We start from the raw sequence: 144179 nt of genomic DNA, 5'->3' as shown, positions 1-144179 counted from the left end.
TCTCAATGGACAAACCTTGGAATACAACACTTGATGGTTGGAATAAAAGTCAATGAATATGCTTGTGCTTTAGGCAAAGGAAAATGGCTTGACTGGTTGGTCAGGATCCAGAATGGAGCAAGAAAGAAAGATTAGAGAAAAGGGACGTGATAAACCATAAAGCATACAAATATTTGCATTTCATACTAATGCTCATAGAGAATACTACTGCTGAGGAGACAGTCTGTGTTGACAGGGATAGAAGTTCTCTGCTGTGGATTGGATGTGGTTTGTCTCCCAAAGTTCTTGTGCTGGAAGCTCAAGTTCCAGTATGATGGTGTTAAGTGGTGGAAACCTTAAAAGGTGCAGCCTAACTAGAAGGTAATTAGGTCATGGATTAATGAATTAGTTAATGAATTAATTCTGGAAATAGCAGATTGTTAAAGGAAGCCTGACTCCTCCCCTGAATTCCTCTCACTTCCTGTCTCATCACGCGATCTCCTACATGGGCTCCCATCGTTGTGACGCCATCGGCCATGAGGCTTTCACCAGAGCCAAGCAGACACTGGTGCCATGCTCTTATATCTCCAGAACTGTAAGCTATATAAATATTTTTTAATAAGATACTTACCAGTACCAGGTATTTTGTTATAGCAACACAAAACAGACTAAGACATAGCCCAACAAGATGGCTTTCCTCACCAAGGTTGATCTACCCATTTTGTTATTAAAATCCAAGCAATAAGAAAAGAAAGAAAGGGGCTGGGATTGTGGCTCAGCAGTAAAGCGCTCGCCTAGCATGGGCGGGACCCGGGTTCGATCCTCAGACCACATAAAAATAAAGGCATTGTGTTGTGTCCATCTACACCAAAAAAATAAATATTAAAAAAAGAAAAGAAAAGAAAGAAGAAATTGTACTCCAGTAGGAGTAATTAATCCTGATTACCAGAGAGAATGATGGGAACACAGAGAACAATACTACCATACAACAGGAATATGGAGTATTCTGAAACCTAGATTTCCTGGGCCATCTCTTGCTTTGGTTAACTTTGATATTGTGAATGGACAATTGTGAAAAATATGGCTGGAAAGGGTAAGTCAGATAAGGGCTTGATCTCTCAGAGATGAACATCTGGGTCATTCCACCAGACCAGCAACTATACCAACTGAAGGTTGATTGCAAGTGAGAGAGTTCTAGAATGGATTATAGCAGAGAGAAGTGATAGATATTGATTATAACCTCTTAGATAATTGCAGCATCAGAGACCATAGTTTGTTCTATTTACCCCTTACGTTAAGTCTTTGCAGATATTGCTGGCAGGCACTTTGCAAGGTACTCTCTGATAGACTGAACTTACTAGAGGAGGGGAAAGGGGAGAAGACAAGATGATCAATGCAAGAGATGGACTGTATTGGACACTTTTCTCTCCACCCCAATTCTTACACCAGCTGCTGTCACGGTAACTGGTTCCACCTAAGCATCAATCAAATTCATGCAGGAACAACCTGGTAGTGCCTTGTCTTGAGCCACAAACTTTTCCTATCTTTTCATGCTTCAGGACTTCTTCAATGCTGCTGGAACATGCAAAGGAATCTACTCAGCATTCAGGCATGTTTATCCTAGAAGCACAGGAAGTTAATGTACATGGGGCCATCTTTGCCCAATGCTGAAGAAAGACTCATAGATAAATGCTTCTTTCTTTTACCCCAAGAAGCCACTTCTAAGATGAATTTCTCAAGGCTCCTCAGAAGTGCTTGCAGGATTGAGCAACAATCACCAGTAGCCAATTTGTTGCTGTATCTTTGTCTTTGTATTGGCTTCCGTTCCATGATGTGTTAAAGCCAACTCATACTGACCCATGAGATCCCATTGTGCACAACTCTTAACTTCACGTTTGGTGATGTCATATTGAAATTTGCCATAGTAGGAAAATTTATACCATGAAAAGTAGTAAACATCACAAATCAGAGATACTGGTTTTTTTCAGAGAACTACTGATAAACATTTACCAATACACCACTGCTTGATTTCTTTTCTTCCTCACTATCTGTTTCTTACACCTGTTTTCTCCAATTCTAATACCAAATAAACTACCTATGCATAAGCCTTTGTCTCAGACTCTGCTTCCATGAGAGTTCAGGGTAAGACAAACATCTACTCATAGTGTTGTTATTAGGTTTAAACTAGATCATATTATAATAACATGACGATGGCCAAGACTGAACAGCCTTGATTTAGAAAAATATATTCACCTCAGATGGCTTCATTTTTCTTACTGTCTTTTAAGGGCCATGAGACCAAAACACTTAGAATTTTGCCTGCCAGGTAACCTCAGGCATGTTAGGATGATGGCAAAAGGGACTTCCTCCTATCTTGGTGCCTGGACAGGATAAGGTTGAGAGAAAAATGTCCCACTGGTATTCTGCAGGCTAGGGTTGCAGCATCTCTGGGCTGTGATCTGTTGCCCCTCCTTAGTCTTCTCATTTCGTGAAACCTGAATGCCAGCTTCAACAAGGAGTAGCACAAAAAACCTGAGCTAATTCCTTGGTGTTGGTAGAGAGATCATTTAAAGCATGACATGTTGCTGGCTTTGAAATCCCTTCTGACCTTTCTACCAAGTGGGCACATGCCTCAGGAAAATGATTAGGGGTATGTAGTGTGGTGGTGATGGTGATGGTAGTGCTGAGGGGTGTGTGTGTGTGTGTGTGTGTGTGTGTGTGTGTGTGTGTCTGTGTGTGCACTTCTAAGAAATCTAAAGCTGCGATGTCCAAAATGGCAGCCACTGACTACATGTGGATGTTTAAACATAAAGCTAACTAAAATGAAATAAAATCTTAAATTCAGTTCCGTAGTAAACTAGCCACATTTCAAGTGCTCAATAGTCACATGTGGCTAGTGGCTACCATATTAGATCACACAGGCATAGAATACTTCTATCTTCACACAAAGCTCTTTTGAACTGTCTTGGAATCCCAGGCCTGGAGGGACACAGAACAACCACAGCTGGCTGGGAAAAGAAATTCTCTACTTTCTACACCTACAAAGTTGTTTCCATCCTCTGAGCTCCCTTTTCACACTGAAGCCAGGAAGAACAGAACTAACCCTTGGAACCACCAGTGACACCTCGTGGCAGAAAAAAGCACCGACAGTTTAAAGATCCCTCTGAAACAAAAGACCCCAGCTGTTTCTGGTGGTCTGAACTCTGAGCCAGGATTTCCCCACTATGCTTCATAGCTGTAACAATTTTTTAGCAGCTCCTGTGCAGCAGGGATTATGTTAAGTTTATCACAGATATTTTCTCACCTAACCAGAACAACAACTTTAGGAGGTGGATGCTATGGATAAGGACTTCCATTTCAGAGATGAAGAAACTGAGGCTCAGAGAGACTAGTCTAAGCTCATGAGTGGTGAGACTGGACAAAAAGGGGGCCCTTGTGCTGTGAAATGGGATTTCACAGGTATGTAACTTAAATATTAAAGGAATATGACCTCATTCTTACCCCCAAAAAGTTAAGAATGGTGAAATTGGATATAGGGTACACAAATACAGAGCCCAGGAGGGAAGCCTGGGTGCTTTAACTTGCTTTCTCCTTTCCTTCATCTTTTTGGGGGCTGCTTTCCTGTCAAACTTTATTATCCTCAGCAGTAAATCAGACTTCCTTCTTTACAGATTCCTAACCTCAAAGGAATATATCCAAAGACGGTACTTCAGCAAGATTGCACAGTATAGAAAACAAATTCCATTAAATTTGAAATAATGAGCTTTTGCACCAAGTTCTATTATACCCCATTTAAGATAGTCAAAGAATGTCAATTCTGGGATTATTGGCAGCCATTTTAGAGCCTTTTTTTTTTAAGTGTTAAGCTAAGAAACAAAATTATAGTATTACCTGCAAAGGTTTTTCAAGGTCTCCAATTGCCAATATTTTTTTTACAACACAGGCACTGACTTCTGCTGCATGTCAAGTGTGCTTTCTCAAGATTCCACCACCTGTCAATCATTCTGAGTCCTTAATTAGGACTCTTCCAAGGAGACTCTGACATCCCAGGGAGAGTGATGCTTCCACATAGCTCCTCACCCTCTTTCCCAGATCAGAAATCCATGTCAGCAGACACGGTCAAAAGAGGCACTTTCTATTTCTTGGGGAGATGTTTTAAAGGACAGATTGTTAAAGTGGGGGAGGGGATGGAGTGTGCTGTGGGAGTGCCAAGTTGTCAGAAGCCAGGGGCGGCAGAAACTCGCTGCACCCGTCAAATGGCTTCCAGAGCCCCATTCGAGCCAATGGCAGCTAAATGTTGTTCTGATGATTTTCTGGAGCTAAAAGGTTGTAGGTATTGCCTTCTGAAAAGTATGTACTCATCAAAAACAGAGCTGGACAGCACCAAAAGGGCTTCTAGACACCAGCTGCGTCCACAGCTGCTCAGCCTCACATCCTCCCTGATGAACCAGCCTTCCTGTGAATTGTTCTGCACCCCCTCTGATCCAGAAAAGACCAGGAGCTCCAGGGGCAGCCCTGTGAGTAGAAGTCATGGGGAACTGGGGCTAGCCAAGGAGAACAGGGAAGCCAGATCCCGAGAGGCCAGTTTATAGTTGGAAGAAAATGGTGTTCGGACTCAGAAGACAGGTGCTAGGGTCTTGGTGGTCTTGGTGGGGGTGCTCAGCCTGCTTTCTTATTTGAATGACACCTTGTTTCTGGAGACACGCTGGCTACTAGAAAAGTCAAGGCAGTCCCCAGAACTGTGTGGTCCTCACCCCCATCAAGTCTTGTAGGAATCCTAATTCAAACAACTCCCTTTCTCTCTCCATTTATGGGGACTAGGTGGATGTGACCCCTTGGGCCCTGCTGCTCCAGTTCCACAATTCAGCTTCCTGCTGTGGCTCTGCCCCACCCCCACCCCTGCCACTCCGTGGGCTCCTGACACTCAGGCGCTACCGAGGCAGGATGGGAGGGAGAGCAGCCTTCCTGTCTTGGCGTCGCTGTGGCGACCTCTTTGCCACTTCCTCTGCTCTAAAGACTTTAGACTCTACTCCAAGCAGGTTTCTTTTTTCCTTAATCTTAGATGTTGCAGTCTCAAACTAGGGTCCTCAAAAATGAGGGTGACCATATCATTACACATCTGGGAGTGAGGGAGAACTGTTAATAAGTATGTGGGGACAACAGGCATAAACTAGGACTGTCTCAGACAAGCTAGACCTATGTCCACCCTTTCAGAAAAGCTCAGACACTCTGAGCATTGAGGTTTATAAACACTTCTGTGGGAAAGCCAGCTTCTCTGGAATGAGCAGGAGCTATGTGAAGGGTGCCATCCTTGGATATGCACTTGGTCTACTCTCCTGGGCTTTGCTCAGGGTCTAGAAACTTGTCTTCATAACGGAGGTGAACGGGAGCAGCAGTGGGAAGCGGGCAGAGTTTAGCAGGGGACAGCTCTCAATGCAACAATGACTACTTTGTGAATCACTAATCCAGTTTAAGAAAAGCCCTGCTGCTCCTGAAACACCCACAGTTTGTCTCCAGCTCCCACCATAGCAGAAGGATCCAGGACAGAACTACCCAGGCACTTGCTGGAGCCTCTCCACATACTCTCCAAAACAAGGTCAACCCACCAAACCAAGATAAGGCAGCTTACACATTTTCCTTAACATGGAAAAGACAAAGTCAATAGCATTGTTCTTAAACCTTCACAAAGCAAAATATCAAAATGGAATTTCTGAAATGGTTTTAATTTATATAAAAACTCATTTCTAGTCATCTGAGCAAAGACCAGAAAGGAAAAAGAAAAAATGAAATATTCAGTTTATAGGAATAGTGAGGTGGTAAAGATGGCTTGCTATATTTCTTCTTTTCCTATTATAGCAGCTACGACCTTAAGAATAACTCAACTGAATGGAGCTTTAACACTAGGCATTTCAAAGGAGCAGAATTCCACTTATGCCGTGGGGGCAGGCCTTGCAGCAAGTGCTCAGGGCTCCTCTTAGGCCAAGGCTCTACCATGGAAGCAGCATTTTTCCAATCCTACCAAGAGCCAGAAGGTAGGATTGAGTCTCAGAGTGACCTCTTGACAGTTGTAAGTATATCATGACCACAGTATCCCCTAGTTTGTGACCAGATGCAGATCCCACCCAGCTCCTGCCACCAGAGCTGACCCATCCTGACCATCACACCCAGAGGAGTCCTGAGTTCTCCTTGACTCCTTCCTCCTAGGACCCTGGCAGAGCGCCTGCTTCCTCCTGTATCAGGAGACTGCTTTAATCAATCAAAATCATCTCTGACTCGATTCTACTGACCATGACAAATACATTTCTTGATCAAGCTACGTTTTTGAGTCAATCTCAAAACACTGGCTTTGGTTTTACTTGGGGGCAAAAAAAATAGCAGCTGAAAACCCTGTGACCTTTTCCAGTAGGACATTTTGGGCTGGGAGAGGGTGTGTGCACTTCCATAGACTTTGTGGATTTTAGGCTTTTAAAAATACAGATAACAAATAATAGCAAACATGTTTAAGTGCTTATCACGTATCAGGGCTCATACTAGGCAATTCTGTATGTGGCGTATTTAATCTCTCCCTGGACATCCATGCCATGCCCCCAACCCTTCCACCTGCCTTCTTCTCTAGTCCCCACACAGGTACCAACTGCTAAGCTTCGGAAGAGAAAGAACAATCATTATTTCCACATTGTGGATGAGGAAAGAGGACCTTAGATTTAAAAACTTGCCCAGTGCCTCATTAAATGACAAGACAGGATTAGAAACCAGGCCTTTGAACTTCAAAGCCTACTCTCTGAACCACAATGCTCTACTGCCTCAAGTGAAATAAAAGAACTGTAGTTGGTCTATGGGGAGTTTAAAGTTGTCTTTGTTGGTTGTTTGTTTTAATTTTCTGATTCTCTAGATCCGCAAGGAACCAAGAGATTATGTTGCACATCTCCTTTCTTTAAAAAAGGAATTAGTCATCCTGGGACCCTGAATGAACGGAAGATCAAAGAGAATAAGGCATTATGATTGGCCAGGCCAGCCAGGTTATGGGTGCAGCCTGGGGCAGGCCCTTTGCTTACCTCATCAACTCAAAGAGAACATGAGAAAGACTGTTCTGGAAAGCTCAAAGCCATCACTGTCTGAATCTATGACTTTGGCAAGCCCCAGACTCTCCATGAACACACCAACTTGTCATTATCCAGGGAAGGAAAAGAGTTGCCTATCACGACCCCTGAGGGACTGCTTACCTCAGAAAAACAAAACTTGAGTCTATAAATAAAACCGTTCATCTCCAGCAGACAGGCTAAGCTTTCATTTGTCTTGACACATTGAATATCAACAAGAGTGGAGAAGAAGAGAGGGGACCACTGCCACCTCCTCTGACTTAGCATACTACTGAGTGACTAGGAGTTACCAGGAGATGACATGCGTGACCAGACACAAGCCTAACTGGATTAGTGAATAACAAGGCACACTCTCATCCTTGAGGGAGGAGCCACACTCTGTGCCTAGACCTTCCTATGGTTATCCTTTAATGTAACAGTAATAGCTAACTGCAGTGGAGCATGTACCACGACCAGGTGCTGTCATGTAGAACACTACATGCACCATCTCATTTAACATCTACAATCAAAAGAGGCAAATGCCATTACTATTAGCATCCCCCATTTCACAGATGAGAACATTCAAGACTATTAAAGTTGGGCTGAAAATTCTGAGTTTTCTGTTTTCAGTACCTCTTGGTCTCCCTGGAAGACTGGCCCCTGTGATTAAATCAACAAGGTCTTTTTCTCACTGTGGTTCCAGTTCAGTTCAGTCAATGGAAGGCACTGGCAGGAGAATAGAGGTTGAGGCGTTTATCCCCTCCTCCTTCCCTGCTGGACCTGTGGTGCCAGAGGCTGATCCTTCCTCCTCTATTCACAGCTCCCGTCCAGCGGGCCCCTCCCACCTCACTGCTCTCTCTGGGTTCAGGTCATTGTTTCTGCCCCCATTCCTTCTGAGAAAGGTGACTATAGCTCCCCCTGCTGTTCAACCCTGGGAACTTTACCACCCCACAAGTAGCTTCCTTCACCTTCCCACAACTTTTCCCACATTGCTTCGTTACACTCTCTTCAGTTAAATTATTTAACTATACCCTCTCCTTCCTGCCAGGATCCTTGATGAGGCAGGAATATAATTTCTTGCTCAAGTTATCACAGTTTGGATTAGGAATCTTGGCAGTGTGACCCCAGAACCCACATTTCAGATCACCAGCTACATTGGTTAAGGTATCAAATGTCAGGGAAAAAGAGTCTGTCTCCTAATTTCAAACCCTCTGTCCTCTCTCAGGTGCGGCTATTTAGGTAAATACAACCCTTTCTCTTCAGACAGACAAGAACACCCCCAATTCCTGGCGTAATCAGGGGTACTATGAGATTGACCTGTCCAGAGGCAGAAGAGTTTAGCATGGGAGAAACTGTCTCCAACCTGGGCTAGGCCCATTCTCTGGCTTGCTACCCAGAAGTTAGCTGTACACAGTCACCCTTATGATGGGATCTAGATAAGATCACTGCCCACTGCCTGTTCCACACCTGTGCTGACCTCCCCTATTCGCAGCCTGCAGAAGTCCAGAGAACCCCCATAGCAGGTTCCCATTGTTTCCCCAGCTCCATTCCATTTCAACTGAAATACCTCAATGCCTCAACACTCTGCCCCACATCCTAGTGAGTGTTCTGGGTCCCATTAACCCAAACACAAAACTTAGTCCTGAGCTTGACTTCCACACTTTCTCACAGGTCTGTGTATATTTAATAGATTTTAGGGAAGAAGAGGTGAGGTTTCTACTGCAACAATACATATAACTTCAATTAAACATTAAACATCCTTAAAACCTTTGGACGCTCTGGTACTATGGATTTGTTCCTAGATGCTTCTCTACACACAAAACCCAATTTCATCCTGATTGCTCTGTATCTTCTCATCTTTTCAAGAATAAAAAGGACCATTGGCTTCTTATTGTCTAGCAGGAAAGTTTGTTTATTTCTTTATTGCCTTGGTTCATGCACCTTCTTAAACACAGAGCAGTTTTTTATTACATTTCCTTTAGGAAATCTCCCTCCATAAGAAAAATTCTGGGAGTAGCTGCTGAATCCGTTGTCACAATATCACACATCCAGGTAGATGATCACCTCCATAATGCAATTAGAAGCCCTTTTCCTTGACCTGTATATAGACTAGGAATCTGGGGCTGGGGGGAGAGAATGCTTGTGATTGGATTGAAAGAGAGATGGTGAAATGTGAAGTATCCAAAGGTGCAAGCACCACTGAACCTGGTAGAGAGCAAAGAACAGGGCTCAGCCTGATGATCGGTGTTGGGACCTATCTTTTCTACTAACTAGCTGTGGGACTCAGGATAGCAAGGTAATTGTTATGGTTTGGATGTGAGGTGTCCCCCAAAAGCTCACATGTGAGACAATACAAGAAGGTTCAGAGGAGAAATGATTGGGTTTTAAGAGTCTTAACCCAATCAGTGATTTAATCCCCTGATAGGGATTAACTGAGTGGTAACTGAAGTGGTAGGGTGTGGCTGGAGGAGGTAGGATTTAGGGTGCAGCTTTGGGGTATATATTTGTACCTGGAGAGTAGAGTCTCTCTCTCTATGCTTCCTGGTCACCAGGATGTGAACTGTTTCTCTTTCCAGCCATGATGTTCAGCCTCACCTGAGCCCTGGGTGAGTGGAGCCAGCGTTCTATGGACTAAGACCTCTGAAACCGTGAGCCCTCAAGTAAACTTTTCCTCCTTACTGTTGTTCTGGTCAGATCCTTTAGTCACAGCAGGCAAAAAGCTAAATAAAACATTCATCTTCCTGAACTTTCATTTGTGCATCAACTGAATGGTTCTCAACATCAGTATCACTTGGGAGCTTGTTACAAATGCAGATTCTCAGGCCTCACTCAAACCTATTAAATGAGAAATTCTGGGGGTGACACTTTTCTCTCTGTGCTTAAGAAGCCCTTAGGTGCCACAGTCTGGCTGGGCACAAAATAACCGAGCCGCCACAAAGCCTTGTAGGTTCAAACAGCAACTCTTTATTCCCGAACTCTCACCAGCACTCTACACACACTTCCCGGGAAATACAACTCCAAAGTAGCAGGCGCCCCGGAGGCAGCAGGATCTGCCCTAATCCCGGAGCAGGGTCACCTTTCAACCATTCCCTCTAGCAAAATGCCAGGCGTCATTCGACTAAACTGTGGCTCTCAACACTTAGGTAGTTCTGATGCATGCTCAAATTTGAGACTTATTCTCTTTAATCAACTTTCTGCCGTCTGCCCCTACAGAGACAGCAGATGTAAAAGTATTTTATAGACCAAGCATACATGGTTCTGGATGCTCTTAGCATCTCCTGGGAAGTTTCAAAAATACTGGTGTAGGGCTTCCAACTGAGACCAATGAAAGCAGAACTTCCAGGTCAGGGCTTGGACAGGTTAGCTCTACAACTCCTCAGGTAGGTCGCTGAGCCATGCTAAACTGCAGGTGACTACCATATGTGGATTACCATCATTGTGACATTTTCCTCCCCACTCTATAAACAACTACCACTGCCTTTCCTTCTCATCAGGAAAAGGAATGGGGAGAGAAGAGACCACTCATGTTTAAAGTGTTGAAATATTTGGATGCTGATCAATGAATACATCTGAGGCATGTTACCTTACTGTGCAGCATGGGATGTTTTTTATATGATAAGGGTAAAGAAACATGCAGATGTCTAAAGTCATTTGAGTCAATCACAGACTGCTTGATTCCAAATACATATGAAGGATAAAAAGTTCCACTGAATGATCCATATTAAAACAAACAAGTATCCTTAAACGTCATACAAAGATGAACCTCTACTTTTCTGCCATTAGATCCATGTCAAAAGTCCCTTGATGTGCAGCTACCACTCGTCCCCTCTCAGTGAAGGCCAATAAGATGTGTGTTTGAGAACCATATCAAATTTTGCACTGTCTTGCCTTCTTCTCTTTCTCATTTCTGCCTTTTCTGTCTCTTTCTCTAACCAGTTATGAAACTAAGGCTAGGGATGTCTCTCTCTGAACTTTCTTTTTTTCATTGACTACATTAGTAATTCTCAAAGCGTGGTCCCTGGATTAGCAGCATCAGCATCACCCAAGAGCATGTTAGAAATTCAGATTCTCAAGCCCCACCCAGACCCCAGGTTCAGAAACCTGAGGGGCAGGGTTCAGCAATCTGTGTTTTCAGCAGCATTCCAGGTGATTTTAGTGCACACTAAGTTCCAGAACTGGTTCTCAAATATTGTTGTGAAGTATTCTCTCACATAGTTTCTCATATGGTATATTTTGATGGCAAATTTTCTCTTCCAGGTGCCTGAAGCCTTCAGACTCTCTTTACTCCCTTTCCCTAAAACATACAAAGTTTTAAGAGTTTTCCTCCTTATGTTCCCTCTGTCCTGAATGCTCTTCCCATGTTCACAAATTTCAACTGACCTCATTGTATAAAGTTGGTGCCTCCTGACAGTCTTTACCCAAGCATGCTGTGTATTGCCTTTATAACACTAATTACCATCTATTATCATTTTATTTGTATTTTTGTCTTTGTTCTCCCTAAAATGTAAGTGTATAATACAGGGACCCTATCTATTTCCTGCTGCATCCTCAGAACTTAACAGTGTGCCCAGCATGGCCAGAATCATCCACTAGAACTTTCTGTGCTGATGGAAATATTCTATATCCACTTTGTCCAATATGGTAGCTGCTAGCCATATGTGGTGCCTATTTGGGCTCTAAAAATGAGGCTAGTATGACTAAGAAACTAAATTTTAAATTTTGATTTAATTTTAAGTCATTTAAATTTAAATAGCTATGTGTGGCTATTTCCTACTGTACTGAACACCACAGCTCTAGACACTTTAAACAAAATAAAAGTATATTGAACAAATGAATGAATCCCTTATCAAAAGCACTAGGGTGTGATTTTTGAAATTTGTCCCTGATTGGCAAATAATACTTTCATGACCCTCATTCATACAGAGTCATGAAAGTATTGCCTGATACTTAGACTTTTTTACTCTAAGTAGAAACTGGCCTCTTTTTTTTTTTTTTTTTTTTTTTTTTTTTTTAGTGAAATGATTTTTAAGTTATAACTAGCACTATGGTAGAAATTTTTAGCTGGAAGATGGGAAGGAAAAGGTAGAAATAAAAACTTACTAACTTGGCCTTGGAGGTAAAATTGAGTTATTCCTTTTACAGGAGGTTTGGGATGAAGGGACCACAGAATGATCTATTTCTCTTCCTGGTGGACTTTGCTTGTAGCCCAGGCAAGGCTGCCAATAAACTCTGGAGCCACTGGAAATTGAAAGAACTTGCTCTCTGCTTTGGCAGAGGAAATACGGTGAAGAAGACAGAAGAATACACAATCAAAGTTCTTAGATTACAAGTCATCTTGGAAATTAACTAACTCTCTGAGCCTCAACTTCTTAATCTATAGTTGGAGATCACAGTACCCAGTTCTCATGGCTAAATATGTCAATACTTTGAGTGCAGAATGTGTTAGTTTCCTTCTTTTATGTCTAAAAACTTAATAAGTCCCAGGAGAAATTTGTCCTGGAAAGATTTATTTCTCTCTCTAAAATATCCCCACCTCTGAACTAGGAATATGGCTCAATGGTAGAGTGCTTGCCCAGCATGTGTGAGGCCTTAGATTCAATTCCCAGCACTGAAAATTTCTTTAATTTAAAATATCCTATCCCTAAACTTTTGGATACAAGTCAACCTCCACTTCACTTAACTTTACCTTAATCCTACCTTGCCTATTCCTCTGTCTTCAAGACTTTTAGGGACATAACTTTACACTTTGGGCAATAGTTATTATTTTTGTTCGCATTAGATGATTTGACATACTGTAAACCCTTTTATCAGATGTGCTATAATATATTCCCAGCCCAAACTTCCTTTTCTTTAAAATAAAAGATGGGCTAAAAATGAGAATCAAGGATCCTTCCAGCTCTAAAATTGCTATCTCCTCTGGTTAAGGAGTTTCTAACAAGGAAGCATGTGGCCTAAATGTGTCATCTTCGTTATTAGAAATATCATAGTACAAAATTGGATTCTCATGTCCCAAAATATTCTTCCAGTTTACCAGATCACAATTTCTCCCCTTGCTTTGTATCCCCAACTGAGTGGTCCTGCATTCTCTCCCTCTTTCTCCTCTACATCCTACTAACAACTGTCTTAACCTGGATTCTCCCAAAAACAGAAACCAAAACAAAGCCTCAAACATAGTAGTCCATTTGAAAATGTGATTCTAGGGAACAGCAGTATAGGACGGATGCACGAACTGCGCAGGAGTTCATCAAGATCACCAAGGATGCAGGACTGGGGATGTGGCTCAGTGTTCAAGCACTTGCAGGTCATGCCTAAGGCCTTGAGTTCAATCCCCAGCACTAAAAAAATAAATAAATAAATAAAACCATTGATTAAAGACTTAAAAGTCAAGAGTAGAATATTTTATCTCATAAGCAAAATGAACAAAAAAGAAAAGAGGGAATTTTGAGAAAATAGAAGAGAAGTCAGTAGAATAAAAGTAGGGGACCAAGGGAAAAGGAGAAGGGGAGGGAAAGGAGAAGAACAGGGGAATGAAGTTGACCAAATTGTGCTATGTGCAGTTTAGATATATCACAATTCACTCGAGTTCATCAAGGCTTTGTTTCCAAGTTAGCCACTGTTGCAGGTGGCTGGATCCCACAGGATTTCTGAAAAAACTTATAAATTGCAACTCAAAACTATCTAAGAAAGGAAAAACCCCTCATCCCCAAAGGTGAAGGATGTCCCCACGGATGTCAATATCATCATATTTCTTAGTTGTGCCTACCTGAGAACTGATCTGGTCCCCCTGTGTGGGGCCAGGACACTCCAGCATCTGAGAGGTGAGAGGGCCACAGCACAAGGCCAGTGTCTATCAGGCTGCTCCTGTGCAAAGCTGATTGACACTGCACAGACCTGCTTACCCAGTATTGTCATGAGAAGAGGACTTGAAGAGGTGCACGGTAGGTGAATCCATTCTGTATTTGTGCCCTTCTGTAAATTCAATCTATCCCAGAATCCCTTTCAAGATGTCATAATTGCTGAAAAGACTTAATTCAAAATGGTTAGTGAATCAAGTTCCAGTTGCTGCTATTGCAGATGATTCTAAGACCACAATAATATTCTTTATCTCCCTCCGCAACAGCCCATTTTAGGCTTCTTTAACCCTTGAGGAGTATCTTGATTTGTCTAGGTTGCTTGCATGGAGGCTGACCACATATATCAGAATTTTAACAGTATCTGCCAAAGAGAGCCTTCTAAAAACACTTCCAAACAGATACTCTGGCTTTTAGAACATTCCCTGTGTTGGTAATTGACTAACCCAAACCTGTCGTTGTCTTTTTTCAAAGTCCAAACACACCAGTCCACTCAATCGTAATTACCATTCCTCCCATACTACTTAAGGATCACTGATATCAGCTTTTAGTCAGTTTGTTGTTATTGTTGTTGTTGTTGTTGTTTTGTTAGTTTTGTTTTTTGCTGTGACTAAAATTTTTCTGGCTTGACCAGAACAATTGTAGAGGAGGAAAAATTTATTTGGGGGCTCACAGTTTCAGAGGTCTCAGTCCATAGATAGCCAGCTCCCTTCCTCCGGGCTCAAGATGAGGCAGAACATCATGGCTAAAGAGTGTGGCAGAGGCAAGCAGCTCACATGATGATCAGGCAGCAGAGAGAGAGAGAGACTCCACTGGCCAGATACAAAGTATATACCCCAAAGGCATGTCCCCCAAGCCCAGTTTCTCCAACCACACCCTATCTACCTTCAGTTACCACTCAGTTACCCATCAGGGGATTAATTCACTTATGGGTTAAGGTTCTCAGAATCCAATCTTTTCTCCTCTAAACCTTTGTGCATTGTCTCACACATGAGCTTTTAGGGGATATCTCACATCCAAACCATAAAAATCACACACCCCAATGCTTTGTCTTTTGCCTGAATCCCATCCCAATCCATCACGTCTTACTGAGACGCTGCTGGACACATCACCACTCTACCTACTACCAACAATGGAGTTCCTGTTATGGCTGACCATTGATCTTGCTACAAAATTCCAATTATGGTAGCCTTGGTTCCTCTAAAAGCAGAGCCTACGATGAAGTCTTTCATGCAGAGAGCATTGATACAGGGAAGGAGACAAAGTCAATAAAAAGATAAATTTTCAAGGTGACACCACAAGGAACAACCAGTGCTTGATCTTAAAGAATATCCTGAGGAGCTTCCTGAAATGTATCTGAGAAGCGGCTGCATAAGCAACCAGTGGTGGAAGCATTTATCTGTCAGTTTTAATCCCTGTCGGTTAAGGACCACCATGGATTGCATAAATGTGCAAGTGAAGTCATAGTAGCCCATACCATAGCAAACTGGTGGAAGTCTGCGCAGAACTGATAGCTACTGCAGTGACCAGAGTCAAAGAGGATTTGGAGTGGTGCAAGGTGCCCAATACACTCCTTCCAGGATGTCCCCAGGACAGTTTGCCTAGGGTCATTCCAGATAATAGCGTCCCCTGTTTTCCCCTTTTGCTCTCAATTGCATCCTAGTTTAGACCATAAGAATATTGTTATTTAGGGCTCTTTCTCTCTACCCTGCCATATCTCCCTCTCCCACATACACAAATACTTTGAGAAGCATAAAAAATTATTTATGATAGAATTGGTTTTTTTCATAGCTGTTTTTCATCTTCATTGTTATATTTTCCAGATTTTCTACTGCTTTCTGCAGAAATGTCTCTGGATTCAACGTATGTCTTCATTCAGGCAAAGAAACCACCTCTTACTAAGCCTTAATCCACGATCCTGTGCCACCCACATTTTATTTCATTATACTTAATTTAATGAAGTATTTCATTCTGCAAGTACGGTCTTAACAATAATTCTCTGGGATAGAAAAGAAAACACATCAAGCAATACAGTTTACCAGGAACTGTATATGGAAGCCCTGTGGATCTAGAAATCAAAGAACATAGGATATTCTCAGCTTTTAAAATGTGGCCATGATAATTGCACAGGCTGTCTTGTGATGTTACATAAATATCATATCAACTACACCCTTCTTGTTTTTATTTAAGAACCAAACAAAAAGTACTGTAAAATTATTTTAAGTCACTGTGATAAATCTGAATTAACTGCTAAGTAATTGCAAACTACTACTCTACTGAATGTCAAAAGTTAACTACAAATTTAATCCAGAAACTATTGGACTGACTGTTGCACACTGACTGTTGAAGCAGAGTGTATATGGCCACAGGTATTCAATTCACAATATGACTCGGTAGGCAGCATTCTGCTCTGTGATTCCTCTCCTTAGACCATTTGGGAGATGAATTATCTGCCCCCAAATCAAGGTTCAATATGCTACAACAAAAATTAAATCCCTTTAAAATTGAATCAAAATCAAGGTTAAAGACCAATGCTATCTAATTCCTATAGCTTATTTAAAAAAAAAAAAAAAAAAAAAAAGCCCACAAATCATTTAGGACAGATCTTGTCCCTTGTTTCTTCTGTCGAGGATAATTGTTTATTACAAATGAGCTGTCTGCCATCAGTAGAGTTGTCAGTGACCTAGAGCAACTACCTCATTGGGTTTGGGGTTAAAGGAAGAGAGCTTATTAAGCGGTCGGTAGAGCAGTTTGATAAACAAGAGTTTGGTAAGCATTCGTGATTTTATTATCACTAATCAAAATAAATTTGATTTTCACTAAGATTTCTGGAATTCACATTTTATTTATATGACATAAAACTAGACTATTCAACAATTCCCCAAAACTAATTTAAAAGGCCCTCAATCATTCATAGTGGGAAATAAATAAGATTGAATTCTTACATTTGCAATTTTTACCAGCTGCCTTTGATTGACTTGAGACCCAACCTTGAAGGGACACGTACCCCAGAGTGTGGTTTTCTCTGCAAAGATTCCATCAAGCAGTTTGCCAAATGCTTGCTACATGCTATTTCAATCTAATACACTCTATGAATAAGAATTTATTTTTATACCCAAAGACAATATTTTTAGAATAAAGTCCCCTGGGATTTATCAAGTGCTTTATCTAATTTCACCTCCTACTACATGCAAGAAATTTGAAAGAGTGTGGACTAGTGGAGATGCTTACGAAGATTTTGGTCAAAAGGACCACACGGTTTCATTAACTTGTGTTTTAAAGACACAGTTTTTCTGAAAATACATGAAATTAAAATAATAAAACATTATTTAGGAAGACATAAATCCAATTAAGTCAGATTGGACCCACTTTTATTTGCAAACTCTTCTAATCTAAAAGGGAAAGAGAGGATTTGGATCAAGAGAGGCTCATGGAAGAAACAGAAAGGACATAAAAAGCTCCATCTCCTCTTTTTAACAAGGACAGAGAAGAAAGCAATGGACAAAACGGTGAACATCTGCCTACTTAACTTCAGCCAGACGAAATCAGATGCAGAAAATATGTGCGCATTAAAATAATAAATGACACAAAAATACAAATTAGATGCAAGAGAATTCAACTGAGCAAGTCTTTAATCAATTTAGGTCACTACAGAAAGTATCCTTTTTTCCAATATTTCTCACAATGTTACATATTACCTACCCTTGGGTTATTCAGTCTTACTGTCTAATTATAAAAGTTTACAACGTTTGCTTGGAGGGCAAAGCAAAAAGAGAAAAGTATTCTCTGATCCCTCAGGGCACAAGAATATATCATTTTCCCATGGATGGTCTGTTCACAGAGACTTCTCGTTTCAACTGTTATCATACAGAAGCATCTTGAAGGAAGTGGTCAGCCGTGGTTCATCAAATGCCAAACAAATCTTGTTAGTGATGAAATCGTTTGCTCATTCAAATACAACTGCAGGATTTCCATCAGTTCTTTTTCTTTTATTTATTCCTTTTGAAACCATGGGAAATCATAGCTACAGGGAGGTAACAAAATAGTGTATAAATTGTAATACCTATTCTCTGTGAAATTAAAAGTGTGTATATACAACATATCATAAATACGTATGGGGAAAAAAAAGATTAGAAAAATACAGACCAAACTGTTAACAATGGTTATTTCTGGGTCTGGAACTGAAGTGATAATTATTCCTTCTTAAGCTTTTCCTCCATTCCACAGTTACCACTGAGGATCTCCAGAATCCAGCCCTGTGTTGCCATTGCAGCTGAGAAAAAAATTGCTTTATTTTTCATATACTAAGAAAGATGAGCTACTTGATGGTTGTCCAGGACAACTGCCCTCATCCTAGGCCCCAGAAACCACTCAGCGCTGGGACATGGGGTCTGCATGGCTCAAGAGATTTTCCAACCTGCACCTCCAAACACTGACATCATCCTCACATGGAACAACCTTGAGAGAGAAGCTTCTTGAATTTTTTTTCAAGAAAAATGAGATAATATTTCTCATGTGAAAAAATAAGAAAGTCTTATATTAGTCTTTGTAAATCAAGAGAATCACTCAGATCCTAGACAGTAACTCATACCTAGGACTCAACCAGAGATGTTCAATATAAGTTTTATTAAATTTAAAGCCATTCTTTGACACCTGCTATTGCAAGTCTCAGAATGAGCATACACACAAGCATGACTTCTGTAGAAAGTTAAAGCTGTCTATACAATTTTTGGCATATTTGTGGTTTATTTTTCTGAGGTCTGAATATGCTGAGAGAACACAGGGTCAGTTCCACCAAAAGTCACGTTACTGGACTCCATAATACCTGAAAGACCTCAGAAGGCCCATGACCCTGGTTAGCTTTGGCCATTGTCTTTTTCCCTCATCTTGACATCCAACCAATAACCAAGTCCCATTCTTCACTGCTCCTCCTGAACACCTCCAGAATCCACCCTCCCCTACGTATTCACTCCTACCCCTTGGTCCAGACCAAGAGTCATCTCTCATTTGCATCACCTTGCCCACCCTGGCCTTGACTGGTGCCCCTAACTCTAACCTTCCCGATCCAGTCTTCCCATGACTCAAGCCTGAGCATACCACTTTCTCAGCATGTCACCCTTCGTGATTTCTAACTACCTTTAAACTAAAGTCCCGAGTCCTTGACATGACCTAGAAAACCCATCAGGATCTGCCTCATATTCCATACCATACATGCCCCCCACCACCACCCCAATCTTCATTTCCCTGGCAGACCAGGGCTCTGCCATGCTCAGCTGTTTGACTTCTTATTGCTGAATTTTCCATGATCTCTCCCTGTGTTTCTCATGGTTAGAATTTACATCCCATAGTCCCCTTTACCTGACTAACCCCCACTAATCCTTTGGGCCTCAGGTTTGATGTTACCTGCTCAAGAGAAACCTCCCTAATGTTCTTGGCAAGGTTGGATACTCCTTTTCTGAATCCTATAGTGGCCCTGGGATGAAACTGTCCATTTACTCTCTATATATAACTTCTTCGTGCTCATTGACTGTCTTGTTACTCTTATTCTCTCAACACTTCACATAAAGGCAGGCATTTGATGAATACTGATTTGGGAAGAAACAATATTAATCAAGTACTCTTGGTTTCTCAGGTTACTAAATATAGACTATCTAGACTTCAAACCCTTGACATGGACATTTGGGATTTTTCTTTTCTCTATTCACTATTCTCTCTTCTCTCCTCCTCCTCCTCCTCCTCCTCCTCCTCCTCCTCCTCCTCCTCCTCCTCCTCCTCCTTATTCTTTCTCTCTCTCTCTCTCTCTTTCTCTCTCTCTCTCTCTCTCCACCTCCCCTCCCTTCCCTTTTTTTTTTTTTTTTTGCAGTTCTGGGGTTATAACCCAGGCATCATGCATGATAGGCAAAAACTCTACCACTGAGCAACACTCCCAATCCTAGATCTTTGGGATTTTATTAGTTCAATAACAAAACTATTTGGAATTCTCCCTCCTTTCCTTTTTCTCTTAACTAAAGAAAAAACTTAAGGGGGGAATAATTATTGAAAGTTTTGTATCAAAACTTCCTCTCGGAATACTGTTACACTTTCCTGAGATTATATTCTAGTCCTTCCAGTCATGAAGAAGTCTGAAACTGCACAAATGCTGTGGCCATACTGTGAGACATAAAATAGAAGAAACACTTCAAAGGCTTTTGGTTCCTTCTTTATCCAACTGCTAATTAGGGAGAAAATATTGAGATGTACAGGGTACTGGTCATTAGGAAAAAAAAAAAAAACATCAATTTTTTTACCTAATACCCGGTTTATTCTTTTGAGACCAGAACAGATGGCCTCTCCACCTTCCAGGTAATAAAATAACCCAGTGGGCACCTCCCTTGTCATTTGCTTGCACTATTTTTCTACCTATGAACTTTGAGAAGAAAGACAAGATAGTACATCTTCCCAACAGACAATTCTTCTGTTTCTTCTCCTCTCCATTCCTCCATCTTCTCACCACAAAAGGTTACACCTTTCAGCAACAACTGTCTTGTATCTCAGGTCTGGAGACTGCAGTCTTAGGTGTGGTGAGACTTCGCCCTCTGTGTTACAAACTATTAGTGGTTATTATTGTATTGCTGCTCCTGTTGATTTTTAAGAAGGGAGAGTAGGATCTTTGTTTCCTTGTGGAAGATTTGAGAGTTTGCACCAATATTTGTGCTTTTAAGAAAACTAGAACAAGCAAAGAGACAATTTCTTTCTTTGTACTCTTGCTGCCATTTCGTAGGGGACATTTCTCCCCTCCTCTTTGCTCCTCCATCCCTCCCACCTCCCTTCTTTTCTTTCTTTCTTTCTATCTTTATCCTCTATGTTCATAATAGAAATTTGGGTTAATTAATAGGGATTTACATAGACCTATTGCTTCAAAAATCATACTCCCAGTGAATTTATGTAACATCAGCTTACAAAACAAATGGTGATTTTGATGTTGTTCTTCTCTGCAGGCAGAAATCAAGCATCAGGATTAGATTATCAGCCATTTTGATGGCTGAAGTTTATAATTATCAGAGCAACGTATTTAGATGTCTATTCTTAGTCCATCCACATCTTACCAGTCTAATAGCTACTTCAAAAAGGAGGTGTGTGTCTTATAGGGATGTCAAATGTTCAAATATGGAAACTTTATGAAGTTAATAAAATTGCTTTGTTTTCAAATTATTTCCTATTCCTTGAAGTTTACATTCAGTCATTTGAAGTCTGTGTAATTAAGGAAGTTATTAACTGAGCTTAAGCTCATTTAAAGTAACCACACACTTTTCATCTCCTCATTCATCTTGGACTTCAATTTCTTCCCAACCATACTCATTCCACCCAGTTGTAAGGTAATTTTCTTTGATGGAAGGGATGGAAGCAAAAATAGATTTGTGTAGCTCTATGGCCCTTTCCCTGCTAATTAATTTCCTCATTTGCATTCTTCTCTTTGCTTATCATTTTTCTATTCAGAACTTCAGCCTCCTCTAGGACAGTCTCATGTTTCTGTGCCATATTTATATCTGCTTTGTATTTTCATTTTCTTCCTTCTTCTTTTACTCATATGTCTTTTCTTGTCACTTAAATCTCACATACCCGAAGAAGGACAGACCCTTTCTTCAATTGTAATCCTGCCTCTTCAGGAGTCTCTGTGCTCAAAACAAAACCTGTCTTACCAAAAGGCCATACAACTTTAAGCTCAAGCTAAATAATATATCTTGTTTCCAAAAGCTGTTTTTGTTTTCATTTTTGGAAGCTAGTAGGAGCATTGATTATTCACATCCACAGAAATCATGATGTCTGGATGCTTGGATTCTTCTCCCCCAAGTTATGGATGTGATTCCAAATAAGATGTCTTGTTTGAATTTCCACAAGAAGGAGATATTTGGGAGCAAAGAGGCAGGGAGCACTAGGCATTCAGAGAGCATTATATTGTTCCATATTGCTTTTATCTCCATAAAATTTTAAATTTTAAGTTGAAGCCTTTAAAATATATATATATATATATATATATATATATATATATATATATATATATATATATAGGCTGGGGATGTAACTCAGTGGTTGGTCCAGCACCTGTCTAGCATGCACAAGTTCTTGGGTTCAATCCCCACAGCACACAAAAATAAAATAATGAGATGAAAAACCAGTTTGGGTTGACTATGCCACAAGACAATGCACAATGCCTTTAACTTTTTTCTAAAAACTTTGCTTTAATTTTTCCTCACGTTTTTTTTACCCACAAAAGAGATGCAGGTACTTTAAGAGTGTATTTCTGGAAAACTACATTTGAGCTGCAGCCAAAACGAAGGCATTGCTAAGGGACTCCGTTACCCTGGGATACTAATTAACTCCAAATATTGCATATAAATTAAGCCAGCAGCTACTGAAAGAAACAGCTTACAGAAGAGAAAAAAATTAAAGATGTTTAAAAGACTAATATTGTCTTTGACTATAGAAAAAGACATCAGGGGTAAGGAAGAATCACTTTTCTCTTCACCCCAGCCTTCTATTCTTTTTCTAGTAGCTTCCATCTTTTCTCTTGACTTTGGTTTTTCTTTCTCCCCTATGGCAGGTGTTACATATTGGATAGCATGACTAAGAAAAGGTCTCTTCCCACAGGGCCCTTCTTTCTCTTGTCTCTCTTTCTTATGGTTAAAATGATTAATGTGAGCTCTGCCTCTTAAAATTTTAAGTGCACAACACAGTATTGTTAACTATAGGCACTATGTTGCAGGTCTCTAGAAGCTATTTATTTTGCACAATTTAAACTTTATACCACGTGACTAACGCCTCCCCATTTTTCCCCTCCCCCAGTTCCTGGCTACCGCTGTTCTACCTCTGCTTCTATGAGTTTAAATATTTTAGATATTTCATATAATTAGAATCATGCAGTATTTATCCTGTGACTAGCTTATTTCACCTAGCATGCTGTTCTCTAAGTTCATTCACATTATTAATAGTTTTCCTTCCTTTAAGACTAAATCATAGTCAATTTACATCTATACCACCTTTCCTTTATCCAGATGTTTAAACCAGTTGGTACAGAAATCTACTATGATATAGGTCAGCTCTTATTTTAATAGATGGGTGTCCCCAAAAGGGCTGCAGAGACACTTCTGCTTCTGCCTACACTCACATGAATGTCATCCTCATGGGAAAACAAAACTAAGTGTCTATTATTGTGACTTCATTATACTAGAGTTTGAACTTTCAACAAGTTAATGCTACAGATTGAGTAGTCCCAGACATTAGTGACCATCAGTGTCACCCATGTGTTGTTGCTAAGTAAATCTATTGCATATTTGCTATAAACAAGAATACAGACAGCAATGCCCGCCACGCCTACTTACTCAGCCTGAGGAACACTTACAATAAGAGGTTGCTTTCAGAAAAAGAGAACATCCTTTCTACAATAGAAGGATGGCTCTGCTCATGAAATCACAAATCACTTTTAAGTGTCATGGTTCTGAATGATATTTTTTAAAATCAAACCTTTAGCCACCCTGTCAATGGCTAACTTCTATTTGTTTCTACAAAACTTTTCATTTCTATCAGTTTCACACACTGGACAAAAAGTTGAAATGAATGAATGAAGCCTTCTTGTGAACCATTTATCATTCAAGAATGGATTCTAGGAAATTTTTTGCTATTAGTTCCTTAGTGATGATACTTAAATTTATATGGAAGGAAAGAACTTGTGTAAAAGAGAAATTAGTAAGGCATCATTCATCAATCATTCAACAAAGACAGAAGCACAAATGTTCCTTCACCAAGCAGCTATTTCCTTACACTCTTGGTTTTAAAGAAAGATTCTGCAATGTTACTGTTCCCTCTGAAGTATGTAAAAAGGGCACATGTCACATGGTTTTAAGTCCAAGAAAATTCTCATGCTGATTCTTCCTGGATATAACTTTGGATAACTGGTTCAAGTCTCTGCTTCAGTTCCATCTTTGGTCAAATGAAAACAGTAGCTTTGTGGAATGCCTGTAACTAGCTTGACATAGTAGAACAGGCTCATTGGATACAACCAAGTTCTCCATAGTAATATCACTGTTACTAACCTTTATCCTTCCATGGAAATGAGTCAATCTCTACCCCAAAATTCAACTAACTGCAAGTCCCAAATGCCCAAATTCAAATAGGGTAATTTTAATATCCTATTTTGGTATAGGGTACCAAAAGGAAATGAAAAATTATCTGAACAGTTATTTTACCATTCCCATGATGAGATGTCCTGAGAGAAGCTGGTTTCTCATGAGTTCCATTGTGTACCAGGGATCTGGGTTCTGGGCCTGCTTCTACCACAGAATGTATGTTTTTCTAATAAGGCCAAAAAGTACCAATGGTGGTCCACTGTCTCCATAGCCAATACCACAGATGTGAAAAATAAATACTCTGAATTATTCATAGTAGCAGTCATGCAAGCACAAAGCCAAATGGCAGAGATTTCTTCCTCATTTCTTTTTGGCAAAGTCAAATAGTACACAAAAAGAATATCTCATAATGATAAACATGTGAGACGTTCTTGGACTTAATGACACTATTTAAGAGAGCAAACATACATTAAAAGTCAATTTAATGTATTACTTCTGATGCATTTTTTTCCTTGCCAAGAATAAGAATAAAACAGAAGATGAATAAAACTAGGAAACTGAAGTACACAAAGCTAGATACGTACAAATCTACATGTACTCCTAATGGGCTGAGATCTTTCTTATTCATTCTCAGCTGACGCTGGTTTTGATACAAATGCAGGATGTACCATAGCCCCCAAGCCTACAATCTCAGGTAGGTAGAGTGTGATTATGAGAAGTTATTCTTTGTTAAGATTTCAATTTCAAAGTCGAGCATGCCTTGGTGGCTACAATCATCACACTTAATGCAAGTAATCCAAGTCAAGGAAAAGACAGTGGAAAAATACAAAATATTTACCCTACCTAATCCAGCTATTTCTACTGAACAACATTATGCTGTGTATTTATAAATTGTAGCCCATTGTTACAGGAAGTTCACTACAGAATAACCAAACACTGTGTGTTACATTTAGTTTACAGCATGCCTTTTCTGCTCAGTGCAAGAAAAATCTACTACCCAGCAGGTACTAGAACTGACGGCCTGATAGCAGCAATGCAATAAGAAGTTGTTGTCTTTCCTTCTTCTTCTTCTTCTTCTTTTTCTTCTTCTTTTCCCCCAAAATAAAAACAAAATTACAACATCATTGAATGTCCCAATTAAACCCAAGTCCAATTCAAAATTCATCTTCGGAACTGTCAGCTAAGAGCATTACTCGATCTTGCATGCTGTTGAATTCTCTCTGCTAGAGAAAGAAAACAGAAACACATTAAACTCTTTCTGCTACAGAACAAAGCTGAGAAACAGGCCCACTTTAAAAGACACACTAACCAATGAAGCGAGGCAGCAGCTGCAGCCGCTAATCCAAACCACTGGGCACGTCAACACCGTTCGAGCACCATTAAACCCTATGTGCTTTATTAAGCAAATTAGATAAGCAAAGAATGTTCTGAAACTGATTAGGTTTTGCTCTCGTTGGTTCCATACCTTTCTTTTATGCCTTTTGAAGCCATTTCTCCTTTGGCGATTCATAACCTTAATGCTGTAGAGAGCCCCCAAGATGAACAAGGCTCCAGCTATCCCCACCCCTACAGGAACCAGCATCCCAGACATGTAGCCAGCCTGCGTAGAAAAGGAAACACACATCAGGATGCTGAACAGACCACGGCCCTGGGTTCCTCATTTCTGCTGATGGCAGCAGGGTTTTAGAGGCTTTGAGTTCTCTGCTCTGTTATCAAATAAAACAGAATCTAGGGGGAAAAAAAGTTCTTTTTAAAGAGAAGGCAACAGAGAGAGGTATAACTATTTTGGGATATTTCAAATACTTAGAAGTGAAGTATTGAAATCAGTCAGCCAGATCTAGTGGCCCCTCCAGCCACGTGCTTATGCACATTTGTCAACATCAATGACAGAAATATAATTTGTATTAAAGATGGATAAAGGGAGCTTCTGAGAATGCCAGGACTATTAAAATGCTATAAATTGGAAACAGCCTGAGTGGAGCTTCAAGGGGGTTGGAGTGTCCTCTGGAATACTGTGTTCCTTGGAGGGTAAAAGAAGGGCCTTGGCAGCAATGATATTCTTTCTCTCTCTCTCTCTCCCTCCTTCCCTCCCTCCCTTCTGCATTACAGCAAGAAAGGAAAGCTCAAAGTGCTTGTAAGTGAGCAGAATATGAGAGTGGCTGGAAACAACAGGGAAGAAAAGAGCCTGCCGAGGAAAGGAGGGGTGTGAGATGTTACAGAAAAGGCAAAAAGGGGCGAGGAGAAAGCATGTACATAAGATGGATGGATTCACTTCTATGAATGGGATAATCTGCTCAGTGGACAAGACTGATGCCGAGGGTGGGGGGAGAATTCTGAGTGTTCCCAGCCCCAGAGAAAGGCAGTGGCAGAAGGGGCACAAAGATCCCTGCCAACAGCATTGACACCTCCAAAAGATCCTGGAGGTATCAAACCTATGCATGTCCCAAGACCATCAGGAGTTACTCTAGACACTTTGGTTCTAAAAGAACAGAGAGATCCCCATATAGCCCTGGGCTCGAGTAAATAGCTCAGGATCCACCCACGCTCAGGGCAAGCCCATCATAATACATAGGACCCCTGCATGATGGCCAATAAAACACCCATGGGCTACGGGTATGTACTAACCTAGAGAGCCTTCAGGGGAAAATCCAGATGTGGGTTTGTCTCCCTAGAAGCCTATCTAAACAAAATATATAATCAAATTTTTTTGCAGGGCACAGTGGAATATGCCTATAATCCCAACAGCTCGGGAGGCTAAGGCAAGAGATCCAGACCTCAAAGCCAGCATCAGCAACTTAGCAAGGTACTAAATAACTCAGTGAGATCCTGTCTCTAAATAAAATACAATATAGGGCTGGGGATGTGGCTCAGTGGTTGAGTGCCTCTGAGTTCAATCCATGGTACCCCCCCCCCAAATTTTTTTTTTTAACTAAAATAAGTACTTTAAGTAAGTCTTACATGGAGGAGAGGGATCTATTCAATTATCTGATTATTTCTTTAATTTTAATATAGCACAAACTATTTTTATTATCTTTCAGTATAAGCAAAAAACAGAGAGATGCACAGAATAAAATTTTCCTAAAGGACTGGTCTGTGCCATTGGGGCCCTTTCCTAACATTTCTAGCTATGAATCCAAGGTAGACAAGCGCCTCTTCTTGTGCTCAGCCAACTCCCTCACTGGTTCTGCCTTTCAAAGTCTTAAGTTAGGACAAAATATGGAAATTTTTCCATTAATTTGAGAACAATAGCATTTTTTCACCAGCATACTAAGTATCTTTCCTCAAGAAACAAAGCCCAGTCAGTTTTCAACAAATTAATATGCTTTGTAGAAGTCCAAACTTTTTCCAAAATTCTTCCAGATCCGCTTAAGGCTTATTTAAAACACTCTGTAATTTTCCATGTAGGAAAACACTGGACAAAAGAAAAATTGGGGTGCTCTCACCAGAAATGTGAGAAACCCAGTCTACTAGACTTTTCAGAGCTATGCATTCAGAGAACGATATTCGGCCTTTTGGAAGGTCAACTTGAGCAACCCCTGCATGGGTCTCCACCAGCTATGGAACTTAACCCCACTCCAGCAACCTGAACACTCCAAAACACACCACTCCTTATTCTTATTGAAACATTTGGACTTCTTGTTTCTAGAGTTTTAAATCATGCAGATTCTACAAGAATTCACTGAATCTCTCTTTTTTGTACTCCCTGCTTTATTTTTCTTTTTTTCTTTTCTGGTAACATCTGCCTTGCTTTCAAATGACAAGAAAATCACAAAGATGGAAGCAAAGCAATCCATTGTCTTCAAATATAATTGAAACGTTTTTAGAAAACTGAGTAATAAGAGGAAGCAAGCTCCTCTTTTAGAATTGCCTCTGACTTGATTTCTTTAAAAATGAAAATTAATAAGATAGAATATACACATGTTTTAAGTTATAAATTCTGACTAGTGCCTTCTGTTTGTTCAAAATTATTGGATGTGTATGCGACTCCAGAAATGACACCCTGGGAGGGATGCAATTCCACAGAGGGATTATTTCAACCAAGAAGGCATCACCTGAATCTAATCACAAGGAAACAGCCAACAAACCTAAAATGAAGAATATTCTATTTTTTTAAAAAAAGGACTGTTCTTTTAAAATACCAGAATCATGAAAGACAAAATATGTTTACAAAATGTTTCAGATGAAAGAAAACTAAAGAAACATGACAATGAAATATGTTATATAATCCAAGACTAAATCTTGTACTAGAGGAGAAAAAAATGCTTTCATACAGGCATTTAGGATCTATTGAAAAAACTGAAATGTAGATGCCAGATGACATAAAAGTACTATATCACTGACACAGGGAATGAAGCTAATAAGATTGACTAACAAAATATTTCTATTCTTAGGAACTGAGGTATTTAATAGTAAATAGATCATGATATAAGTAACTTGTCCTTAAATGGTTCAAAAAAAGGGTGTGGGTGCCACAGGTGACAAATCAAATGGGGAAAATATCAACAATAGGTGCACCTAAATAAACGGTGGTAGGGATGTTCTTTGTACTATTCTTCCTCTTATAGCTTGCCCACAAATTTTAAATTATTTCCAAATAAAGTTTAAATTTTTATAAGTAGATTATAGTCAAAATATGACTAGAAATACTTGTTTTTATTTATTTGGCTTTGGGATTTGGGGTTTCTTATTTGAAGTTTATGAGAAAAGCATCCTCCCTTCTTGGGCAAATAGATTTGTTGGGGAATTTCCATTGTCAAGAAAGCTCTAAGAAAACCAGATGATACATGGTACTGCATCTAGCCTGCTAGTTTGGGATAGTGAGTGCCCTTAGGATTTTGATGCAACTGTGGTTCTCCAACTTGAGCATGCAGTAGTGTCACCTGTCAGACTTGCTAAAACACAGATTGTTGGGCCCTATTCCCAGGATTTCTGACACAGAGGGTCTAGGGTGGGTCTGAGAATTTGCATATCTAACAAGCTCCCACACGATGCTGATGCCACTGGTCCAGACCACACAGGAGAATCACTCCTCTGAAGTCTCATCTGGACCGTTCATCTTCTGAATGCCTTTCTAAAGCTAGAAGAAACAGAAGGGTCTTGGTGACATCCACAACAGGGCTGATATTTATTACACAATTAAAATAGATACTGCGGGCTGGGGATGTGGCTCAAGCAGTAGCGCGCTCGCCTGGCATGCGTGCAGCCCGGGTTCGATTCTCAGCACCACATACAAACAAAGATGTTGTGTCTGCCGAGAACTAAAAAATAAATATTAAAAAATTCTCTCCTTCTCTCTCTCTCTCTCTCTCTCTCTCTCTCTCTCTCTCTCTCTCTCTCCCACTCTCTCTTTAAAAAAAAATAAAATAAAATAAAATAAATAAAATAGATACTGCGACTTCAGTTTGGAAAATGCCATTTATATGTTGAAAAGATACATCAATAGGTAGCCAAGGTAGGATTTGTCTAACAAGCATCATTAACTTGGATATTTAACCCAAAAGGTTAAGGTTATTGAGTGTTATAGTCCCTCAATGTCCATTTTTCTTCTTCTATCCCTATAAGGTTTCCAATTTGGGACTTGGTACAAAATAAAGATACTGTTCCTTGACTTCCATGAAGCTTGGTATGGCCAGGTGATAAACTTCACCAGAAGATATGTCCATGGCATGGGAAAATTCCAAGACATGTTCTTTTAAAAGGGATCTGAATTCCATCTAGAGACAAAATGTTGCTGAAGGAAACAAAGACATTGGAAGGGTTGGCCTCAATTCCCGTGCAAATTTTTTAGCCTGATACACAAATAAATGTCAACCACTTCTTTCTATTATCAAGGGACATTTTTGGTGGTATTGTGGGAACTGGATTAGGGTTTCCCTCTTGACACCAGAAGCACTGGGGCTAGTGTTTTGTTTTGGTTTAGATAGCCTTGTGTAGAAGTAACTCTTCTAAAGAGAACAATGCTTATTTGTACATTCTAGAATGTTCCAGATCCACTAAAAAAAAAAAAAAGACTGATGTTCTAGTGAATTTAGACTCATTGAATTCTGGCCCTCAATGCTCATACCCTAATTTGTAACCATAGGGCTCTATTTTCCTGAAATGCTGAAAAATACAGCATTTACTTCATTGTTAGTGTTTCCTAGTGAGATTGGTTACATCAACTGTGGCTCATTCTCACTGTGCAATAAAGCACATCTGTCACTAATGCTGTAGACAGAAATACTTGATTGCATGGGATATATACAATGAACTCATTGCAAGTTAAAACTATAAAGATTAGAAAACTGTATGTACAGCATGTTGTAAAAAGAACACACACACAAATGCATTTAAAAATTCTGGAGGAATATAGCAAAATGTTAATAGATAATGATCATCTTAAAGTAGTATTCTCTTTTTTTATTTTCCTTCTTTCTTTTTTACTTCTCTTAAAATTTTTAAAATAGCATGTTTTTTTAATATTTTTGGATGTTGATGAAACTTTATTCTATTCATTTATTTATAGGTGGTGCTGAGAATTGAACCCAGTGCCTCACACATGCTAGGCAAGCACGCTACCACTGAGCCACAACCCCAGTCCCATAAGCATGTTATTTTAATGTAAAAACTTTGTAATATAAATTTTTAAAGGAGGGAAGACCCTTTATCCACCGTCCTTTAAGAATGACAGAAAGCCTTAATTTGTCCTTTTAAGAAGGAAGAAGTAAGTTGGGCCCAGTGGTACCCACCTGTAATCCCAGCAGCTCAGGAGGATGAGGTAGGAGGTCAAGAGTTCAAAGCCAGCCTCAGCAAAATCAAGGCATTAAGTAACTCAGTGAGATCCTATAGCTAATAAAATACAAAACAAGGCTGGGGATACAGCTCAGTGGCCGAGTGCCCCTGAGATCAATCCCCGGTTCAAAAAAAAAAGAAGTAGTATTGTTAACTTCCCTTTTTTCTTTTTATTTCTAGCTAGAATATGTACATAGCCAAATTGGAACTGCCACCCAAGAACATAAGGTGACCTTGGGAATGAAGGTCAGAAACAGTGGAGCATCAGACAGCAGCAGCTTGAGTCCCTGTCGATATGTCAATCCAAATGAATCTTTGATTATTATCTCCAGATTAATAAATAAGAAACAAACATCTATCTTGGCTAAGCTGTTGTCCTTGGGGGTTGCCCTCACTCATATCTGATCTAAGTCCTAACTCATATGGAAAGACTAAACAACAACAAAAGGGGCAATTCAGAACTTTTGAAAACACCACCCTTTCTAGAGCCCAGTTAACTAATAGAGAATCAATACTGGAACAATTGATAAAGCTTAAACAAGAGGGTATCCTGGCTTGTCTGAAGAGCCAAGTTAAATGCATAGTTTAGAATTCAGTTCTAAGGGATTCTGAGACTTTCATTAACGAGACAATAGTTATGCCCTCAAATTCTGAAGATGATGACTAACAAGACTTTTGTAGATGGTAGACAAAGAAGGGAGGAAGGAGATGCATACATTGTATATACCTATGAATGGACACATCAGATGAACCATGAATATTTCAAGTATGTAGGACAGAGGGATATGGGGAAGATCAGAATGAGTCCATCTAAAAAGAAATAAAAAGACAAAGATACAGACATTAAATATGACCAACACTGTGGGAGGCTTAAATTTTCTTCTTCCAATTTTTAAAATTAAGACATAATAAAGAAATGCTAGAGAAGAAATTGAAGAGAGCTGGAGAAACTTCAAAATAAGCCAGAAAACAAGGGGCCACATATCAAATTGTTTCTCTTGATGGAAAGGGTCAGCAAGAAAGTGCCAGTCTTTTGAGTCAAGATAAGAATAAAGGGTTCAAAGGAAGAAACAATAGAAACTTTCTATAAAGTTGCACAGATTTTGAAAGTTAAATACACACACACACACACACACACACACACACACACACACACACACGCAGGTATTAAATTTTGCAATATCAAATTTCAAAGTGGGTTACATACCAAAATTAATTTCTTGGTTGTTTGTTTTGTTTTGTTTTTGTTTTTATTTGGTTGGTCCCTACCCCTGCCGCCATACTCAGAAATTGAATCTAGGGGTACTTAACACTAAGCCACATCCCCAGACCTTTTTAAATTTTATTTTATTTTTTTATTTTGAGACAGGGTCTCACTAACTCACCTAGAGCCTCACTAAGTTGCTGAGACTGGCTTTTGTCCTTTTTTATAGTTCAGAGGGATATTTTCTATAGAAAAAAAAAATGGTATTTGGATTCCTAGCCTGTTTACTAGTTTTTGAATCATATTTCCCCCTGAACAATAACAAGAAGTGCTACCAATATAAATATGTCCAATTCTACACTTTTGAATTTTTCTTCACCCAAATCATGCTCAGTCTGTACAACTGGATCCATTACAAATACCAAACTGGTCTCCCCTGACCTCAGCAGCCTTAAAGTTTTCAACATCATTTTTAACATAAACAAACACATAACAGTCTCACCTCAAAAGCTATGTATATGTGAATTATACTGAAAACCAGAAACATAATAGTGAGAATTAACCTAGTTATATCATTTTAATCGCAACTGAATATTTTTTTCTCCTTTAACATTGAGTATAGCAAAATAAATAGCATAATTCAAATATGGGAAAATGATCCAAATAATAAAAATATATGAAATGCCACAAATGAAAATATATTGAGACTAGAGAACTGGAGATAACTCAATATCTGATATTGTAAGGATTTCCATTTAACCAAAACCCCCAGTTAAGTCTGGGCTGGGCTATGATAATAGAATCTGACAGAGGCTACACCAAGGAATTCAAGACTCTATCAATATTTTTATGAGCAATTCCAGTTTAAAATTAAGAAGTAATCAAAAGTGAAAACTTGGAGAGCATTGAAAATCAAAAGAAAATGAAAATATGAACCTGGAAAGAAGTTTAATATTGTCAATCTCCACGTCAGTAGAATTGATACAAGATAGGAAAAATATTTTTCCATAGTTGGCCATCCAGACAGGTCAGCTTATTAACACTTGATGAGAAGCAGCACTATAATAAACTACACACACAGAGTAGATTCTTGTCACGTCACACTGGGACAGTAAAGGCCAAACCAAATTGGATTACATTGCTGAAACTCTCTAAAAGAAACTCTACCTCAATATGTCAAGAATATTATTCAGCTGAACATATAAACTAAGGTATATTCTTATCCCCTTATAAAGACACCTTTAAAGACTAAGGTGTCTCCTGTGTTCTACAGGAAGGAAATTGAAGGAAGGGTCTTTCCTGCTGGGTACCTGGAGGAGGCCTTGTATCTCTGGAATCAAATAAGGAAGCTCTCAGATCTTTTGTTTCACAAAACTGTGTGCCCTTCAAGATAAGTCCAAAGAAAAAAAGAGATCTTTCTTACCTTATCTTTTAGTTTCTCCATCCAGCTTCTCACTAGGAAAAAATAAGAGAATGAAATGTTACTAGCTGTCTTCTACTTAGATTTCATAGTATTCAGTTAATTGGACACTCTGAAGGGATCTGGGGTCTAAAATACAATGTGTCAACAATATTAACATAATGACAATAATGGTCTTATTTTTATGCCTACTTATTCAGAAATACAGCAGAGAAAACAACCCTTCAGTCATTATTAAGTGAACAAAGATTTTTTGCTTGCTAAATAGTTTTTCTAATATTAATGACTACTTTGAGTTTGGGGATATCCGGAGAAAGAGAAAGGAAGTCACCTTTACAGTATCACATTCACTTTTTTCTCTGACAATTTTCCTTTAGCCTTATTTCTTTCTTCGTTTTTAAGCTCTAAGATAATGTGGCTGTTGGATCAATGTCAGAGAACAGAAGATATGGGACAACCAGGGTGGCCTGGCTGTGGCTCCAAAGAGTCAAAACTACAGTCGCAGTTGAAGACGCAAGAATCTGATCAAAGGCAAGAACAAGAAGTATTTCTGAAACCCATGCAGCTTGTGAACTGTACCACGCTATGGCAACATAACCACTATGACTAATAAGAATAATAATCAAGTAACATTTATGAAAGCCAACTGGAAAGGACTGCATCAACTATGAAATTATACATAAATCATAATTACGATATGGATCATAATTACAAAATATGGATGCCAAGAGTAGAAAGAAGCACCAATCAAAATAAAGACGTGTTGAAACAGCCATGTTAAGGGTGGTTTGAGGTGGAAATCTTTTAAACTTAATTGCCTTCAATATTAAAAAATGTCCCAACACTGAATAAATATTCATTTTTTGAAATATTTTTATTAGTGAGGATTCATTTTTAAAGCATCAAAAAGGAGGAAAAAGACAAACATATCTTTATTTTTACCTTTATTATCAAGAAAGAGAATTTAAAATTTTTTCAGATTTCCTTGAACTTTCTTTCATCTCTGGGACCTTTCCTTATAGAACCAGATAGTAAATACCTTAGGTTTTATGTGCATATCGTCTGTCACAACTACTCAGTTCTGTTGCTGTAGTATGAAAGCAGACATAGATGGTATATAAATAAATGGGTCTGGCTATGTTCCAGTAAACTTTATTTATAGATAATGAAATTCAAATTTCATGTAATTTTTATCTGTCATGAACATTTTTCTTTGGTTTTTCTTAACTATATTAAAATGTAAAAAGCTCTCTTTGCTCACCAACCATATAAAACAGTAGACAAGCTAGAGTTGCCCATAGATCATCATTTGCTGGCCCTGGCATAGATATACTCAACTGAAGAAGCTGGCATCTCCATTTACAATGTGACTCCAGTAATAACACATCTGACACTACTTACGGCAGCTGATTCGTGTATATGGCTTTGCACCTTACAAAGCACCTCACGTGTATCGCATCATTTGACCAGCAAACTGACAAGCATGAGAATCAGATAAGCCTACGCTCAGGGGAAAGAAGGGGAAACTGAGGCTGAGAGAAGCTAAGAGCTTCATCCACAGTTTTTCATTGCTGTGATTAAATACCTGACAAGAACAACTGAAAAGAGGAAAAATTTATTTCAACTCCTGGAATCAGACTCCATTGCTCTGGGCCCAAGGTGAGGCAGAACATCATGGGGGAAGGGCGTGGCAGAGAGAGCTGTCCCCTCAAGGCAGCAAGGAAACAGAGAGAGAGAGGTGGGAAGGGGCCACAAGGAAGATGCACCCTCCCAGGGCACGCCCCACCCACTCCTCCAGCCATACCCACCTGCCTACAGTTACCCCAGTCAGACCATTCAAACTGATCAGGTTACAGCTTTCAATCTAATAATTCTACCTCTGAATAGTCCTGTATTAACACACGAGCTCTTGGGGGACACCTCATGCCAAATCATAACAGTTACCCAGTGAATAGTCACTGGAATTCAAGCCTGACTTCACAATCCAGGAGCAAGACTTCTCTACTACCCATTTCTTTGGGTGCTAACATCACTCTTGCCCTCTCTCAGTTTGAAAATGTGGACAAACCTTTGGCTCTTCCCCTTCCCCCAGTTCTCGGCTTCAATCTCTCTGGTAAAGGTCCTTGTCAAGACCTCTCAGCCTTTTCCTTCCCCCACAACTCCACAGGTCACAACTGGGATTCAGACAAAGAGGATGGTGATCAATCAGGATAAGATCAAGGTCATGGGAAGGACAGAAGGAGCAAGTCCCTGGAACTCGAGAATGACTTCAGGGGTTGGTGATTCCTAGAGTGGGTCCATGCAGAAATGAAGCCCACCCCTGATTCACTGAATGACTTTGGAAGAACCCGTGAACCTGTGGACCCTTAGCTTCCTCATATACGAAATGAAGATGGCAACAGATGTCTTGAAACATTGTTGTGAAAATCAAAAATAACGTGCAAACTTTAGTACAGAACTTGACACAGAATGATGGGAAAACAAAAGTAAGAATTCTAACGCAGGAAGGAAAGAAGAAAGACATGTTAGTATTAGGTTAATATACCTCAGTTATGCCCAAGACATATTTAAATTCAAACAAGAGGATATTTCCAATTCATTCAGCCATTCAACAAATACTTGTTATGCACAGTGTGTTCGACCAGGCACTGTGCTCTACACTGGGTCAGTAGAAACTAAGGGACCTAATTCCAGGGAGGAAAGGGTCAGGCCATCAAGTCAGTGTTGAGAGTGGATGACGAGAAGAAACAAAGGAACTGAAAGAATGAGGGACAGAGCAAGAAAGACGACTATTGGGATTCAAGGCAGAACCCCAACCTCAAGAAAGATGTTTGGGATCAGGGAGTAGGGTGGTTATTATAAAGGGAAGGTGAGAGCAGGCTTGCTGGTGTGAGCATGTGCTGATGTGGAGGAGCCAAGCTGGGGCAGGCTGACTGACTACAGAGAGAGGGCAGCACAAGGGTGCCCAGAGAAGAGCAAAGGAGGCACCGAGAGCCAGGGTCTGGGCTCACCAAAACAGGCCTGTCCGGAAACTGCCCATATTCAGCTTCTTAGAGTCCATTTCATGGAGTCTTGCTTTGGATGATTCTCTAAGGAAGTAATTCTCCACTGGGGACAAGAAGGCACATCAGAACAGGAAGTTCCTAGGTGTCCAGGTAATTTGAAAGAGGATGTTCAATGGATCTAATTCTGTAATTTGTAATAGAGAAAAGAAAACCAGGCAAAATCTTCTTGGCTGGTGAGAGGGGTAAAGCACAGAGGATAGTGAGCAAGTATTTTCATAGGTATGGATCTAAAAAGATTGAGAAGCACAATTCTTAGAGTATGATTAGAGAAATGACTAATTGGAGATTAAAGATTGGTTGTGTTTCCCCAACTAAGAATGTGAGGTCCCTGGACCATGCCTTGCCCTTCTCAGGTATCTCCCAGGGTCCTCCGCATGGTATGGATACTCAAGTGCTTAATAGACATTTTTTCTTCTTTCAACAATACTAATCGCTTCTAAGTAAGTTCACAATATTTGTGTAATCGTGATATCTTTCATAAGGATTCTGTAAACTGTCTCCAGCAAAAAATGTGCAAGGCAGAATAAAAATTAAGCTTAAAAATGATCATTTTAAACTTAAGGAATATAAATTGATGAAGGAGTACAAAGGCAAGGAGAGAGAAAGTCGGGAAAAAAAGAAGAGAAAATCAGAAAGAAAAATGTTCGATTAAAAGACAATTATTTATAAAGAGGAGAACCAACAACTGTGTTTTTTTTTAAAAAAAAAAGTAAAAAAACATCACATGGGTGAAAAGAGTATAAATTGAAATAGCTTTTTAGAGATGTGAAAGTAAGGGGAAGATTTGCAATCAATATCATAAAAGACTTTTACAAAGTTTATATGTTTTATTTAAAGCTCCTGTTATTAAAGAAATGTATCTTAAACAATCAATCCTGGGTATGCACAAAAATTTTGTTTAAATGATATTCACTGCAAGTTTTATAGTAGGAAGGAGAATATAAACAAATGATATCAATATCCAACAACAGAGGATTAGTTTAAAAACTCAAGGGGAAACAAAACCTTAGGCTATGAAATAGCCTAAGAGTGAAATAGTATATGAAAATAAAATTATTTTGAAGTTGATCATGGGGTTGGGAATGTAGCTCACTGATAGAGGGCTTATCTAGCATGTGGGAGACTTTGGGCTCAATCCCTAGCACAGAAAAAAAAAAAAAAAATGAAGAAGCTGGTCAGGAATACTATAGATGTGATTCCCAAAAAATCAATTTCTATGACAAAACAAGAAAAGAAAACAAAATCATTTCAAAATAATTAAGAGAAGGCATTCCTGTATATCAGCAACAAAACTTCTGAAATGGAAATGAGGAAAACCACTCCATTCACAATATCCTCAAAGAAAATAAGATACTTGGGAATCAACCTAACAAAAGAGGTGAAAGATTTATACAATGAAAACTACAGAACCCTAAAGAGAGAGATAGAAGAAGATCTTAGAAGATGGAAAAATGTACCCTGTTCATGGATAGGCAGAACTAACATTATCAAAATGGCAATATGACCCAAAGTTCTCTACAGGTTTAATGCGATGCCAATCAAAATCCCAACGGCATTTCTTGTAGAAATAGATAAAGCAATCATGAAATTCATATGGAAAAACAAAAGACCCAGAATAGCAAAAGCAATTCTAAGCAGGAAGTGTGAATCTGGAGGTATAGCAATACCAGAGTTCAAACTGTACTACAGAGCAATAGTAACAAAAACAGCATGGTACTGGTACCAAAACAGGCAGGTGGACCAATGGTACAGAATGGAGGACACAGAGACTAATCCACAAAGTTACAACTTTCTTATATTTGATAAAGGGGCTAAAAACATGCAATGGAGGAAGGATAGCATCTTCAACAAATGGTGCTGGGAAAATTGGAAATCCATTTGCAACAAAATAAAACTGAATCCCTTTCTCTCGCCATGCACAAAAGTTAACTCAAAATGGATCAAGGAGTTAGATATCAAATCAGAGACACTGCGTCTGATAGAAGAAAAAGTTGGCTACGATCTACATATTGTGGGGTCGGGCTCCAAATTCCTTAATAGGACGCCCATAGCCCAAGAGTTAATAACAATAATAAACAAATGGGACTTACTTAAACTAAAAAGTTTTTTCTCAGCAAGAGAAACAATAAGAGAGGTAAATAGAGAGCCTACATCTTGGGAACAAATTTTTACCCCTCACACTTCAGATAGAGCCCTAATATCCAGAATATACAAAGAACTCAAAAAATTAAACAATAAGATAACAAATAACCCAATCAACAAATGGGCCAAGGACCTGAACAGACACTTCTCAGAGGAGGACATACAATCAATCAATAAGTACATGAAAAAATGCTCACCATCTCTAGCAGTCAGAGAAATGCAAATCAAAACCACCCCAAGATACCATCTCACTCCAGTAAGATTGGCAGCCATTATGAAGTCAAACAACAATAAGTGTTGGCGAGGATGTGGGGAAAAGGGTACACTTGTACACTGCTGGTGGGACTGCAAATTGGTGAGGCCAATTTGGAAAGCAGTATGGAGATTCCTGGGAAAGCTGGGAATGGATCCACCATTTGACCCAGCTATCGCCCTTCTCGGACTATTCCCTGAGGATCTTAAAAGAGCGTACTATAGGGATACTGCCACATCAATGATCATAGCAGCACAATTCACAATAGCTAGACTGTGGAACCAACCTAGATGCCCTTCAATAGATGAATGGATAAAAAAAAAAATGTGGCATCTAAACACAATGGAGTATTACGCAGCACTAAAAAATGACAAAATCAAAGAATTTGCAGGGAAATGGATGGCATTAGAACAGATTATGCTAAGCAAAGCTAGCCAATCCTTAAAAAACAAATGCCAAATGTCTTCTTTGATATAAAGAGAGCAACTAAGAACAGAACTGGGAGAAAGAGCATGAGGAAAAGATTAACATTAAAAAAAGACGAGTGGGGGGAGAGAAAGGGAGAGAGAAGGGAAAGCATATGGAAATGGTAGGAGACCCTCAATGTTACACAAAATTACATATAAGAGGTTGTGAGGGGAAAGGGGGGGAAACAAGGGAGAGAATTGAACAACAGCAGATGAGGTAGAGAGGGAAGATGGGAGGGGAGGGGTGGGGGGATAGTAGGGGATAGGAAAGGTAGCAGAATACAACAGTCACTAATATGCCATTATGTAAAAACATGAGTGTGTAACCGATGTGATTCTGCAATTTATATTTGGGGTAAAAATGGGAGTTCATAACCCAATTGAGTCAAATGTATGAAAGATGATATATCATGAGCTTTGTAATGTTTTGAACAACCAATAAAATAATAATAATAATTAAGAACCCAAGTTTATAGATAAAACTATGTGGGTTGGGGTGTGGCTCAGTGGTAGAGTATGTGCTTAGTAATGTGAAGTCCTGGGTAAAATTCCCAGCACAAAAAAAAAAAAAGTTATGCGTATAATTAGAATAATGCACTTCAAACTATTAACTGAATTAAATAACAGTAGTAGAATTATGAGTGATTTTTCTTTCATTCCTTATATTTTTAGGATGTGCCAAATTACATATGATTTCTTACTATTTTTAAGTTAAGAGGAACACATTTCTTTAAAACTCATAAAATTCTGTAAAATTCTGCAAACTGAAGTTAGTAGTAGACTGCTGATAGAGAGGAACACGAGAAATTGAGCCCTTTCCACTTGGCTAATTTCTTAGCCCACAGCTATAGATACTAATCCCACTGGTTCTAGCTTATTTTCTTTCTTGAAATTTTATCTAATGCAAATTCAAAAAGACCAATATAATGAGGTCTCTGGCCTCCTTCAAGCAGGGAGAGTTACACTGAAAAAAAGGAAGGCACCGATAGAGGTCACACTCAACAAGTCCAAAGCTGATATCACGCTCAGTGGAGAAGTGAGGCTTTTCCTCTAAGATTAAGCAAGAGTAAGACGGGGGTGCTCACTCTTGCCCTTTCTATTCTACATAGTACTGGAAGTCCTAGCCAGAATAATTAGGAAAAAAAAAGAAATTAAAAATATGCATCTTGGAAAGAAATAAGTCAAATGGGAAAATAATAAGTTTAAAATACATTATCCTATCTATAGAAAATCCCAAAAATTCCACACCAAAAAAAAAATCCTTAGAAATTATAAATGGATTCAGTAAAGTTACAAGATAAAAAAAAAATCAACATTTAAAAATCCATAGCATTGCTACATGGTAACAAAAAACCACCTGAAAAAGAAATCAGAAGAACAACCCCATTTACAATAGCTATACAGAAATAAGAAATACTTAGGAATAAATTTAACCTAGGAGGTGAAAGTTCTGTTTACTGAAAGAAATGAGAGAAGACACAAATAAATGGAAAGATATCCTATATTAGTGGGTTGGAAGAATTTTAATATTGCTATAATGTTCAGACAGCCCAAAGTAATCCATAGATTCACTGCAATCACTATCAAAATTCCAATAACAATGTTCACAGACATAGAAAAAGAATCATAAAAGAATACAAAGACCCTGAATAACTAAAGCAATCTTGAGCAAAAATAACAAACCCAGAGGGATCACACTATCTGACTTCAAAATATACTACATTCATAGTGATCAGAAACAGCATAGTAGTGACATTAAAACAGACCCATGGGACAACAGGACAAACAAGAGAACACATAAAACAGTCCACACATATTTGGTCAACTGATTTTCAACAAAAGCCAAGAACACATAATGGGAGTAAGGATAGTCTCTTCAAAAAAATGGCATTGGGAAAACAGTATATCCCCATGTAGAAAAATGAAATTAGACTCTCTTCTAACACTATATAAAAATTCAAAATGGTTTAAGACTTAAACTTAATCATTTGACCCAGTTATCCCACTCCTTGGTTTATACCCAAAGGACTTAAAAATCAGCATACTGTAGTGATGCAGCCACATCTATGTTTATAGCAGCTCAATTCACAATAGCCAAGCTATGGAACCAATCTAGGTGCCCTTCAACAGATGAATGAATAAAGAAAATGTGGTATATAAACACAATGGACTATTACTCAGCTATAAAGAAAAATGAAATTATGGCATTTGCCAGTAAATGGATGGAAGTGGAAAGTATCAAGCTAAGTGAAATAAGCTAGTCCCAAAAAACCAAAAACCAAATGTTCTCTCTGATACATGGATCTAACCCACAACAAGGGAGGGTAGGAAGAGGAAGAATAGAAAGAAGTTCATTGGTTTAGACAAAGGGGAATGAAGGGAAGGGAGTGCGGATGGGAGTAGGAAAAATAGTAGAATGAATCATACACAAATTTCCTATTCTCATATATGAATACACAACCAGTGTAATTCCACATCATGTACAACCACAAGAACGGGAATGGGTTTTACTCCATGTATGTTTAATGTGCCAAAATAAACTCTACTATTATTTATATCTAAAAACAATAAATAATTTTAAAAAACTTTAAAGACTTAAACTTAAGACTTAAATTGTAAAACGACTGGAATAAAAAACAAAGGGGGAAAGCTTAATGACATTGTGGTGGGCAATGAATGATTTTTTTTAAATATGACTCCAAAAAGCATAAGTAACAAAAGCAAAAACAGACCAATGAGATTATACCAAACCCAAAAGTTTCTGTACAACCACAGAAACAGCTAACAGAGTAAAAAAGACAATCTAGAGAAAGGGAGAAAACATTTGTAAAATATTTATCTAGTAAAGGGTAAATATCTAAAACATATAAGGAGCTCAACTCAAGAGCAAGAACATAAATAATCCAACCTAAAAATGGACAAAAGACCTGAATAGACATTTCTCAAAAGAAAACATACATAGGCCAACAGGTATATGGAAAAAAAAATGTTCAACATCACTAATTTCATTAGTCCATTACTTTACCAGTTCCTATAACAAAATGTCTGAGGCTGGTAGCTTATGTAGAATAGAGAAGGGGGAAGCAGGGAGAGAAGGGAAGAGAGGGAGGAGGTACTGGGGCTAAAATGAAACAAACTGTATTCAATGCATGTGTGATTATGTCAAAATGAACCCCACTATCATGTGTAGCTTTAATGCTTCAGTTACAAAAGGAAAAAAAAAAAAAGAGGTTTTTGTTGGTTCACAGTTCTGATCCCCGGTCAAGGGCATGTGTATGGTGATGGCCTTCTTGCTTACAGAGTCTTGAGGTTGCACAGGACGTCACATGTCAAGAAACAAGGAATACACATGGGATCATCATGGAGACTGTGTTAGTCCTATTTACCCACCAAAGGCCCCATCTCCAGACACCATCGTGGGATTAAGTTTCCCCCTTTTGAAAACCTCACAATGGGGATTAAATTTCACCCCATGAACCCTTGTGGGACACACTCAAACCCTTCCAAACCATAGCATTCATCATCAGAGTAATGCAAATTAAAACCACATGAGATATCACCTCACACCTATTAGGAGGGCAGTTATGAACAAGACCCAGGATAAAAAGTGTTGGTGAAGACGTGGGGAAAAGCGGATCCTTGCACACTGTTGGTGGGGATGTAAATCAATATGGCCACTGTGGAAAATAGTAGGGAGCATTCCACAAAGACTAAATATAGAACCACCACATGATCCAGCAGTTCCACTACTGGGTACATATTCAAGGGAAATAAAATCAGAACATCCAAGAGACATCAGCACTGCCCTGCTGTCACAGCATTCCTCACAGTAGCCAACACATGGAACCCACCTGCATCCCCCACGGAGGAATGGATTTAAAAAAATGTGGTAAATATTCACAAAGAAAACCCACTCCACCTTAAAATAAAAGGAGGGGAGGAGGAAGAGGGGGAGGGAAGGAGGAAGAGGAGGGAAGGAGGGGGAGGAGGGGAGAGGAGGAAGATGAGGGGGAGGAAGGGGGAGGAGGAAGAGGAAGGGGAGGAGGGGGAGGAGGGGAGCGGAGGAAGATGAGGGGGAGGAAGAGAGGAGGGGGAAGAGGAAGAGGAGGGGGAAGAAGGGGGGAGGAGGAAGAAGAGGGGGAGGAGGATATCCAGCTATTTGCAACAACATAAGAACCTGGCAGAAACTATTTTGAGAAATAAAGCATGACCTCACTTATACGTGAAATCTGAAAAAACTTGAACTCACAGAGGCAGAGAGGAGCAAGTGGTTACCAGAGGCTGGAGAGGGGCGTGGCCAGAGTTAGGTGACATGGTGGTCTAAGGATATAAAATACCAGCTAGATAAAAGGAGAGAAAGCCCAAGAGATTTGTTATACAAGTATCCCAAACTGCTTATTAATAATATTTTTAATTTTCCTTTACTTTCAATAACAGAGTTTTATGGACTCTACTTATCCCAAACATGCATAAATTCCCTTTCACAAAAGGGGCAAGGGATAAGAGCCAGAGGAGATTCAGGATTTTTCTGAGCTAATAATTAAGATTTACTGAGCACTTCACAAAATTTTTGCAAGTATTGTTATACCCATTTGACAAAGAAAATGAAGCTTAAGTGCTGAAATCACCCAGCTAAAAAGTAGCTGGGCTAGAATAGGAAGTCAACTGGGGGCACTGGCTAACCTGTTACTCTGACTTTTCATTATTTTCTCCCTCCTATCCCCTCTCCGTCTCTGGGTGTGTGTCATCTTCTGCCTCTGTCTCCTGTCTTCTGTTTCTGTATAGTATCTTGCAAACTGTGTCTTTCTTTCTCTTCCTCCCTTTTTCTCTTTTTCTCAGGCTGTATGTGAATGTCTGTCTTGTTAGTTGGCTCTGTTGTTTCTCTCTCTCTTCTCTCTCTCTCTCTCTCTCTCTCTCTCTCTCTCTCTCTCTCTCTCTTATATGTCTATCTCAATCAAAGAGAATAAACAGGATTTTTGAGGTCCATTTTAGCCCACAAATTTTTCTGACTCAGTCCTACTTGCCAGGGTTGCAGCACCCAGATCAGCACTGGGCACCAACCCATTGAATGGCAGAAGTCCTGGGAGAGACTCAAAACTCAGGATGAACAACACTGAAGATACTGAGCATGGGGTCAGAGACACAGTGCTGCTGTCAACAAGAAGACAGTGCAAAAACAGGAACAGATTCCGAGGGAGATGATCGCAAGGTTTATTTCAAATATGTGGAGTTTAAAGAACCTGCACTATTTCCTTATAAGTGTGTTTGTGGGTGGCTTAGATGTGGATATGAAGAAACACAGGCTGAAGACTAAGGTTTAAGAGTCACCTGCATATTGATGGAAACTGAAGTTTCCACCAATCACCCTAGTATGCAAAGTGTATATTAGCTAGGATTCTCCAGAGAAGCAAAACCAACAGGTTACACACAAACAAAGAGGGATGGAAAGTTGTGAGGGATTGGCTTACCTGATTCTGAAGGCAGAGACATCCCAAGATCTGTCATCTGCAAGCTGGAGACCCAGGAGAACCAATGTTTAAATCCAGTCTTGTCCAAAGACCTAAGAACCAGGAGGTTCCATGGTATAGTTCAGTCTGAAAACCCCTACAGGTTTGGGTCCCAGGAAAAGCTTGCAGTCTGCTGGGCAAGAGAAATTTCCCCTTACTCAGCACTTTTGTGCTATCTGGGCTTTCAACAGATTGGATCAGAGCCACCCACTTTAGGAAGAGCAATCTGATTCACCCAGTTTATGATTTGAATATTAATCTTATCGAAAAACACCCTAACAGAAAGTCCCAGAATAATGCTTAAATGTCTGAGTACTCTGTGGCCCAGTCAAGCTGACACATAAAATTAATCAAACATCACACAGTGAGACTGCAGACGGTCAAGTTCATGATCCTAAGGAATCTCAACATGTAAAGGCTAAGCAGAAGAGAAAGGGCCAGATGAGACCAGGAAGAAATAGAGAGATGCAGAACCCTGTACTGTTTACATGAAATAACCCAGCAGAGTTCATTTCAAATATTTATGAAGATGTTTTCATATCTCATTGATGAAATGAAATGCAAGTAGGTTACAGGCAGCAGAAGCAGACATTTTTGAGGGTGCCATTACTCTGGCAATCCCATCAGGCAAACACGCCAGCTTTCCTCACTCCTGAAGGGCATCCTCATTCTCAAGAGAATCTTCAGTCATACCGAGTCCCAAAAATAATCCACTCAATGTTGCCCCCTTTATTGGTTTTCCCAAATAATCCCTTGCAGCCAAACTCTGTCTCAGGAACTCCTTTTAGGGAGAACTCAAACCAATACAATAGTCTAATTCTGCCACCATATAGGCAGGCTGGCCTATAATGAATTTCATTCATTTGTGCATTAATACAAATCTTTAAAGTGAAAAGAAGAACAGAGGTAAGGAAAGCAGGCATGCTGGCCAAGTTCAAGGTAGTGGCCATCTCCATGTATCTAAATTAATTCCAACTGAAAATCTTCAGGCTACTCGTATTTTTTTTCTTTTTTTAATTAACTTTTTATTTGTTTAAATTAGTTATACATGACAGTAGAATGCATTTATGCACTTTGATATATCATACATAGATGGCCACTCGTATTTTTAAATATATCCTTTCCATTTAGCATTGCGTAAAATATACTTCATAGTTAGGTTCATTTAGCTCATGTTCAATTTTGCAAGGGTTATAAATATAGTCTTTTTAATCAAATTTTCAACATCACATATTTCAATAAAGTAGGAAACTTGATTTTTATCTTGGTCCATGGAAAGATGTATATTCTGCCTAAATAAAAAATGAAGTATCAGAAGTAGTTCTTTGTTCAAAGCATATGTAACTAAATTCCAATTAGAGCTATTTCTACAGTGTCAAGAAATAAATGAAGACCAGCTCTTTTTCTTCCTTGTTATTTAACCGTAAGTGACCTTTCTAATGCAAGAAATAAATAAAGCTTTTTCCAACTTACATAACACACCAAAGAATAAAACTACCCAGTTTTAAGTAGTACATGCATGTTTTTTAGAGAACATTGAGTTTATATAGCTGTGAGTTGTTCTCTAATGATGCTAAATTTACCTGCTTTAAAAATCACACCAAAACCCTTTCTATAATCATTTGCTCTTCACATAATTACAGAACAGCAAAATGCCGATGAATAGAATGATCTATTTCTTTGCATAGGGCTAAGTGAGCACTAATTGTGCATTCAAGAAGCAATTAATTCTGAAGGCCCTGAACTGATATTTACAGGAAAGGTTGCAAAGAGCCCAGATACCCTAATCTCTGCTTTCAAGTAATATTAGGAATGTCTGTCTTTACTGCAAGCTGAAGAATGATACTGGGCACCTATAAGAAACAGGCAGAGAAAATGTCTTACAAGCAACTGCATGTCCTGCCAGCATCATTTATTAACGCTACTGGTACTGACAAACTATAAGGCATATTGTCACAACTCTTGTGATGAGAAGGCTGCCATAAACTTCAACCTTATGGAAATAGCATGATACACAAATGAAAAAGGAAGTATCCCTTGGTGTGTTCTTCCTATCTCTTCCCAAAAGAGAATCATACAACATTGTTTATTGCTTACTCTGTTCACCAGAGAAAAAAAAATTTTAATGCTCCTACAACTGATCATGTGGGGAGAGGAAATATCACTGCTTTTTGCCTAAGACATTCTGTCTTTTGGAGGGGTGTGGGTGCTGGGAATTTAACCCAGTGGTGCTTTACCACTAAGCTACAACCCCAGCCTATCTATCTATCTATCTATCTATCTATCTATCTATCTATCTATCTATCTATCTGTCTATTTATTTGTACTGTGAGACAGAGTCTTGCTAAATTATTGAGGCTAGCCTCAAACTTGCAATCCTCCTGCTTCAGCCTTTAGCATCACTGAGATTATAGGTATATGCCATCACATGCAACTTGCCTAAGATATTCTGAAAGCTCTACTGAGCATTGGGGTTTCAAATCTTTTCACCACAGAACAGAAGAGGGATATTCAAGAACCTGAAATTCTCCTTCTCAGGAGATCTCACATCACATTTGCACTACCTGATCTTCAGTCCATTAGAAAAAAGAGAAAATACTCAGGCTTACATGTTTTTATTTATTCATTTATTTATTTGAATTGACATATAATAACTGTATATTGTTATGGTTTGAATGTAAGGTGTCCCCCAAAAGCTCACATGTGAGACAAACTCCCCATCTCCATATTTAGATGAGGCTTTAGCAACCATAAAGGCCATCAGCCCTACAGATAGTCCCTCTCATTCTCAATTTTATGTAAAGTGATCAACCACTTTAGCTTCAAGACAGGGGCCCCAAACCCTTCTTCCCTATCTGGATTTTGGGGTTCCCGCTGATAAAAGCCAGAGCTTATCATAGGACTGAGGTAAAGAAAAGACAAGCTAGTGACTCTACTTTTTTAATCGTATATTTTTTATTCTAATTTGTTACATATGACAGCAGAATGCATTACAACTCGTATTATACATACAGAGCACAATTTTTCATATCTCTGGTTATACACAGAGTCACCCTATTCATGTCTTCATACATGTACTTAGGGTAATGATATCCATCTCATTCCACCATCCTTCCTACCCACATGGCCCCTTCCATTTCCCTCCCTCCCCTCTGCTCTATCTAGAGTTCATCTAATCCTTCTATGCTCCTCCCCACTAACCTCATTATGAATCAGCATCCTCATATAAGAGAAAACATTCAGCACTTGGTTTTTTGGTTTGGCTAACTTCACTTAGCATTATATTCTCCAACTCCCCTCATTTACCTGCAAATGCCATGATATTATTCTCTTTTAATGCTGTATAGAATTATATTGTGTATATATACCACATTTTCTCTATCCAGTCATCAACTGAAGGACATCTAGGTTGGTTCCACAATTTAGCTACTGTGAATTGTGCGGCTATAAACATTGATATGGCTGTGTCCCTGTAGTATACTGTTTTTAAGTCCTTTGGGTATAGACCAAGGAGTGGGATAGCTGGGTGGTCCATTCCAAGTTTTCCAAGGAATCTCCATACCACTTTCCATATTGGCAGCACCATTTTTCAGTCCCACCAACAATGTATGAGTGTGCCTTTTTCCCCACATCCTCGCCAACACTTAATTTGCTCCCAAAATGGAGACTCTCTACCTCATTGATGTTTCTTTTGCTGAGAAGAGGCTTTTTAGTTTAAATCCATCCCATTTATTGATAAATCCTCTAAAAGGGAAATAAGGAAACTACCCTATTTACCATAGCCTCAAAAAAATAAAAATAAAATACTTGGGAATCAATTTAATGAAAAAGGTGAAAGACCTCTACAATGAAAACTACAGAACACTAAAGAAAGAAATTAAAGAAGACCTTAGAAGATAGAAAGATCTCTCTTGTTCTTGGATAGGCAGAATAAATATTGTCCAAAAGTGACCTTGCTTTTGCCAGTGGCCCTTATTCAGAGTTTCTGACATTATTCTACTTAATGACATGAAGTTCCCACTTCCCTTGGCTCTGACACAGTCAACAGATGAAATCAATTAGAAGTGGAGCACTGAGTGAGTACTCAAGTGGTTTCCAAGGCAGCTTTGGAGTTTGTTTGCCAAAGTTCCACTTAACTGTTCAAAAGTCTTCACTCCCAAAATAATGGGCAAAGACCAAGCTGTACCCTCAAGAGAAATTAAAGTAAATCTTTGGCTAAGAACACCTGAGCATTGATGATTAGAAGGTAGAAAGTTTCAGTTACAAAAGACAAATAAGTTCTAAAGAACTTCCATTACAGCAGAGTGCTTCTAGCTAGCAATATTAAACATTTAAAATTCATTAAAAAGTGTATTTTTAGGTGCACCACTTGATGTTTTGATGTATGTATACATTCTGAAATGACTGCCATAAGCCAATTAATATGTCATTAACATACCTATATGATTACCATTGTGTATGCATGTGTGCTGAGAAGATTTAAGTTCTGTTCATTAAGAAAGCAGATCTTATATTCTTACCTCAAAACATAATCATAATATTAAAGGGGATGGGAGAGAATTTTAGGAGGAGATGGATTTGTTTATATGATAGTCATTAGGGTTTCATAGAGTTGTTTACATTAAATGTTTACAGATTTTAATATGTAAAAAAAAAAAAAAAAAAAAACAACACCTGAGCATTACAGTCAATATACTTGTTATGGTGTGGATATAGAAAAGTCCCCCTGAAAAATCTCGTATTTTGGAAACATGACTCCCATTACAAAAAGTTCACAGGTTGGGCTTTCAAGCAATAGTGAGATCTGTAACATCAGTGGATTAATCCATTTGGTGGATTAATAATTTGAATGGAGTACTGGGTGGTAACTGGAGACAGGTCAGGCACAGCTAGAGGAAGCAGTTCACTGCAGGTGTGTCCTAAGGGATTATATCTTGTCTCTGGCTCTTTGCATGTCCTTTCTTCTTTCTGTCTCTTTCCCCGTCTCTCCTTCCCAGCTTCTGTGAGCTGAGCAGCTTTTCTCCACCATGTTCTTCCGCCATGATGTTCTGCCTCACTTCAGGCCCAGATTAATGGAGTTGGCCAGCCACAGACTGCACCTCTGAAACCATGAGCCCAAAATAAACTTTTCCTCTTCTAAATTGTTCTGATCAGGTATTTTGGTCACCATGGTAAAAAGTTAACAAAATACTCAAGGGAAGAACTACTTCTGCCATCTAAACAGAGTACCTGAAAGTTTGCTTGAGTGCTTGATCCTGAGGGAAAAGCCTGCCAGGCTACTACAGAGAACAGGTGAATAATCCCACATTTTAATTCCTTAAACAAGCTTTTCACATGCTCCCTGGCAGTAGCGGTTTGATACTGGGGAGTAGAGACAATTTCAATTTCCTTATTTCTTGGTCACTTCAAGCATACTTCCACTTTGCCAGGTTCTTGAGAAGCCATCCTCCTGTTTCTTACGTTTATTTAGTTTCCCTTGTGCTGTAACGTTTATTTTCTTCAGTGATCTGTAATTTTTCCTGAGAACTTATATTTTCAATGGAGGTGGGGTTTTTGCTTAGATATCTTGTGCACTCTGAATTACACAAGGGTCACTTCAAAGGAACAGTTACTAATTTGCTTGTGCTGAGCCCACCAGGACTTTCACTGTCTGGAACAGGATCACATGCTCATTTCTGAGCAGGGAATTCTTGCAACATGAAGGCAAGCCTAGGGCTTCAGTGTCTCTTCTTCACTCCCACTCAGAAGGTGTTTCCATGGATACTTCCATACTCATACGGTATTTCCATTGATATTTCTCTGGTTTTGTATGTATTGGGTGTTACTTTTCTAGACCCCCTTTCACTGAGGAGCAGTTTTTCCAGAATGCCTTCTTCATGCACGGGTTTCAGTTCCTGACCCCTGCCCTCCACCGGCCCAAGGCCATGTCTTTTGAGCCCATGTTGGTGTTAAACTTCACCCCTCATCCCAACCTCTGTATTGGGTCCATTGTGCCCTCTCCTAGACACCATGCATCAGCTCAAGAGGCTACTGCTTGGGCTTCATGTTGCCTCTCTGGCAATAACAGACTTCCTTTCAAGATCATTTGTATATTTGAAAATTTTGTTATCATTTTCCAGCATTTCTCCATGTTTGTAGTGGGAGGTAGAAGTGCATACTCAGTCCACCACTCTGCTGGAACTATAAACCCAAGTTAAACTTCTAACCAGCTATTTTTTATTTACTGAGGTAAAATTCATATAATATGAAATTGACCATTTTAAAGTGTACAATCAATGACATTTAGCACATTCAAAACATTATGCAACCATTACTTCTAACTAGTTCCAAAATATTTTTATCAAACCAAAAGGAAACACCATAACCACCAGCAATCACTCTCCACTCTCACCTTTCCCCAGTGCCTGGAAATCACTAACTTGCTTTCTGTCTCTATGGATTTATCTATTCTGAAAAGTCATATAAATGAAATTATAAAACATGTGGACTTTTATGTCTGGCTTCCTTCACTTAGCATAATATTTTCATGGTTCACCCACCTTGTTGCATTTAAACAAATGTCCAATGAGTATATAAAAACATGCTGAACATCATCTATTATTAGAGAAATGCACATCAAACCAAAGTGACATACCACTTCACACCCACTAGGAGGGTCATTTTTTAAAAAGAACAGAAAAACTACAAAGTGAGGATGTAGAGAAATTAGAACACTCATATGTGGCTGGTGGAAATGTAAATGAATACAGCCACGGTGGAAAATAAGTTGGCAGTTCCTCAAAAGTTCAACATAAAACTGGGCTGGGGGACTGGGGATGTGGCTCAAGCGGTAGTGCGCTCGCCTGGCATGCGTGCGGCCCGGGTTCCATCCTCAGCACCACACACAAGCAAAGATGTTGTGTCTGCTGATAACTAAAAACTAAATATTAAAATTCTCTCTCTCTCTCTCTCTCTCTCTCTCTCTCTCTCTCTCTCTCTCTCTCAAAAAAAAAAAAAAAAAAAAAACTGGGCTGGGGTTGTGGCTCAGTGGTAGAGCACTTGCCATCCATGTGTGAAGCACTGAGTTTGATCCTCAGCACCACATAAAAAATAAATAAATAAAATAAAGGTATTATGTCCTACCTACAACTAAAAATATATTTTTAAAAAGTTAAACATAAAACTATGTTGGGTTGGGGATGTAGCTCAAGCGGTAGCACGCTCGCCTGGCATTGTGCGGCCTGGGTTCGATCCTCAGCACCACATACAAATAAAAGATGTTGTGTCTGCCGAAAACTAAAAAATAAATATTAAATTCTCTCTCTCTCTCTCTCTCTCTCTCTCTCTCTCTCTCTCTCTCTCTCTCAAAAAAAAAAACTATCATAACATAACAATTCTACTGTTAGGCATGTTCCCAAAAGAACTGAACAGATCCTCAAATGCTTACACCAAATATTAATAGCAGTATTATTCACAGTAGGCAAAAGGAAAAAAAAAACAAATCTCCATTCATTGATGAAGAGATAAAGACAGACATAGACAATACAGTAGAGCACTATTCAGCCATAAAAAGAAATGAGCCACCAATATATGCTATGACATAGATGAACCTTGAAAATATTACCCTAAGTGAAAGAGTGCTAAGTGACATTAGATGGGATGAAAATTATATGGGCCCTCCTGGAAGCTGCATAGGTGCCACTGGGTGGGAAAGAGTAGACTCATATTCCATTTGCACTCATATTCCAATTGCAAATGGAAAACTGAATTCCATACTCAACTGGTCATGCCTCAGTCTCCACATCCCACCCACCTGCTGTGCTCCCTGTACAGCTAATCCCACTGCTCAACATCACAGCCAAGTCAGCCTGCTAGATGGCTGGAGAATGCAAGTGCTCTGATAAAGTGTTTCCTTCTCTGGAGCAATTATAAAAAGTCAACTGCTAGTCAAAAATTAAAAAGAAGAACCAGAAGCAAAGTTATACATACATTTCTCTCTTTTTTTTCCAATTTGTTTCTTGTGAAAAAACATATAAAACATAAAATTTACCATCATAACAGCTTTAAAAAGTGTACAGTTCAGTGGAATTAACACATTCATAATGTTGTTAACCAAGCCACTTTCCATCTCCAGAACTCTTTCCCATTTTGTAAAATGGAAACTCTTTACTCACTAAACAGCAACTCTCCATTCTCCTTCCTCCCATCCCTGGGAAAACACCTTTCTGTTCTCCGCCACAATGATTTTGACTACTCCAAGTACCTCATATTAGTGGAATCTTACAGTATTTCTCGTTTCATGACTGCCTTATTTCACTTAGCATAATATCTTCAAGACATATCCATGTTGTAGCGTATGTCAGTATCTCCTCCCCTTTTAAAAGTTGAATAATATTTTACTGTATATATATATATATTATTCATTCATCCATCAATGGACACTGGGATTGCTGCCACAAATTAACTATATTGTGAATAATACCACCAGAAAGCACTAGCATCAAATATCTCTTCATGACCTGACTTTCAAATCTTTAGGGTATATACCCAGAAATGGAACTAGGTTTCATATCTGATATGTTTCCACTCAATTAGAAGAAAAATTCAACAATGCAACCAACGCTTACTGAGCCTCTAATAGGTTATCAGGTACTGTGCTAGAAAATATCTATAAAGCCTTAAATATTTATGAATTAAAATGAATACTACAGTTACATTTGAAAGGAAGGAAGAGAAATTGAATTGTATTTTTTTTCCAGCAGACATAATTAAATCCCAAAACTCTAAGCATCGATTAGACACTAGAAATAAAATCTGATTATCCCACAGTCCTATTTTCATACAAACATTTTTATGAATTGCCCAACTGTGCATGTGGCCCTGAGGTAGCCGCCAACCAACCGAAACAGATTTGTCTTTACCCAGTAACAAACAAACCTTGAACCTATTTTAAGTTTCCTGTGAAGAAGCAGCCAGATATTTTTCATTTAGCTGGCAATATAACCACCTACATTATTGATGATAAGCTCATTTTCTTCTTAATGTAGAAGGCTAAAGGCCATTAGCACTGTCATCAGGGAGCCGCTCTGGAAATACTTGCCCTTAAGTCCTGAGCAAGAGATACTGAACCATTATTGTGCCCCTGCAATAACTTGGGCTTTACCTCCACTCGGATAGTGAGGTATGGCTCCAGGAGCAGGTGTCACCGGGTGGGGTTGAGTTACACTCATTTGTTCCTTTGTAATCCTATCCCTTGCCTCATTTGAATGGCTTCTCCCCAATAAAACCAGGTTCAAGGTTTGTTATTGCCTGTCTTGCCTCCTTTGTGGGAGCTGGGTCAGAAGAGATGTCACAGAACCCATAGAAAAAGGTATGTCTCTGTCTCTGTGATTATTTTGTGCCAGCCCAGTTCACCTGGAGTGACCCTGACTGGTTTAGCTGTGTGTCGGGAGAGGAGAAACAAAAAACTACCTCCAATAGAAATCAGACAAAAATAACAAAGAGCCCCTGCTGTTGTTTTCTCCTATCTGTTGCTTCCTAACTAGGCTGTCATCATTTTTCACCTTAGTACTATATAGTGTCATGTTTATGTTTAAAGGCAATGATCACATCACTTTCTGCTTAAAATCCCTTCAAAAGCTTCCCATGGGCCTTAGAAAAAGGTCTCAACTACTTCACTTGATTTGCAAGGAAGTCCCTGTATGCTTGCAGTTCTTAAAATGAGCTACATTGGAGCTGGGGCTGTAGCTCAGTGGTAGAGTGCTTGCTTTGCACGTGTGAGGCACTGGGTTCGATCCTCAGCACCACATAAAAATAAATAAAGATAATGTGTCCATCTACAACTAAAAAATATTTTTTTTAAAAAATGAGCTATGTCTTACCTCTAAACCTTCACACTAATTCTATCTTCTGTCACCCACCCCTGTTCTCCCAACTCACTCCTACTTCTCCCCACCCACCTCCTAGATCCATCACTGTGTCTGTGCAGTATCCACACCATGCTTCCCTGGGACTGTACCAGGCAGTGACTGAGCATGGCAGGGCACTGTGCAAGCCCATTCCCTTGGCTGAAGAACTCAATCAACCCGGACAAGACGTTCTCAGAACTGAACTATCGTCTGAGACTTTTCCAACTGTGTGAGAAATGGGCAAGTTGTCAGAAGCAAAATGGACTCGTTCATGTCAACCGTAAACAAAAACAAAAACACAAACAAAAAAAAAACACCAGGAGGATAAGTTGAGGAGGTTGTAAAGGAAGGGTTCTTGCGTATGATTGCCTGTTAGTAACAATCACAACAGAGACTGCCAGAGCCACGGGCTTGCACAAAGGCCACCACAATCTTGTGTCGCAAGGACACAAGGACACCTTCCCAGAAACTATCCATTCATCCCTGGACTGAGGTCACTCTTGTTATCTGTGGCCAAAGATTATTGTTTCAAAATAGCTGATGTAATCCTCCTCGTTTTTGTCTTGCTTCTCAGAGGAATGGATCTAATGCAATCCCTTTTAATTAAAGACAGAGGGAAGCTTATTGACCTGATTATTCTGAAGATGCGTGTAACATACCACATTTAGGTTACCAACATTCACCATCTGATTTCAGAAAAGGGCTTTGCAGTGTATTTTGCTGTGATGGTGGTGGTCAGGGCTGTTGTTTGGGGGTTGGTTGTTGTTTGTTTGTTTTTGAGAAGGAGTCCTCAGTACATTTGCCCAGACCAGTCTCAAACTCGTGAGGGATCCTTCTCACCTCAGCCTTCCAAGTAGCTGGGACGACATATGTGCACCACCATGGCTTTTTAGAGAATTTTTTTTTTAAATCTTTCCCATTAACTCTTTGTTAACTAAAGGAAGGTCCAAAAATATTAAGTCCAAGGATTAGGCTCCCTGAACAGATAACAATGATTTGTAAAACTGAAAGAAGAGACTGAGACTCCAGCCAGCACAAAAACTGTTTAAGCAACATGATCTGAAGGATGCATAATCACCCTATCAGAATATCCTACTTCTCACTCCTTAGAGCCCCTTGGACTCATTGCCACCACGGCTTATGAAGTGAACGTGTAAGAACCTGTCCTATACAACAGAGAAGGAGCAACATACCAGGTGGCTGGGTGCAGCAGCCCTGCAGAGATGACACTGAGAGAATGGGGACTGTGACAAGCTCAATTTAAGGCAGAGAGAGGGAAAAAGACTCTTTACAGCACAAAGCATTTCCCCTCCCCACCCTCCCCTCTCCCCACAAGGGACTTCAGGTATAACAACAACATTTTCAACATTTTTTTTTTTAAAGAGAGAGTGGGGGGGGGAGAGAGAGAGAGAGAGAGAGAGAGAGAGAGAGAATTTTTTAATATTTATTTTTTAGTTCTCGGCGGACACAACATCTTTGTTTGTATGTGGTGCTGAGGATCGAACCCGGGCCGAACGCACACCAGGCGAGCGCACTACCGCTTGAGCCACATCCCCAGCCCCCATTTTCAACATTTTAAAAGTAAGACTACACTCAAAATGGGGAATAAGAACAGCAATAATAGAAGTGTAAATAAGTACAGAAGAATCATATAATAAGCACCCACAGCAAAGTTTCTAAAGCTCACCAGAGTCAATAGGGCTAAGGGGGAAAAATGTGCTCTTGTACCTCAATTGAAACTTGGAACACATTTTCCCACCAGGACCTCCTCTGGCACATTGGTTAGATTGCACAGAACCTTTTGTAGAAATTCTACTTAGGGTACTTTTTGAGCTAAATCAGTTGCTACGGGTTGCCCCAGAAACCTCACCATGATATATAACATAGTATCTAAGGGCTAATATCCTCTGTGTTTCAGAACAGTTTGGGGGGAAAAAATATATATTCAGAAATATAAAACCATTCTTGTTTTTTTTCTAAAGTAAAAAATAAATATGGTGAGGCTGGGGCAGGGGCTCAGTGGTAGCACACTTGCCTAGATGTGTGAGGCACTGGGCTCCATTCTCAGCACCACATATAAATAAATAAATAATAAAAGTCTATAAACAACTAAAAAAATTTAAAAAAAAAAAAGAAAGAATGAATGAATGCCATGCCCAGCACTGGAATAACTTGTTCCACTCATTTGTTATAAAAGAAAGAAAGAAACATGGTAGTATGGGTTGGATTGTGTCCCCCAAAAGATACATTGATGTCCTGACCACCCGCACCTCAGAATGGGACTTAGTTGGAATTAGGGTGGTTTCAGTTAAATTAAAATGAACTCATCCTGGGGTAGGATGGGTTCTTGATCCAATATGACTGATGTCCACATAAGAACAGAAAGACACAGAGAATACCACGTGAAACACAGACGCACAGGGAGAAAACAGACATGTGGCGAGGAAGGTAGAGATAGGTGCCAGCCATCTACAAGGAGTACCAAGGACTGCCAGAAACAGCCAGAAGTTAAGAAAAAAAATCACTTCCTCAGGGCCATAAGAAAACCAACTCTGCTGATTCCTTGACTTTTACTTTTGGCCAGGAGAATTGTGAAGGAATAAATTTCTGATTTTAAGCCACCTAGGACTGGAGATGTAGCTCAGTGGTAAAGCACTTGTCTAGCCACCTAGCTTGTGATATTTGGTTATTACCCAAGGAAGGTAATACAATGAGCACAGGGCCCCTTACCATGGGACCCAGACTTCCTACCTCTGTTAAAATCAAATGCCTGGTTTATAAATTGCATGGCAATGTGCCAGGTTTCACAGGGCTTGACTCCATGCCAGAGATGGATGGACACCTTTGCTACCACATCCCTGGTCACAGAAATCAACCTGCTGATGCACTGCAATGACCTGAGCCACCTCAATGTTCCTGTGGAACAATTTGTATGCTGAGATGGTCTAGTCCAATTCTGGCCTCATGAATTACATTTAAATTGTACTTTTCTTCCAAGAACACTTATGAAAATTGTCTCATTAATTCTCTCTCCTCCTTCGTGTAGCAAGAAATGGACAAGTACTATTAGCTCAATTTTGAAGATGAAGACATGAATCCTAACATGCCAGGACTATGAAGAACATATCAAGAGTTTGTCTCCAAAGAGGCCCAAACCTGTAGCTTAGCAAGATCACTTTAGCAACTCAGTAAAAATAGATGCAAAGGCCTAGCTCAGTAGCTCCAGGGTAGAACCCAAGAGTCTACATTTTTAACAAAGTCCCACAAGGAATTTTTTTTTATAAACTGAATAGCACATTCACAAACTGGCATTTGCAAACCACAGGATGGTTTAGTCTTTCTCAAGTTTGAGAAATACATAGACAGACCCTTTATACAAGCTACAAAGTCTTCTGGCCCACTACTACTAACAAATTATTTTTATTATAATGTTACCTAAATAAATACTACCCTAAGCCTAGATTTTTTAAAAAACCACCAATCCTGATAGCTCTTTTATATGACAATAAAACAATTGCATAAATTAAGTAGAAGCCAAATAAACTTCAAATTTATTACAGGACACTGTCACCATGTGGCTCCTGTGCTGATGGCTACAGAACTGGTCTCTGACAGTGTAGAGCCTCAGGCCACAGGTGCTGGAGAAGACCCCACTCCTCTCTCCAAGCATAACAGCTAGGCCTGCCTCCACACTGCCTGCCTCGATGGCATGGCCTTCACTGCCTAGGAATGCCATCATTAACACAATGCAAATGCAAGTTTGCTCATCCCAAGGCATGCTCAGCTATAAAGAGCCAGCCAAATGATCTAAAATAAGCTTATCCTGATGTGTTCACATTTTCATCCAAATGTGAGCACAAGATCTAAAATTTCTCACAGTAAACTTGTGTATCCCCTTTTCATAAACATTGATCTCATCCATCTGCCTTATTTCAGACAGAGACAGAATTCAACGGGTGTGGGTTTTAATTTCTTGTAATGGTTAACACAAATAATGCTACATAGAGGTACTGTGTAGCAGACATGCTGCCCTACACTCCTCACCTGGATGAACCTGTTTACCCTTCATATCAACCGCATAAGGTAGGTCTAACCGTTGCTTCCATCATACAGATCACCGCAATGGGGCAAGAGAGGTCAAGCAACTTACCCAAGATCACAGAGCTTGTAAGGGACAGATGTGGCCCTTGAACCTAGGAAGACTGACTCCAGAGCTTGTGCTCTTGACTACGTATAGTTTGGGGGTGGGGAGTTGTATGCATTAAGATTAATGGTGGTGTCTGACTTCCCTCTACTCCAACAAGTAGGAATCTGAGGCAAAGGATCCAGGCTGCAATGATTAGGACCTTGGGTGAACAGTGGAAGATGGCACTACATACAAATAAGGAGAAAGATCCCTGGGGACTCACCAAAGACCCAAGTAAAAAAGCCAGGGGACACACCCAATCAGGCATCCATCCAGAAAAGCTAAATAAAATGAAGAATCTAGATAGATGTCCAGAGAAGAAAACAAGGAATCTAGATGTGTGAGCAGGTCTGAAGCAGAGTGAGGCAGAACTTAGAATTATTCTCTAGGCAGAAAAGGAAAATTCCTGCAGGTTTCAGTCTGACAAGGAGGAAGCTATTAAAGTTACCGGTTTAGCTCCAGTAGAATCCTGCAAAAAGGAACTCCAGTCAACTGACTGTGAACTTGCCCATGTTGCCCAAGAGGACCCCTCCCAAGAGAGATAAAGGTGACAGTAGGCTCTCTGCAGAGTTATAGTCACAAAAGCTCATAACAGAAAAAAAACAAGGCTCTCTTCTCAAAGATAATTGCCACTTTCATCTTGTCATCTCCCAGGCATATAGTGAACTTTACTAACTTACATGTTCTAAAAATATGAAGGCATCAAGCTGCATCAAGTTGATCCAGACTCAATCACAGATGAAGCAGGAAGATTAAATGGCTGTATTGCTTTGATAAATGGCATGTTTTTTTTAAAAAAAAAAAAACCCTATTTGGACATAATTATCAAGAGGCTGACAAAAATTAAAACTGGGTTTGTGTGGTGATAGGAGACAGTCCTGTAATACTGACCAGTATGGCTTTTTTTGCCCTTCAAATCACTGGATGTTCACCTTGGCAGTCAGCACTTAATGCCTGTCTGCTTCTGGAGAGAGCTGGGCACTTTTTCTAATAGAAAGGCAATTTTTTTTAAGAGAACAACAACAAAATAACAACATCAATGAAGAAGAGAGAAAAACATTCAAATGCAGCTTGAAAATGCTTTGTACCTATATCTAAACCTTTGATTTCATAAATAAGAAAATGAACCCACTGAACTTTTTGATCAAAATAGCATTAAGCCTCACTGATGAGAGGGAAAGAAACTTAAGCAAAATCAAAGAAAAACTGTGCTACAGAGAATATATGATCTTTCACTGCTGCAAGATATGCTTGCTTCTGAATTATGAAAAATGTCATAATCATAGATACTGAGTTTTCTATTGTTTTATAAGAACCTCTCTTCTCCTATCAGCAGTAGTTTCACAGATGCTAGTTTGGGCACCAAAGGCAGGCAGCATAAAACTTAGGTTACAAAGTAGAAGCAAAGAGACAGACCCAGAAGAATCAGATGTTTTGAACCTGATCAGTCTACATTAAGCTCTCTGTGGTGATTCAAGTCAATCATTGGGTAAACTTCCTCAGTGACCAGGCCCTTGCTGGAAAACAGATACAGAGATGATGAAGACCCAGTTCTTGCCTTCAAGGCAAAGCCCTGGTGAGAATTAATAAAAGACAAGTGGTGAAGCACCCATGATGACAAAGGTGGCCGTCACAAAACAAAATTAATGAAGACATTAATTACCGGGGCTGGGGTTGTGGCTCAGCTGTAAAGCTCTCATTTAGCACGTGTGAAGCACTAGGTTCGATCCTCAGCACCACATAAAAATAAATAAATAAAGTTATTGTGTCCAACTACAACTAAAAAAAAAAAAAAACACTTGGGCAGAGATATTAATAACCTACAGGGTGCTGGAGAGTAAGCTCTCCTTTCTAACATTACAGGCATGTCCACCTGGCTCAGAAAAAGAGCAAGTCTTCTTTAATAAGTCTCAAGTGTTGGATCCTGATCCCAAATGCTATTTTGTTCCTCCTATGATTCAGTGTTCCTACAGCTCACAGCACGAATGATCTATCCAGAAGCATTTTGGTAAAAGGTAAAGGACTTTCCCCCATCTAGGTTCTCATATAGAGAATCAAAACAATGGAGTCAAGCCTGGATTTCTAGTAATTTGTCTACTGTGCACCACTCAGGTTCACGGTGACTGTTATGATTTGGATAAGAGGTGCTCCCCAAAAGCTTCTAGGCCAAGCAGAAATGTTCAAAGGTGAAATGAGTGGCTTGTGAGACCTGTAACCTAATCAATCAGTCCTAGATTGAATGGACTGACAGGTGGTAACTGTAGGCAGAGGCAGCGTGGCTGAAGGAGTGAGTCTCTAGAGGAGTGTCCTGGAAAGGTACATCTTCCCTGCTTCTGCCCCTCCCTCCCTCCCTCCCCCTCTCCCTCCCTCCCCCTCTCCCTCTCCCCTTCCTTCTCTCTCTCTCTCTCTCCCCATCCTGGCTGCTATGAGCTAAGCAGCTTTCCTCCACCATGCCCTTCTACCACAGTGTTCTGCCTCACTGTACTTTTATATTTTGGGTTAAAAACATATCATACTTACTATCTTAACCATTTTTAAATGTACCATTCAATAATATTGAACATATTCATATTATTATGTAGCAAAAGATCTCAGGAACTTTTTTATCTTATTATTGAATATCACTAAACAAATCCCCAATTCCTCCTACCCTTAGTTGCTGGCCAACATCTTTCCTTGTTTGCAAGGAGTAGAGTGTCTGCCATTAAGCTCCTCCACATCCTAATGATACAAAATCTTATGTGACATTATGTCACAAATGGGAATGAAAAGAAATAAAATATATGGTAGGTAATTTTTAAACTAAAAGATTCCTTAATCATTATTCTTTTTGCACTTTAAAGTCAGACATCATTTCTTTCAGGAATGCAACTCTCTGATCAGACACCCAAATGATATCTAAAAATCGATTCGGGGAAGGGGTTTATTGAATATGTATTTAGTCCTATGTTCCTGCCAGTGACCACCAGCAATGTAATATCTGTGACAACTTTGTAGATAAAAATGTGGATTGAAGATAAGGACTGAAGGATGATGGTGAAACTGACCAAGTCAATTTCTAGGTCCAGTTGATGATTTCAGAAAATATCAAATTCTTCAAACAATATCTCCACAGGAAATAAATTCATATACTCTCAGCAACTTCAAGATGCCTGGAATGGGCCAGGCCAGAAAATCTTGACAAATGTCACAAATCTTTAACCTAAGAGCCACTCTTAGAAAGGGGTTGCACTCATTCTAACGTCCACACATCATAGAATGCCACTGGCCAAGCCAAGACTCCTGAATGTCCCACTTATTCAACTTCCAGCCCAGCTAAAACAACCACAGGGATGGTTCTGACAAAGAAAACAAGTACTTGATACAGCTACAAAATAAGCAATGTGCTCATACACAGAAACTGCACAGAGCAGAGGCCACTCTTCAGCCTCTCTGGAACTTTTGGTAAAATGGGTCATCATTTGTGACACTAAACCATCCTTGTCCGTCTCAGTCCAGGGAACGATCTCTGGATTTAACTTCTATTTCCTCAAGCTCAGAGGTCTTTATGAACTCCCTCCCTTGGCTGCAGGTTCCTCCAGGCTCCATTCTGGGTCTCTAGACTTCACTGTACTTCAGAGGTACAAGGTGACAGTGGCCTACTGCTTCCGCCAACTGAATTTCACATAGCACTCTTTAAAAGATATTTTAGGCTTGCTTATCTAGTCAACAGCTCAAAATTAAACACTCAAAAGAAAGAGAGATAATTTTAGCATATTCTAAGCCTGGATGTTGGGAACAATTTTAACCTCACTATTCTGTTCCAGGCTACCACAAAGTTCTGATAAATTACCCAAAGGTCCTCTGCTTCCTGAACCTCCCTGATTCCCTGCCCTAATTGCTCTGACCTTACTCCAATCCCTGATCCTCCCTTACCTGGATTAATCCAGGATTGGTAACCTCTCTCTAGCCCAGAATCCAAGGCTCCTCTTCTTCATCTGGAATCACCTGAAATTTTTCACCTACCCAGACACAAACCCCAAGCTCCAGTGAGACCAGGGACTGTGCCCACTGCACTCGCTCAGCTGTTCCTCTCGTTTTCCTCCACCACTCCTTTACTCATTATTTTACCACCTGACGTGTACTGCATGCTAATCATTTCACACTCATCTTGTGCAGTCTTGCCATCAACTCATTTACAACTGTCTTGCTGTCACTGTTTTACGATTGAGGAAGCTGAAATAGTGTGGGTTTCGTGGGGCATTTCTGCAGATACTTGATCTAAACTGTCTCTTGCCTTCAGAGCACTGTTTCAAAGCATGTTCAGCTCTGTTTGTTTGTCTGCCTCTCAGGTATATTCCCTCAGCCAACCACATCCGCCATCTTGAAACTCTCCTTTCCATTGGCTCCTGTGATACCAGACTTCCCTCAACTCCCTGGATGTTCCTCCTCAGCCTTCTTTGGGGATCTGGCCTACTCTACTTCACCTCAGAATTATTAAAGTTCGTCAGGGTCCAGTTCCAGGTCTTATCCTTCTCCCTCTAAACCTCCCCAGATATTATCATTTATTTCCCCAGCATTGGTTACCATTCCATGCCAGTGACCACAAAACCAACAGCTCCAATCCTGCCTTTCCCCTAAGCTCCAGACATGTCTCTCCTTCAGCATCTCTCAGCTACCTCAAACTCAACACACCTTTAGTTGAATTCAGGATCCCTCCCTCACCCCACCCGTATTTTTACCCAACTCAAGTTCTAGCCTTTCTTTCCCCATCTCAAAAAACACCACCAATCCCCAGCTGCATCAGCCAGAAAACTCAAAGTCACCTCTAACACTTCCCTTCTCTCCCTTCCAGATCCAATTAGCCACCCAGACTTTTTGATTCTACCTCTTAAATTTCTCTTGAATCCATCGACTTTTCTCCCTGTCCCAGTAAATGCCATCTTTCCTATTGTCCAGTCTACTGAGACAAGCTCCTTTCCCCTGGCTTCCCTGCATCTGTTCACTCAATTTTCACTCTTTATATAGCATCTTTACAAAACAGCTTGCAGTCAGAATGATCCTTGAAAACTCAAATAGCACATCAGAACATGTGCTGTTCGGGCTAGGGATGTGGTCCAGTGGTAGAGCACTTCCCCAGCACAACCTTAACACTTTCTTCCACACCACAAAAAAAAAAAAAAAAAAGGAGGGGGGAGGGACTGTATGCTATCTTATCCTATTCCACAGCATCAACCCAGATGCTATTCCATGGTATTCCACTACTCATGTCAGGAAGTTCCAAATCCATAACTTGCACAGTCAAGTGTTGCAGAGTATGGTCCCTATTGGTTTCACAGTCTTCACGTCACTTCCTGTTGGCTCCAAATATCATGGCCTTCTTTGAAGTCCTCAAATGCTTCTTTCTTCCCACAATCTTTACAAATCTGTTCCTTTTGTCTGGAATCCTCCCTCCTCAGCTCAGGCTGCCTCTTCCCTACACATCTCAGTTCACAAACACATGCCCCAGGGAAGCCATCTCTGATCCTCATCAGGACAGGATCCCTGCTATAAGATCTCTGGCCACCTACTCTTTTCCCTTCTGTACTTATCAGAACTACAATTTAAAGACTGGTGAATGCTCCATTAATGTCTGTTCCCTTCTCTCCCACTAAAATGTAGCATCCCAGTCACTATGTCTCAGAGCAAGCTATATTGTCTCTAGCACTGTGTGATTCTCACCCAAGTTTCTGTAACTTTTGTTAATGAAGAATATTTACATTGGCTGTGGATTGCTTCAATCCCATCTCCATCCTGTTGTGACAGCCATGCATGTGTCTTTATGTCATGTTTTTCATTTCTCTATACTACATAGTGTTTATAAATATGTTATCATATGCTGAATTTTAAGCTCTGGAGAGCCAAAAAGATTTTGCTTCTTTAAGAAGAGTTAGGATGTTGAAAAACCAAGCCATAGTGCTGTCACTACCTTTCAAAAACCTATTCAGGCTTTATGCCACTATTCCCCTTTTACAGGCAAGCAAACTAAAATACAGAAAAGCAAAATAACTTGCACAGCAAATGGGGAAGCCATAAATCAAACCCTGGTATGTTGAACTCAGAACTCCAGGTGAGAAAAGAGCTTACAAATGAAAACAAAGCCAGTCTGTGGCTCCATCCTATGTGGAGAATGGAACCAGGCAAGTTTGCTATATAATGACCACATACCCCTCCATTTCACTTCTCCGTGGTGATTGGGAGCATGTATATGGTATGGCATTACCAAAACCACTTTCCATTCCTCTCAGTTCCTGTGTGGGCACACTGAATGAGAAATGCTTTGAAACCATATTGAAATACACAATAAAGAGCTAGCCACCTGCAAGTTTATACCTTTATGACTTCCTGAACTACATAACACCCAAGGACATTCTTTTTCCTAAAGCAAGTATATGGAAACATGACTTGCTGGTAAAACTAATAATGCCTGTCGTCTTCCATAGAATGTGTATATGATGATTTGAACACAAAACACTGCACTGAAAATTTAGGTACAAAATAGAATTTTTCATGCTGTACCACTTAAGTCCTTTAATTTTGTAAGGTTTTGGTCCAAGGCAACCAAATATGTTCATTATTTCTACTTGTCCTGGGTCAGACATGGAGTCACACTTTGCCTTGGACCAGGACAATAAAGGCATAGAACATGCTGCCCTGCTAAGAAGAGAGAATGATATAAGCCTTCATGACTTCACTCTAAGTGGTGACAGAGCTGTCATGAGTCCTGAGGAATGTTCAAGCCATGTGGTAATACCTACTTTCATAGTCTTCACCGGAGACAGCAAAATAAAGCACTAAGAAAAAATATTTCCAGTTCAATCCTATATGGGGCCACATTTCCTCTTGTGCATTGGTTCTGATAGAGAAAGCCACAAGATATGCCCCAGGCCACAAAGAGGTATGTATCCTCTCCCTTCTGCTTGTATCAAAACAGCATTTCAATCATTCCTTTATCAAATAGTTTTAAAGATTTATGAAGTACATAAAAGTGTGCTAAATTCATGAGAGAAGATGAAATAAAATAAACGGGGCTCTTTTCTGGGTTTCAGAATCTTATAATCTTAAAAGGATCATGTATGCAAATAACTTTAATATGAAGCAACATAATCACCTCATATTTTAATTAACTAGTAGCAGAACATCTTTAAAAGGTCATGTTAATGAGGAACGTTCTTTACAACACTGCTCAAAACTTGGTCCATAGATCAGCAGCATCAGGCATCATCTGGAAACTTGTTAAATGCAAAATTTCAGTCACCACTCCTCACCTACTGACTTAGAATCTGTGTTTTAATCAGATCCCAAATGATTCAAATGCTCAGTAAAGTTTAGAGAAGCACTGCTCTGCATTATTTGGTACTCAGTCACTGCCCACCAGTAACAAACTTGATGCAAGCCAACTTCAAAATAGGAACTCAGATTTTTATAAAAATAAATGCTTAATATGCTGTTTTTAAAGTGAATCTCTGAGGGATTTGTTTTAGGATTTAATGTGCAAAATATAATTTAAAAGCTCAACAAATACATGGACCTGCATTTTAATATCCTGTAAGTACTCAGACCCTTGCCTGAAATGCTAAAGGATTTTAAAATACAGTGCTATTCATAGAGGTGAGAATATTTTCATTTAAAGCTTAATACGTATTAAGTTGACCTTGCAGAAGCTACTGGAGGAAATGGAAACTTTTGTTCAGAATTTAACTTGATGATAAAAAAAAAAAAAAAAAAAACTTGTAGAGTGAATGTCACCAGAAGGAACTAAGATGGGATTCCTCCCAGCCTAAGAGCTGCTGAGTCATAGAATAATGAAATGTGAGCACAGAAAAGACCTTAGAGGTCATTTTCTCAGTTCTGCTTCACTCCCAAGAAAATCATTCCACAGTACTTTGTATCTAGGGTATCTTTTGCCAATGAGCTCCAAATGATTCACATTTATCAATCAACCAATCAAGCAACCTACGGATATTATTTGGGCTTCTGATAGCTGCAAATGTTGTGATATATTTGTTTCTTTACAAACCTCGTAGTTTAATGAAATGAAATAAAATTCCCAGGAAATAAAGTAGTATTAGTAACGTCCCAAGAGAAACTTTAGGAGAAAGAAAATCTTGAGATGAAGTGGTCAGGGAAGGCTGGGAGTTTGGCTGTCCCACAGCTTCCTTCATTCTAAGGAAAATGAGGCGCAAGGAGGTAGGTGCTTTTGCCATCATCATGATGTGAGTCTCTGGCTAAACTAGAATCAGAAAGCAGGCTCCTGCGTGATTGCTTCTACCATGCCACACAGCCCCCTGTCAGTGCCAGCTTTCTAGAGTTAGGCTCAAAAGCAAATTCTGCCAGTTGTCCACTGAAACCCATCCTCCCCTTCTTCTACAGCAGCAGAACCAGGTTCTGGTCATATGTTGCCCATCTGAACTAGTTTGCTTTTCATTTGTAGTTTGGTGTGCAAATCAAGTTGTCACCAGTAAAACTGAAGTGACTAGTGACCTCAAGGTATGCCTTAAGAAAAGGGGTATGTCTCCTTCACTCCCTTTCCCCTTACAACAATCTGCACCCCTGACAACAACAATGCCCCAGTGAAGAGCAGAACAATGTAAGAAGGACCCTGGATCCCTGAATGTTCAATGGAGCAGAGCCACCTACCAACCTGGAATGCTTACCTTAGACATTTACATGAAAAAGAAACAAACTCGTCAAGGGTCTCAAACCAATAGTGTGTATGACCGATATAATATAAGCAAAGTGGGGTAAAATGAAATTCTCTGAGGGATGTAATAAGAAGGCTCATGCATTCCTACTTTATAAGAAGTATCACTCTGCATTGACTCCTTTACCTACCTCAGTGCCTTGTACGTATGAGTGGAAACAGACCTTTATTGGGCACTTAGGTGCCAATTTGTTAAGCAACTTACATACACATTAAATTATTTAATCCTCACAAGAATTCTATGAACTATTATCTTAATTTGCAGATGAGAAAAGAATGAAGCTTAGAAGGATAAATTGATTAAATCATATAATTAGTGTTGAGTAGAATTCAAACCCAGGTCTGATGGCTCTAATGCCAGTGGTCTTTTATAAAATGTATATTCCAATGTGTGTGTGTGTGTGTGTGTGTGCTGAACAGGGATCAAGTGAATGAAGCAAGTGTGGTGGTTAGATGTGATGACCAGCACTCTGACCAGAGACAAAAAAACTAGGACTCTCACAGGTTATAAAACAACTCTGGGAAGCTATTTAGCTTCTCAGGGCCTATGTGTCTTCCAGAGTAAAATGTATTACCTGAACCAGATGATTTTAAAAGGCACAGCTCTAACAGTCTGCAGCAAAGGTACAAAGACCCAGCTGTAATCACTCTCTGTCACTTTTTCAACTACTCTTTTACCCTCAAATCAGACAAAGGGAAGACCTTGTTAGGGAAATAAGGATTGTTCTGCATTGAAGGAAGAGCATAGTACAGAAGTTCAAACACAACATAAAACAACCATCATACATCCCCAAATTCAAAAGCATTGAGTTCCAGAGTGACAGGCTAATTACCATTTTTCCTGTTCTAATCTAATTCTTTATTTTGCTTCAATAAAATAAGTCAGAATGAAAAGGTAGAAAAGTCAGCTCTTTTTTATATCATTCTTCATTGCAGGCTTGCTAATATTAAAGCAGTCAAATTTTAAAAGTAAGTACATCAATCCTACATCATAGGTCACAGTAAGGAAAGAAGGGTGTTAGGAAGTGTCTTAGGGATACACGAAAGAGGAGGCTGATTCCTACAGCAGAAATCTTTCAATGCTGAGTAATGATGAACAAAGATAGAGTAGAGAGTTGAACATATGATCTGTCTTAGAGACACAAAGAACCTGTAGGGTGAAAGAAATCATCATAAGAGCCACATTAACACAGGTCAAGGCTGAGCATCTCCAAAACCAGTAGAACACTGCGTGAAGTATTTAAATGGTTTTCTGGTGTTTTGTGTCTCCCAAGGTACGTATAAACCTAAAGTCACACTCTTAGTGGATATGCAAATGCCAGATGCTAGGCCACTTTGCCAAACGCTTTGCCCAACCCTAGACAGTGGTACTACTGTGGAAAGGGGGCAAAACGTCAGAAGAGCCTGGGAAAGGATACTAAATCTCATCACACAATGAGCTCTAATTTTAAAATTAACGTTTATGACCAGGCTTTTGCATTAAGTATGCATTCCCATGGTCTAGGGAATGTAGATTCAAAATGCCTATTCGGCAGCTGCCTGAGGATACGGTTCCAAATGGACTATTGGAAATAGCTCAAGTAATGCTTTACACCAATCATCTCAAAAGAACCCTATAAATACCAATTTGCATCACATCACTCACCAAAAAATATACCACTGAAAACCCTCTGAAGCAATAACTCTCTGCATAGGGCATTTATGGGGAATTAATGAACAACTGGAGTACATGGACTTTGACCAAAGCCAGCAATTATTAAAGCACAGGAAAAATTTTTTACTCTGGTTCATTTTTCCAAAGGTAGCATCCTTTGATGTGTACAGAATATAAAACTCTAGAGGCAGCACCATATGTGAGCTCCCTGGTATTTCTGAACAGACTGGTGGTCTCTCTTGTGACTATAGCTCCAGATTTCAAGCAATTAAAAAGCTAAGTAATAGGATCTGTCGGGGGGATGTTTACAGGGGTAAGCCATGTTGTCAACACAGAGAAAATAAAGTGAGATTCAGGCAAAACGAAAAATAAACCCACCCTCAAACCTGCAAAAAAAAGGAAAAGTGCTTTCAATGTCTTCATATTAAATCAACTGAAGTATAGTTGATTTTAATCAACACTGAATTTGGTTTTGATTCTTATTAACATGAGGACAATTTCTTAACTTCCACTTTTCCCCAGCTATAGTTTATTCTCTCTCTCATTTGCCTGCCTACATGAAAAAAAAAGTGAGTAATTTATCTCTAGATGCTCCTAAACAGGGTAGTAAAAGCAGCATTAATGAGTCAGCTTTGCTGTTGCTTCCTCATAACTCTTTGTCACAAGTGGAGAATAGCTTGCTCTTCACTTTGTGCCCCGCTGCACTAACACGTCTCTTTAACGCCATGGAAACTTGTGGAAGGCAATCTGTTCCCAATTCTAATATACAATTTGACGAACCATCAGCAAAAACTGTTTAAGATCCATAATGGGTATCAAGATTTTGAAAATCTCTTGAACCCTTTATCACTAATAGTTTTCCAAAACTAGTTGGGATCCCTGGATGCTGCAGCATCTGTGAGTCCTAGATCCAGATATTGCTGATAAACTAGAAATCTATGACATGGATCTTGCAGATTATCACTACAGAACTGTGCTCACTGAATCTCTGTTGAGATATGTAAAACTAAGACAACCACAAAAAGTATTTCTAAGTCAGTATTATTTACAAAATACCCCTAGCTGGAAAAGGCCACTACTCTTCAAACCAGAGGGAAAGGGTATTTCTGAGATGCTTGGATTGGCATAGGGCTTTTCACATAGTAGGTAGCGACTGCACATATGGAAGATGTTTTCACAGTTCCCAAACTGCCTCTGTGTGTTTCTCTAATGTTCACAAACTATAATGAACTTAGTATCTGTTGGAGGCACCCACTCTGTCACTCATCTCTCTGGGTCTCCCCAGCGAGGATCACTGATGCAGCCTTGGTCTACCTTAGTTCTCAAGCTAATGGTGACAGAGGCAGCCTGTAATAATAGTCCCTGCCTGAGCCCCCTGGTTCAGTTCAGTAAGGCTTAGAATTAAATCACATCCCAGATTCTATGTTGGGCTACCACCCCATGAGGCTCCTTCCTACCTATCCTGTCCAGAGCCTGCTTAGGGAAGAGTCCACCCTATCATTCTAACCCTTGAACCCAAGGCCTGTGATGGTTCATTCCAGAGGAGCCAGATTCTACTCAATTGCGCCCTCTAGGACCAGAGACTTGAACCTCAATTCACTGGTCAGTTCTTGAAAGTCTACCTGGTTTATGCCAGTTCCTCCTCCAGGGTGTGACTATGGAACCCCACCCACCAGAAACAAAATCCCACACCTATAACTGATGTCATGGGTTCTAGAGGGAGGATTTTTAAAGATAAAGATGGGAAAGATGATTTACATGCTCTCTTACAATAACATTTTATTAAATATCAGTAGGCGGGATGTGGTCCTTTCCAAATAAGCAGAAAATTTGATTATCTGCATCCCAAGAAAGGCTTGCCAGGCCAGGCACATAATTTTTTCACATTCTGCTTTGATTTAATGAGGTGGAGCAGGATACAGTTTCAGGGCTTTTGCCAGGAACATTCTGGTACTGTCATCCATCACAACTTCTCTAGCTCACATCTGCCCTGATCAATAAGAAGGCAAAATCAATGCCCATGTCAAGCTGCTCCTTTAACTCTCAATCACACACACTGACAGAGGCAAGCAGTTGCACAAATACTAAAACTAACAAGCAGAAACTTTCCACTTGGCTGCAATTTGATGTGATTTTTTATTTATATTTTTCTTGGGCTATTTTAAAAATTAGTTTGTAATCTCTTCTTTTATATCAAATGGGAGTAATAGTACAAAGAACTAGCTTGAAAATAGCCAGATTTGAAAAAAAAAAAAAGGAAAGAAAGAACCAACCTAAAAGTGATGTAGATAATGCAAACACTTTTATCTAAGAATTAGCTATACTTCATAGGAACAATAGGTGGATCCAACACCCCAAGTATTGGCATTAAAATTTTGCCTTAAATAACTCCACCACAAGATTATCATATTAAAAAATTGCCACTTACAATATTTATAAATTCGTTAACTTTCCTCTGTTTGTTTAATCATTACCCATCCCTTTTTTACCAAGTTTAGCAATATTATCCTAAACATGCAAATTTAGCCAAACTTGAAATAGAAACACCTAGAAAGCATGAGCAGACAGTAGTTGTTAAAGCATTTCTAATGCATGATTCACCCCTGGTTCTCACTATCTTTGTTCCTTAAATTCTCAACCACTGGATTCGCTACAGGTTTGGAAGCAGAGAACGACTTTCAGTTGAAGAAGAAAACAACATTATCAAGGAGTAAGGATGTTCTTAAAACACACACACACAACTATTTATACAAATGGATGCTGTTCTATTTCAATACAAAAGTCTATGACTATTCTAATAATATTGATAATACTCAAAACTTTTTGAAAAACTCCTTTCCTGCAATTACCACCAGAATGTGTAAAATTTTTTTTGAAATTCATTCATTAGATTACATAAAAACTCATAAGAATTTATCAAATTATTTTTAGTACCTGCCATGTATGTGATATTTTTCTGGATGTCATTAATTTTTTGAAAGATTCAAAAATAATTCTGAGCAAAATCAGATAAATGATACCACTGTGGAAGCAGGGTAATGATATTTGGGATAAAAATAGTGTTTCACAAAACATACATTCTTAGCTAGAACACAATTCATTCATCATGCATCAAATACAGCGCCTCCATGTTTTCAGAATTTCTTCAGAGTAAGTCCAGCTGACATTGAACACTGTAGGATGATTCCTAGTAAATAATACCATTGATTTAAGAAAATCCACCTGCAAGTGTTGTCCCTTTGTGTGATTGCAGCCTTTCTATTCCCAAGAACCCCAACCCTCCAGGAGGCACTTCAAATCATCCATGTAGGTTAAGCCCACCAGGTATCACCATTTATTGTCTTCCCCAGAGACCATCACTTTTTTTTTTTCCAGTTTCCTTTGAAAACTTGTGAGTCTCTGTGGTTCTATATATCATTGTAAACAAGAGACAGCACTGAGCTCCTCTTGCCCACATTTTCCTAATTTACTCTTTTTTATAAGGTTGATTTTAATTTGCACATTATAGTTATGCATACTTATGGGGCATAATGTGATGTTCCAATACATGAATATGTTGCATAATGATCAGGTGGATTAGGATCCATCACCTCAAATATTTATCATTTCTTTGTGTATTCATTTACTTGAGAACATTCAAAATCCTCTCTTATAGCAATAATTTATTGTTAACTGTAGTTATCTTACTGTGGTATAGAACATCCTAATGTACTTTTTAATGTAGGATACAAATGCCAGTTCTGTGTACAGATATGAGTGATTGGTGATACATTTAGGGAACAATGTGGATCCATGTTATCCCCACTCCCTTATATCATGCCCTCCAACAATCCCCTCCTCTTGAGAGTGGACAGGAACAGTGATTTGCCTCTAGCCAACAGAATATGGCAAAGATGATGAAATATCACTTCCATGACTATGTTGTATTAGACTGTAATGTCGGCCTTGCCAAAGACTCTCTTGCTCTCTTCGATGAATCAAGTAGCTATGTTGTGAGCTGCCTTATGCTAGGGCCCACATGGCAAGGAACTGAGGGCAGCCTCCAGCCAACAGGAACCTGACACTCTTAGTCCCACTGCCTGGCAAGAAACTGATTCTGCCAATGACTATGCGAGGTTGGAGGCAGATCCTCCCCACTCAATTCCTGAGATGAGCCTCAGGATGAACCTCAAAGCTGGGATCCTGAAGGACAGGACAAGGGTAAATTATATCCTTAATATGATTTCATTTCCAGAGGTTTTTCTTGTCATGTTATCAGTCTGCTTGCTCATTTACTTTCCATAAAATGATCACTAATTATTGGAAACTCCCAGTACAATTTTACAACTCTGTACATTTAGTAGTCAGTCCCAGTAATGGTATCTCTGCATGGTATCTCATACATGTTTATACATCACAGATATACTCACATTCACCTTTACTGCTGGTTCACACACCAGTTTAGAAAGCCAAGTCAATTGTAAACAGTTACTAAGCGAGTAAGAGAGACTCCAGAATAGATAAATCCACAGAATGAAATCTAGTGGCTTCCAGAGTTAGTACAGGGAAGGATGGGGAGTGACTTCCTAACAGGTATGGGTTTCCTTTGTGATGATGTGAACATCTTAGAACTAGATAAAGTGGTCGTAACAAAACATTATGCATATATTAAATACCACTGATTGGACATTTTCAATTGGCTAAATCTTTTGACAGGTAAACTTTATCTCTCTAAAAAAATTAATATAAAAGAATGAGAGTAAACAGGAGAATTAGGCACCATGAAGACATGAAGGTTCTGAAGAGTTCAGAGTAATATTTCTAAACTATAAGGGAACCATACAGGAAGTTGAGTCTGGCGACATTTTCATAAGGAAAATCAAAGACAACCATATACTAGTACATACTACTTTCAAGACCCATGTTTCAAAAAGGTCACTGATTATAAAATTTACCATCAATATGAAATTTATATTATGTTACATTATAATTACATTAAAATCACACACTGACTGCAAGGAGTATCCATGGTTTTAGAAACATTAAAATACAAAAATCACTTGTATCTGAATCCAAGGAAAACACTATCACAAATAAAATAAGCACGGCTATTAAGAATGTAGCAGGTACATTTTACTTGACTCAACTTACAGTGTGGCTAATACAAAATGGAAGGAATATAATGTGAACTAGGGAAAAATGAGTAGAAAAACAAGACTGGGAACTGAAGACTATTTGTTTCCTGCAGGTAGAAGGATTGTGAGTGAATTTTCCCACCTTCTTCAGACACCCTTGAACCCTGGCAGGATGGGGGGGTTTCCTCTCCTCTCACTTAGTGCTTAGCGCTTTCCCATCTTCCCTGGGAAGGAAGAGGCTCTTCTAGCCTCAGATACCAACACTGTGCTGTGAGAGGTGAACACGACAGCAATGGTGAGGTTTACCTGTCTAGGTAGACACTTTCGCCCTGAAAGCTTCGTTCACTTATTCAACAAAACTTTACTGCGGCTCTGTTACAAAGCAAGGCCTAGTTCTAAACCCCCATAGAGACAACTGGAAATACACAAAGTCTCTGCTCTCGTGGAGCTTCTGATCCAGAGGGGAAGAAAGGAGCTGCTCAATTAAGAAATGAAAAACAAGACTTAGTGGATAGTTCATAAGACTACGGGGTGAAGCTGGAGCCCCCATGGTTAAGTGGTACAAGAGGAAGAGGAGAAAGAGATCAAGAAAGAGGACCTGAAGGCAAATGGTAGCCAAATGCCTGGACCATTCCCGGCCTCTGAGTGACTTTGTGGTCTGTTTCACATGAGACCTACCCAGCTGTCCTAGGCATAATGCCAGGATTATACACTTTATACATTTTTGTTGTTGTTGTTGTTTTGAGTGTATACTGCTCCATAGCCAGAATAAATAAATAAACAAAATTGGGGAAATTGACTAATAACAGCTGCACTATTTATTCCCTTTAGCCAAAAGCAAGTGTTTTTAGGAGGAAACCAGTCATTGTGGGCAAAAATAATCGCCTTATGAAAAATATATAATATTTTAAAATTCCAAGGAAAGCTGAAATTTCACTTCAAGGAAAAGAGACAGAATAAATAACAGAGAGTACCACATTTTTCTTTGGACAATGCTAGCTTTTTCTGAATGTTAATGGGTGGTATGCTATCAAAACATCATTCAAGAGTCCCAAATGCTTTGTTTTCTTTTTTTTTTTTTTTCTATTCAGGATGATAATAGATGTGACACAGGAAGCAAGAACATGAGGCAAGCAGATACTGAAAAAAAGATATTATAAAAGCTTTTAGTTGTTTTTATTATTCACATTCCTGAAAATGGCTGTCTTCAAATGGATTATAAGTCAACTTTCCACATTTGAAAATGATGGAGTGGATTATCAGTAAATCCCTCCCCCCCACACGCCACAAAAAAGCTTTAGCTGCTGATGTCTTTGCATTAAAGGAAGCATTAATGTTTGCACTTTAAACTATCCATATTGACTACTGCTCACTGACTAGAGGAATTGCTTACACTTGAGGCATACTGTAGTCATGAAAGATGCTTCTCTCCATTTCTTGAAACACCACAGCACCACACCTGTCACAATTAGATAGAATCAGACTTGTGGTGCTCAGCTGAAACGAAGTCGTTTTGCTGGCCTTAATGATGCCTGTCTGACAATGAATCCATCTGGGAGTAAGCCTGATGATTTGTTATTGAGGGACAAAGAAATGGATTGTAGATTTCAGAGAACTAAGAAAAGAGACAGTGACAAGTTATGTTGAGCAATCTACCCTTGTTTCTCAGCCAGCAAGCAAAAATGTTACAAGGGAAGTGTTCCAACTCTTAAATTTGAAGCAATATAGTCAAAATAAAGTTATCAACTTTCACATCTTAAAGAGAATCCTAAAGATCTAGTCCAAAGATTCCCCTGGGCATCAGTTCAGAACATACTTGAAGATATCAAAGACTCACCTAGAAGATAAACACTCCAGTTGAAACCCAAGTTTCTTTCTTCCACAATTACTGACATTTCCACTGTTATGAGAAATATTGCAATAATCCTGTTTATCCATGCATGACTGCATCATATATTTGTCCATTTATTTTACAGTCCTTTACAACTATTTACTGAGCCCCTAAAATGTGCTATAAATGATGAGAGGTCATAGGGAACACAATGGTAAGTAAGGCATGAATTCCCTGCCTTCCCGTAGCTCACGAGCCTGTAACAAAGAAAGACATTGAAAATTGCAACACTGCAAGCAAAGGACTATAGAAATGTAAGCAGGGAAGTAATCAACTCATAAAAATTCTCCCAAATTAGATGACCTTTGCATCAGGTATACAAGCATGAGCAGGTGTTCCACAGACAGGCAAGGGAGAAGGGGGAAAGGCAATTCCAGACAGAGGCCTAGACAGGCAAATCTTGGCCACAAAGAACACTCGGGATGGGAAATGCATTCCATAATCCATGCTTGGGATGGGAAGAGTACCGTATGACAGAGATACAAAGTGCACAGACAGCAGGAGAGGAGAGAGCAGAAAGTAAGATATACAGGAAGGCGGATTTGAAGCCAAAATATGCACAACTTCAAAGCCATATGAAGGAAATTCATTTTGTCCTCTAAATAAATGAGGTGGTGGGGCTGGAGATGTGGCTCAAGTGGTAGCATGCTCGCCTGCCATGCGTGAGGCACTGGGTTCGATCCTCAGCACCACATAAAAATAAAATAAAGATATTGTGTCCACCTAAAACTAAAAAATAAATATAAATAAATAAATGAGGTGGTCAACACAAGTTTTAACTTAAAGGGAGGCCACCCTGTCCTATTGGAATTGATGTCTCTCAGCACCTCTTCACACTATGAATACTGATTGCATCAAATTTCTGCTCCTCAACAGACATAATCAGATTTCTGTTTCAGAAAGATATCTCTAAAGACAGTATGGACAATAAACTAAAAGTGGAAGAGACTACAAGAAAGAAGCCCAGTAAAGAAGCTCTTGCAATATCTAGGCAAGATTGAGGCTAGCCTAGGGCAGGAAGGAGAGCAAAGAAGGGCAAGTTCAGTAGTCTCAGAGGAGACAGAATGCGTGGGACTTAGCTGCTCACTGGATATGGAAATTCAGTGAAACCGAGAGGAATTAGATATGACACCCAGATTTCTAACTTAGACAATGAGTGTTACCAAACAGCTTAGTACTCTTATCAGCTCAAAGAGGAGGAGGAAATTAATAGCATCTAGAACACAGGCGGAAGGGTTGACTTAGACAGGGGTGCTAGGTCACCTATCTGTAAGCCAAAAAGGAAGGCAAACCCAGAAACACAGGAGCTAAGTGCAGAGAAAATTAAAGGGGTTTCTACATGCTGGACACAGATCATCCCAATGCTCCTTTATGTAAACGAAAACCACTAAAGGCTTCAAGGGATTCAGCAAGTTACTTAACACCACAGGGTAGTTAGCCGCAAAGTCAGAGAGGTCAAGAAGTTTTCCCTAGGGTTCCTCCATGTTACAATGCTTCTTTTTGCAAATTAGAGCAGCACCTAACACTTCCAATTTTCTGAGCACAGACGTGGAAGGAGAAATATGTACATGAATTAACAGACACTGTGCAGTTAAGCCATTTGGTATTCTGAATATCTAGCTCTTGGCAATTTATTTTGTAACCTGGTACATGTAAATATTTATTTTCTTTATTCCAAGGAAAATAGCTGGAAAGATCATACTAACCTTGAGGACATGGTTTTTATAGTGAAATAAATAAATGATCTTTCCATGAATTAAATAGAGGCAAAAATAGAACTCAAGAGTTAAGTTTTAAAATAAAATGATAACAGTCATAATAATATAAGGAATTTATTTTTGGAATGTCTTAACTGAAAAAAAAGAAACATGAAAAGTTGTTACTGAGTCATCAGAACATCTTTCTACTATCTATACAATACATATTTTTTTAAGAGAGAGAGAGAGAATTTTAATACTTATTTTTTTTTTATTTTCGGTGGACACAATATCTTCGTTTGTATGTGGTGCTGAGGATCGAACCCGGGCAGCATGCATGCCAGGCAAGCACGCTACCGCTTGAGCCACATCCCCAGCCCCCAGTACATATTTTTTGATCTCCCAAAAGAGAGGCATTCAGATGTTCTAACTTGGTTTACTCGTCCAAAATAATCAATATTTGGGACTCTTTAATAAATTGAACTTAGGGTTTCAAAAGATAATAAATAATTCACTGGAGATACAGAAAACACTGAACAGAATAACTTCATGTCTCTTAACATGTATTTCTTTATTATCTGCTTAAAATATCCAAGTTCTAAAGCAATGGCCAGTCCTTTCCTGCCAGCCAGGTCACCTGGCTTCCAGTTGTGTTTCGGGCTGACTTTGAGTCCCTGATGGAACCTGAAGTGTCTTTTTGTTTTGTTTTAATCTGAACACCTCAGTGATGCGTGAATATAAAAACAAAGGAAAGACAGGCTGCTTCCAACATTCAATTTTATCAAAAAGTCTTTGTCAAAGTATTTCTCATATAAAAGACCGAAAGCGGTTTTCATTATCTCAAGAAAGAGGTAATTAGACAGTAATATAAGTCATGATTAGTTTTTTTAGCTACTTCCAACTATAATACCAAGAGGAGGGTATTCGTTATGCAACTCAAATAGTGCTGACGACAAAGGAGATCAATTGTACCCAGACAAGAAGCAGTGAGAACTTAAGTGAACTGAAGGAATCCTGACCCCATAATTCCAATTGTGCCTTGATACATGACGAGGGCACCTTCTCAAACACCATTTTATCTAAGTGATCGTCCCTGACCGCTCAAATCAGTCAGGTCCCTTGTCATCTTCTCTTTCATCTAGTACATTCCCTAGGTGTATACCAATCTCTCTGTAATTACTTCTCTTTGGGGTATTACCTCTTTCATTGCTGGTCTCCCTCCAGAGAGGAAATTCCAAAAGACACACTCTCTCTTCTGGTCATTACTATAAATCCAAAGCCTGGCAAGTGCCTCAAACACCATTAGGTGGCTGGTAAGTATTTGTTGAATGAATCATTTGAAGAATGAACGGATGGATGAAATGGAATGGTTTTCCAGAATTGGCTTTTTTTTTTCCTGAAAAGACTTGTCTATTATTAGAAATATGTTGTTTGTTTGCTTATTTGTGAAGTAAATAATGGTAAGAAGGATTTGAGCCTGAGGAGGGGAAGAAATCTAGAGGATACCAATGGATCATTTTAAGCTCCTGGTGTTCCTTCCTTTTTCCTCCACCGGAGCTTTCCGGGGGTTTTAGTTGGCTGCAGCGACACCTACTGCTGAGCTGGAGGAAGTGCCACCTTTTCTTGCTGGTTGCAGATGTGACCTGAAGCAAGACCCCAGGGTGCTCAGAAGTCACCTGGTCATCACCCATGATTCTTACAGCTAACTCCATTTTACAGAGAGAATACTTCAGTGTTCATTTCATTAGAATATTCCACAGCAAATTAGGAACAGAGCCTTAAATAACAACTCCTGGCTACAGTGCCCCGACTTGGAGCCTTGCTGAATGATGATAGAAGATAACGATCACATCAACTTGCCTCCCTAGAGGAATGCACTAGTCAGTAATGCAGCTCCTTTTTATCAGAATATCACCACTATGACTAAATTTGACTTTTGTTCCCACCTCTTTGGGAACTCACCCCATAAAAATGTGGCAACTGCAAACTAAACAAATAGTGAGAAGAATAAAAAATGAAAAAAGAACAAGAAACCTAGAATAGTGTAAGAAAACATCTTATGCCATTTTGCCAAAATAATACAACACTGTTTGTTTGCTAGTATTCACTTGAGTAGTCACTCTGGGGCTGGAGGTGTAGCTCAGTGGCAGGGCATTTGCCTGGCATGTGTGAGGCCCTGGGTTCCATTCCCAGAAAGAAGGAGTCAGGGAAAGGGAGCAGCAGAGGCAGAGGAAAAAGGAAGGAGAAGTCGTCACCCTGCATTAGCCACATCACTGAAGCCAATTAAAGCCAATTTTCTGGTCATGCTATAGAGTGTAAAAGTTCCTAAAGGCAACATTTGATTGTGATTACAAACACACCCCAAGCTACTGTTGTCTGTCAGGTTGTTCTGTCATGAATACCCATTCTGGTGTGTTAACATTCATGTTTAATGCCTTGGAATTCTAAGGTGGTTATTGTCCTAACAAGCAATCCACTGATACTTCCTCCCAGCTCTCACTGCTTTATCAGAAGAAATGGGCTCATTTACTTCATCATAAAAAGAAAGAAAGAAATAAAATCTTTCCAAAGCTGCAATCTATCTTTAAACAGACTTTTGGTTCAATTTTTGTTTAGAAGACATAAGGTTGTGATTATTACTAGCTCAATGGAATTTTCTGTTTCCGTTGATCAAAAACAAAAGATGTTAAAAACGAAGAAAACAACCTGGAAGCCCCAATCTCCTGTTTCTGCTTGCTGGCCAAGACCTGGGAGCAAGTTATAAACCACCTTGAGCCTCATTTTCCTCAGCAGCAAAATGGGAACACTAATTACTCTTTCCTTATCTCAGTGTTAGGCTTGTTGGGGAAACAAAGAAAGTACTGTGAGTTAAACACTTAGTGAACTACAAAAGGGTCAGACAAATTTTTAAAAAGTATTATTTCAAAATCAAACCATTAAGTGGGGGGTTATTATAGTTGCATCTCTGTTGATAAATCAAGAAGCACAATATTCAAAAGGTTAAGTACAAGACACAGCCATAGAAATGCAGAGTTGAAGAATGCAGAGAAACTGGACCTGATTGTGATTTAAACTTTTGCTTCAGATGAAACAGCTGTGGGGGTAATATGGGGGAACAACCTACATCTCCCAAATGGCAGGCCACGCTCACTTCAGACACTATGATCCACCCCAGTGAGGGAGGGCTTCCACCCTACTCAGTGTGGGTTTTCTCTGTTCTGGAATATGGTCATATGCCATTTCTGCACACTTCAAACTGCTCAGAGGTGCAATTTGAAATCTTGAAATAAAATCTTCAAGGAAAGATCAATAAATCACAGATTATTTCAGCTGGAGAGGAAAAAAACTTTGGAAAATCCATAGTAACATGGCTACAGATGTCATTCAATTTCCTTCAAAGCGTGAAGGAAAACAGTAGTGTGCTAGTAAATACTTAGCAAACAGCTCTCCTGTGGAAAGGTGTAACAGAGTGTGTGTGTGCATACCTGCACACATACCTGCACATGCATTCTTGTGTATGTCACATATATTACTGATAAAAGATATTGTAACATACAATGTGCAAGCAACAACAATGTGCGATACTCTTTACTGCAAATTCCATAAAGCCAATTGATTTTCACAGAATGCTCTCATTGGTCTCTGATAAATTTCCTATCTATAACTAATACAGCTGCAATTCATCTGTAATTTGAAAAGCAGAGCTGTATCCCTATCATTACCTCTTCCAATAAATTTACTAATATTAAATCTTTCATGTGATCCACTAAAATATTCTTTATTCTGATACAAAGCATGCTTATTAAACTGAAGACCCTCCCTGTCTCGCTACTAGACATAACACAATTTTTTGTTGTTTAATTGGCATTAAGATTTTCTCCATCACCTTGAGTATATACAACCAATCAAACAGTAAATTAAGCCCTGATTTGTAGTAGTTACCCATTTCTGTTGTGTTAATATTCCCACCATGACTAATTTCCAGCTATCAAAATATATTAAAATAATTATGAAGTAAAGAGTTTTGAGAGTGTTTGTATTTTTAATATAGTTTATTTAGTTTGTAAATTAATATAATTTGACTTTTAATAATGGCTGTATTTAACAACAGGCTTTTAAAATTGGCTCTTGCAATTCTATTATGTGCTGGCTTGACATCACAGTACTAGAAAGAACTTGCAAAACCATAAGAGGGATTTGGGTTCATATATTAAGAGCAGTATTTTCACAATTTAATAAACATGGGTTGAAATTTTGGCTCTGACATTAACTGAATATGTGATTTCAAGTTTCAATTCCATTTGTAAAATGGAGAAAATATCAGTCTCCATATCTTAGCACTACTGTGAGGCTAAAACCAGGTTTTCCATGTTATCATCATAGTCAATACCTGGAACATACTAAACACACAAGAGGAAATATATATTTTAAAGTTTGTGTTATCATTTTCATTGTTGTTGAAAATTTGATTCCTTATTAAGCAGTATAATGAGTTTCCAGGGCATTGGTTCAAATCCTCTCCTCCTAACTTTATGGAAATGGAAGAGATACCCAAAGCTTGGATGGCATCGAAAAAAGTCAGGGGTTGAGTAGCCTCCTAGGTCTTAGAGTCATTATCATGAGTTTTTCCCGAATCACCTGATATCTATTTTGATTTAAAGTAATTCAACCATCCTGTTCCTTTCTATTAGTTCACTGACTATTTTCACTTCAAACAGGAACTCTAATTTATACCTGTTTTTAAAACCAGAAGAAAAAAAATCCAGAATTGGCTTACTACAGCAGCAAATCCCAAACTTAAGACAGTCATCCATATCTTAGAGAAAATCAGCTGATCTACTCAAACATGCTGAATTGTACATTATGATATACAAACTCTAGCTCAGTAAGACAGTTTCCTTTTAAAAGAAGAAAAAAAAAGAGAACAATTCTTTGGAAAATGGAAGAGGGACAAAAGTGGACTTGGGGGCCCAAACCTGGAGGGGCTGAGATGGAGGAGGGTTGACAAATGGGACTCTGGACATTTGAAAGCTGGTCCTCATAAGACCAACAAAGAAAGGACAAGGGCCACCACCTGTTAAGAGTGGACCTGTTGAGTTAGGAGTGTAACTCAGTGGTAGAGCACTTACCTAGCATGTACAAGGTCCCAGGTTCAATCCTCAGAACCCTGACACCACACAAAAAAATAAATAAATAAACAAAAGAAAGAAATGGAGTAGACCTGGCAAAGGGGAACTTGAAGCAGTTCTTGGGTACCCACAGTTATTTGGGAGCGAGTAGCTGCTGACTGCCTGCTGACTTGCTGTCCTGCCAAAAGTCCCATTGTTGAACTCAGGATTGGGCCACTGGATCCTCCAAACAAAGGCCACTGAACTTTATTTACCCCAATTCCCCACCCTTTGTCCAAAACCAGCAGCAGTGACGTCTGTCCACATTGTCATGCTTGGTCCCCTCAGAATATCCTACTGGCCTCTGCATACCACAGCCAATGCCCCAGACTAGTCTTAAGCCCAGTGTGGGGCCACAGACACCTGGATGAAATGTTCATTTTGGGCCATGCAGGGGCAACGGAGGCTGAAGAAAACCAGTGAAGGGCCCTGATTTGAATATTCTAAAGAGTGAGAACTGATACAGCCACATCTCAGATAAAGTGAGAAATTAAACAGGTCAAAGGCAAGAATGAATAGAATGGCCTCCAAGAATACTCCGTATGGGTAAGTGCTGTTTTCCTAACTCACAGAAAGGGAAATGAGGCTCAGAGACATTCAACTACATTCAGAAGTTCCCAGAGCTAACAAGTGATATAACCAGGATTCAAGTCCATGTTTTCTTGACTCCACTGCTCCCGTCTGCCCTGCCTCCTCCTGAAACTCAAATTTCTCCCAAAACCACATTAGTACTCAAAATTCCACCTGTTACTTCCCTATCAGGCCCATCTGTAGTTGTATTATCAGAACAGAAACTACCAGTCATGAGTCATGAATCCACTTTGAGGTAATGAGTAGAGACTGTACTCGTCTTTTAGCTTTCTGATTCTTGCTTTGCATTCCAGAGTGGTTTGTCCAGCTTTTTCACTGCTGTGACTAAAAGTTCTGACCAGAACAATTTTAAGGGAGGGAAAGTTTATTTGGGAGCTCACAATTTCAGAGGATCAACCCATAGACAGCAGACTCCATTCCTCAGGATTCGAGGTAAGGTTGAACACCATGGCAGAAGAGTAAGGCAAAGGGAAGCAGCTCATATGATGATCAGAAAGCAGAGAGAGAGAGAGAGAGAGAGAGAGAGAGAGAGAGAGAGAGAGAGAGGGCTCTCTCCACTTAACAAATTCAAATATGTACCCCAAAGCCACAACCCCAATGTCCCACCTCCTCCAGCCACACCCCACCTGCCTTCAGTTACCACTCAATCCCATCCAGGGATTAATTCACTGAGTGGGTTAAGGCTCTCAAAACCCAATCATTTCTTATCTGAACCTTCTTGCATTGTCTCACACATGAGCTTTTGGGGGACACCTCATATCCAAACCATAACACAGAGGAATGGTTACATAAAACTATGGCTACATTCCCTCCTGCCCTAAGCTAAAATGGATATCACCACCTACACTTCACCTGCCAATTCTACCTTGATTATATCTTTAGTTCCTCTCATGTTCTTGATCTTCAGAAATTAAAGCCATGATCAGGGCAAGGCAAGAAGGAGCTGCATGGGAGCCGCACTGGTCCGTGGCTGGTGTTTTTATCACAGTTGCGTGTGGCCACTGAGAACAACATGGACCCTGCACCAGTTAGTGATCTTCCAAAGAACTGCTCATATCCCCACATGCCAAGAATTAGAGCACCTCACTTCTGCTTCTATGTTCACCCTCATCTAATGCTTTCTGTTTGGTCTCAACCTATAAGACCATGTGCTATTTCTGAGATGCAGCCACTGCGGCAAAAAAAATGTCCTTGGTAGCACATCTGCCACACTGGAACAAAGACACCCTTCAACAGGGATTTTTATCTCCTCTAACAGCTTCCTGTAATTATTCTACATGTTCAAACAACAAAATATAAAATTCATCTAGCGGCATAGGGGAAGAACCTTAGAGGCTAAAATGTAAAAAGTAGTCAACAGCCTTCTCCATGGCATGAAGAAGTAATATCAGAAAAGTGAAAAACGTTAATCAATTATTTGTGTCATCTCAAAGTCAGACAATTAGCATAAATCTCCTCACATGAACTAGGCACACTGGGGAAAAAAGAAGAAAATGCAAAGATTTTTAAATAGAGCTTATTTAAAAATCTTATTATTGTCAGATGTTTAAATAGAGCTTATGACAGAGTCACATCCCAAGAAACCCACCAAAAACAGAAAATATCATGTGTTGAAAATCCACTGAATCCACCTAACCGACAAAACAACCTAGCACAATGACACAGCACACTGCAGAGTTCCCCTCGTGATCCTGAGGCTGACTAGTAGCTGCGGCCACTGCCACTGGCCAGCATCAGAAGGGAGTAAGGTACCTCCTATCAGTAGCCCTGAAAAAGATCAAACTTCAGAATTCCAAGTATGTTGCTACTGAATGAGCATTGTCCTCACACCACTGGAAAGTCAAAAAATCTTAAGCAGTCAGAAATCAGGAAACGTGTGTAGTTTGGCCATTACCTTCCCAAGAACATGCTAAGTTTTCAATTTTACTTTTAGAATTAGATTCTTTTTTCTTAAGTACAGTCTCCCTGGGAACTCCCACTATATAGAATCTGCTTGAGGAAGTAAAGGGTAAAGGAATGGAGACACAGCAGCTTGCCCTGCTCCTATCCAACAATGGCTCTTTGCCCCTCTCTGCCTGGTAAAATCTACCTAACCTTTAAGGTCTTGGGTGGGCTACTGCTTCACTCTGTACTCTCTCTCTTGTACATTACACTTGTAACAGCTGTAACATTACAGGAGTAGATAGGGTCCTGCAGGATGCGCAATAACTGCCCTTTTTCAAGTTAAGGAAACTGAGGCTCAGAGAATTTAAAAACTGACTAAGGGTCAATGGCAGCAAAGCAAAGGTTTGAGTTCAGGACTTTCTGGCTCCAGATTCTGGGCTCTCAGGTGCCATCCTTCATGTTGTTTCTGATGCTTTATGTAGTTTTCCTCAGTTGAAATTACCAATTCACCCTTGGGTACTCTCAGAACCTTGTTTTTTCAAGGCATATATCACATCCTGCTTCATATTATAGATTTTTTTCCCCATGACTCATAAGCTCCTGGAGAGTAGGCTCTGTGCTCTGTTCATCACTCGTGACCTAACAATAATTTATAAATAGCTGAGTTTTTCCCAGTTTCCTGGGGTTGGTCTTCCTTGAGGAAGCACACCTGGGTGCAGACCCCAGAAAATGCTAAGGGCTCACAAGTCTTCAGGTAAGCCATATTTACCACCTCACCACCTGCCTCCACCACCTGCCTTTCCACAGTCCAGGTGGGATAAAGTGACTAATTCTCACTCACAGAATTTAAGGAGAAGAAAAATGAATCCACTCCAAGCTGAAGGCGTCTGGGCAGCCTTCCCCAAGTCCTCTCTGTCTCCTATCTCCTGGCTGAATGCAGAGGAAGTAGCCAGGTTGCAGAGACCCAAAAAGATGGTAGAGATACTTGGTGGAAGGATAAGTCAGGGACAGTAGATTGCAAAGAGGGCAAGAAATAAATCTATTAAACCACAAAGACTTAGGAATTATTTGTTATAGCAACTAGCCTGCCCTGATAGATACATTCTGACTTATTCAAAGTATATTACTCAACTTTTTAGTTAGTAAGTTATTCTTTCACAATATAAATGCTTCCAAACAAACTCAGGCCATAATATATTCTTACTTTAGCATGTAAGAAAAAATTGAACTTTGGAATAAAGAAAAGAGATTACTGAGTATCCTTTCAATAGAGTGCTGGAGAATTATCTAATTCCATTAGGACTCTGCAACTGTCATTGTTTTTGAACTATGTGACAGCTCTTCAAGTTGCAGATAACTGATAGCAGAACACTAATTCTCTGGACAAGCAAATTCAATATCCAGTGGAAGGACTGCCCTTGCCCTTTGGGGAAAAAGTTAGCCTTGCCTCCATCTATAAATTCATTTCAACCATTCTTGACTCCACATAAATTTATGTCTCTTTGATGTCTCCTCTGAACCAGCTGGGGTCAACTGGTTCCTTCATTAATTAATGAGTTGGAAAAAATCTTTAACACATGTTCATGTTACATTGGTACGAGAGTCATGATTGTATCTTCTTTTAAAATTCATCTTTTAACAGTATGAATTATTGATGGTCCCTCAAAAAGTCATTAAATCAAGGTCTTAAAGAATGAGCATTCTGATACAGTGAGAGAGATTAAGAGTGAATGCTCTTCAGATCCCAGGCAGTCCTTGGGTAAGTATGACGAAGGTTCTGAAGAATGAAGCCAGTGGCACATATCTGTAATTCCAGCAACTCAGGAGACTGAGATAGAAGGATGAAGCCAACCTCAGCAACTCAGTGAGACCCTGTCTCAAAATAAAAAGGCTGGGGATGTAGCTCAGTGGTAAGTTCCCCTGAGTTCAATCCCCAGTACAAAATAAAATAAAGAATGCAAAGGGACAAGGATAATAGAGGAAAAGAACAAAGGAAAGATGGCATGGTTCCACTGAAAACAGACTTTCCAGAATCAGAATTTTTCCTGTGGTTTTCCCCTTCTCCTTTTTATTAGTGGATAACCTCCTCTGTGGTTTCCGTGGCTCAGCCCTGAGCAGTCAGACTCTGCACCTAACTCTGTGCATGGCCCATCTGCTGCCCATGTGGCAGGGCTCAGAATCCCAAGGCTTGGTCCTGTGGGATGCACAATACTTTATCAGGCTGGGGGTAAACAAACACAGGTGGTAGTTCACCCAGTGCCCAGGGCTGATTTCTCATCAAACCTTCTGCAATTGTAAGTTGCTGACATTACTTTTGTGTTTACCCCCAAGGATTCATCAAATCCATCCTGTTCCAAATAGTTGCTAACCCTCTTTCAAGAAAAGCAGCTTGAAAATTCAAATCCCATTACTTCAGAAAGATTTCTGCCCTGTGGGAAAACTTAAGAGATGGAAGGTATAAATCAAAATTTCCTTGGTTGTAAGCACTCTTGCATTTTAAGTTTCTTCCCTTGGTCTTGATAATCTGTGCATTTGTAAGCTATTTTTAAAGATTTTTCACATGAACCAAAATGGTACCCTTTGTTGATCACAGATCTATATTTCGTGCTAACAACAATAACAACAAAAAAAGCAGATGGGCTCTGAGTTGGAAAAGCTGAATCCCGTGGTTATTAATTTTCAAATGCTGAAATGAAATGAACAAGTTCATTGTCTGACTTCAACCTACCAGATCACTGAGCTTGGCTCTAAGGCTTTACCATCCTTTCTTGTGGTGTTAATTGGAAATAGAGGAAATTACTTAGTTCCTCTAAGATCTGAATTGCATAAGTGAAGTGCATTCTTTCTCTGATCCAGGCTAAGTAAACCAAATATTATTTGGGAAACTAAAGATTCTTAATACAGTGGACCCACAACATTTCATTAATCACCTTAATTAGCATCATGTAATCTCAAATGACAGGTAAGGACACTGTTTCAACTACTTTCTCAATTTTGTCTTTTAACACAATAGAAAGCTTTTTAACATCTTTGTTTGTTTACTTTGTATTTTCAAAGAGAATAATTTGTACTTATTTTTTTTCCTTTTTCTGAAAATTGTCCCACTTCTCCTAATATTTCTTCTTGTTTAATTGCCAGAAGAGCCTACTAGATGTTTTCACATTTCAATAATTCCCCAACTGATCTTACAAGTGCATCCTGATGACAAAGAAATTAGTTCACAGCACTCTCCGTAGGTGTAATGTACCATATTAATGTTTTTATTAACTGTAGCTGATGAAGAGATTATTTTCTGGCTTAATTCCAAGACTCCTGTTGTAGCTCTCCAAAGAAAAAGCAACTGCTGATTTTCACATTTAAAAAATGCATTTTTCCAGTTCTCTAGTTCAATATAATTCAATTATGAAAATATAGATAAGGGCTTCAGCTTCTAGAAAACATCAAATATGTTATTTCATATAGACCATTAAAAGAAATAAAATCAAGATGCATGTTTTGGAGAAGAGATATTTGGATTTAAATTTCCAGAGAGATTTTCCTGATAAACAAGTCCAAATTTATTTTTAGGAAAACTCTGATACAAAAAACAATAACTAAAACTAAAAACTAAAAAAAAAAGAACCAATATCTAGAGACTGGGGCTGTAGCTCAGTGGCAGAGCATTTGCCTAGCATGTGTGAGGCACTGGGTTTGATCCTTAGCACCACATAAAAATAAACAAATAAAATAGAGGTATGCTGTCCATCTATAACAACAAAACATTTTTTTAAGAACCAATGACTAGAAACTCCTACAAGATATGAAGATACAAAAAAAGAAAATTTCTCAAACCAGGACCCTAAAGCATTTCTGCTGTGGCTGGAAGTGAGATCCAAAAAGCCAACATGGTTCTCTGAATTAGAGAAGCAATGAGCCAGTGCTAGAGAAAACCAGCTTTAATAAATGCCTCCCTTCTGTTGAGGTGATGCTATGGCTGTTTCCATTCTTTGATAGGAGAGATCAAAGGCCTTGTCTCTATAAAGTCACCTAATTAACCATCTGGGATTTTTTTAACCAATCTGTCCCTCTGAGAATGAAATCTCCTGATTTTTCATCTTGGATTCAGGCTAAGATAATGAAAGTAGCTGGCTCTACTTCCCAAAATCTGATCATTTCTATAGTATAGAATCTCTCAAAGTTCAGTCTAAAAAAAAAAATCTAAAATGTTAGATTATATTCTAGAAAAATCTAGCCTCAAAATGCTCTCCAAGTTGTGCTCCATTTATGCACATGTCAAAATGCATTCTGCTGTCATGTATAACTAATTACAACAAATAAAAAAAATGCTATCCAAGGTTTGTGACTTGAAACATGTTATAATTAGTGGTTGTAGATGTTAAAAGCATTGTTAGTTGAGTGCTGTAGAGAAAACCAGAGAAAGTTAAAAGCAGGTAAGGTTCTGCTGACACAGGACACTTAGGCTCTGTGTCAGTTATAAGATCGTGAAAAATCCTGAATATCTGATCATTTACCATTTTTTCACAAATCAAACTGGTGTCATCTATGACATCATATCACCCCCCAGGTAGCCATTCAGGAAAGATGCAGTGAAGCATCTCTCCAACCCCCCCCCCAACTATTAAGAAAATGAACCCAAAGTCATTGGATTTTAGATGTTTCAGGCCCAGAGTAGCCACCAGTTGGAAGAGAACCCCTTTTTTAACCAATCATCAGCACTCAGTGCTGGATACTAGGTGCTGTGATGTTCCCAAAAATACAAGGAGCAAAACGAAATAGTGCAGTGAATGGAAGTTAAATAATACTGACAATCACTTCTGGAGGACTCAGTGTGATTTAGGAGTTCCAGGGAAGGCCTCAGCCCCAGATCCGGATGTAGATAGATGAAAAAGGAAAAAGGCCATTCCAAGAAAGAAGAGTTCATGAGAGGGGAAAATGTGGAGCTGGGAATGTCCAGCACAGGTTCTGTTGATAATGACCATGGCCCAATAAAGGCAGAGGTCTGACAACAACTGAGAGAAACAAGGCAGGAAAATATGGAGGTCTTGGCATATATCAGTAGTATACAAAAGAGAGAAAGATGTTTTAAGAAATACTCTGATCTTTGAACTGCTAAATCCCCAAGTTACCTGATCTATATCTCTGATTCCTGGCTTGAACATTGAATCTCTCCTTTGCTTTCGATGTAGTGATTTACTTTGTACCCTCAACCCTTTGAATTTCAAGAAGAGCTCTGGCATGCTTGAGCCAGCTGACCATTGTTTCAGGGGCTCATAAAGAACCTGCTGCTATAGTACTGTTATTGTGAACCATCAGAGTCAGGAGTCCCACTGGTCCAAAGGGCATTATTTTAATAACCAAGCCCCATTTCCTTCAGGATCCACACCTGAGGAAGCTGGTTGAATGCTCTAGATACACCACATCGTGCAGGCCGGTCATTGTGGCCACTACCACACCAAGTAGCACTCAACTATTTTGTGGATTGTCCCCATTCGCATTTGAGACTTCGAATTAACTTTGGGTTCATTTTCTCAAAAGAAAACTTAAGGGGGAGAAGAAGGAACTTAAGGGGAGAAGAGGGAACAGAAGAGCTGACTTGGGCAAAGGGAAGAGCGTCTGTGTTAATGATCTGAGTTCTGCTTCTGATTTTAGGAATCAATGAATTCCAAGTTCTGTCTGCCTGAGATTCTTAGTGAGAAAGTCCTACCAAAGAGTTATGAAAAATCAAGTGTCAGAGGCTGGGGTTGTGGCTCAGCAGTAGAGCGCTTGCCTAGCATGTGTAAGGTGCTGGGTTCAGTCCTCAGCACCACATAAAAATAAATAAATAAAATAAAGGTATTATGTCCAACTATAACTAAAAAAAAAAAAAAAAAAACAAGTGTCAGGGATCTGGGGTTGTAGCTCAGTGGTAGAGCACTTGTCTTGCACATGTGAGGCACTGGGTTCAATCCTCAGCACCATATAATAGAAGAAATAAATAAAGTTATTAATTCCAACTACAACTAAAAATATTTAAAAAATAAATCAAGTATCAGCCTTCAAAAAGAAAAATTCAGCACAACTCACAAAATTACCCATACCATCAATTCTTTCCTCTTTCCAAACACCTTAACATGTTCTGTGTTGAAGGAAAACTGTAGTTTGATTGTAACCAATATTCTGAAGGGGTCATCAGAAGTCTTGTGAACACTAAAATGCAAGAAAGGGGCTGGGGATGTGGCTCAAGTGGTAGCGCGCTCACCTGGCATGCGTGCGGCCTGGGTTCGATCCTCAGCACCACATACAAACAAAGATGTTGTGTCCACCGATAACTAAAAAATAAAATATTAAAATTCTCTCTCTCCCCTCTCTATCTTTAAAAAAAAAATGCAAGACAGGAGTAGAGGGCATTAAGTCTGTGTATATTTGCCTTCGTTTTCTTTGGGCTTGGCCTGCTCCCCTCACACACACTTGCACGTACACTTCCCCTCCCCCTTTCTCTCCGCCTCTCTCTCTGTCTCTTTCTCTCTGACTTTCAGTTCTAACAAACCTCTCTGTTTGTAGTTCTCAGTACACATCTGTGAGCACAGTTGGGAATAAGCAGCAGGAAGGCCATTCATTTTGTGCATCTACCCTATTTATAACCTACCTCATGCCAAAGAGAAGACTTAGAGCTTTGAACAAAAATAGCTACAACACAACAGGATAAAAATAAAGAAATGGAAAACTTGTAAAATAAGTGTTTAAACCCTGAGTTTGTTGAATCTTTTACCACAGGCATATTGATGGATTTTCTCTCCTAGAAATCCCCAACTACTACTAATCTACAAGTAACCCACAGTTTAGTTGGAAAGATTTATGAAGAAACATTATCTTGGATTTAAAAGGCACCCTTCTCTACAGACCTGGTTTCCCTTGTGTGTTCATCCTCATGAAGCCATGAGAGGCAATGATATTTATGTCTACTTTCAACTCTGGCACCAGTGTATCTTGCCTAATGTGAAAAAAAGACTTCTGCACCCGAGTCTTCTGCATCTCCCATAAAAAAAATAATAATAATAATGATTCAATTCTTTCCAAAGAAAGAGTAAAAGGTGGTTGGGGATGTGGCTCAAGTGGTAGCGTGCTCGCCTGGCATGCGTGAGGCACTGGGTTTGATCCTCAGCACCACATAAAAGTAAAGATATTGTGTCCATCTAAAAAAACTAAAAAATAAATATTTTTTTAAAAAAAGAAAGAAAGAGCACCATCTAGATGAGCACCATCTCCAGGTCAGGAAGGACAACCAGACATCTGGCAGATGCCTCCCAAGGAAACTAATATTCTCATCCCACACACAAGTGCTTGGGTACAAACCTCCACAGTTCACAATGAGGGGTCTATAATGTGATCTGAGAAAATTAAAACCTGAATATTGACTTAAGTTTGATATTTATGTGACTGGAATTTTTTAAGACATGCTCATCATATGATCATTAAAAGCAATATAAGTCTTTAGTATTAGGGATTCCATTCTTAGTATACACAAACACTTCTAAATTTTCTTTCCCTATCCCCTACATGAACAGAAGCTACCTCTCCCACCAAGCGAATAATCAGTATATTTCCTCTAAAACAATTATCCTGCAGGGGTAGAAACCAGCTATCAGTATCTTTCACAGCTCTTCAGGTGAGTCCAACATGCAGCCAAGACTGACAACCACTGGTTTGGAAGCTTTGGCCAGTGAGCCACTTCTCCTTGTGCCAGTAAAACTAGACTAAGGTTCCTTTCCTCCCTCTATTCCACATACATATTTAATTAAGTTAGTCCTGGCAGCCTCTTGAACAACCTTTAAAGTCCCAGTTCAACACATCTAAAATTATGGGCTTGATCTGGAATACCCCCAAAGCCTCATATGTTTGGGGTCGGGGGGGGGGGCGCCTTTGGGAAGTGATTAGGTCATGAGGGATCTGATCTCATCCGTGGATTACTCCACTGATGGCTGAATGGACTACTGGGAGGCGAAGCCTCATAAGAGGAAATAGGGATTTATCTTCTCCCCAGGCCCTCAGTGCCCTCTCTTCAGTTGCTCAGCTGCCATGGCCTTCCACCACGATGGTCTGTCTCTCCTCAGACCCAAAGCAGTGGAGCTGGCTGACCACGGACTAAATCCTCCGATATTGTGAGCCAAAATAAATTTTTTTCTCCTCTAGGTTGTTCTTGTTAGGTATTTTGGTAACAGCAACAAGACGCTGACTAACACAATATCATACATCAAAATACACTGGTATGTGCTACAGTGAGGAGTTGTTTCAAACCTCACACTTCCCACTCTCTTTTGGAAAGCCTCTTTTCCTTGCTGCTGCAGCTTATGTTGCACTATGTTAAAGTATTCAGTCTTAGCTACATGTTCAATGTTTTGAACTAATAAGATGGAGAAGAATGAGAAGGAGAATGCTGGCATATTCTAGGGTAAGACTCTGATTTCTACAGTCATGTCCACATTTTGGGTGCAGTTCATTCCACCTTGCTAATAATTCAAAACACATTTGCCTTATGTTCTTCTCCCTTTCTGCTTGCTAAATTCTCAGGTAACAAAGCTGATGAATTAATTGCTTGTAGAGTATAACAAATGATAATACCTTAATGAGTTTTCCTACCCAGAAAGCAGTTCTGTATTTCTCTAAGACTATATTATTGCAATCCAAAGACATATTATTGCAATCCAAACTAAGGCTCTAATATTGGAACATAAGTACCATGTTAGCACAAGAAGGGTGATATAAATTAGGGGATCAGGCAATGCATCCCTAAAGTCACACTTCACAGATGGCTTTCCCACTGCAAACCCAGCTTCTAAGGGATGACTGACCTCCTTGCTGTGAAATTGCTCAGCCACTAACTTTACATCTATGGAACTACTCCCTGCTCCATGGAAATTGATGACATATGGTAGTATGTCACCCTTTCACTATTTCCCTAACATACAGCACTTTGTAGGTACTTGTATTAATCAGCTTTGCATTGCTGTGAGCAAAATACCTGATATAAACAACTTAGAAGAGGAAAGGTTTATTTTGGCTCACAGTTTTAGAGATTCAGTTGATGATCAGCTGGCTCCAATGCAAAAACATCACAGCAGAAGGGCATGGTAGAGGAAAGCTACTCAGCTCATGGCATCTGGGAAGCAAAAAAAAAAGAGAGAGAGAGAGAGAGAGAGAGAGAGAGAAAGGATCTGGGGAAAAGACAAACCCTTCCAGGGCTTGTCCCAATGATCTATTTCTTCCAACTAGGTCCCACCCACCCTCAGTAGTCCATGTTGCTGCCAACGGACTAATCCATCAAAATAAGAACCTTCATGATCCAATCACTACCCAAAAGCTCCACCTCTGTACACATGAGACTTGGGGAAAATTCCAGATCAAAAACCAAAACAGTGCATAAGGAAAGTCTGGTAAAAAATAAATAAATTTAAAAGGTACACAAATACTCTTCACCCTTCTGTTTGTCCATAAATATCCCTAGATAATCAACTGAATATTTATCATTTATCATATAAGACTTCCAGAAAAAAAAAATCCATTTCCTTAATCAAGTACCCATTCCAATGTGACAAGTAGGCTTTCTAAAAAAAAGTGAAGACAGCTATAAATCTGCACTTAGCTGATGGCTTTTGGAAGTCTTATCTCTCTAGAACATCAACAAACTCTAAAGTAACCTAAAATTGTCTCTTTTTGAGAAAACAATGAAATAATGTCACCGTCAAGCTCCCATTCAGAACTAAACTCAAAACCTATTTAAAACACAGGTAATAGTTTAAATAAAGATTGTTTACATGATAGAGGAGACATGGACAAGTATCTACTACAAGAGAAGAAAACACACAGAACTCACTGATGGAGGTGGTGATTGACACCCACCCCCATCCATTCCATCAATGGTGGTTGGGAAATGGACATGTGTCCTGATCCCCATCAGTTAGGGGAAAGACAAATTCTACTGGAAAATCCTTAGAAAGACTTTCTCTCCTTTAAGCAAGAAACACAGTGAAAAGGCAGTTGTCTTCTATGTGGGGACAATGTCTTGTTGGTGTAAAACTGAGCTCTCTGCCTCCAAAGCAAGTGTATGTCACAGTGTGGAAAACAGACGTTCAGAGAATTCTAGGCTGTGAATCTACTGCTTACTGCTTTGCTTTAGAAAGCCATCTACATTTTCCACCCTTGTTACTTAACAGGAAGTAAGACTATAATCTATTCAAAGAGCTTGCATTATATTTTTAGTCAATCCCAACTACCCATCTCAATCTGTTCACTTAAAAATATATATGTGTGTTTAACATTTGCTTTGGTATATCATTCATGTTGTAAAAAATGGATATGGTGATCTATAAATAAAATAATCCATTTAAAAATAGACTGAAGCAGACAGCCTTAAAATATTATTATAATAAATTAGGATTACTTTTTTAAAAGGGTCTCAGTGTTTGCATTTTTACTGATCCATTTTTAAAGTAGATTTAATTTTACAATATTCATAAAAATATGCACCTTATTAAATAACTTACTGAAATCTGTATTAGTTTCCATTTGCTGCTGTAACAAACCATAAACTTAGTGACTTAAAACACCACAAATTTATTATCTCACAGTTATGAAATTCCAAAGTCTGAAATAGGTTTCCCAGTTCTAAAACTAATGTTGGCAGCACTGCATTCTTTTTAAGGAGTCTAGAAGAAAATCTGTTTCCTTCCCTTTTCCAGATTCTAGAGGTTCCCAGCTTTCCTTGGCTCCTGGCTCCATCACTCCAACATTTGCTTTTGTCATCACATCTCCTTCGGTGACTCTGACTCTCCTTCCTCCCTCTTATGAGGACTTGGAGATTACACTGGACCCACTCAGATAATCGAGGATCTTCTTCCCATCCGTGTTTCAAGAACCTTATCACATCAGCACACTCCTTTTGCCACATACGGTAACATATTCACAGGTTCCAGAGAGCACGACATAGACATCCTAGGAAAGCCATTATTCTAGTACCACAAAATCCACCACAAATAGGGACCTGACCTGAAAGTATTTAGGAAACTGGATCAATTACTACTAACCCAGAAGTTGGTACTGGTTTTGAGTTAGGAGGAAAAATCTTTCTCCAAGAAGTTGGTGGGACTAAAAAAAATCTCAAGCCTTAGATACTCCTCAAAGCACAATCTTCCCCAGTAGGAAAAAGACCAGGTTGAAAGATTTGGTTCTTGTTTTGGTTTCCACAAAACCCATAAGGCTAAAAACAGGGTGGGAGAAAGAGTTTATTGGGAAAAGAAGAGTAAAAAGTAAGAGATACCTAGGGAAATAGTAAATTATTATAATAGGGGGGGAAGCCTTAGCACCTGCAGGAATCACTTTTAAAAGCAAATCAAACCACCAATTGAAATCACTAATTTATGAAATGTTAGCTGTGTACAGGGGTTGGAATCCAGAAGCAGGACAGGAGACAACAGAGTGATTTGTCCTGAGCTTTATGCCTACCACATCTTAAAATTTAACTGCTGTTAGGTAAAAATTTGAATAACTCAAGTGTTCATCAACAGGTGAATAGATAAACAAAATGTGGTCTATCCATACAACTAAGTAACACCCAGCTATGACAAGGAACAAATTACTGACCCATACAACACAGCTAAATCTCAAAATCACTGTGCTAAGTGAAAGAAGCCAGCCACAAAAATCTATATACCATATGATACCATTTATATAAAATTCTAGAAAATGCAAACTAATCTATAGTGTCAAAAGTGGACTTGGGGCTGAGGGCTAAAGAAGGTGCTGCAGAGGGCATGAGGAATCACTGGGATGAGATGACGGGAACGTTCTGCATGTGATTATGAAGTGGATGTGTGGCTGACAACTGTCAAAACTCATTGACTTGTACCCTTTAGATGGGTACAGCTTATGGTTTGCAGTATATACCTTGATGATTCCTTAAAAATCAGACTCCTATTCAGTAATAAATTTGTGTTGAAGATCATTATAAGGCCACAACCCATAATCATTGCAACTTCAGACTGAAGCCTCTCCACATTTTTCTTCTTCACAGTTCTTCCAATTACTTACATTTATTCATGGACAGCAAGCCAACTTCATAAGTGAGGAAACTTATTTCCTTGACCACAACCAATGGTAGGTGCCATATGAACTCCCTCCTTCTGTAGGAAGGTAACCTCTCTCACTCCCTTCCCTAGCGAAGCACTAGAGTCCTGAATATTCATCCTATCCATGATGAAAAGACTGTTACAGTATACATGATAGAGTCACTTTATGTATAGATTTTTGTCTTTGTTTTCAACCTGCATTGTAATAAATTATCTTTGTATTTTGTATTTTTTTCCCATTCATTTAAAACCTGTCAGAGTAGGACAGGAGTATTTCAGACTAAATATTTGTCCACTTGTTCACAGACCTATGTTCATATTATTTTGTGTTTATTTTGTAATATTTTGGTACCACAACATTTTCATACCTCTATAAACTTTTAACAGTTTTATTTGACATATTTTAGAGTCAATATGTATTGCCCAATATATGCTGCATTGATTCAGAAAACAGTTTAGCAGATATTGTATGCACAACAATAATACCTTCTGCCTGTCCACTGGACACTAACCCTTCAGTATCCTCTCTCCTTGCAAAGTCTCAGACCCACGTTCAAATTTTCACTGAAGTAGCCCCCAAAACAATCATATGATTCTTCAACTTAATGTCTGCCAGGCTGAAGGTATAAACAGGCCCAGCTGTTTACAAACTAAGAAGGGAATTTCTTTAAAGAGGTCGCTTCACATCAGGTCAAGAGAGTGGGCCTTATAAAGCACTGTGGCACACACCTGTAATCCCAGTGACTCGGGAGGCTGAGGCAGGAGGATTACAAGTTCAAGGGCAGCCTCAACAACTTAGCAAGGCTCTAGCAAATTAGCAAAACCCTGCCTCTAAATTAAAAAAAAAAAAAAAATTAAGGGCTGGGGATGTAGCTCAGTGGAAAAAATATCTGGATTCAATCCCCAGTGCCAAAAAGAAGATGGGGGAGGAAGGAGACTGACTCTCTCATTCAGAGGTTAATAGTGTCTACTCCTGACCAAAAAAAAAAAAAAAAAAATAGACTGGGGAGCTTCCCTGTCGCAGGAAGGGAGTGACAGTCTGCATTCTCTTGTGTCTTGTGGAAAACATGAACCATGCCCTGGAGAGAGTAAGCACAGGGATATCTGGACTCTCAGCTGGTGAGAGGAGACTGTGTTGGACAATAAACAGAAAAGCTGTGGGACAACCCCAATGCTCACATACTGGCAGAGAAAGAATGTCCCCTGAGGAACAAATTCTGAAAGGACAGAAGGTGACAAAACACATTTGCTTTCTGACTCCCATGCATTTGTGCTCTTGCTCAACATTGGTTGCGCGCTTTTCCTCCCTACTTGCAAGTCTTCCTAAAATGCTTGCAGCTGAGAAGGAAAAAATGGGATTCCTTCCCCAAATCAGATAACTGTTCTCATCATGGGCAGTTGGAATCTGCTATTTATAAACATAAATTTCTTAAAGAAATAACTGATTTTTCCCCCCAAATGAACTACTCAGAAACAGAAAAATCATCTTGCTCCATGACAGATGCCAAAGATAGAAAGTTGTCACCTTAGAACAGTAAAGGAGGAAGAAGGAAGGAGAGGGAAATACATGACTCTTACCCAGGCCTTGATTCTGCTGTTCCCACTCAATGGCATCGGGTACCTGGTAGGTGGCTCCCTCCAATGGGCCCATGTTTCCCTGCTCTAAGCCGGGTTCCTGGGATGTGATGCCAGGGAGAGTGAAACTCGGCACCTCAGAGTCACCATCAAAGCTCTCATCCAGGGAGTCTGCATCTTTATCCTCCTCATCCTCTTCCTCATCTTCCTCTTCTTCCTCTTCATCTTCTTCATCCTCTTCATCCTCATCTTCTTCTCCCTCTGGGCAAAATAGAAATCAAAGGGAAACACGAAAACATACAATGAGCACGTTCTCAAAACACATAGATCTTTTCAGCTGATCCAAACACTACCCAAAACTCACACTGAGTCTTTGAATACCAATTTTTATTGCCAGTCAGATGATGTGAGCTTTGCAGGATTGTGCACCCACCATATACCTTTTATTTTATTTCACTGTAGTACTGGGGATTGAATTGCTTGGTGCATGCTAAGCTACTGCTGTACCACTGAGCTATATCCCAACCCCATATATCACACATTTTTTAAAAACCATATTATGTCAAATAAATATCATGCATCATGCTTACTGAGAGTCAAAGTTCAGGTACTATTAGTTGTTATTGAAGTAATTTATATTTACAGGGTAAGAAGCATCCCATTTCTGTGTTCCAGAGGTCATGTAAGGTATTTGTTAGAAATTAACATAGAAATACCAACAGAACTTAAAAAACAGTTGTTCCCATCCCTTCAGCTCTCATAATATTAAAGAGGTGAATTCATTATTTTGGCATTTCCTTCTATTCTTTCACATCAATGAACATATCTCACAACAATGTAACGTGAGAGAGGCACCAAAATCCGCCTTGGGTCCTGTTCTCCCTGAGGAGGAGTGACCCAAGAAACCGGAAACAACTGCATCTACATTCTCAATCCCACTCTACAGGAAACTGGGAAACAGGATATGTACCAAGGAGAGTCAGAAAAGCAATATGTGGAAAAAATCGTCATCACCATCATCAGAGTTAAATCTACAATTTGTCATTTTCAGTGCTTCAAGTAAAATGGGTTTAAGGAATATAAAATCGCAAGTTTGTATTGTTTCACCTATTTCAATTTTCTAGGAATACTCCAACTCCCCCAACCATGGATGCATCCCAAAGCTCAGAGAGTTCACTGAAGGCCTTTCTTTCCACCTCTCCCATTAGGGGTCCACACAGTGGTTACTCAACAGGGAACAGGGAGCAGAGACAACCAAAGCAACTCAAGAATTCTAGACTTTCTTTTGTTCCCAAACAACCTTCTTCACACATACCCATCATCCTGTATCATTTAGACGTTTTTGTGACTTTTAAAAAATATTAGCTCCTGACAGGGGTTTAGACCAGAGGTAGAGTGCTTGCCTAGCATGTGCAAGGCTTTGAGTTTAATCCCCAGAAATGCAAAAAAGAAAAAAATAATAACTCTTGACTTTTTTATTCTTATAGGGCCTTTAATGTTGTAGGATTTAATAACTGTCACTATTCCAAAAATTAAACACATTTTTACTGTGCACCTAATGGGTGCTATTCCAGGAACGATGAATAAAGCAATAATGTTTCTAACTTCACAGAGCTGATATGCCACTCGGGGAGACATACAGCAAACAAGTAGATATAAATAAACTGTCAAGAAAAAAGAAAATGCCAGGTGCTCTTATTTTTAGATGGACAGATTAAGGAAAACTGTTCTGATAAAGTAAAATTTGAACAGAGACCATACCAAAATAATAAATTCTCTTGTTTAATTGAGGTCAATGTCTACAAGGAAAGTATTCACAGCAGATGAACAGCAAAAACAAAAGTCTGTGGCAAATATGCACGGCAAGGAAGACTGGACTGGGGACAGGGACAGACAGAATATGGAAATGCAATAAGAGGGAATACGTATGGACCTGATCTAAATTATACGTTTTAAAAATTACTCTGGCTACAAGGTGGAGAATTATCCATATCAGAGCAAGAGACAGAGCAGTAAGACCCATTAGGAGGAGGTTAGGAGGTTAGTGCGAGCTACCATCTCCTGCTTAACACTCAGAGAGCAGGTGATGGTTCTCGCACTAGGGTACAGTCCAGGAAGGGATTCAAAGTGGTCAGACCTAGAATGTAATTTGAAGGTGGAGCCCTGCTGATAATTATAATGTGAAGTGCACATTTCTGAAAATGGAAATTAAAGGATAATAAGAAAGATCAAGAATTTTTATTTGAGATAGATTGTGTAATGGCCATGCCTACGATATCCACATGGAATGCTGGAAGTCTTTGAGAAGGTCACAGCTAAAGATAAAGTTTGGAAGTCAACAAGTCACATACAATATCTCAAGTCTTGAGACTGGTTGAAATCATCAAGAGGGCAAGTGTGGACAGAAATGGCAGTAGTCCTGCCCAAGCTCTGGGCAATCTACCATTTAGAGGTTAGCCAGTCAAGGGGGATTCCGCAAAGGAGTCAAAGAAGTGACCACAAACATAGGAGAAAAACCAAGAAGAGTGTCATGTGCAGTAAGGTAAAAGAATAAAGCATTTATCCAGCCCCATTTCCAAGGGGCTGAATAAGACTGCAAATGACCCTCTGGCTTTGCCATCAGAAGGGTAATAGTGACTCACCAAAGGTTTCCCCCATGGAAGGATCGGGACAAAAGCCAGGTTGGAGTGGTTCAAAAGAAAACTAGAAACGAACCAAATATAGAAAATTATTTCCAGAAATTTGGCTGAAAAAGAACAGGAATATTAGGGTATACCTGGAGAGAAATATGGGGTAAAAGGAAAGTTTCTTTAAAAAATAGAAGACACTAGAACTTGATTGTAAGTTGATGGATATGATCCAGTAGAGAAGGGTAATGATGATGCAAGAAAGAGAGGAGAAGAAGCCAGAGCCATATCCTGGGAGACATGGTATCATATAGCAGTGACATCCAGACTGTGGAGCCACATGAACTTACTATGGCTATAATTTTGAACAAGTTTCTGAATTTGGCTGCACCTCAGCTTCTTCATGTCTAACAATGGTATTATTCCTATCATTATCATCCCAGGGCTGTTCTAAGGATTTCATTAGTTAATATAGAAAGTTCTTAGAACAAAGCCTAGCATGTAGTGGTCACTATGTAAGGTTAGCTTCTTTACTCTGACAGGGCATGGGATCCAGGGCACAGGTTGGCACAGATACATCCACCACCACTACAGGAGGAAGGGCAGAGAAAGCAGGCACAGGTGCAGGCAGTGGGTAGATTTGGTGGTAGGAATATGTCCAAGTAATCTTCGTATTTCTCATGTTCTCAAACAAGAAACTGGATAGGAAAAGAGAAATGTCAGTGGTTTGCGGTGAAAGGAGAAAGCGCGAAATAGCATCTTGCAGAACGGGCAAGCAAATTCTCAGGGGGAATGTGGTGAGCCCTATGAGATGTGTCATCATAAATTTAAAGTGAGACCCATTAGGACAGTTGTGTTTTTCCCCAGCCACAATAAGCTGCTTGGGTGTAGACATGGGTAGAGAATTGAGTAGGCAGAGAGATTTAACCGGCAGCTGGTTTTACTGGAATGGAGAGAGGATAAGAAGGATGCTGATTCTGGAAGAAGTGGTAACTATAAACATAGACCATGGACTTCAACTAAAAAGAAGTCGAGGAGGAGACTGCATAGAGAAAAAGTGATGGGGCAAGAAGATTATAGAGAAAACCATCAGGGATCATCCAAATTATTTAAGGACTCTGCCGATCTTCCTCCCACAGATGAGAATTCACCATAAGCTGAAAAGATCGCTTCTTTAATTTTTGAAGCATTATAAAGACACTCTTAGTTTCCTTTCCTTCCCACAAAGCTAAGAAATCAGAAATGATAGACTAACTGTGACAATTGATAATGAGCCTCAAGGTTCACTATTCCCTGACGACTACCACCTGCTAAGGACAACTTCAACTTGGACTTCAACATCTTCAGTTAATTCTTCCTCTTTAAAGTACAGAACTATAAAGAAAAGAGGGACTTTACCTTTACCACAACTTTTTGTTCCAGAGAGAGGGTTGCATCTAAACATACCTAGGCCAACAAGAAGGTCTCTACTTTCAGGATGTAATTTGGAGGACATTGCTGGGTTCAACATGCCTCCTACACCCTCCTGCACGCACCCACCATGGTACAGCCTTCCTTCTTTCCCTGCCCCGAAATGCCCAACAAGAGATAGCTTCCAGTGAGTCTGACAATAAAACCCAGGTGCACTCTCTCCAGTGATATCTTACTGAGTAACACACAGCTGATACCACTGGACAGTAAGGAAGAACTGATTTACATGGGAGATGAGAAAAGAAAGCTTTTGCCTGGTACTATCAAGCTCATCCTTTTGCATGAAGCAACTTAGAAGATTAACTATTTGTACTTAAAATATCGGTAAAAATAACAGAGCACACACAAAGATAGCTGTAAAAAAGGAAGTGTCAGGAAAAATAAAAAGGAAGTGTCAATAACCATGTCGAAAAATAGGAAGATGAGCCTTATAGGAATCAGACTGCTGTTTTAGTCTACCTTTATTTTTTTTTCTGCCATAAAATATTCTTTTTTACAATCACTTTGTAGCCATTAAACATCTTTAGTCATATATTACCTTGCTTCAAATACCAATGGAACACTGACTACTATTACAGACTCAAAACAAAAGAGGTATTCTCACCTTTTCTAATACTAGGAAAATAGTGTCTTTTATAGCAGCTTGACCCAAGAAAAGTGGGAAATTATTGAGTAAAGGAAGGATAGTCTTATTCTCTGTGGTATTACCAACAACTAGTAAATTGCCTGGCAGTCGCCAGTATTCAAGAAGCATTTGTTGAGTGAATAAATAAATGGATAAATAAATGAATTAACAATAAGATATATGCAGTTTTTTTAAAACCCAGCTCTCAGGAAACACAGAGTAACAATTAACAAACAAGCAGTAACACATTACTTTGCAGTTCATGCAACAAAAACGTAAGACCAACAGGTGTAAAACAAACCAGAGTGCTATGTGTTCATCTTCTGTTCATTGGAACTGAAGAGAAAGGCAGATCTTCCAACGAGTACACCCAAGAGAAACAACATCATAAACACCTCTGAACACAAAGAGCAATGCTATACCATAAATGTTCAGCAAACAAAATTGTGCCAAAAACAGTAACAAGATCCCTGATCTAAAATTCTAAAATTGAAGGAAGAGATCATTCAAATGACACTGGAAGGTCATAAAGGTTATAGATTAAGTCTTTTTGAATTTCAAAATTTTAAAAAAATAAACCCCCATTTTATTTTTGTTTATCTGAATTTCAAATAAGCATTTGGGTAAAGGTAAACATACACACATGTGTGTATGCACACACACACACACACACACACACACACACAAATTATTCCCTACAAAGATGGCACAAGAAAAAATACTGAATGTCTACAAAGAAACATGAAAAACATATACATCTTGTATACCAACATCAGTTAACAAGGTTCAAAGACTTAAAGTTGTATTTGTCCTGAGAGTCCCTAAAAATGACTGCACCCTGAGAATGGCAAGTTCAGAGAGTTTAGTGAGAGAAGTTCCTTCTGGTCATGTCACCTGGAATGGGAAGCACATCCTCAGAACTGACATGTCTTTTTCCTAGGTTGATTGGATGCTCATAACTGCGTAACACCACACAGTGGAGCTGGCATCATTCAGAGGGCATGATGGCATCTGGGTAACCATCTCTCTGGGTGGGCAAAATCCTCCCACCAAACTGCACTGTTCTCACACCCAAACACATGACATACGCTGCCCAAGTTCCCTTTTCACTCCTGTTGAACCAGCATCCCCTCAAAAAACTCAGGGGGTCCCATTGAATTCAGGATGGTCAGCACTGGCCAAGCTTCATTGCCACGGAGCCAATGGATAGTATCTTGATCTTGGTGAGGATGCTACAAGAAAAATCCATTCAACCTGATGCTCTTGCTAGTATGTCCACTGATGCTACAGGAAAAATCCATTCAACCTGATGCTCTTGCTAGTATGTCCACTGTCTAGAATTCGGATACCTATGGGCTTGGATTGTGGCTCAGTGGTAGAGTACTAGCCTGGCATGTGCGAGGCCTTGGGTTCGATCCTCAGCACCACATAAAAATAAATAAATAAAAACAAAGGTATTGTGATTGTGTCCATCTGCAACTAAAAAATAAATACTAGAAAAAAAAGAATTCTGATACCTAGCCAGGTGCAGAGGCACACATCTGTAATCCCAGCACTTCTGGAGGCTGAAGCAGAAGGATCACAAGTTCAAAGCCAGCCTCAGTGACTCAGGGAGACTCTAAGCAACTTAGCGAGACCCTGTGTCAAAATAAAAAATAAAAAGGCCAAGGTATGGCTGAGAGGTACAGCACCCCTGGATGAAATCCCTACTACTAAAAAAAAAAAATTCTGACACCTAACTTAATAGTGAAACACCTAACTTAGGTATCAGAATGCTCAGACAGTAGACAGCTCAGCATGAAACAGAGACTACAGAGACTAGAACATGGCTCCATTCCAGATTGTTGTGCTTGCTGTGAACTGAAACAGTTAAAAATGAAAGGGTAAAATATTAAACAGCAATGTCAGGTTCAAGTGCCATGTGGCTAAGAGAGGCTTGGCGATATTAAGAGGAATAACCAGAGCTCAAACAGAGAAATGTCCTGCTGCAAGTGACAGGAAGAAAAATGTGTCTAGACTGTACACTAAGCCAATTTCATCTGCCTGGCCTCTCTGACAGAATCTCTTTAAAAGCTGCATCATAACTCACAACAATGCTTTGTGAGTACTTACTGGGGCTTTTCTTTTGAAGAGCTCAAAAGCTTTGCAGGTATTATCCTTCAAATGTACATTGTTAGCTAAACAGGGAACAAGTTTATGAGCTTTGGTTTACTCACAGGCTACTTAGCTGGTCAAATAACTACCTTGTGTGCTCAAATAATATCATAGTAAATCTTAACATGAGTTTGTTTAAACCCAAGATTTTTGCTTCTCTAGGTCAAACCCATTTTCTTTCTTTCTCCTTCCGTGTTTTTTTTTTTTTTTGTACCAGGTATTGAACCCAAAGACAGACAGACATTTATTTATTTATTTGTTTGTTTGTTTGTTTATGAATGAGATGGTCTTACTAATTGCTAAGGTTGCTTTTGAACTTAAGATCATCCTGTCTCAGCCTCCCAAGCTGCTGAGGTTACAGTCTGCACCAGTGCTTCTGGCACAGGTCCAATTTCTTTATTCCATGTAAACATTTCTGCCTAAGACTAACAAAAACCAAGTTTTAATTTCATTAAGAATAGGTTGCTACAAAATCTATTTTTGGTTTCATAGGCAGGACCTACCTATGGCGTTCAGTTTTCTAACTGCATTTTTATAATGGCTTAGACATCTTTAGATCTCCAGAAGGTAGACAGACAAATAGACAGCATTTCCAGGGTGTCCAAATGTGTCAAAGGTGGAAAGAATCCTTCAAATGTGTCATCCTGACAATGGGAGGAGTAAGATCTAGAACAGTGACGCGTGTTTCCCAGGTTGCTCCACCTATCCTTGGCTTACAGAACAGCATCTCACCTGTATCCGCACCTTCTTAGAGTGGCAATGATCATTTGAAATGCTCGCCGTTTGTCCATTATTTATTCATTAGTTTTATGAGTCAAATCTCTCTTTTCAGACCTTTTTCTTCCCTTTCCTACGTTTAAAACTGAACCTAAGGTAAACAATGCATGTGGAAGAATATCCTGATAAGAAACAGTAGCTTTCTTGGACACAGACTGGGCATGCGCTCGCCTCCCGCGCGCTCTCTCTCTGAAGGGCTTGACCCTCACCCTTGCTGGTCGTATTTTTCTAAAAGACCCTGTGCTGGCCCGTGGGAACCCCTATTGCTTTTCTTTCTTCCTTTCTTTCTTTTTAACTCGGTCATCAAACTGAATGCAAAACTTAAAAGCTAGGGGGAAAAAATTAACCTGTTCTGAGGATATGAAGCAATTCTCCAGCAGATGGCTCTCCAAGACCAGAAGGTGCTGAAGAACCACAGAAATTTCAGAACACAAAATGCAATAGTTTACAACGTTAGGCAGACTCAGAACATACAGAATTCCATACTTTCAAAATCTGAAATGTTCCTGCCAAGTGTATTTACATTTTTATTATGCAATGTTAGAAAAATCAAGAGAATACATATTTATATGTACATATGAATTTTGAAGCTTAATAACATAAATATTAATATAAATAGCATATACATATGCACTCAACAATATTTATATTATTAAGATTCATAATATAATGAACCCTGGAGAACTCAACATTCCATTTAAGAACTAGAATGCAATTAACATTGCTGCATTTCTATAGGTTTCTTTCTTAACTTCCTTCTTCCCTTAAATGCCATTAGAAATTACTGAATATGTTGGGACTCTTCAATTGTAGTTCTACTACTGCATTTCCTTATTCTTTTTTTCACCTATTACTCTTACATTTTTCCCATGCATATTTAAAACTAAATTTAATCACTATCTTACCAGTCATTAAAAATGTTTTTAGAATACTTGAATTTGGATTATTTTAAGTAGTCCAGGCTGGCCTTGAATTTGTAATCCTCATGTCTCAACCTCCCAAGTTGCTGGGATCATAGGTGTGCACCATCACACCCAGCTTAATTTTTTTTATTGGCATATAAAATATAAATTAAAAGTTAACAAATCACAAGTGTATAGCTTAATTAACTACTACAAAGTGAACAGATGAATACATCCACCATCCAGATTTTAAAAGAAACATCCCATTGTCCCAGAAGCCCCCTTCCTACTTCCCTTGCTTTTCCAAATGTAACCATTATCCTGACTTCTAATGCCATAGATTAGATTTCCCAGTGTTTGAAATTTACATAAATGGAACCATACAGTATATGTTTCTTCATGTCTAGCTTCTTTCACTATGAGAGTCACCCACATTGTTTCATGCAGCAATCTTTCATTCATTCCTGAATGGCATAGAGTATTTCATTGTATTAACATACCACTACTTTATCTATCCATTCTACTGGTGATGGATATTGAGAGTATTTCCAAGTTTTCACTTTTTCCAATAATGTTGCTGTACATCCTTTGAGGACTTGTTTTTGCATTTCTGACTATTTATTTCTCTGGGGTGGTACATGTTGTGCTTCCTGTGTCCATGAGTTTCTGTTTTGTTTCAGTTCTGGAAAAACGTTCAGTCTTTAGCACAACACATCTTCTCTCTCTTCTGTCCTTTGTTCCTTCTCACACTGGGACCTTGATGAGGCACACAGGTGAGTTCTCACTCTGTTCTCCACATAGCTTTCCTTTCATATTGAGCTTGTCTCTATGCTGCATTCTCCATAATGTCTTCAAATTGATCCTCCAGTTCATTAATTCTCTTTTTCTGTTGTATTTAACTCATCATTTAAGTTTTTGTTTTCAGCACTTATGTTTATATTTCTAAATGTCTTATTTGTTTATTATTTAAAATCTTCTGGGTCATTTTTTTAAAATCTCTTATTACTTGTTCATGTTTATGATTTCATTTTTCGTTTCTTGAGACCTTTTTCATAAGGTTATTTCATATTCTATGTCTGGTAATTTTAGTATCTAAGGTCCTGGGTACAAAAGGCCAACGGATCATTTGTCATTTCGCTGACTCTCAGTTGTGGGGTTTGTTTCCTTATTAATTTGTTGACTTTTTATTACAGATTTCACAGTTGCTTGATTTTAATCTGTGGAAAACCTATGGATCTTCATTGGGCATGCTTTTTTTCTGGAGATTTTATATTTTTCCTCCCCAAAACTAAGCTAACAAGTACATCTATGCATTAATACATCTTTTCTCACTACTTGTAATTTCATCTATGCATTAATGCATCTTTTACCCAAGATCTGGTTATTTGCTATGTTACAGTCCAACAGAATTTTCTGTCTGAAGTTGAAATTTAAATTATGTACCTTTTTGTTGTTGTTGTTGTTTCCTTTTTGTTTCATTTTGGTTTTTTGATGGTGCTAGGGATTGAACCCAGGCCTTGTACATGCTAGGCAAGAACTCTATCACTGAGCACTTACCCAGCCCTCAGATAATGTACTTTTCAAAAGTATCTCTATTATATTCATTTGAAGTAAGTCCAACAAGTTGAATAAGAGTTTTATTTGCTTTTCAAATTTTCCAATTTCAAATATTCATAAGAGCAACTATAACCAGGAGCCTTTTAAAATTAGATAAAATCTCAAATTATATTATTCATTAAATATAACCTTCTTCAAACATTTATGTTAGTTTCTTCAGTTCTCTCTTAAATATTTATCACCATAATTTTTAAATCTCCCATATAAATCTATGCCATTTTCTGAAAAATTTTTCTAAAGTTCAAACTTCCCAGTAACTGTAATATAAAATATAATAATTTAAAATGTCCTCAAATCTAGCTTTTAACAATATTGAAAACACACATAAATGACAAAATAAAATGGTTTAAGGCAAGAGCATCCGTCTGCTTCAAATATCAGTTGTAAAATGTACTAGATTCAGATAGATATTAGAATATTTTCTTATTTCATTTAACATTGCCTTCTTTTATATGAGTATCTTGCTCTTGATAATGTCATCTCTCTATCTGGGTAACAAGCTAAGAGTCACAGTCCACACACAACTACACTCACATTTCCTGCTCACTACCTAATCCCCTTGACCTCATATAATTGCATGTTCTCCATTATCTTCTATAAATCCTTCCCCTAATTAAACTGAGTTATCCTAATAGATAGAGTCCTCCAGCAATAATAAGCTAGAGTCTAATTCCTGCTCATTAAACAATTCACTTTCGATTCAGATAACAGCTGCTGAAATATTTCCCTCTGGAAAATGAGACTAGGGCAATACTATTCTATCTCTCAAGGGTACTATACAGAGAAATTAAGAGCTATATTAATATTACATCTATAAATTCTGAGATATCTGAAATAAAACCCTTCTTTTCAGCAATTTAGTAGCCCTAAAGGAACATCTGCTTTAAGCAAACATGCGAAGCTTGTATATAAAAACCCACATACCCTCAAAAGATAAATTGTAGATTGGTTAGGTTGATTATTGATTTTGCAAAAATACGTATAAAAGTAGATTTTCCCTTCATGTAAAACGTGACTTGACTTAACCAAACTGAGGTTTAATTTTTGGAAATATATGGTTTTTTTATCATGCCTGTGTGCCTTTAACTCCTTGAAAGCAGAGATTTGGCCTTTTTTTTTTTTTTTTTTTTTTTTTTTTAAGAGAGAGAGAGAAAGAGAGAGAGAATTTTTAATATTTATTTATTTATTTATTTTTTAGTTCTCAGCAGACACAACATCTTTGTTGGTATGTGGTGCTGAGGATCGAACCCAGGCCATACGCATGCCAGGCGAGCGCGCTACCGCTTGAGCCACATCCCCAGATCAAGAGAGAGATTTGATCTTATTCATCTTTGTACCCACCCCTCATGACCAAGCATTGTGCCTTGCCTGAAATAACCACTTGATACATTGATTAAACAAAAATAAACTCAACAGTATTTTAATTATCTTCCTCTCCAAAATAAGCATTAATGACTTTATAGGTCTCAAATACAATTTTATTAATTTAAATTACATAAATGTTTCAAATGAGTATATCAACTTTTAAAGGGAAAAAAGAAAAACCCACCTACATGTTTTTGTCATAGTGGCCTAATGACTTCAGGGGGAATGTCCCTTGTACAAAATTCGCTTCTATAACTTTTATTTTTCTTTTTCATTTGTTGTTGTTGTTTTGTTTTTTGTGTGTGTGTTTTTTTTTTTTTTTTTCTGCTAAGGATCCAACCCAGGGCAAGCACTAGGCATGCCAGACAAACACTCTACTGAGCTATATACCCCCAGCCCTTTTTTATATTAAGACAAGGTCTAAATTGCCTAGCTGGCCTGGAGTGTACGATCCTCCTGCCCTTCAGCACCCTGAGTCACTGAGATCAGCATGCCCAGATCCTCACTCCCATGACACTTTCAGAGAAAGATCTCCCTTAACCTACTTTTCCTTTCTTTCCCTCCCTCCCACTCTAGCTTCCCAAGGTGGGTCTAAAGCATACTTAAGTTTACTGAGTTCCTCTTACCTAACTGAGTGCAGATGTCAGTATGGATTTCTATAAGAAATAAACGAAATAATATAGAGGCCAGGCATGGTGATGCAAATCTGGAATCCTAGTGGCTCAGGAGGCTGAGGCAGGAAGATCACAAGTTCAAAGCCAGCTCAGCAACTCAGTGAGGCCCTAAGTAACTCAACAAGACCCTAAATAAAATATTAAAAGGGCCAAGGACGTTGCTCAGTGGTTGAGAACCCCTGGCTTCAATCAGGAAGGAAGGAAGGAAGGAAGGAAGGAAGGAAGGAAGGAAATAGAACCCTTCAATATTTCCCAAGAAACCGAAGCAAAATGTTATGGAATTACTAGTAGTTGTGATTGAGAACAGCTGCTTCATTCATATAAAAAGTACTCAATTTCAGGCCCACAAAAACACTAAATTTAACAACAAGCAAGGCAAGGCAAGCAGAAGGCACATCAATTAAACGAGACTATGATTGTAAAACCAGGCACTTAACCATCGATCATCATTTACCCAACACCTCGCACCAAGAGGCCAAGGTGCACATGACTAAGAAGAAAGATCCAATCCTGTTCTTCAGCAAGTTGTAGAGAATACAGTTAAGAGGTTACAAATTGATGGTCAATGTCTGGGAAGGCAGGTTCATTTGGGGTGTGCAGAGTAATAAAAATAAAATAGAATAGATAAACTCTGGAACTGATTCACAATACTTTTAAAAATATCAAAATATTCTACATGAAAATCAGAAGGCTCAGCTTATCTTGGAAAGACTCAGAGGCCTGGAATCACTGAGCCCAGATTCTCCTCCTGGCAACAATACAATCAGAATCTGTCTGGCTCAGAAGGGGCATGAGCTCTCTCGGGCAGTACCCTTACTGTCTTCTGCACCTTCCTCCTTGCTTGCTAACATTATCTACCCAGCCTCTGGCCCATGGTTGCATGGAGAGGATGTATTTCATTACAACAATCAATACCTAGTAGCACATGATAAATGATGTATAATATTAAGGAAATGGAGTCAGCAATCATAAAACCAAGTCACATTATCTATTTACTCCATATCAAAAACTGCTAAGATGGGAGAAATGGAGGAACTTTGGATAGGGCAAAGAGGGGAAAGGAGAGGATATGGGGTAGGAAAGATGGTGGAATGAGATGGACATCATTACCCTAGATACGTGTATGAAGACAAGAAAGGTATGACTCTACTTTGTGTACAACCAGGGAAATGCAAAATTGTGCTCCATTTGTGTGCCATGAACTGAAATGTATTCTGCTGTCATGTATAACAAATTGGAACTAATTAATTAATTTTTTAAAAAACTGTGCTAAGAACATTATATGCAAGATCTCATTAAATCCTCACAATAAGCCAAGAGATAGAAACATCAATCAATCTGCTTTACAGGTGGAAAAAAATAAGGTCTAAAGATGCTAAATGATTGAGTCAATATTCACTTGAGACCAAAAGCAGAGTTATTTCCCGCTCGTACTGCATGATGGGTGGTCTGAGAGCTTCATAGAGAAGTTTGAGCTGGACTGCTTCTTTCTCATTCTGGTTCTCCTAATTTTAACTCATTGACCTTTGTTTATGGAACATCATAGCTCTGAGTACTATCTGCTATAGAACACGACAGAATGACCCATTATTATAGATATATTTCTTGTGTGGTGAGAACAGTGTTATACTGATTAGAAATAAATCAGGCTTCTAACAGGAAAATGCTATGGAATTACTAGTAGATTGTGATTGATAACACAGGAACTTCCTCTGAAGGGTGGGATTTATGTGGTGTTAATCATGGCAGTCGGCAGATGCTCACTTGCCTAGAGATTAAAGGTGTGTCCAATCTGGAAAGAGGACAGACAGTATGTACAGAGGAATGGGCATCTGCTACTTGGTGGTGGACACTGGGAGAAATTTACATCTTGGTCTTCCTTTTCTGTGTGATGAGGAAAAAATAAGAAATTACCTTCCATACACGAATTGAGCCAAGAGCTAAGATGCCAGAAAACCTGGCAAGTTGCCTAAAAAATTGGCCCAGTGCTTTGGGACTAGAGGACAAAAAAAAAAAAAAAAAAAAAAAAAACATTCTCAGAGAGAGCACAGAACAGATCAGGACCCAGGAGCCAGTAGCTTGTTAGCTAGCTCCAAGATCAGAGAGAAATTTGTTCCTGGTGAATATAGTCAAACACAGTGCAACTGATACCTCCTTGCCTTATTTTATACCTTTTTAGACATATAATTGTACTCCAAAGCAATAAAATTCTCATGTTTTCACCAGTAAAAGAATATTTACATATGTTTATCCTTATATTGAAAACAATCATGCCTTGAAAAATGCTTATTTTTCTTCAAACATAAAATACTTTCAAAATCTCTGCAATCCATTTTATACTTCTAAGCTACATATTTGCTTCAACAACTGCACAAAAATCACCACATGCAGAAAGCCCTGCTTCGAACTGTCCCCACAGGGACTCTCAACCCTTGAGTAAGAGCTTAGATTAGTCATTTGGAACTAATGCTTTTGCCTGGGATCTGAACAACCCTCTCCAGAGAAACAGTATGGTTTCTTATACATCAGAGCTCTGTTAACCTGAGGCTGAGCACCTGGTTGCCTCTTCTACACTGAAAAGCAGTTGTTCCTGATATTAAAAGCTATTCTTCAAGAATAACTCATTGAAAAAAAAAATAATTCATTGGGCTGGGGTTGTAGCTCAGTGGTAGAGCACTTGCCCAGCATGTGAGGCACTGGGTTCGATCCCCAGCACCACATGAAAATAAATAAAATAAACAAAGGTATTGTGTCTATACAACTAAAAAAAAAATTTTTTTAATAATTCATTTAGCCAGGTGCAGTGGCGCACACCTGTAATCCCAGCAGCTTCAGAGACTGAGAAAGAAGGATCACGAGTTCAAAGCCAGCCTCAGGCTGGGAGGTGGCCCAGTGATAGAGTGCCTCTGAGTTCAATCCCTGGTACCCCTCCTTAAAAAGAATAATTAATATAAGCAACCAGATAAATTAGAAAAACTTGCTTGATTATATGTCTATAAAATAATCCATCACTAGTGTGGTGTAGGTGTTATCCAATCACCATCTTTTAGAATTTTTTCTTATTTTTGTCACCATTTATTCTTCTATAAATATCAATAAGTGATGAATATGTATCTATAGATAAAGATACACACACACATACAAATTTACCTATAGAAACACCCCTGACAAATACTTACACACACGTGCCCAAGCAGATACATCTACTCTGTGTTTCTCTAAGCTGGAGCTCAAGTCTCTCTCCCAGCTCTAAATGTCCTCTTTATGTGCTTTTTCATAATACTTTTGCCTTCCACCTTGCATTTTTATTTATGAATCTATCTTACCTCTTCTAAAACCTGTAATTCAGGGCTGGGGATGTGGCCCAAGCGGTAGCGCGCTCGCCTGGCATGCGTGCAGCCCAGGTTCAATCCTCAGCACCACATACAAACAAAGATGTTGTGCCCGCTGATAACTAAAAAAAATAAATAAATATTTTAAAAAATTCTCTCTCTCTCTGCCTCTCTCTACCTCTCTCTCTCTTAAAAAAATAAAATAAAATGAAAATGAAAAAAAAATAAAACCTGTAATTCCTAAAGCCAAGATCCACTCCCAATTATTCTTGGCATTATTCTAACCACCAAATACTTGGTAAGTGCACCCAAGAATGAATAAATATAAACATAGAATATATGCAAAGCTAAATCCTTTTGTCATCGTGAGCCATTATGTAGAATTTTATGAGGGTTTAAAGGTGACTTTACTGAGCAGTACTGAGCAGGGCTAGAAAGGCACCAAGAAAAAAAAAAAAGGAGACAACTCTACAGCAATGTTCACTTAATTGTGATGCTACCAATAATTGAATTCCCTATGCTATGCTAAGAAAGGTTGCCAGAAAAAAATCAGTGAATGTCAGTTGTCTTGCTTCAAGAGCAGAATTTGTGAACACAGCTTTATGGCAATACATCACAATCTTGATTTTAAATATTTTTGAAACACTGCTGGCCCTGTGAATATTTTTAGCAAATGTGATGAGCACCCTGAGTGCTAAGGAATCAACTGAACCAACTAACCTACAGAGCACACAGGTGCCTAAAGATGAAGCTCCGTCATAAATGCGAAAGAGAGCACAACAATGTCAGACAAAACAATCAAGTGTCATCGAACAAACCAGTCAATAACCAAAATCACCAGCAATTTTCTGTTTCATAGTTGGTCATATGTGTCACTTGAAAATCATGCATAGATGAAAACAAGAAAAAATATCTCATCCCTTCCTAACATATTGGACAATAAGTATTAAGTGTTTTGTGTTTCCATGTTAACAGAGTTATCAACTTTTAAAATTTAATCCCCATTATTCCCACCAAAACAGACATCTGGAGGTGGGGTATGTCAGAATATAAATCAACATTAAAATCAAAGACTATATTCCACTATACTCTTTCCACATTTTCTCCACTTGTATATTATTTAAGGGGTTCTGTAATTGAAACAGAAGTAAACCAGAAGGCTGGGGATTATAGCTCAGTTGGTTCAGTGTTTGCTTCACATGCCCAAGGCCCTGGGTTCAATCCCCAGCACCAAAAATAAATAAATAAATAAATCAGAAAGCAAAGCTTTTTCAAGAACAAAGTCAAAACTTGTGCCCATTCTCAACATAATTAAACACTCTTAACCTCACACAACAGAATCAAAAGGAACAAGGAACAGTGCAAGTTTATCACAAAAAGTACATGGATTTCAACATTGAATACACATCGCAGCCACCAAAGTAAATCTCATAAACTTGGCTTTATAAATAGAGCCTCAAGGGGATGGGGTTGTGGCTCAGCGGTAGAGCATTCGCCTAGCATGTGCAAGGCCCTGGGTTCGATCCTCAGCACCATATAAAAATAAAATAAAATAAAAGTATTGTGTCCAACTACAACTAAAAAATAAATATTAAAATAAATAAATAAATATAGCCTCAAAATGGAATTTTGAGGGGCTGGGGATGTGGCTCAAGCGGTAGCGCGCTCGCCTGGCACACGTGCGGCCCAGGTTCGATCCTCAGCACCACATACAAACAAAGATGTTGATTCCGCCAAAAACTAAAAAATAAATATTAAAAAATTCTCTCTCTCTCTCTCTCTCTCTCAAAAAGATGGAATTTTGAAATCCCCTTTCACTCACTCATTCTTTCTAGCTTCCCTCTAAGTTGAAAAGTCCCATGAGGACTGATAAAATAACAGAAAAATACTCTGAAAATGAATACTTATTGAGAAGACAAAAAAAAATGTGTGAATTACAGTGTGGATGAAGAGCAGATTCTCTCATAAAATTACATGGGCTCTTTAGTTTTTTCACCAGAGTTTTACAGAAAATATTGCAGAAACTTCTTCGTGCCACTTAAAGAATGCATCTCCGTAGCTGGGCACAGTGGTACACACCTGTAATTCCAGCAGCTTGGGAGGCTGAGATAGGAGGATCACAAATTCAAAGCCAACCTCAGCAATTATCGAGGGCTTGAGCAACTTAGGAAGACCCTGTCTCAAAATAAAAAATAAAAAGGCTGGAGATGTGGCTCAGTGGTCAAGCACCCCTGGGATCAATTTCCCAGTACCAAAAAAAAAAAAAAAAAAAAGCCTCTCCCAACTGGTTTCTTCTTAACCAATAAAAGAAAAACACAGCCTATTGACTTCATTACCAATTGAAGGCCACCACGCTGCCAAAAATACTATTTCAGTCAAATGAATGAAAGCACAGTTGTCAATATGACTTTCTGCTGAAATTCCTAAGTTATCAGTAGGAAGAAAGAAAGAGACAGAATGGAGATCCCCCAGATAAGGAAGGAAAGAGGTCACCTTTATTTGTTCACCAGAGCTGTTATGATTTGGATCTAGTATGTCCCCCAAAGGCTCACATCCTTTAAGACTTGGTACCCACTGCAGCAATGTCCAGAGGTAAGTTTTTTAGGAAATGACTGGATCATGAGGGCTTCAACCTCATTGGGGAGATTAAGTCATTTATTTGATGGATTCATAATCTGAACGTATATTAGTGGAGGTGAAAATTGTAGGCAGGTGGGCATGGTTGGTGAGGTAGATTTGGGGATTATATATTGTCCCTGACTCCTCTCTCTCTCCCTCTCCCTCTCTTTTTCTCTCTCCTTCCTGGCTGCCATGAGCTGAACAGCTTTACTCTGCCACACCCTTCCACTATGATGTGCTTTGGAGCCAGCCAACCATGAATGTACATGCACACATATACACATGAAGAAAGGAAAATGAATGTTACTGAAGCAGATTAAACAATGAGTGACAGAATAATGATGGTTTTCTGCCCCACCTATGTTGCCTGGATGGAAAAAGTGTCAAAAACATACTCTTTTAAAACCTAAATATAAAGACAGCCAAAACAGTTTGCTAAAGGCAAGAAAAAAAATGGTCAGAAAAGAAAAAAACACAATTCAAGAATATATTTGATCTTATATTTACTTAAAAGGCATTTCTTAAAGTTAACTATGGCTTCTCTGATTCCAAGAATTAAATCTCTTCATATATAAAAAATAATTAATCTCCCAGTAAGTATGAGTCAACTAGTATCAGTCTGTAATAAATGGGACTTTTGAAACAGGGGAGGGAATGGGAGTAGTTTGGGATAATCACATGGGCCTCAACACCCAACACTTATACTCACAGAAAGATAGTAAATAGAACCAATCAGATCAAGGAGTCATGGTTTCTGAAACACTCACATTTCCTCTTCTCTTGTAACAGAACAATAAACAAACCAGAGTCATCCTGAGAGAGTACAATCAAATTCATCTTCCTGTATATTTTTTCAGCACCATGGCGAGCACCAAGTGGTTTTCCCTTTCCAGATATTAAGATAGGGGTGAGGGGGAGGATCAAAGACTTAAGCACAAAACTGAGAAATTTCTGTTTGTACTCCTATCTCCCCCACATTCTTAGAAACCTACTACCTGGTGCAAATAGATCCCCATTCGATTTTTCTAAATATTGAATTGTTTGGGTTTTTTGGTTTGGAGTTTGGGGGACTATTTTGTTCTATTTTGCTTTGCTTTTTGCTGTGCTGAGATTCAAACCCAGGGACCTATGCATGCTGGGCAAGCATTCTGCCACTAAGCTACATCCCTGAACCCTGAAATCCTTTTTCCTATAGGATTATTGTTAAAATTTTATAGCACAGATGAATTTCCATCTTCCTTGGGAGTATACAAAAAAAAAAACAGAACAAATAGATAATCTCTGTTGGATTTCTAATACACAGAAAGTGAAACTTCTTTAAACAAGAGATATTGTTAAGCCTTATTCCACTTGATATTAGTATTAAAATATTTTATAGACAGTTAACAAAAAAAAAAAAAGAAGAAGAAAGTGTGTTCCAACTATGTTTCAAAAGTAATCTAATGCCTGGTGCACTGGTGCCAGCCTGTAATCCCAGCAGCTCCGGAGGCTAAGGCAGTAGAATGGCAAGTTCAAAGCCAGTCTTAGCAAAAGCGAAGCACTAAGCAACTCAGTGAGACTGCCTCTACATAAAAATACAAAATAGGGCTGGAGTTGTGGCTCAGTGGTCCAGTGCCCCTGAGTTCAATCCCTGGTACCCAAAAGAAAAGTAATCTGAAATTTTAAATTGGCATTTTGTCCAGAGAATGACAAGAGAAGGAAATTCAACAAGAGAAGGAAATCAACTTATAGAGAGATTATGCCTAAAAGTCAGTTAATTCGTTTATAAACAAATAAATAAATACATGTATAAAATTTGTCATTACCCCATTTTGAATAAAAAAATAGAGCACTGATGACATGTTTGTATTTCAAAAATGATTAATACAGACCTAGTAGAATGCATTTTCCATTGTCTTGAAAACATTTATTCATGTTTCAGGCAAGGTGAAAAATAAACCATTATCCCTTCAAAAATCAAACTACATTTTTGCTGACAAGGTAAAAAACGTGATGAAATATGCACAAGGTGACACATACTTGCAGAGGCTGTCTTCAGTGACTAATAAATGTAAAACACACCCAAACCTCTCCCACTCTACCAATTCGCAGCACTCAGGTGGGTGTTCCAAAGGCAGAGCACATCTACCTTCAAAAACAGCTGGCAAACTCTTTGGAACCCTGTTATGTGTTGAATTGCACCCCAAAAAAGATGTGCTCAAGTCCTAACTAGTAATAGCTGTGAACTGACCTTATTTGAAAACAGGGTCTTGGCAGATGTAATCAAGTTAAGATAAGGTCATTAGGGTGGACAGTAATCCAATGACTGATGTTCTTATAAAAACTAGGGAAACTGGAACACAGACCCAGAGAGAAGATGGCTGTGGAAAGAGACAGGGTTATGCTGACACAAGATATGGAACATCTGGAGCTGCCAGAAGCTAGAAGAGACAAGGGCATATCCAACCCTAGAGGTTTTGGAGGGAGCATAGCCCTGCCTATCCCTAGATTCAGGAGTCTCCAGTCTTCAGACCTGCTCAAGAATAAATTTCTGTAATTTTTAATTTTTTTTTTATTGCAGGAGGGCACATTACTAGGGATTGAACTCGGGGACACTCAACCACTGATCCACATCCCCAGCCCTATTTTTAATTTTATTTAGAGACAGGGTCTCACTGAGTTGCTTAATGCCTTGCCATTGCTGAGACTGTCTTTGAAACTCTCAATCCTCCTGCCTCAGCCTCCCAAGCCGCTGGGATTACAGGTGTGCACTAACATGCCCAGCAATTTCTTTTATTTTAAACCATCTTGTTTGTGCACTTTGTTATGGCAGCCTTGGGAAATTAATCAGTCATCATGTTGGAGAGATGGAAAGAAGACAGGGCAGCAAGTAGTTATAATTTTTAGACTGATTTGGACTGTTAATTTTATCTAGAGGATAAACAGGACAGTGGATTCAGAAATTTCCACAAAGGTTCTCTGTCCATGGGTGTCTGGTATCTAACAAGGGTATGTTCCCTTCCATATCCCATTGAGAAAGAATACTTCCTGCCCCCTAGTGGGAAGGAAGACATTAAGATAACATATAAAGAGATTAATGACATAATAAAACACACATCTTAAATGAAAGACTTCTATGTCCTTTGTCAACACATCACAGAGATTAAAACTTGAAAGGCAACTAAAGATAACTTGACATAAGTAATATTTTGTTCTGGATAAAAATAAACTCTCTTCCTCTGGATATAATCCTACAGTAGATTAAAATGCTTAAGCCCCTTGGGGCTGAGGATGTGGCTCAGTGGTACACTGCTTGCCTAGCTTGCATGAGGTCCTGGGTTTAATTCCAAGTACAGCAAAAAATAAATGTTTCAAGCAGTCAACACCTCAAACTGTATTTATAACCCTGGACTAAGTGAAAAAAATACCAGTGTACAGTAGGGTTATCTGTTTAAATAAGTGCACTCTCTTCAGCTTTCCAACCATTAGATTCACCAGCATAAATTAATTGTGATAATATTAATACAGACTAATTAAACATAAATTACACACCCTGTACACCATTTAGAGAAAATTATGTGCTTTTTCCAAACGTTAAGCCCCACAATGTAGCAGGAAGAATAACTTTTAACCAAAAATGTCTTTCAGAAGCCTTGACAAGGATCATAATTTAGATCAAAAACTGACAAAATATGTTCTCAAAAAGAAGTTGAAATGGAACTGTGTAGAAGAAAAGAACTAAAGCCCCAGGACATCTTAGGCACATCAGGAAAATTCTAACATATTTCAATACAACTGCCATCATCTACTAAATTTAGAAAATCACTGCAGTTTCACAAGTATAGATTATTCACAAATATAATTTTTCCCTGTGATTTAATGAGCTCTGCCAACTAGAGCTGTCATCTTTAACTCAGGTTAATTTGAGGAAACCTGCTTTTTCCAGATGGCATCAAGGAGAGCAGACAGATATATGACACACTAAAATCAAAGTCAGATGGTATTTATCTTCATGCGGAGTGCAAGAGTCTTTAGCCTCTGAGCCTGTTTTGGTCCATTTCTTAACTGAGTATTCTACAGTGGAATTCTCCACGCTTTTCTTAAAATGTCATATTTCTCTGTGAGCACATTACCAGTATTACCCTGAAAATCTGCAACAAAGTCTCCTGCAAACCTAGCTAAGCCACCTTTCCCACAGTAGATAACACATACATATGTGTCATTACTACATCAAACATGTGGTTAATTTAGTGCCCTAGAGCTTACCTAACTAGTTTACCTATATGACAGTTCTCTGGGCATTTTACAACTCCAGCCAGGTATTGTTTACCTATCAAAATGCTGATTACAGTAATTACATCACTATGGTTTATAATTCTAATCTTGTGTGGTTGATGTGCTATGTTCCAACTATCTTTTTCATGCTCAAAGCCAAAGTCTTGGAAAGTATAATTTGGCATGAAGTTCTCAGTCTTAGTACATCAAAAGCCTGCCTATCTCCAAATAGTAGAATTGTTGTAGTATAGGTCTGGAATGTCCCCCAGTGTCTCATGTACTGCTGGGCATGGTGGCTTACACCTATATCCCCAGTGTCTCAGAAAGCTGAGGCAAGAGGATTGCAAGTTTGAGGCCAGCCTAGACAACTCAGTGAGATCTGTCTCAAAATAAAAAATAAAACAGCCAGGGATGTAGCTCAGTGGTAGAAGCATCCCTGGTTTAAATCCCCAGAGACAAAAAAGAAAAAAAAAAAAAAAAGTTCATGAATTAAAAGTCTAGTCCCCAACTGCTGGGGCTATTGGGAGGTGTTGGAAACTTTAGGAGGTGGGATCTAGTTGGAGGAATAGGTCACTGTGGCATGTCCTTGAAGGGTATATCGTGTCCCTCCCCTCCCTGCTTTTTTCTCTTTCTGCTTCACAACTAACAAGAGATAAGCAGCTCTGCTCTGTCATGTGCTCCCCACCATGATGTTCTCCCTCATCACAGGCCCATAGCAATTTGGTCAAGAGACGTCAGACTGAAATCTCCAAAACCATGAGCCAAAATAAACATTTATTTCTCTAAGTGGATTTTCTTGGGAATATCATCACAAAGATAGAAAGCTGACTAATACAAGAATATACTTACTTATGAGGGCATAACCCAGCATCAACATAACAATGTTGTTAAAAAACAACAGACAGGGGCTGGGGTTGTGGCTCAGTGGTAGAGCACTTGCCTGGCATGTGTGAGGCACTGGGTCCAATTCTCAGCACCACATATAAATAAATAAATAAAGGGTCCATCAACAACTAAAAATAAATAAATAAATAACGCTTAATCTTTAAAAAAAATAGACAATAAAATTTCCATCCAAGGATATTTAGTGAGGAAATTCATCTTCTCCATTTAAAGCAAGTATTCTTAATCCAGCCTAAAAATTGGATTCTTCTCAGGTACTCTTTTTAAATGTTGATGCCAGATCCTACCCTATACCAATTTAACCTGAATCACTGTGAGAGAGACTCAAGCATTGACATTTATGAAAAGCCTCCAAGGTAATTCTAATGTTCAACAGCAGTTGTAAATCACTGATGTATACCTGAGATTGTAAACTTGTTCTGTAAAGAGCTATATTGTAAATGTTTTGGGCTTTCTGGGCCATTTAGTCTCTATAACAACTTCTCAATTCTGCTGCCATGATACAAAGTAGCATAGGCAACACATAAATAAATGAGCCTGACTGTGTTCTAATACAGCCTTACTTATTTATGAATATCAAAATTTGAATTTTATATAACTTTTACATGTCACAAAATATTCTTCTTATTTTGATTTTTTTCAATCATTTAAATATTTTTTAAACTATTCTTTGCTTACAGACCATACAAAAGCAGATAACAGGCCAGATTTGTCCAGATTTGGCTAGGCCAGAGTCTACCAACTCCTGATCTGCCCTGCAGACTGAATACACTTCTACTTAATCTTTTCTCAAAAACATTTCCTCAGATGCTCACTCAATCCACCCTGAGAAAGATTCCATTCAAAGCAGGGATACCTTCAGATTCAAGTTGGTCCAGGCCATATGAGGCAGCTGTATTAGTGCCACTCACAGATGGAACTGTTCTCTCAGATGATGCCTCCAAAGCAGGAAACGTTGGAAAAATGCTGGGCGCTTCCACCATTATTCCAGGGGGTGTCACCAGAGAGCCCAAAACTAGTGTCAAATCCTCACTGGGCCCGGTGACTGTGTCTGTTAGGTCTGCCAAACACAAGAGATAGGACTTGACCCACAAGATGATCATCATGCATTATGGAAAATGTAAACATGTGCTTTCACCTTTTAAGCAAGAAATTATTAACAAAACCAATATCTCACACACAGTAAGTTCGGTATTTAGACCAGCTACCACTTCATATAAATCCTACTGTCCACAGCAAACACTTTATCATCCAGGACAATACATTGCCTCAAATCAAAATTTCGTTTTTAAATTTTAAATCTTTCACCTATTCTATTGCAGAATTCTGCATAATCTATTACCAAAGGCAGAAAATTTAACAGAAATGTATTAAGATACACGATTGGATGAATAAACTGATAGATTTTCATGGTGGGATGTTATCCATCCTTGAAGAAAAGAACTGCAAGAAGAAGATATTAGTCACAGAATATTAAGTAAAAACTGTGAGCCCCAAAAGTTCATCTGTAGAACAATTTTCTCTTATAAACTTAAAAGCAACTTTTTTTTCTAAAAATTATGCTGGATGTGGTGGTGCATACCTGTAATCCCAACAACTCAGGAAGCTGTGGCAAAAGGATCACAAGTTCAGGGCCAGCCTCAGCAATTTAGCAAGACTTTACTTCCAAATGAAAAATAAAATGGCTGGGTTCAATCCCCAGCACCACAAAAAAAAAAAAAAAAAAATGGCTGGGGATGTAGCTTAATGGTAAAGTGCCTCAGGGTTTAATCCCCAGTACCAAAAATAAATAAATAAATAATTTCTAAGATGTTTAAATGTTTACTTATAGAAGTAAATATAGATGCAATAAAATTGGGGGTGAGGGGAGAGAGTGGGGGCAATTATGAAAACAAGATTCAGGAAGACAATTACTAGCCAGGAGAAGAACAAGTTGAGATGCAAAGAGTCACGGGGTTCCATGTAGATTATTGTCAAAGCCTTAGTTTTTTTGTTTTGTTTTATTTGCTTGCAGGTAGTGGATGAGTAGGAAGTAGGATTAAAATTATTTATTACATTGTTAAAAATAGTGCAATAAATACATAAAAGTAAGCCTTACTTGGACCAATAATGAGTCAGAGGTCCATAAATGACAATTTTAAAATAATAATCATTGGGCCAGGTATATAGCTGAGTTGATAGAATGCTTGCCTCACATGCATAAGGCCCTGAATTCAATCCTCAGCACCATAAAAATAAATAAATAAATAAATAAATAAATAAATAAATAAAATAACTGTTAAAATTTCCAAATGATTCTGATAATCAGCCAGATTTGAAAACTTCATTGCCCTTAAGAGATGAGAGCAGGGGCAGTAGAGCGTGTGAGGCCCTGGGTTCAATCCTCAGCACCACATAAAAATAAATAAATAAAGGTACTGTGTCCACCTACAACTAAAAAATAAATATTAAGAGAGAGAGAGAGAGAGAGAGAGAGAGAGAGAGAGAGCGAGAGCGCACGCGCGCATTTGGGAGCCTGCTATACAGAAAGCACTTAGTACACATTATTTCAAATCTACCAAATAACCTATAAGTAGGCACTATTGAGAAATGAACAAAACAGTTCTTACAGAAGTTAAGAAACTGGCTTCAGTCCACAAATGCTAGTGATGGCCACACCCAGGTCCTTGCTGTTTTCACCTTCCCCACCCTGGTTCCTAACAGCAGCCTTGCAGAAGGAGGAGACAGTTGTCAAGAGATCCAGCCTTCCAGGGACCCATAGGTAAGCCACCAGGAGATTCTACTTGGAAATGAGCCCTCTATATTCTAGGCTGTGCCATATCTCTGCAAATAAAAAAGTTCGCCCACCTTTCCAGGTGGGGTGTATGCATATATGCTGATGATGGAGTCAGCTGCCACATTCTGTTCCTTGTCACTTACCTTCTGCAGCAGGGGTAACTTTGGGAGACCAAGGGATGGCTGTGGTTGACACTGTAGTGGCCAGAGGCTCCCATTGTCTGGACAGCTGAGTAACACCAGGTACATCAGAGGCAAGAAGGGGGGACTCCTTGCCTTCCTCAGTCTCTTCACTGTCTCTGGTCACCTGCTCTTGTGTCACCAGGGATAAAGTGGCTTCTGGTTCTTGAGTAGCTGTTGTCATCTCTTGAGTGATGATGTCTTAAAAGGGGAGAAATATTTAAAAATAGGCTAAATTCCCATACCTTAAGCTCACTATGTAATTAATAAATTAGGGGGCAGGGAGACAGATAGCTATTTCATAATTTGGAAAAACAAAGGAGAACTCAGAAATAAAAGACCAATGAATGAATGTTGTCACTGCTGCTGCTTTCAGGAGTTGTGTGAATCAATTAAAGAAGAGGTAGAGAAATTAATGTGAAAAACTACAATAAAATCCAAAACAAAGCAGGAAAATCAACAGCTGTGCTCCCTCCCAGCCACACTGGAATATTAACATAATTGTTTTTTTAAGAAACAAATTATACAGAACTAAGTTATGCTAAAAAATTCTCAGAAGCATTTGTGTATATTAATTTTCACATTTGCATTTCTGAAGGGGAAAGGGAAGTCAGCCTTTTAAAATAAAGGAATAATATTACAATAACTCATGTTTATTGAGTTTCTATTATGAGCCACACACACAGTAATAAGTGCAAGGTGTGCATTGTCTTATGTTTTCCTCCCATTTGTACTAAGGGGAGGTGGATATAACACTATTCTCTGGAAACTGTAATAACATAGGTCAAAACACGGGCCAGTCAGTTTACCTAGGTCACTCAGTCACTTACTAGCTGTGATCCTAATCACATACTTAACATCTGGACCTTGAGTTTACTCAACTGTAAAGTGAGAATAACAACAATATCTATCTCATAGAGTTGTTACAAAGATGAAATTAGATTTAATCTTTGTAAAAGATTACATCTTTGTAAAACACAAGAATGTCAAAATGCATAGCATCTTAACAATCATCAAAAAATTATTTATTCAATAAATACCATCTAAATTGCCCCAATTTACAGAACAACTTAAGTTTGAAAAAGCTAAGGAAGCTGCCTGCGGTTACACAGCCAGCCCTCTTAACCACTGTGTGAATTATGCCCAAGGAATGAAATGGAGTGGTCACTGCAGAATATTTGTATTTGCTTTTAGATTCAAAAAGGGAATGAAACAGAGATATAGAATGAGCCATTATCTGTCACAGGTCCACCTTAGTTACAATTTTGCATTTTCCTTAAATACATAATTAAAGACTATCTATAAGGACAAAGACTTGCCATCTTCTTAGGGAGGGTCTATGCTGGAGATTTCAACTACTTAGCATCTACTTAATTTCTAATTGTCTTAATTTCTTATTGTCTCTTTCTTAAATATTTGTTCTAAATAAATAGCATATTAACAAGTTCAATAAGTTGTACATGAAAAAACAACATTATAGGTGTAGCCAAAGAACACATGTTACTTAAATTGACAAAACTATATTATTGTTTTTCTTGTGGCAAACAGAGCATTGTCCTAGGTGCTGGAGATACCAAAGGGCAATGACTCCTGGCTGTCAGGAGATGCACAGTCTTAGTGGAAAAAGAGAGAAGAAGGAAAAATCTTAAACAATGGTATAAAGAGCAGATTCAAAACTCAAATAAGAGCTAACTCAATTCCCTTATTCCATAATCAGTTCTATCAAGAGTAAAAATATCTAGAATTCAAAAGAAAAAATAGTCCAAATTGGATGGGCACCAAGGAAAGGAAGGACTTTTGCCAAAAAGCATACAATGTTTTAAAGCAAATAAATTAAGGTAATGAGATATAGCATGATGTCATGTGTTCTTCCCATAGTCCTCAATTTTGAATGCATAATGAACATTTTGGAGAACATGTAAAAAATACATCTAAAGCCTATATAATTGTTTTTCATTTTGTTTTGTTTTGTTTTATTGTTTTTGTTTGGGGTACTAGAGATTGAACCCAGGGGCACTCAACCACTGAGCCACATTCCCAGCCCATGTTTTCATATATTTTATTTAGAGATAGGGTCTCACTAAGTTGTTTAAGGCCTCACAAAGTTGCAGAGGCCAGCTTTGAACTCATGATCCTCCAGCCTTAGCCTCACAAGCCACTAGGATTACAGGCATTGTAGCACCATGCCTGGCTCTATGTTCATAGTTTTATGGAAGAACAAGAATATCAAAATGCATAGCATCTTAACAAGCAACAGCTGCTGAAGAAGAGAACCAGAAATAGGAATGGAACTTTCAACAGTAATAGGAATTTCTCAACATCTCCCACTCTTCCTACTTACTGTAGAGAAAAAAAAGAATATAATACTCACTATATAATATTTTTTAAACCTTATCTCCTGTTGAATCAGCTGAATCTGAGGACTGACTATAATCCCAAAGTACTCATCTCTTAATCATGTCCAAAACACCAAGGAATCATTGCATACCCTGAAAAAGATAATGTCTTCAACGGTCTTTGGGCCCTAAAGTGATTGGCATTTGGATTATTTCCTTCAGAAACAAAACAAAACACTTAAATCTACAGAAAACAGAAAAAAAATTTGTTATTCTATAACTACTGCTGTGTATAATAGCAACTTTCATATTCTCTAACTCTGAGACACCAAGAAAATTAAGGGAATTGACTGTTCCTCTCTCTACAAAGAACACGGAAAAACTGTTTGATTTGGACAAGATAAGCAATCAAATCTAATGATCCCAGTCTGAATGGGTCTCTATTTATCTAGTCATTGAACTTATGCTTATTGAACACCTACAATTGGCCAAGTATCATGCTCTGCTCTGGGAATAAAAAAAAGTTATCTGTTAAAAGGTTGTAGTTAAGTGAAGTGGTTATAACCAAGGAACATATTCAATAACCAAAATAATCAGATAATTATCAAATCCATTTTACTTTTTAGCCTCTATCTACAGAAGCTAACACAAGACTGGTACATAAGAATCATGGATTCAGTTGCACAATGTATAATTTGGGGCTGACTTAATGCTCCAGAAATATCTTATACATGTTACAGATAATTAAAGTAATGTTCTTGTTCAGTCATATCTAATATCTTCATAGTTATGTGAACCCAACTTTCTTAACATCACTAAAAAGTCTATTTACAAGACATTTTTTGGAAGTTTCTATGAAAACTTATAGTATACCAGTTCTTTCAGTCTTGAAAAACATGAATTAGAAAAATAAAATTAAATTTTCCTTTTATCACTTATCAAATGATCTATCATTTTAATTAAATTCCAATAACACTTTATGAAACATTATAAATTTGATATTTTCCACTAATTGAGCTACTTGGCTCAAGTAAAACATTGTACATGTTCAAAAATAATTTGAAATAGCAAATGCATTCGATGCTAAGCTTCTCCTTCCCAACACTATTATCTGACTAATTACACATAATAAAAGAAAAACATTGCCCATCAAAAACAAACATAAGGCTTGTCAGCTTGTCATATTCACAGATGAAAAGGCCAAGAAAAAGTAGGAAATGTGGAATCAAGTCAGCAGATGATCAAGGCGCCCCACTTATTTCTGGATGATTTATTTGTGGGTAAATAAAGTCAGAGGACTCATATGGTTAAAACTATGAGATAAATACTTACCTAAAGATTTTTTGTAAGAAATATCAGAGTTACAACAATGAGTACATAAATATCTACATTATTACACTATTTAAGTATATAGTTAACATTTTCACATTTTCTTGTATATTTATACATTTCACTGTAAAATGCTGGGAAACTATCCATCTATATCAGGGTTTCTCAATCTCAATGCTATGAATATATTGCCTTGAATGACTCCTTATTGAGGGTGGGGTGGGGGTGCTGTACTAAAGGATGTTTCTGCAACAACTTTGACCTCTATCCACTAAACGCCAGTAGCAACCCTCAGTTATAAAAACTAAAAAAGTCTCCAAACATTGCTAAATGTCCCATTGGGCAGGAAGTAGGGGTGGGGGGTGGGCAAAGTTATCCCCAGTTACAGACCCCTGGTCTGTCTATATGCAGGGGTTATAGTTTGGTGTAATCTCCACCACATTGATTTGATGTGAATACTTTAGCTATTCATTAAAACTTTAATAATCTATTTCTAAATTGCCATTAAAAATAAAACCAGGGCTGGGGTTGTGGCTCAGCAGTAGAACGCTCGCCTATCACATGCAAGGCCCTGGGTTCAATCCTCAGCACCACAAAAAATAAAATAAAATAAAGGCATTGTGTCCAACTACAACAAAAATAAATAAATATTTTAAAAAATTGAAAGATTTCCAAATTAAACAAAGTTTGTTTGTTTCTTTTTCTTTCTTTCTTTTACCTTTCAATGCATTTCCCAACAGCTGATATGCCTCAGACTCATATTCTGAGATGGACACAGTAGTCTCTGACAAAAACATGGCACTGTTTTCCTTGGTGGATTCCTCGAAACCTCCCATATTTTGGAACATGTGCACAGAGAAAACTTCGGAATCTTCCATCAGACCTATGGGAGTGAAGGAACTTTGATCGATGAAGGTGGGTGACTTCTTCTCCCCCTGCGCTATCAGCAGGGCTGTCCCCATGTCTGTTTCCTCTTCAGGCAGACCCGGAGACACTTCTGCAGCCTCTGTCAAGGGCTGACCCTCTTCCATCCCCTCCTGGCTCTCTGTCTGCAAGGGCTCCATTCTCACCTGAGTGTCTGTATTGTCTTCCAGCATTGGGGTCCGTATCTGGCTTACACTCTCCAGCTTGGTATCATCCCACTCATCACTTAAGATAGAGGCAGCTGGAACAGCTCTGCTGACACTTTCTGTGACTTCTGGGGCTCCCAGCAGGCTATCCGTTTCTGAACCAACACTCAGGGCATACTCAGAAGTCACCAGCAAGTGCTCGGTGGCAGTAGCCTGGGTATGATCAGCTGTCTTCTCTAGGAGCTTCTCCCCATCCAGCAGAAGGCTTCCAGACTCAGCACCAGGAAAAGAAGTGGTTCTCTGATCCATGTCTGCTTCAAATTTCTCTGTCCTTGGATTGGTGGTTAGCATTTCTTTAGCATTCTTCAGGGATGAAGGTGAATCCCCAAGACTAACTCCATCCTGATTTTCAGTTGCAAACAGTTGATGGTTCACATATTTCACAAAACCTGGTGTTGCTTCTGTGGTCCCTTCTGCAATGGGCTGAATGCTGGTACTGCTAAAGGGTTCCTCCTTCTTGCCAGTATTCAGTGAAGCAGTCTCAGTGATAGGGACAGTTAACATGATCTTGGAAAGTCTGCTTTCAGGAGACATTTTCTCCAGCTGGCTGGAACCAAACACTTGGTCACCTGCTGGGACCACTGGTTCAGTGACAGTGGAAAGACCAGGGCTGTTAGGCTGCTGGAGTCCAGTTCCTGTGGGATGGGTTTCTTTGTTAAATAAGAGTACTTCATTTACTGGCACTGCTGATGGTCCTGTTGACACTACCATTTGATCTTCTTCAGAGAACACCAGTTGAGGAGTCTGTTTCGGAGTAATGGAGGTGTTTTCTAGGTCATCTGTGTTCATCCTCTCAGGCTGCCATTCTTCTGCATGAATATGTACCAACCCTCTTCTTTCCATTTTGGGGAAGGCCAGACATTGTGTGGCAAAGTTGAGAAAAAGAAGGCTACAGAAAGCCAGAAAAATGCTCAGTACAATTGGTCTGCTCATAGTGAAAGAGAAATGTGCCTTAAATTGGTAGAGTTGACAATTCCAGTAATTGAGTCCTGCAGAAAAATAAAGCATATCAAACTGTCATGTATATTTTGTAAATAAGTCCCTTTAACTTAAACCATAAGTAAAATAATGCTTAACTTCACACACAGAGAAGGTATGTAAGAGAGGGCTGTTCTATTTCTTTGTACCCTTGGGACATGGATAACCCAGTTCATTTTTCCCTGCTGAATTCTGTAGCTCATTTAACTTGAAGCTCCCTAGAAAAAAGCACACACAGTTCAAGTATTAAGTTCATTGTTTCTCAAACACCTACTTGAAATAAACTACCCTTGAAGTCACATTTGCAATATCTTATCCTAATCCTCTAATAATCATGTAGTCAAATGACTCAGAAACAGCAATATGTCCAGGATGTATAAAGTAGATGTTACACATTCATTCATAGAACTTTTTAAGTGTTGCCATTGTTGGAATGTTTGTGTCTCCCACCCCAAAATTAATATGGTGAAATCTAATCATCTTTGGGAAGTCCTAAGATCATGAAGGCAGTCCAGACGAATGGCCCTGGTGCCATTACAAAAGAGTCTCCAGTCACCCTCTCATCTCTTCCCTCATGTGACAACACATGAAAAGGTACCTTCAATGGGCCAGTCCCTCTACCTAGAAAACAAACCTGCTGGTGCTTTGATCTTGAACTTCACAGCCTCCCGAACTATGAGAAATCAGTTTGGGGCTTGGAGTTTTGTTTTGATGCTGGGAATTGAATATAAGCTCCCCAGCTTATGGTATTTTGTTACAGCAGTACAAATGGGCTAAGACAAGTATGTTTTAAAACCTGTAAAATATCATCATAAAAAGCTGGATATTAGTTGCTTTCAAGAATTTAAAGAAACAATTAGATGATTTTCAATTAAAATACCCTTAAAATGCTAAATCACTTCTTGCTCTCTGAAACAACTATAAAAATTATAGCAAAAACTTCATATTTCAAAATTTGTAAGGTAGAAAAAAAATACAATAAATAAGCAAGGTAAATAAATGTATTTTTAGAAAAAAAATACATTTTAAAATTAGCCATCTTACTGAATAACCATATCTGCAAGATTTACTGTATTCTTTCAAATAAACTATTCATATTCTTGCTACAACTAAAACTATCTTGAAACTGCTAATTTCCCCCCAAAACCAAGGGTTCTCATTCTTGTCATCTATTTTTGCTGAGTAGGGCCCCTTCTCTTCCCATCATTGGAAAATTCTCAAATGTTGATCCCCCAGCATGACAAAAAAGAAAAAAGAAAAAGAAAAAAAACTCAAAGATACTGCAGGTTTTCTAGAAAAGTAAACCTAAGGATTGAAATTCTGAAGTAAAAACCTTGTCTTTACAAAAGCTACACTTTCCTTTCTTTCATGTCTAATCATTAAACTCTCTAAGTTAAGCTCATGATGTGCACTTGTGAAAGACATTCACATTTTCATGGGCCTTATCCCCTTTAGGATTTCAAAGCTTTCGCACGTTATCCCCGTTTAGTTTGAAAGGTCCTTTTAAGACAGAAAAAAGGTCAAGTGCTCAGGGCATGATCTAGACAGCAAAGACCAAAAAGAAGGCTGAATTTTTTATATATATATGAGAAAAAAGGAATCCATGAATTCAGAGCTGAGCTTCCGCAACCACCTGAATAGCCATCTGGGAGCCCGGGTCTTCTGGCACCAACAAGCTTTCTTGAGAGATCTTTAGCCAGAACCACCCAGCTACGCTATTCTCAAATTCCTAATGCCCAGAAATGGTATGAAAGGATAAAGAGTTGTTGCTTATGCCACTAAATTTGGGGATAGTTTGCCACACAGAAATCTTGAATCCAGTGTTTGGGGGAAATATGGGAAAAGAATGGTGTCATGAGTTGTCATGGCGCCACATGAAATAAAAGGAAAAGCTGATCAAGGATCATGAAGTCAACAATAAAAGAAAATTGAAGCCAGAGGTGACTAGGAGAAACAGAATCCAGAGGTGGTGAGAAGGATGCTGTTTCTCCAGAGATAGAATAGGGGTTTGAAACAATTTTACTTTATATACAGGTAGCTAGGATTTTTTTTGGCAAGGGGATTGAACCCAGAGGATTTTTTTTTTAACCACTGAATCACATTCCCAGCCCTTTGTATTTTTTTTTATTTTGAAATAGGGTCTCACAAGTTGCTTAGGATTTCTCTAAGTTGCTGAGGTTGGCCTCGAACTTCAATCCCTGTGCCTCAGCCTCCCAAACTGCTACGATTACAGACATGTACCCCGAAGCCCGGTGCTAGTATCATTTTAAAAGGAAAAAATATGGGAAAAAATAATTGAGAAAGAAGGAATAGCATGTGCCAAGGCAAGTCAGTATATTTTAGATGAGCCAGAAGGCATCTCAGTTCATAGTCAGGTAACAGATCTCTGTAGTGTTTGGCGCACTGCCTTTACTTTTCTTCCTTAAAAGGAAAACATTTGAGAGAGCTGTGAAGCATGTGTGTTCACAGCAAAGGAAACTACACCTTTGAATGTCTGTACAGACAAGTTGAACTATGGAACTGCACAGTCCGTTTCAATCCGGTGCAGTGACGCACACCTATAATCCCAGCTACTTGGGAGGCTGAATAGGAAGATAGCAAGTTCAAGACCAGCCTGGGTGACTTAGCAAAAGCCTCAGCAACTTAGTGGGTCCTGTCTCAAAATAAAAAATACAAAGGCCTTGGGATGCAAATAAGTGGTAAAGTGCCCATAGTTCAATCCCATTACCAAAAAAAAAAAAAAAAATCTCTCTAGTTAATTTTAGCTCTATTGAGACATCTTTTTGTTTCTGAACAAATACTTTGCTCATTCAATAGAATCTTGCTAAACATCCCAAAAGATCACAGGTGTGGCCTAAAAGTTTGTTCAAATGATCCTGGGATTCTGTATAAAAACCTGAAAAGGGGGCTGGGGTTGTGGCTCAGTGGTAGAGCACTTGCCTAGCATGTGTGAGACACTGGGTTCAATTCTCAACATGGCATATAAATAAATAAAATAAAGATCCATTGACAGCTAAATAATATTTTTAAAAAACTGAAAAAAAACAGACCATCATGAAGTTTAGATGAACATAGACTGGCATCAGAACAATGATTTCCGAATTTTAGCCTTCTTGTTTTAAAAACTTGCCATATGTGATCCTGGACAAATAACTTCAGCTTCTCCTCCAAAAACAACCAGGAGCTAAGCAAAAAAATCTTTGAAATCTCCTCTACCTTCATGATTCTATTTTCATAGCTATATGACATAAAATGGAAATACAAATATTTCCCCAATCCTGCCATCCAGGAGGTAAGACAGCCACATGACTGAGCAGGTGGTGCACATTTTATGTTTTGCAGTCATATGGGCTGAGAGAAGAATTTTATGAATAAATCAGATTGAGGGAAAAGGGAACAAAGAATAAGTTTTAATATAGCCCCAATTGCCTTTCCAGAAGAGAATTTTTCTTCAAGGTCTTATTGTCATTTACATCTACATCAGGAGTTTTGTGTAAAGGGAATTCTTCCATGGCTCTAAAAGACTTTCCTTCTGTGATTAAGTGCTGGCCACCTGCTTTCTAAATCCAATTACAGCGGAAAAAGTGAGGGTGAACCACAAGCCTTTTCTAGCTATGTATTGAGGCCATATGCTGCTTCTCCCCACTATTCAAAGCATTGCCTGAACTTTAAAAGGAGAAAAGACAGCCTGTAGGAACGGCAGAAAGAGACACATCTGCAACTCAGATAAATTGGCAGATGACCTTCAAGCTCCAGGTCTTTCTTCATCTTTCAAGGCCCAGTGCAAGTTCACCTAGCCACTCTCACAAGTTTGGAATCCCACAATAGAAACTGCATGACATTAGAAAACAAATAGGAAAAGAATGACCATTATCAATTCAGTGACAATAAACCTCAACCTAAATAACCATCTGCAACCATATTTTTCTTTTTTGCAGAATGCTTAAACCTTATGTGGCCAAGTGCCCAGCACAGAGGAAATGCTTAGTAAATATTGGCTGAACAAACAGATGAATGTCTAGAGCCCACTTCGCTGCAAGAGGTGGAAAGAGGGAAGATTTCATTGCTTATTTGAATTCTGTGTCTTAAATTAACTTAGTCATAAGAATATTTAACAAGCAAACAAAAAGAACACTTTTCTTTCTTTTCCTTCATGCTGTGTCTTTGGATGCTGCCTTCTCTTCCCTCTCTCTGTCAAGGCAAATTAATTCAGATAAATAAACTCAAACCAAGTTTCTGATAGTGGATATTAGCTTCAAATAGCTTTTAAAAGCATCCCCTTCAGAGCAAGTCAGTAGCACTGTGTCTGTCATTCACTATCAAGGTATCCTAATGGCTTGGCAGGCCTTGAACAATTTATTGCATCTTGCCACCAGTGGGCAGATAAGCTCTCTGTCAAGCGTTATCTTTGACAATCTTAAACAGATACAGTCCAGAGTCTGTTTCTTTGTCAAGTCCAGGCATATTCAAGTTTCAAAGACAAATGAAAGACGACATTAAAAAAAAAAAAAAATACAGTCTTAGCCTTGGACTTATTCAGATTTTCTAAATACTTGATCAGTGGCTTTCCGACTGAAATGGACAACGCTATATCAGTGTGCTACCAAACTGAAGACACAAAGGGGAAAACAGCATGTTGAACCATTCTCATCACTGATGACAAAGCTACTCTCTCCAAGGTAAACAGAGTTTCATGTACAATATATAAGGCACATGAATACTGCCTTAAGGGTTCTCAGGATGCAGGAAGACTGTACAGTAAACTGGTGACAATCTGCTTTTCCTTTCTTATGATAAAACAAATATTGTAAATAGCTGCTGTGGGGTGAGGAAAGATACCTAATCTGATTTTCATTGTTAGGAAAGATAGTAGGAATGAATGCAAGCCTTTGCTACCTTCAAATATTTGAGACCATATTCTCCTTCTCCACGCAATTCAAAGCAAAGCCTGAACGGTAAAAGAACTAGAAAAGACAGTCTGTAGGGACAGCAGTAGAAACACATCTACAACTCTGATATACCGACAGATGACCTTCAAGCTCCAGCTCTTTCTTCTTCTTTCAGAGACAGCAGCGACTTGAAGGCCACCTCAAACATAACCATCTTCTTCATCTGAACTTTGCTGTCAGCTTGAACTCCTCTTTCACATTTTCGATTCACAACTTCTGTGAGTCCTTCCCCCATAATGTCTCTTGGAATCATCCCTTCGAGTCACCTCATTGGATTGTCATTAACTTAATTGCATCTTAATGGATGACCGTGTCCACACTCTCTCCTCTCTTAACCATTTTATACAGTCCAGATGGTTTATTCTTCAGAATAAAAATGACAATAATCAATCAAAACGACTACCCTTTGACAGATGCCATGGGCCAAGTGTTAGACCTGACTATGGAAATCATTTAATCCTTACAACAACCTGATAAGGTAGGTACTACCATGATCCCCCATTTTGTTAGATGATAAATCTGCAGGCCCAGAGCATAATTCACTTAAGTGATAGCGTCTGGTTTTGATCTTTTGGATTCCGTCAGACTTCAAGGTCCCTGCTGTTACCACCTCAACTCGCTGCCTTCCCAAAACACATCAGATAATATCCCCAGACTTACATTTCCCAAATACCATATCTATTAAATAAATTTCACACCACCAGTGCCAAGTACAAGTACCATCCCCAGCCAGGTACAGTCCCCTCTTAAATGCCACACTCAGTTCAGGCTCCTAAACTTTGCTCATACCACTACATTAGCCCCAACACCCCTTTTTCTTCTTTACCTCGAATATGCAAACCCTTGCTCCCAACAGAACTGCTGTCACAAAAATGCCCAGTGCATTTTCTTCCCACCTTCTCCCCGCTCCTCTACCACAAATCATCAAGTCTTATCACCTCAAATAAGATTGTGTTCCTTCCACATAAACACCCGTCTCTGAGCTTCCTCTGTTAGCCCTATAATCATTAACAATGGTAGGTAGAGAGAGGAGGTATTCAATAAATGTTTGCTGGCCTAGTGAATATAAATAATCATTAAAGGATGGGAAAACAAATGTTCAGAGTCTCTATGTTGTATGGTAAGACTGTCAATAACATTTCATGGTCTAACCTTCTGTAACTGTTTCGTTAAACACATGATTGATTTTGGTTATTTATTGAATGTGTCATTTAAATAACAGCAATAATTTGTATATTCTAATTTTCAGCTGTATTTTAGGTTTTCAGAGTTTATTTCTCTCTCTCACACACACACACAACACACACACACACACACACACACACAATAGATCAGTAGTCTCAGGCAACAAGTCTCAGAGCTTCAGATGAACTTGCTTTTCAATTACCACCACACCTTTCAAAACCCAGAGATTCTTTGACGAGGAAAAAGAACACTCCTCTCCTTGGCTGGTGTCTTAATAATCTTTTCCATTTGTCCTTTTCTTGATTCTCAATGATCCCTTTGTCACTGCCGTATCTTGTCTCGTTTTAATCCTAAGATTCTCATTGCCAATACTATTCCATCTGTCTAAACCTGAACTTATGGAGACTGTAAACCCTATAAACCCAGCTGTGGCACATGGCATTAAGACACCACTCTCTGATTCACCATGCTATTGACAACTGTCACTGGTCTATTATAATGGCTCTAAGATCTGGGCTGCAACCATCCTTCACTATAAATTAAATAGCTGGAATGACAGATGATCCTTTCAGCAGCATTTTCCATCACAGTGGAAGAGGGAAAATGGAGTAACCACAAAGAAAATATGGTCCCCCAGGAGGGAAGCAGAGAAGTATGCTTGGTTCAACACCAACAAAGTGCTTTCCTCTCCCTACAGATCACAGCTAAGTTCTCCATATTGTGCCCACCAGCTTTAGTCTCTATAGTTTAACTATGTAAATAAATGAAGGTGTCCATGCTTATCACCCCTACAACATTATCCTCTCTCTGTCAAAAGAAGCAGGACTTGAAGGTATTAAAAAAAAAAAAATAGGCTTCAAGTTCCATCTCTACCTTAGGCAAATCACTAAAGCTCAATTTTCTTGTGACAAAAATAGAGATAATAATGCTCATGCTAAACAATAATAATAATGCTCATTCTATTTTCTTCAAAGAGTTAAGAGCAAAACAAAAAAAATGAGAATAGACATGAAAGCAGTTTGAAAAAAGTAAATATGCAATATTAAACATGTTACTGTGGTGCTGATATGCATGCCCCTCAAAATACAGAAATGTGAGCATAACATAAAATGTGACTCCATAACATCAGTCCCAAATGGAATATCCATTTTTCCACTAGATATTTCCATAGAGCTTCCCTTTTCAGCTTTTCACATAGATGAAGTGACCTAAGAGTCTTTGGTGTCTACAGAATCCTGTCCTGATTGAAATTGATCAGTAAACTGCTATCTATCCACCACAGAGTTCTTTTCAATGACCCAATTTGACACTTTATTTTTGTTCTTTGTGGTTCACAAACCTCATTTGCTTAGCAAGATCTCTAAGCACTAGTTGGCATTTAAAGGGAAGCTGAAACTAGATTCATATACTTTTCTTATAATTTCCAAGTAAACACAATATAGAAAAAATAGAATTGACCAACATGTTAGAGAATGAATTTTTATCTTACAGATTAAACTCAGATGTCCTCTCATCAGCCTGTTTACTTATGTGAAAATAAATAAAATTTGATTAACAAAAATCTAATGCCATACACAACTTTTCAAGCAAACATCTTCTGAATAAAGAGTGAAGGACACCTTTAAAGAGTAAAATTTTCCCATAACATACAAGCCCAGATTTTTCATTTTGGTTCTGTAATACCAAATTATGATACTACAAAAATCTATCAGGAAACATGGGGAATACATGGTAAGAAGACTTCCCTGAAAACAAAGACAAATCCACATCTCCCTAATTGGCTCTGTTGCTGTAGCTACCTTAGACTTGGTGAGCCTTGGGAGTTTTGTGTATTAAAAAAAAAAAAAAAAAAAAAAAAGCAATCAATATCAAGTCTGCTTCATGAGAGCTTGGCTTATTATTACGGCAAATATAACAAACCCTACTTTAATCAGAAGAGCAAGTCTGGCTACCCTTAAATGTCTACTAGGTTTAAAAAAATAGTGCAATATTCTGATACTGTGAACCCTCACCGGTTTTGAGTCTTTTGATAGATGTTCAAGTAGGGTTCTGCCGGCAAGTGTGTAGAAAGAAGCCAGCCAGTGACTTGAAGATGCTTGGCTGAAGGAGACTCCTAGCAGCCCAACAGTCTCACTTATGATCAAGGAAATCCACAAAAAGAAGGGGGAGGCATGCAAATTCTACCACGCAACTTGCTCCTCAGAGAAGAATCCTTCAGAGCAGTTCTATGAATGGTTTTGTGAGCCACTCCTCATTCCCCGATACGTTTCAAACTAAAACTTCCAAAGAAAGAAGGCAGACGCTTTAAAGCAACCTTCTCTGTTTTCTTGTACATTTGTTCTGCACTGAAATTAGGTACCAAGATCCCGACAGATGCTAAGAGTCGGCTTGGAAATGCAAAAAGAGTTTCTCATCTTAGAGAACCCCAAACTCTAGAGGGTCCTATGTTTGACTGCTTTCTTCGATAACCAGTGTTCTACATGTTTGGAATCTGTACAGGTCGGGTCCTGTAAGTGACCTAGACGCACATGCGATATCTGGTCATCTCAGGGCAGCACCTCTCAACCATTCCAGAGTCTCAAGAGGCAGAGACTCCTCTCCTCCAAGTCTAACCCTCAGGCCCCCTTCTTAATTAAGTGACCTTTCCAGGGAGCATCCTCCAGCCGTGTACTAACGGAGGATCGGTGGTGACTGAGCAAGGAAGCTCCATGACATCCCTGCACTAAACACTCAACTGTTTGTTTTCTGCAAAGTGGCAAAGCATATTTCACATTTCTGTGGCCACCACAGCCCCCAATCCTTCCTCGAGTTGGGCTCTGAGTGGCACGGGCTACACTGAGATCGATGCTTTGAAAGGCGTAAACCGTAGTCTTCGAGAACTTCCAACGAGGTAGAATTGCAAGGGGAGGGAGAGAGAGAGAGAGAAGAGGGGGAAAGCCCACACAAAAGCAGCCAGTCTGTAAGCTCCGCCAGCACAAAGGCCCGTTCGCTGGTGCGCAGCCGGGAGGCTGGGCTGGAGCAAGGAGTGCGGTGAGTCCTCCGAGGCCTGCACGCCGCGCCCAACGCACTTGGAGCTGCCCCCTAGCACCCAGTGCCCCGGCACCGCGTTCCGGCAGGGGCGCAGGGCGCACGCCTGGCGCACGCCTGGCGCGCCTCCGCTGCACAACTCCCGGGGCTACACCGCTCCCAGAGCGACCCCGCGCCGCCCCAGGCTCGGGTTCAGCTCGATCCCTGCCCCGGCGCCACGTCTGCAGTCGCGGCTTCCCGAGTGGCACGAGCCGGGCCCGTCCTCACCTGTGCGCTTTCAGCCAAGCAGCGCGCGGAGGAGAGCGGCGGCGCTGGCGCTCTGCATCCCCGCCGCGGCCCCTGCAGCGGCGGCGACTCCCTCCGCTGTCTGGGACGCCAGGGGGAGGGCGTTTCGCTTCGTTGCTTATTCATAAGGCCGCGGCTACGGCTGGGGATTGGGCGGCGGATAGGTGTGCCCGCCCCAGCTCTGCTCGCTGTGACACCCGATGCCGTCGCCCCACGCCCCTCAGGCGCCCACTTCCCCGCCTCCGTTCCCTCGCGGGGGCGACTCCGGCTCTAGTCCCGGCGCCAGGACTCCTCCCGAGACCCCCTACCCAGGCTGCGAACGGGCTTCTCCAGGTACCTACAGGAAAAAACACTACATTTTCTCAAGAATCCGAATTTCTCTGGCCTTTGATTAAGGCAAGAGGCGCAAATGGGAGGCTGTAGAGCGTTCTTTGTAAGAACTGTGTGTCTTGGTCATGCCCCTTGAAGTAACTCTACACGCGAAATGTTCCCTTCTCAATCACTCAAAGAAAAAGTTGAAAGCAGGTGCTAATAAGAAGTAGGGTTTATTGAGCCACTACTCCTACCAGGCACAAGACTAGGTGCTTCATTCATTACTGTTTAATCTGCACAAGTAAATATTGTAATACCCACTTAACAGGGGAGAAAGTTGAGGCTAAAGACGGTGTAATTCATTCAAGGTCTGATGGCAAGTGTGGTCACAGGCAATTCATGACCTCCATTCTTGAGTCTTACAGGACTCAATTTGCTTTTTCTATATCTCCTAATCATGAGGGGAAAGAGGTATTAGGAATCTAAAATAGCCCATTCTAGAACAACCCCACAGGGTTTTACATCATCTCTTGTCTTTATTAACTCACTGCTTTATAATGCATACAGTTATTCGTAAACACTTTGAAATCAGAGATTTCTTGTTCATATTTGGCTCCTACAGTTAACGGTACACAGGTATGCGCTGTTATCGGTTCCACCTCTCTTCAGACTATGTTAGCTTTTTATTTCCAGAAAGGAAGTCAGCAAAGAGTTGTGTTGAAGAATGTGTGACTGTAATTCAATCAAATCCATACAATGTGTTTTTATGTGTATTCAATGTAATAAGTAATACATTGCATTGAGACCAGGTCTTCCACCTGGGCACAATACCCAATTCTCACTCGACCTGACCAAGCTCTGTTTCAACATTTCGTTCTTTAAGTCAGTAGTTTGAAAATCAGCCCACATCATCTTGTAAAAATCGTGTTCTATAATATTGTGAGTTTTTCAGCAAGCCCACAAATTTGAGTGGATTTAACACAAATGCTGGTATATGATCATGCTAATAAAAACAATCTGAGTTCTGGGTGCTAAGCCCAGAAGTTCAAGCAGAATAGGACAGACAGCCAAAGGAAGGGATTCCAGGTCCCATTGCATCTGGCTAGGGGCAGCATTACCCACAAATCTGAAGTATTCTGTTTCTTTGGTACCTTTCTGCCTCTGACATGATACTCAACTACAGAATACTACTCCTCAGACCGGCCTAACATTCAAGTTTTCTTCTCCAAGATGACCCTTCTCTCATAGTAAAATATCTGTCTCCCATTTCCTCAATGCAAATTGTTTCAGCTATGCAGCAAAAGTACAGAAATCTGATTGGAACTCATTTGTAATAGTCTTTTATCCTACCCCAAATTGTTATTCAACTTCATACTATTCTGGTTAATGATAATATGATCCATTACACCCCCAATATATACACAAATTATAGATCAGGAAGAATTCTCTGAAAGTCAAATCAGTAAATTCAAATGTGGATAATGTTATTAATTTTTCATGGGTAAAGCAAGAAAGTGTGTGTGTGTGTGTGTGTGTGTGTGCACTCACATGTGGGTCAAAAGCTTTATAACACCTAAAACTATTACCAGTCAATGTAACAGACAAGGAAGCTCAGGAAGGCAGTTTTGGGATTGCCACATTCAGCAAATAAAAATAGAGAATTTCCTATTAAATTTGGATTTTAGATAAACCACATGTCATTTTTAGCATAAGTGTAGCCCAAATATTGAATGGAACATTGGGATATACTTATGCTAAAAATTATATGTGGTTTATCTGAACTTCAGATGTAACTGGGTATTCTGCATTGTATTTATTAGAGCTGTCAACATTGGGCTCTTGGTTAGTCCTGGTCAGTGAAAGCCTTTGTGCCAGAGAGGAACTGGTTGAAAGTAGCAAAGATCAGCATAAGCAACCCCAAGAACCAGGAAGGGACAGTGCCCATTCAAATACCACCCAGAGGGGATAAGTCTTGGTAATGCAGACTTGATGTCCATTGTGACACAGTCAACAAATGGGGTAGAAATACACAGTATATCAACTAATTCTCTTTGGTCCAGTTCCCATGCACCAAACATCCAATGTTTTGATTTCCAATATACATGGCCATGGGGCTCCGATGAAATGAGCATCCCTGTCTGCTCAACATCAGTATCTGCAGAACTGTGAGTCTTCATTATGTGAGCTGGATTATGTGTCTGTTACTAACAGATCTGCTTCTGATGCTCCTCCCCCAAATTGGGTTTCCGGTCTTATAAAGCTAAGATGCAGACCTTGAGCAGGGCCAGCTTCACCAAGGTACTTTATAAGGGTTCTTGAAAAATAGCTGGTAGGACTTCACCAAGCTCTATACCACGTTTTGTTTTCCTTTTTAAAATATATTTTATTGGTGCATTATAGTTATATATGATAGTGGAATTTGTTGCTACATATTTGTACATGCACAATATAGCAATATAATTTGACAATCAATTTGTTTTCATTTGAAATTACACCAGAGTTAAGGGTTTAAGGCACTAGAACAATATAAAATGAAAGGTCCAGAAGGAAAAATCTTCCTGGAAGGCTGAGTTTACCTGGGATCTCCCCAAAATCTCCCTCTCACTTTTTAAATACTTGTCTTTGTTGTCATTGTTTTATTTTTTAATTCTCTAAAGCTCCTTCCTTGGATTTTGTTGCTCTTATTGGCTTCCAAGGTATCCAACATAGAGCTCAGCCGTGGAAGAAGGACAGCAGCTGCTAGGTAGAGTGGTGGGGGTCCTTTGCAAAAATGGATAGTTAAACCCTCACTGTGAAAGATTATCTTTCCTTCCGATCTTCCTAAAAGTTTATTAATCTGAGATTTTCGGAGTCTTCCAATATTCTCTGCCCAATTATTCCCTGACTCCAATTCTCCAATGAGAATTCCCTGATTGCTTTTAATTTTTTAAGTTGAAATTACCAGGAGTGGACTTTAGCATTAAAAAAAAAAAAAAAAAAAAGTAGATTCTACTCACTCTGGGTATTCAATAAATATTTAATGGGGCTGAGGTTATGGCTTAGTGGTAAGAGTGCTTGCCTAGC

At 39.1% G+C, this 144179-nt stretch overlaps 1 protein-coding gene across 1 annotated transcript; it reads right to left on the bottom strand.

Moving 5' to 3' along the window:
* Positions 1-25166: 25166 nt before the first annotated feature.
* Armh4 (armadillo like helical domain containing 4) lies at positions 25167-131313 on the bottom strand. The gene is made up of 7 exons (XM_076848359.2): positions 129969-131313; positions 125550-125786; positions 123487-123690; positions 99315-99572; positions 33411-33442; positions 25478-25612; positions 25167-25235 (listed from the first exon to the last, which is right to left on the bottom strand). The coding sequence occupies exons 1-7, from the start codon at positions 131311-131313 to the stop codon at positions 25167-25169; spliced, it is 2280 nt and encodes a 759-aa protein (XP_076704474.2).
* Between the last annotated feature and the right edge of the window lie 12866 nt (positions 131314-144179).

The sequence above is a fragment of the Callospermophilus lateralis genome, chromosome 3 (genome assembly GCF_048772815.1).
Source record: "Callospermophilus lateralis isolate mCalLat2 chromosome 3, mCalLat2.hap1, whole genome shotgun sequence".
NCBI lineage: Eukaryota > Metazoa > Chordata > Mammalia > Rodentia > Sciuridae > Callospermophilus > Callospermophilus lateralis.
This window is presented reverse-complemented; position numbering and strand designations above follow the sequence as displayed.

Excerpts from the sequence above, each read along its gene's own strand:
- Armh4 (XM_076848359.2), bottom strand. The coding sequence starts at position 131,313 with ATGAGCAGACCAATTGTACTGAGCATTTTTCTGGCTTTCTGTAGCCTT. Across the intron at positions 99,573-123,486 it reads GGACCAACTTGAATCTGAAG|AGGGAGAAGAAGATGAGGAT; the intron begins GTATCCCTGCTT and ends TATTTTGCCCAG. Across the intron at positions 33,443-99,314 it reads ACAGCAGAATCAAGGCCTGG|TGAGAAGCTGGATGGAGAAA; the intron begins GTAAGAGTCATG and ends ATTTTTTCCTAG.